The sequence below is a fragment of the Polyodon spathula genome, chromosome 10 (assembly GCF_017654505.1).
Source record: "Polyodon spathula isolate WHYD16114869_AA chromosome 10, ASM1765450v1, whole genome shotgun sequence".
In the NCBI taxonomy this organism is placed as follows: Eukaryota; Metazoa; Chordata; class Actinopteri; order Acipenseriformes; family Polyodontidae; genus Polyodon; species Polyodon spathula.
Window position 1 is genome coordinate 45,181,112 of NC_054543.1, and position 144,179 is coordinate 45,325,290.

A 144,179-nucleotide genomic window follows, 5' to 3' on the forward strand; every position below is an offset into this window, starting at 1 on the left:
TAAAAATCTAAAACACTATTTATTATTTTTATTGTTTTTTATTTATTTTATTATATTATTTTTGTTTTTTGTTTAAAAATAACAACGAATAGAGGTTTTTTTGAAGATTTTTGATTGGTTTTTTTTGAAAATTTGAGATTTTTTGTTTAAACTTTGAATCACATTACCATTACATAAGCAATGGGGAGAAAATAACCTCGATAAACTCGCTTGCCCAATACGCCACTCTCAAAGGCTAACTTGCCTTTTGTGTATCTAGCGTGTAGAAATTCAATCTTTGTTTTGGTTTCCGGAGTGTTTAAACGGTACAGCAACTACTGCAGTGTAGGCCCTGATAAAAAGTATTAAAGAAATTAATTTATATTAAAACGGCGTATTATTATTTGTGAACATACTAACTTTTGTTATATATTTTAGATTAAATGTATAGTATGAAACTGTGGTTAGAAGGCCTCTCAAAGTAATACAGCCCACCCTTTCAGTTTCCTTCGCACAGTCCTAGAGTCTGAATGTTTAAATTGCTTTTCTTTACAGCGCTTTGCTATTCAAACCGCTCCAGCCTCTCTAACGCTGCTTCCGCCACACTAACCCCACGAACTGCGCCAGCGTGCGGCCAACAGACTCATAAAAACAGATCGGCTACACCATCCTGCATGTGAAAAGGGGCACAAGGGAGGCTGCTTCAATTTTAAAAACATAACATTTTCGCAGCTTGGCAGCGTTACAACAATTATTACACACACACATCCATCCATGGAAAGTATACGATAAGAAAAACCCGACTACACAGCAGTGAAGGTATATTGTTACCACATACACAAGTAGATACCCACGAAGGCTTGTGGTGGTACAGTCCGTGGAATGTTTCTTTTTGTTGTAACAATGGCCTCCGACGGCAGACGCTGATTGGACGGCTGAGGAAATGACTGGCCCGTCTAGTTTTTCTTTTAACTCTTTCGCCGCTTGTAGAGTGACGCAATGACTGATTCGTGTATCATTTCTGTACGTTTTACTTTGATTTATTATGAATATGAATCCAAGTAAAACATATTCTTATATTCTTATTCTTATGGGGTGGGGAATTAGAAATTATACTGATTAGAATTGTTTTATTTCAAGTCACAATACAGCAGCGTGTGCTTACATATAACAATAATACTTTATTTATATTTTACATTGTCTAATTGTGACTTTGGTCTGCCCCGACCATGCTAATACACGCTTATTAAATATAATAAGAATACATATATACCTTTACATTGAAACTTTAACCTACATACGAGTTTATAGCACGGGATAGAAAAATAGTAAGTGCTCTTGTAACCAAGTCGGCCTTACGCACTGAAACACATTTCTTGCAAGGGCCATTAAATATGAATTAAAAAAACCCTTCTGTTTTCTACATACATGCAAAATACTTCAATTGTATTACCACACAAAAACAACAACAAAAAACAATGCAGGTATTGAATCTTTACAGTGAGGTAAATAAAACGGCGATTGTCCTTTGGTGTGAATGCAAATCTCCGGTAAGTTCACTGGGTACAACTTTCGACTTTCAGTTTGTTCACTGCCCATGAGCCTGGCTCACACGAGCTCACACAGGCTGGGAGGACAGCAGGAACGCAGACAGCCGGTCGAGAGATCGGGATCTCAGGCATGGGTTCCAATGAAGAGACCTGACACTCGTTCACATGAACACGTAATCAGGATTACGTAGAGCTGGGAGTCTCTGGAAACGTTTAGGCGTGAACAGTTATGCTGAATAAAGAGGAAGTATGCAAATACTATCCCCAACAAATAGACAATGGCGTTTTATAAATATTATAAATAGCTTTTTTTTTTTTTTTCGTATCTCAACCCAGCGTTGTACAGACTGAAATGTTCGGCCAATTTCCGAGGTACAGCACTAAATACGCAGACCCCATGATTTTGCCTATTTTGTATCAGTTACAGAACTAGTGGCAAATATTAATTTACTATGTATTATCAAGATTTATTTAATTACTGAATAATTATGCATAAAGATTACACGCTCGTCACGAACAGGATTCGAACCTGTGCGGGGAGACCCCATTGGATTTCGAGTCCAACGCCTTAACCTCTCGGCCACCGTGACGCGTATAATAAATCGCTTTCCCATTTATTCTGCACTTTAGAACCCCATTTCTTTACGGGAATGTGATGTATGTTGGGTGCACTGATTCAACACCTTCCTGCAATGGTTAGATGTCTCCACCAGATGGTGCCAGAGCTCCGTGTTTAGCAGTGCCGTGCTGCCTTGTGTTGTTGTTTAGTATCAATTGTGTGGAGAACTGTTTCCTGCTGATCTCTGTCGGTGCTATAAAACACACATGTTATCGACGGCGTGAGCAATTGTTGCACTTGCATTAGTTATTTAAGCATTTTACAAGCGTGAGTGTTTTCTGTACATCTCATTAAAACGATGGAATTGAAATCCGAGGGAGTTTTCTGTTTTATTTGATGGATAAGAAATGGTAGGTGGAGACCATGCCTCATTTCATTCAGAACTGGTAAACATGTGCTTATCGATTGGTTATGTTTTATTTTGAGCTCAAGTCTGCCCTTTTCCATGTCTTACTCTGCTTTTGCAGTAAGTGATGCTACACCTGTTGCCCTCCTCGAAGTCCTGTCTCCCCTCTGCTGTGCTTTCAGATGCATTTCGTTTGCAGTGTTGCTGGCTCCTGACAGGGCCTCTGATATTCCAGAGGAGGGGTGAGATTATTTATGATGTGTTTTTGCCAGGTTCTCATTCACTGTGGTCTGTGGTCTTACAGGCTGGAGACCAGACTTTAGAAATATATTCACTCTTCACCTGCCTTTTATAATCAAAACTGGAAACCAAGCAGCATGACACAACACAAGTCCAGAAGAGATGGGTGTTACACAAAAAACAACAACTTTATACTTTTTAAAAGTGTCTGAATAAAAAGACAAAGAGTACAGAAGTGACATGCATAAATTCTGGTTAATTACCATGGAAACAATTGCTTTGGTGTCAGCAGTAACTATTAATAATAATAATAATAATAATAATAATAATAATAATAATAATAATAACAGACTTACATATGTTGCTATGTTGCGGTTAGAACCTACAAAAGCACCTTAGTTAGAAGTCACTTCAATGTAAAGAGGCTCCCCAAAGAGTCCACAGAGGCATCAAAGCAAAGGAATCAGAATTCGTCTGGGGGTTGCTTCTGCTTCTCAGTAATAACACGGAACCCACGGTGGCAAATCTTTTTTGACGAGAGAAGAGAGAGGGTGGGCACTACTACAGTAATAGCAACGGTTAGCTGAGGAGTTGGAGGTGGTAATGCAGTGCTGTCTAAAACAGCAGGGCTGGTCGCCAAAGGAGGATCTGGACTAGCCATTAGGTGTCGCTGTTCCTCTGTGTAAAAAGGAGGACTATTGCCCACCCCTAGTGTCTTGTTTATACTATACAGTACGTTTGCCATAGTTTAGCATGGATTGACATGTTAATTTTATAAGTGTTACCCATTTACAATGCTTACCTGGGCTTTGCCATGCTTTCACTGTGCTCTGTTGCGCTTTTATAAGGGCAGCGGGTGTGTGCTCTATAGAGAGAGCGGCTGTTGCAGTGCTGGGCTCTGTTCCCAAGGTTGCTGGTTCACATCCCAGTGACTCGAAAATATAAAGAAGGTGCTAAAGAAACAGGCACACAGAGACTTAGAGAATTACAGCAGTAGAAAACAATCTTGTCTCTCTAGTTTCTTAATTTATAACACCCCCACCCCTTCCATATCCCCCCTCACTGAACGCAGCGAAGAACCCTGTTAACCCAGACCCCAAGAGACAGGGCTGCTTCTAAGCTGTATGTGTTTATATAATACATGCTGTATATGGCATTTATATGGTGCTCCCAGAGAAAGCAGAGCATACTTACAGTTTGACTCATGTTTTACAGTAAAGCCATTGGAAACAGATGGGCAGAAAATCACAAAAGTATTTGGGCGGGCAGGCAGGTGGTTGTGAGGCTAGAGGCATTGCGTTCCTTTGATAAATGTAGATCAGGAATATACAGTATATTTAGTTACATGATGAACTGGACTCCTGATTGTTGAAGTCCCTGTCTAAGGATTTCTGTGACTTGGACTCCAAGCTGATATTTAAATCTCAATCACGTTCCCCTACGCTGGAAGACACTTGCTCAAAATGTCCAGCAAGGACAGGAGCTATTCTACACTAAACAATTGCACTACCTATGGGGGAAACAATACCAGGCTGATTAAAAGTCCAGAGACCTAAAGGGAAATGTGGATACGACTAGCTGCTGAGCTCACACACAGAGTCTGAATGCTACAGAATATATTTCAAGGCAAACTATGCTGTGAACTGATCAGCACAACACTACTTCACTCATGTCTTCTTCGCCTTCTAGATACGTTTGTGATTCACCCTCCATCCTTAACCATCAGCAATGCAGGCAGACGTTGTGGGAGGAAAGCATATAAGATAGAAGACACCGGCATAGGGTTATTGTAGTTACTGTGTCCTTCTCTTACTAACGTGCCCATCTCTCCTCCCCTGCACCCTCCCACAGTCATGCGATGGCCAGGAAAGAAATACACACAATTCTCATTCAAATAAGAAAAATACTTTTACTGAGGTATGTAGATAGATAGATAGACAGACACATAGAAAATAGCTGGATAATTATACAGATATATAACTAGATATTTAATTGTATTCAGATACTGTAGGGTGACTGTCTTTGTTATCCATTGACGTGGATAACAAAGGCAGGCAGACAGACAGATAGACATCACATATCGAACCAGAAATCTAAAAACTAGAGTAGAACATCCATTGTTTGGTAATGGGTGAGACATACAAGGAATGAAGTATAAACCAATCTTGACAGTGATCAAAGCAGGCGTTTTTCATGGGCCTTATGATTGGGTGTAATGGTGAGGGTGGGAGAGGCAAGGAAAGCTTAGAGCACCCCAGGAGGCATTTTGTGATCCACACTGGGAATTGAAAACACCTCCTTTCCGAAGGCACAGGGTGACGATGACTAGGAGGTCTAATCCCGGTTGAGCTCAGCTGGCTGCATGGCAGGCTCCCCTGAGGTTTCCCCTGCCGAGGGCTGGGGTTCTTCCTGCCTGAGGGTGGAGGACGTGGTGTACTCCAGGACCTCAGCTTCATCCTCCAGTGACTCCACGACGGTGAGCGGCATCTCCATGTCACCCACGGCCATGCTGCTCTCCTCCGACCTGATCTCCTTCTGCAGGGAATCCGCGGCAGCCTTCACCTCATCCAGGGCTGCGGACAGCTCAGAGTGGACCTCCGAGAAGGAGTCATCTTCCCCAGGGCTGCTGAGGGGCTCCAGCTCGATGGAGGCCGTGGCTGTTGGAGTCTCCCCGACAGCGGTGGGTGTAGTGGGGGTGACGGAAGTTTCTCCTTCCCTGTTCTTCTTGACGTTGAAGGTGAGAGGAGTCACCTTAAAGGAGGAGCTCTTGGAGCTGCTGGTCTTCTGGTGGTTGGGGGTGAGACTCTTCTTGATCTTCTCTCTCTTCTCAGGGGACACGATCTTGGCCCCGATCTTGCTCATCTTCTTCTCGATGTTCTGCCTCGAGAAGGCCTTCTTCAGGTTGTCCACCTTCCTCAGGCTGGAGCGCCTGATCTTCTCAGCGCGGGATTGCTCATCTTTCTCCTCGTGGAGGCTGCCCTCCTCCTCCTCATCTGGGCAGATCTCCTCGTCCGAGGACAGGTTCACCGTCTGCAGCGTCTCCTCCAGGGACTTGTTGCTGTCAACAGGCTCCTCGCCCTCCGTCCTTCTCGGGTAGGGGACAGGGTCCTTCACAAAAGCGCTTGGTGGGATTTCATTTTCTTCCTGGAAAAGACCAAGACAAGCAAAATAAATGTCACAAAACGAATCCGCTAAAAGCCATCAGTATTAAAGCAAGCTAATACCATTTTATGGTACTGGTCACTAGTTTTCAAGAGAGTAATATTAAAAATAATATTAGAAATGAAGCAACCTTTTGAGAGCAAACAGCACAGCTGCAATTTTAAACCAGCACAACTAACTCTGCTCTCAACTGCAGCCAGAATATGCTCATTCAAAAGTAACTTTTTTTCTCAGTTATGCTTCTGTGGTAGTTACACACGTTAAAATGATACTATATTAGGAAGTTCTCTGTCACTCCCTAGCAATAATTTCTTAATAGGATACAATTTGAGGACATCAATTTGGATATATTTTTCTAAACTGCCTCAAACATAGTACAATGCAATTCATTGCCATAATGGCCTGCCTACAGTAATCCTCTAGGCAGAAGCTGGATGTTGGAACTCAAAGGAAAAAAAGAAGCATTTTTTCCCCCCCTGAGAAAACAGACATTGCATTGTTTCTCTTTACTTTAAATTACCGGGGTAACGGATTTAGGACAAGAAGCTAATTTTAAAAAGAGGAAGACGACAGCCACATACTGAATAGGCTCCCTGTTGCACACACACTCCCTCCCGCTGAAGACAACATTTAGAACATTAGATCAGCACAGCCCTGCTGTATGAGACAACGTGTGCTGACCACACGTGTCCGATAATGAGCACCTTCGAGTGCAGGCTAATGAGCTCTTTGAAAATGAAGCACAGCTGTGTCTGCAGAGCTGTGCAGCCCTGCCGAGGAAAGGGACTCATGCATTAATAAAGCACTGCTCTACCTGATAAGAGTGCACATGTTTGATAGTTAATGACCTGAAGCAAAGCCAAGGTCTCTTCAGGAATCTCAAACGAGCCATTATTCACGTCTGTGGATGCTATTTTAGATATTAATCATTGTGTTACCTGCTGTGGTAATGTTGCCCCTCCCCTGTGTGTATTTCGGTGTTGTATGTTGCATGTAGTGTGTTAATGTTGGTGTATAGTCATTGGTACATGGGATACAAATGGGTCTGTGTAACACGAGTGGTTTAAAATGTATATTTGTATTTAGGCACGAGGATTGCACAGCACTTCACGTGCAGGTAAAATGTAATAATATGCGAGCATGGGGAATTGCACTATTTATTCACATGCAGCTGTACCGAGACTCCAATTGAATGATTGATTAAAAGCAGCATGTTTTCACTCACTCAGGGTTGTGTGTTTGGTGAGTGGAGAACGGGATTGGAGACTGAGGTTATAATAGGAAAGTAAATAACTGTTTTGACTCACTGTGTTTGTTTGTCTGTTAGTTGTGTTAGTCCATTTTGTTTCATCTCTTTGTTTTGGCTACCAGTGCCATGTCCTGTGTTTTGTTTGTCTTGCAACCTTTTATTTTCTGCTCTGTTTAATTATTAAATGTTGAGCACAAGCAAGTGCTCAGCTTCACTAAAACTCCACGTCTCTCTGTCTATTCTGTGTTGGTTCCTGGTTCTGGTCTGACGTCACCCACTGCAGCCGTCTTTGTGACACCTGCCCTGTGGAAAGTTCATACAGTGCAACACGATACAATCCCAGTGTTCTCTCCCACAGCACTCGTCATGTCAAGGCAAAATAATCACAAATCCGTAGTTAAGCTGTCTCTGTGTATTCTGAATACTAGCACAGCCCATCCATTGAGCACAGTGTTCCAGTGTTGTTCTTACTGTCCAGATTGCATTGCTGTTGATGTGGCTCTACTGCAAAGCAGCGATACTGTACAGTGCCCACAGTCTCGATCAATGCCAGTATCTCATTACAATGTCTGCACCCCTGAGCTGTGCTAGTCACCTTCACCGCTTTGCTCAGGTATATTGATATATTGGTATATTGATATTTGAATTCATGGTTCTGTGTTCTGTTGCTCCGACATGAAGTTGTTCAATTTCTCGGCAGTTAGGATTCTCCTAGCAAACTCCCAGCCAGTTAAAGAATGAGATAAAGCAAAATGATCTTAGTATTGAAGCAACTGAACCCAGAACCAAATCTACTTACCCATATAAATCCTCAAACTTATTCCATAGCACCAGTAGCAAAGCTACACGGAAACCAAGCAGGTCTAATCAAATCCACATGGTTGTATTTATTGTCAATAAAACCATCGATGTGTATAAAGAGAAAACAACCTTTTAGATTCTGCTCGGTACAGCAGTGACCTTATATTTTCTTTAGGTATTGAATTATTAACAGACACAGCTTTATATATAAAATGATACAGGCATCATAGGGTATAACGTGTTAAAGTCATAAACACTTTTAGAAACGATTGCATTGTAATTAGGAGAGTCTTGTTTCGGCTTGAACAGTCTGGAGTAGTGTGTTAACCATTTTAAAAAAGCGCTGTGCTAATGTTGTACTTTGAACTTTGAGTGAATCTGACCCTGCACTCTCTGCTGTAAAGTTTTCCCAGCAACATTTTCTGCAGCTAAAAGCAGCCTGATACAAATAAAGAAGGCACTAGCAGCTTTGCCCCTTCACAGATTCCACTCAGATTTTCCACTGAATTCTGGAACTCTGGAGAGGTTCCAAGGCAGGCCTCTCACCCAGGCACAGGGCTCAGTCAGGAATGTGAAACACACGCAGGAGAATTAAAAACCTACAAGGCAGAAATCCCCAACATTTCAACATGCAGGCGCCACATACTTCACAGCATATCCCTTGTTTACGGCCAGCTTGCTCGACTGCACATCACAGGCTGTGACACGGGTAGTCTGCACTCCTGTCAGTAACTGTAATGATGGCAATCCAGTATGCACGTTACATTGTGTCTGAAGGCATCCTGCCTACTAAGTAGAATACTAGAACAGTCTATACCTGCACTCTACTGTCTAGAATACCAATCCAGTGCTCACTTTACATTACGCTTACTGTTCAAAGCGCCTTGCTTACTAAGCAGAATACTTCCAATACTGCTGCATTCAGAAATATTAAAAGAGACTTGACAAACGCTTCGGCTAAACGTCTCTTTCAGTGTCTTTAATGCTCAAATGAGATTTTTGATCCTATGCTTTTAACACTGCAGCGTGATGTGGACTCTACTCCCAAATTGTAAAAGAGTTTATTTGGAGTATTTGTAGAAGAATAAATGTATCTCCTGAAGTGGAGGCTCGGTTTTGAACACTTTGAAGTTTGAACACACAGACTGGATATTTCACACATTACTAATCCAATTATCCAAACATGCAGGCAGGGAATTGCCCTTCACATCGCCATGCTAAATATCTCTGTGGCATAGCAGATAAAAGGAGGTTCTCAGAGCAGACTGTAAGATAGCATTGAAAATGGAAGCGCAAAGTAATCAGGAATAGAAAGTTAATGTCCATCTAGAGACCTTGCAGGACCTCAGATTCAACCCAGCTTTCTCAATACTCTAGCCAGTCATTAACTTGCTGGTAAGAGACCCACCTTCTGCACGCTGTTGTAGTCACTCGGTCTCTTTGATCACAGCCAGATCATTCAGGTTTTACTGTCTCTGGAAACTGTACCACATTTTTGTTATGAAAATGTAAAAAAAAAAACTTTTACGATGATTAGTGTGGTGCAGAAAGAGACACAACTGGGTCAGACTTTCCTCCACCCCCTCCTAAACATCAATTATTACCTTTTTTGGTCTGGTGCAGCAGGACCAGTTTAGCTAGAATCATGCCTTGTTTCATTTTATGATGTATATATATCCTATATCTATATACCTATACTTCCAATTTATATATATATATATATATATATATATATATATATATATATATATATATATATTAGCTCAAAGAGCCAGCTGCCCTATATCTATCTATCTATCTATCTATCTATCTATCTATCTATCTATCTATCTATCTATCTATCTATCTATCTATATATATATCTATCTATCTATCTATCTATCTATCTATCTATCTATCTATCTATATATATATATATATATATATATATATATATATATATATATATATATATATATATATTGGATCGAACCGAGACACAGGTCCCTTTTTGGCTCTGTGTCGGAGGGAAAACATTAAAGGGAAGTTGTGTCGTAAAACTTAATTTTATTTTGAATTTAATCTTTTAAATAGAAATAATATTTATTAAAAAAAAATCATATATAAAACTTTTTGAAATCACTTCAATAGTACTTCCAAGCTTTCTTGGCCCGCCCGCAAAACCCGTACCCAGCATTCTGACTCAGCCAGCTTGTGAGAAACCCAGGAGGTTGGGATTCAGAGTGTTGCATACAGTTTTGAAGTAAAGCTGACAGAGCGTCTCTGCATTTCAGGAGCCCTTAAATACGTAAACACAGAAATGACACTAAAAATACAAATCCCCCCCTATTCCCAAGCAACCCATGCCTGGGGAGCTGTGAGTAAACAATGCCGGGAGAAAGCCACTCAGTTAAAAGTTATTGTGGAGAAGCGTAATTACTGTGTTTCCTGCAAGGAATGCCAACCATCCCCTCTTGGTATGTTGATCTCTGAACTGAGAATGCCAGGATCAAGCGCTTGCATACTCACTGTGGTAAGAGGGAACTTTAACATTACATTACCCAGCAAAGCCCTTCTTGGTCAAGAGGCTGTGCTGCAATGGATCCAGCAAGCTCTGTACTTGTGGAACTGCGATGAGCGCCACTTTGCTCTTAGTGAGATTATGTTTCAAACACTTTAACACAATCCCACTTTTCTTTTGAAACATTTATGAAGGGGCTTGAAAGGAATACACCCCTGTTGAAGACTAAAATTATTTCTGTGAAGAAGACAGCATGGTGACATTACATTAATGTTGCTTGGCTCTGTGCAGACCAATGCAGTAAAAGCCTAGAAAGCAGTTTAGCATAGAAAAATCCTTTTTAACCCGGCAAAGCAAGGCAGACCCATAAGAAACTACAAAGTGACTGGTGGAAATTTGATTAGGTGTAAGGGCATTTGTATAACATACTGAACAATGTAACATATTAAACAAGGGCTGTCTGCAGTAGACACTGCGATTAAGCAAACCTAGATGGGCTCCAGTATAAATCTTGAACTGGAACAATCTCAGGCATGTGCGGAGGAGAGGGTCTCTCTCAACCAGGGTGTTATTTGTTTCTGCTCTCTCTCTCTGCTATCTTTGCTATCTCTCTGCTATATCTCTGCTATCTCTCTGCTGTATCTGTTATCTCTCTGCTATCTCTGCTATCTCTCTGCCATAGCTTGCTATCTCTCTGCTATCTCTCTGCTATATCTCTGCTATCTCTCTGATCTCTCTGCTATCTCTCTGCTCTCTGCTCTCTCTGATCTCTGCTATCTCTGCTATCTCTCTGCTCTCCCTCTGCTATCTCTCTGCTATATCTCTACTCTCTCTGCAATCTCTGCTCTCTCTGTTTTTTTTTAAACTGTGAAGGCGAGATCTCAAGTTTAGGACAAAATGCTATTTTAAAAAATTCACAGGTTTTAGCCAATCAAAGCAAAGTAGTTATTGTGATGCTATGTTTGGGTGGGATCGTCCTCTCACACAACGAATCATGTGCAAGCCACGTTTGATTGACAGCTTGTAAGGCAGCTGACGCGGATCTTGAAAGTCTCAAATGTTTATTTTGAATGTGAAGTTTTTTAAGCAAACTTGCAGACTAATTAGTAGTAATGTGGTGGTCAAAGTGGCAAAACAAATCAGTCTATTTAATTTTGTTTTTAAAGACAACGGTCAGATATCTGCAAGTTATTAATCTACTTAGCAGTGGAAATAGCAACATGTGAAAATAAATGTCGGAAGAGAAAATGACCAAATCAACTGAATGATTTGTTTGTTACTTCATCTTTGGGAAAGTGAACCAGGGAGCACACTAATGAAGATCTGAGAGCAATGTGGAAGCACAGCAGTAGAGGAGATCTACAGAATTGGTGTGTACTTTGTACAGCATTAAGTGGATGAAGCTGAAGTTTCAGTCTTAGTTCAACAAATAAAGCTCAAATCGACCGTGGGGAAAAAATATCCAACACTAATTTAAGTTTTAGATTATTAACACCTGTGTATCTTTCCAAATATGCACGCAGTTTTAGGAGTTTTGATCCCTATAACTACCTGTACACCATGAACAGGATTAATACAGCTGTTGCTAGCCTCAAGACTAACACACTGCTGAAGAACATGCTGTCTCGTCTATGGTTTGAAAGAGACATGTCTGATTCTGTGGAGTATGACTATAATTTCAATAGTCAACAGTAAGTCCGGTGCCTTACCCTATAAGGTGGAATGAAGATGTGAGGATACTAACTAGGCAATGGTAAGTCATTTACTAACATTCATTTTATTTAAAAATTGCTTAAAAGGTAATATTATTATGTTCTCACTGGATTGGCTTTTTCAAGTGCATTCACTGTGGATATATTCACATTTATTTTTTGTTTACTTCAAACATGTGAAATGGATTTACCGGGAAATATTGATGCAGTCAAGGTTTTAATTGGTTTTCTTCCCCGTCCCCTTCTTCTTCTTCTTCTTCTTCTTCTTCTTCTTCTTCTTCTTCTTCTTCTTCTTCTTCTTCTTCTTCTTCTTCTTCTTCTTCTTCTCATTATTATTAATAATAAGAACTAGCTAATAGTGTTTGTAAAATATTGTTATATTTTCATATTTATAGCTCTACTGTTAGTTTATGAATGGATTTGATCAGATCCATACATTGCACTGTTCTCAAAGTGGCTGGGTCTCTGTTGCTGGGTAGTACCACTGGTTTGCTTGCTTGCTAAGTGTTGTCTTTTTTTCATGTTGCTTTCTGTACAGGGTTCATCAGCCCACTCCTTGCTCATGTTATTCTCTACATTGTTGCAGTTTTGAAAACATATAAAATAACCAATCACATTTCCAGCGTACTGCGGTTAAACATGTTACATGGCAGAGCATTGTTCATTAGAGAGAGAGAGAGAGAGAGAGAGAGAGAGAGAGAGAGAGAGAGAGAGAGAGAGAGAGAGAGAGAGAGAGAGAGAGAGAGAGAGCGAGCGGCTAGTTCAGCAGTCCGTCTGTCTATAAGCACGACTGCCTTGAACTGAGAGAGACGGACTGAAAGGTCAATGCAGCGTGTGAAAGCACTTCCTTTCCCTGAGGGAAATGTTTTCGCAAGGAAAACAAACCTGTTGCTAGGGTGACAAGGAAGGAACAGGCTCAGTGGTTACTATTGCTCATTATCTGCAGCTCCCAAACAATCCTGTATCACTGTGCAGGAACATTTTTAACTTTGTCCATTGTTGCTTATCATACCTCAATGGCATGAAAACAATCTGCAACAAAACAGTACTTATTCTCTGCTAATCTGCCTCAGCCCTTGTAAACTGTTCCCATTGCAAAACCATGGCAAAGTGTAACAAAGCATTGTTAAGCATAGGTAAGCATTGTATCATACAATCATGGTTAGCTATGGTAAAAGTACAGAGTAGCCATGGGAAAAGCATGTTGCGGGAAATGCAAAGTAATTGATTGTCCCATTATTGACCAATGCCTGGACCAAAAAATAAGAATAAGATTCCTGCTTTAACCTCTCAAACCTATTACAGGTGTGTACAAGCCAGCTTCACCCCCACACACCTGTGTACTATACTGTGCTCTCTTACACCCTCTCAAACCTGTCAGAGGTGTGTACAAGCCAGCTTCATTCCATCACACCTGTGTACTGCACTGTGCTGTCTTACACCCTCTCAAACCTGTCAGAGGTGTGTACAAGCCAGCTTCATTCCATCACACCTGTGTACTGCACTGTGCTGTCTTACACCCTCTCAAACCTGTCAGAGGTGTATACAAGCCAGCTTCATTCCATCACACCTGTGTACTGCACTGTGCTGTCTTACACCCTCTCAAACCTGTCAGAGGTGTATACAAGCCAGCTTCATTCCATCACACCTGTGTACTGCACTGTGCTGTCTTACACCCTCTCAAACCTGTCAGAGGTGTATACAAGCCAGCTTCATTCCATCACACCTGTGTACTGCACTGTGCTGTCTTACACCCTCTCAAACCTGTCAGAGGTGTGTACAAGCCAGCTTCATTCCATCACACCTGTGTACTGCACTGTGCTGTCTTACACCCTCTCAAACCTGTCAGAGGTGTGTACAAGCCAGCTTCATTCCCCCACACCTGTGTGCTGTACTGTGCTGTCTTACACCCTCTCAAACCTGTCAGAGGTGTGTACAAGCCAGCTTCATTCCATCACACCTGTGTACTGCACTGTGCTGTCTTACACCCTCTCAAACCTGTCAGAGGTGTGTACAAGCCAGCTTCATTCCCCCACACCTGTGTGCTGTACTGTGCTGTCTTACACCCTCTCAAACCTGTCAGAGGTGTGTACAAGCCAGCTTCATTCCCCCACACCTGTGTGCTGTACTGTGCTGTCCTACACCCTCTCAAACCTGTCAGAGGTGTGTACAAGCCAGCTTCATTCCCTCACACCTGTGTACTGTACTGTGCTGTATTACACCCTCTCAAACCTGTCAGAGGTGTGTACAAGCCAGCTTCATTCCATCACACCTGTGTACTGTACTGTCCTGTTTATCAGCTCCCCCCATGTGACTGCTTTAGAGCCCAACAGTCCAGTAAAAGATGAATCCCCGGCCTCTCCTGCTGATTTTCAACTTAGTAAGAGGATTTAAACTGTGGCACTGGGAATTGTAAAGTAAACACACAAGCAGTCCTTCTGCATGTCCTCACTACCAGTTCGGCAATGCTAGCAGCTTCAAGTGCTGACCCTTGTCAAAGTTTACCCCAGTAAATGCATAAAAACTTGTAGTGAAAGCATGGTGAAACACAGGGAGGCATTGTAAGGCACAGAGAAGAACGGTACGGTAAATCATAATAGAAATAATGTCGCCTGCCTAACCATGTTTTAAACTAAAATAAATAAATTATTTTTTAAGGAGTGCTGACTTGTTCAATTTTCAGTCGATTCCGGTCTTATTTAAGTTTCATCACCCATTGAGAACTTTTTTGAAACTGAGTTGAGTGTGTTTGTTACAAACTTTTTAACACTGGTAAATGCATGGAAGACTGCGGAATTTGAAGTGAGCAGCGCAGGCAGGTTGAAGCCCGGTGCCTCTCTCAGTGTGAGCAGCACCTGGTCTCCAGGCACATTCCTGAGCACTGCTCTACTTTCTGTTTTTAAATGCCGGGTAATTTTTTTTTTTCTCTAAAGAATCCACTTGAAGGCACCAGCCTTGCTAACGAAAACAAGAATGGATTGCCCACTTGCAGGAGATAGTTTTGTGTACCTTTTAGCCCTGTATTCCCACACTGCCCTTTTTTTGAGATCCGACTCAGATATGATTGTGTTTGTCATTCTGAATCTTTAGTTTGTGTGATTGCAGATTTCTCTTTGATCTTTCACTTTAAAAGATGAGGCTAGGTAGGGGTCCCATGTGCTCTGATTGTGTCTGTCTGTCTCAGTCCATGTGGAGAACATGGTAACTGTCTTGATTTTTCCTAATCTTCACCAAATTTGTATCCCTCGCCTTCCATTGAGGTTAGAATTGGACTATAATCAAAAGTCTTTAACCTTTCAGGTACTGTGATATTATTAAGCAGTTATGAGGAGCCTCTGTATGTGCCTGCAATGGTTTTGTATTAGGGGTTGTATTGAAGACAGGAATACTGTATGTTACAATACTCTGTCTCTTGTCCTTACAAATCTGATTTCCAGTGTCTCCGTTTCCATCCAAGTTTATTAGAACAAAAAACAAATTGTGGTTTGGTGCCCAGAAAAGCATTGTCTGACCTACAGTCATTTACTGAGTGATGCACTGTAGTTGTGTAAATAGGCAAAAAGTTGCACTTGTGCAAAAAGTCAGGAAGCTGTTTCAAAGATTTTATGCAATCAAAGGTAACGCTTTGCATTGGGTGTGTCTTACTGCGCTGTATATTACACTGTAACAGTACACTAATTATAGGATGTGAAATTACTGTACATTGCAACAACATGCTAAATTACTAAATTACACATGTTTTATTTATTTTATTATTTACCAATGCAGTGTAATTACACTGTAGCTAGAGAAGCTAATAAAGTGTTACCCAATCAAAGAAACAATGTGCACAGTACAGCCGGCTTTTTCATGTTCGAAGCACAACGTTTAAATAAAGTCTCCAGAAACAACACAACAATGCTCTCCCTATCTAGGCAGCAAGTTTGCTTCCCTTGCAATTCAACCAGTTGTTTCTGCTGTTTGTTCCTGTTAACTGGTAACTGTTAACCATTTATAAAGCAAGATTGTTACATTATACACTGGAGTTTGTAAGCAAAACAAGAGAAAGTGTGAGCAAGACAAGCCCTGCTGTTGTGTTGGTGTTGACTTTAACTTGCATACATGAAGAGGTCAGGAACTTCAGATAAAGATCAAGGGACTTTTATTTTGTAAACTGTTAGTAGCTATAGTTCTTACATGAAAGTATCTGCTGTATTTTTCTATTTAAAAAAATACTGTTAAGTGATTTTAGAATTAGCAAAATGAGTGAGCAAATGCATCCTAGCAGCTGGTTGATACCCTTGGCAATGCAACCTGTCTCTTCTGCTGTTTATTCTAATTAACTGGACTCCATTTAAAGAACAATAATTATACAATGCATGGCCACACCTCTTGTCAGTACCATCCTTGAACTTGGCTATGCAAATTGAATACCGTGAATCTGGCATTCATATAAAGATGTCAGTTGTTAGGTGTGCTGCAGCTGCCTTGTCATTTAAAACAGTGGTCAGATATTTACTACATATACCTAACAGTGACAGAACGCATTCCCCTGGGGGAGGGGATTCAGCGATAGGGCACTGCATTCACCTTTTGAACTTTAGAGCAATGGAATTCTGGAAGTTGTCGTGAAAACGCAAAGTGCAAGCAAAACACACCAGCAATCTCTTTTACTGCAGTGTCCCAGCTGTACATTCAAGCATGCCAGATAACCTGAATCAGGTGCTACTATCCTAGAGCGCGATTGAAAAAGCATTTGTTTACACATAAAACATGTTTGTTATATAATATACTGTGCAGTCTGCAGGCAAAACAGGAGAAAGTGCAGGCAGGACAAAGCTCCACTGTGGCACTTGTGTTTACTTTTATAAATCAGGTTTCATTTATTTCAGACTTTCATTTATAAACTGTTCATTTGTTCATGCAGGTGTCTCATGTATTTTCAAAAGTACTAGTAAGATTTTTACACAAGGAATTGAATGCTTGTGACTCAGGTATCACGAGGAAACTAACAATTTGGATGACACATTTTAAACCTGTTTTGTTATCTGATTGAAAAAATAAGAATGTTTTAAAACGAGCTAGATGAGAGTGCAAATGCATCATAGCACATTAAGTGTAATGATATCATTTCAATAATGTTTAGCCTAGCTTGTTACTGCTTCCAATTGCTAGGAGTCTTGTGTCTGTCTGTAGCAATACGGACAATCACAGCACAGTCTGCTCTATCAGAGCAAGCCTGCCTCCCTGTGAAATCTCATTACTGTTGCATTACCAAGAGGGACATTCAATGGCATCACATTAAATAAAATCACCCACAAGAAGGATTTTATTTATTGTTTCTGGAATTTTAAGACCCTCTCTCTTACTGTAACTTGTTATACTGAATCAGAACAATTCGGTAATGTTTTAACTACTGCATATTTGTACAGTTTACCATTGGCAGTTGTGTATGGTTTTTTCTAAATATTCTCCCTGCTGCTGTGCAATGCACTGTATCCTAGTCTGAGAAAGTCCATGGGGTGCTTGTTTTGCAGATGTCAAAGGAGGAGAGGTTAAGATTGCAGGCATTTCGAAATATCTAAAGCATGAAAGCCTGAAGGAATACCCAGTTACACAAGGGAGATGCCAGTTTAGGGCAAAGCATGGAAGACTTGCTAATCCTGAATGCTAGTAAACAGAACTCCACTGGCTGGAGGCTGTGTGCCACGCCTTGGAGCTGCTGTGTTGTTCTGTTTTCAAATGCATGCTTAGGGTAAGCCAGGGCCGTTTATATTTTGTTTCCCAGATTTGAAAATTATTGGCTAATTTAAACCCTTAGGGAAAAAACAGTTTAGCCTTGTTTCCGTTGGGCTCAAACCTTGCTGTTTAAATAAACACTAGTATGAACAAAGTGTACTATCATACTGTCAGTAATGCTCTGTCGGTATAGAGGTAACTTAATGTACTAGTGATCTCACTGCAAACTTTAGACGATAAGGTAAATCTGTACTTTGTTGACATGATTCAGAGTGAAGCCACATTGTTGAGACCTGTTTGTTGTTGTTAGCAGCTGATCTGTTGCCTCATGCAATCATAGGATGAATGAATGCTAAAGGACTGATCTCTGGTGTTGACACTGACCTTGACAGGGGAGGCTGACAGGTGGACTATTTGCATGCATTTTTACATGCTGTTGATTTTTGCATATGTTTTGTCACACCGTTGAATTTTGCATGCATTTTTCCATACTGACCAAAAGACATTGAGTCCCATTTTAAAGTGCAAGTTTAAGACAAAAGAAGCTTCTCAGAACAATAACTGAACTGCTACTTGCTGTAGCCAATTCTTTCACAATGTGCCTATTCTGTTCTATTCTATTCAATCTTGTCATGCACTCGTCAACAAGGTGACTAAACTCAATATGGAGGTATAGAGACACCCTCCAAAAATGCTAGGTGTGATTGCCAGGGAGAAGAGTGACATGATGAAGCTCCAGGGAAGGGCTAGACACTTGTTTATGTCAGTGTTTCGTTCAGCAGAAGTTGTGAGTGCTTTACTGTAGAACCTGGAACCCACTCCCAAAATAAAATGAAATAAAACCCCTGAGGAAATCAGAAAGCACAAAGGACATAAAGCAGATGAAAAGCTTAATGGGACGTTTCACACATTCTGTAGTATTATTGTGTTTCAATGAAAGTCCTTTTCTTTCCTGCAGTTCTCTTCTTTGAGTTCCTAACAGCCCCACAGACCCGCTCCTCACCACAAAGCTACCTTCTAAATGCTTTCATTTGAACAATTTGGAAGGTGGAATCTTGACAATCTGCATTTTAAACTGTTATTAGGCTTACTATATTTTCTGAAAAATGCAATACAATTTCTTTAAAGCAACCACCTATGGTCATAATTGCAGTTCAGCTACTTGATACCAGTATTTTTATTAGCTCTACATGAAAACAGAGTTTGGTTTTAGCTCGTTGACAACCATCTGGCTAAGTGTACAGATACCAGGACCATGCAAAGTAAAAGAAGTCCTTGCCTGTCTCTACCTGTCATCCGCTTGGAACTTGAGAGAGAAACCAGAACACAGCACACCTCTTCCTCTAGACAGGGGCTACTACAAGGTATTCAGAGCATGTATGAGAAAGAAGAAAATGTACCTGTCTGTGTCAGGCTGTGTGTGTACTCAATATATATATATATATACAGTATCTGCCTCTGTATCTATAGTATATACACATTCTGTGGGATCTCAGCATTATTATTAGTACAGTGCTCCCCCTTTATAAGACTGCCCTTTATACTGATAAGACAGTATGACCATGGCTTCCATTTACAACATAATGCCATTACTATAACACTAGTATTCTCATTATAAGGCGGAACACAAATAGCCCGGTCTCTTAACTATGGCTCCCGACTATGAATGGGGAGCATTGTAGTATTAGTATATATTAGCATGATTAATTTAAAGGTTTGCACGTTGATCCTGATTTCTGACTGGGGTTAATGCAACACGGATGCAAGTACAGCTCACCGGTCTGTTACAAAAGGGTGTAACAGCTTTCAAGGACCACAAAGCACTTCTATCAAGATGTATTTACATACAAAATGAGTGGCTGTTTTGTTAACAATTTGTGACTCGGTTTCACTCCTGCCAGTACGTGCCTCTCCGTGTCAGTGAACCTGTGCTTACGAGGCCTGTTATGGTAACATATTCAGGAATGTTCTCCTATCTGTATTTTTATTAGCTGAGAGGCAACGATTCATAACGGGCAGGCTGTCAGCATGTGGGCTCCCTGCCCAGCGTGAGTGGGCCGAGTCGGAAAGCAATGCTGCCGAGTTCTCAGTCCACAGGATAGCAAGGGTCATGCAAACTCAGCACACTGTGCCTCTAGGGCCCTGACCCTTACAAGACAGTGTGCATGGGGCGAGGCGCTGTGAAACTGCCAACTCGCCAGAATAATTAAAATCCCAAAACAGTTGTCCTTTTCTGTGTTAAATGCATGTACCACACAATAAGATTTTTTCTTTCTATTTTTTTTTATAAAATATTTCACCCTGTGAGATTACCAGAGCAGAATTGTTTGAAAGCAATACAAATGTATAAATAAAGAAATAAAATAAAAAAAGTTAGGGCCCTGCTATGTCTGGGCTGGCTTATCTACCCATGTCTCAATCTGTATAAAATGTTGCACTATAAAGAAATGCTTACTGAGAGGACCACACCCTATGTCCAGTGGGGTTAGGTACAGATATGAAGCCAGGAGAAAAGCACCTGATGCTGCTGCACTTTGCATTGGCAGCTGCTCATGCATGATGTAGATTTCATTGTAACTGTAAACTACAGCTTTACAAAGTGGTTGAGGGGAATTCAACTCAATAAACTGTATTTCAAATGCAATTGAACTGATGTAACTCTGGTGGAGGTGTAATTCTCAGTACTATAATTATTAAAGGAAATGTAGTTACGCCATTGTTAACCTTTAGCTACGGTGTAGCTACATTTTAAGTGTAGTAAGAAAACTGATCCCACAATGCAGCCTATCGTCTCAGCCAATCAGAGTTCAGCAGTCACTATTGTGCTGAAGAATATCTTTAGAATCTTGGCACTTACTAATAAAAGCAGACACTGTTATCTCATTGGCTATAAAAGCAATAATTCCCTCCATGGTGCGTGGTAACTGACCCTGCCTTAGAACTGGTCCAAAATATTCTATGGATGTTTTTTTTTTATTTTTTATAATGCTTAAATAGAAAATGAAATGCATGTGATGCAGCTGCCTGACATCTGCGCTCAGCTATGGATATAAAGGAACCCGACACCCACCTGGAAGATGAGCACCTTGAAGTTGTTCCTCTTAAGCAGGTGGGCGTGGTTGGCCTCCAGCTTCCTGACCTGAGTGGCCTGCTTGTCCATCTTGTCCTTGACCTCCTTCATGTGGACGCTGACCTTGCGAGACTTCTCTAGTAGCTTGCTGACGGTGTTGGAGGTGGAGGAGTGGCTCTTGGAGAGCTTGGTCATGTCGCTCTGGATGCCGCGGATGGCGTGGTCCATTTCGGTCTGTCGGTGCTCCATCTTGTGCTGGTTCTCCTGCACCACGTCCAGCATGTTGACCAGCTTGTCAAGCAGCGTGAGCACGGTGATGGCGTTGACCTGCGAGCAGTTGTGCAGCGCTCCCTCGGCCTGGCCCAGGCCAGTGGTCAGCTGGGTGAGGCTCTGGCTCTGGGAGGGAGAGGAGTGCACCGGGCTGGGGCTGGGCACCACCAGCTCCTGGGTCTCGTGGGGGGAGACCATGCTGCTCTTCTCTGCCTGAACTCCGTCGTCACCCATGTCGTCAGATAAATAAAAAAAGCTTTTCTTTACCTGGGGCAGTTTTTATTCTCCTTCTCTTCCTGGTGTGTTTTATTTGGTTTGACTAGCTTTGGGGTTATTCCTCTGACTCTTCAATGTATTTCTCGTTCCTTTTCTTTTATCTTTCCTGCTCTGTCTCTTTTCCAGTGTGTGCTCTCCTCCACAGTGAGCTCAGAGTTTCCAGAGCAGTTATAGAACTTCACTTCAGCCTGGGATTCCCCTCCCCTTTTTCAAAGAGCTTGTCTCTCTCTCTCTCTCTCTCTCTCTCTCTCTCTCTCTCTCTCTCTCTCTCTCTCTCTCTCTCTCTCTCTCTCTCTCCCTCTCTCGCTCTCTCTCACTCTTTCAGATAAGGCAGCTGCTGTGGACTCCTAAGCACACCTGCATTCCGATCTTCTCTTAAAAGACTCCCTCCCCACCCAGTGACATGTTAAACCTTTACTGCGATTTGCCCACCAGCCATTTCAGCCCAGGAGGGGTGTGAGCTTCACAGTGGATGGGGAGTGTAGAAAATGGGGGGTAAGTTCCATATTCTCCACTCCTCCCCAGAATATAAAACATAACAATGCAGCTTCAGATTGCTATGTTTAACAAAAAATGTGGAAAGCCATGTTTTGAAAATGACTTCATATTTGCCAAAAGGGAAACACCCCTCCCTGGCTCAAGTCTACACTCTGCTGTTGGCTGCATTGAGGCCAGAGACACAGAGGTGACATTGCACATGTTTTTTTCCTGGTTTGTGTATTTTTTTTCAGGGCTATTGTTTGAATTCACGGAGGTAGAGGCTGCACTGTCATTACCGCTCTATTTCCAAAACATTCCAGCAAGTGTGTAACCAGTTTGTCTCATCGAGACAGAGGCTTGGGATTTTGAGCTGTTACTTTTCTCAGGGGAGAGTCTATCCCCTGCCCCCTACCCCACACTCTAATTTTGTTGGGAATTCTGTAATAAAAATGACAAAAAGGAGGTGTGTAACAAACAAAACCACACAAATGCTGCAGCAGATAGGGTAGCACACTGCAGGTAATTCACACACACACACACACACACACACACACACACACACACACACACACACACAAATAACAACACACTGCTAGAAAAAGGTGAATAAAAACAGCTTTTTGTAATATGTGTTTGTATGATCTCTCAATGCTATGAAAAAGATTCACAATACTCTGCACCTCAATAAAGGAAACCAATCAAGCCCTGCATTGAGGTGCTGACCCCCTTGCACGGGACAGGGCTGGTAAATCTCTAAAGTGATCCAGTGCTGACCCCCTCTCACGGGACAGGGCTGGTAAATCTCTAAAGTGATCCAGTGCTCACCCCCTTGCACGGGACAGGACTGCTATATCTCTAAAGTGATCCAGTGCTGACCCCCTCTCACGGGACAGGGCTGGTAAATCTCTAAAGTGATACAGTGCTGACCCCCTCTCACGGGACAGGGCTGGTAAATCTCTAAAGTGATCCAGTGCTGACCCCCTTGCACGGGACAGGACTGGTAAATCTCTAAAGTGATCCAGTGCTGACCCCCTCTCACGGGACAGGGCTGCTATATCTCTAAAGTGATGCAGGCTATTTAACAACCCTGTGCCGAGCACAAACAATGTCTTTTCAACACTTTCCACTAATGTGCATTTGACTCATTGTTCTTGAAAACACCATGACTTCCTCTGCAGGATGGCTGATTGCAGAAGCACATGACAAAGTCATTCCCTGGAGGTTTGACCGCTGGAGAGGGGTGGTAGTGACTCTATACTGTATAAGCACAGAACTGGACCTTGCACAAAACATGCATTATAAATCACCCTTACCCTAAAGCGCAGAGAATATCTGGGGTAATTGTTATATGTTTATTCAGCAGACAACTTAGAGAGACTAGGGTGTGTGAATAATGCATCAGCTGCAAGTCACTTATAACAACATCTTGCCCGAAAAGACGGAGCACAAGGAGGTTAAGTGACTTGCTTAGGGTCACACAATGAGCCAGGATTTGAACCAGCGACCTCCTAATTACAAGCCCTTTTCTTTAACCACTGGACCACACAGCCTCCTACATTATTACATTATTTCAGTAGTAATATTAAGGAAATCCATTACTTTATCCATTACTTTATCTGCTGTATCTTGTCCTGTCCACTTTGCAACAATATATTTTATATTATATTTTTCATCTTTAAGGAAAGCAGCATTGTTTCCCTCCTGCAACGCTGCAGAAATTCTCTTTAAAGAAAGCAGTGCTCCAGATATTGTTTCCCTCCTGCAATGCTGCTGAAATTCTCTTGAAATAAAGCAGTGTTCCAGATATTGTTTACCACTGCAACGCTGCTGAAATTCTCTTTAAGGAAAGCAATGTTCCAGGTATTGTTTCCCTCTGCAACGCTGCTGAAATTCTCTTTAAAGAAAGCAGTGTTCCAGATAATGTTTCCCTCTGCAAGGCTGCTGAAATTCTCTTTAAGGAAAGCAATGTTTCCAGATACAGTTTCCCTCCTGCCACGTGCTGACATTCTCTTTAAGGAAAGCAGTGTTTCCAGATATTGTTTCCCTCTGCCACACTGCTGAAATTCCTTATAACGAAAGCGGTGTTTCCAGATATTGTTTCCCTCCTGCAACGCTGCTCGGTGTTTCTAACATGCCCCATTCATTTCAATCAGATCACCAGTGTTGTTGGAAGACAGAGCCTGCTTTGGAAGCACTGTGATGACCTAAAGAGAAATTATCTCCCCAGTGTGTGAATAAATATAAACAATCTGGATTATGTGTGAAAATATATTTCTGTGTTATGGACAACATGGGAAACAGCAGAAGTAATGCATTTCTTGTGAAACTTGAACCGTCTAAAAATGACATAGATAATTGGTCTATGCTTTAACATGCTTAACTGCACATTGCTATGCTTCTATCATGTTATGCCGGCAATTAAAAATGTGTTTTGTTGCTTACCCAGAGATAACAAGGTTGTGTGCCTATGCATGGGTTTAAGTGTAACCATATTGAGTTTCGTCTGATGCAGAGACTTTGAAGTTCTTTCGGCTCTTATAATAGTATGAAACCTGCAAGAAAGATCTTAGCTGTGGGAATTGTGATGAGGCAAATGACATCTGGAACTCTCTGCACGGGATGGGATCCTTTTCAGCCAATCAGTGCCCTGTTTGTCCAGGGCAGTGCATAATAGTTATAAGTTTGTTAGAAAAACAAGGATAGGAATAAATGTAAATAAAAAGCCACTTTAAGAGGAGACAGTGTTCTGCCATTGTATTATAGGCAAAAACCAGAGATAGGGGTATGATAAAGTGTGCAAACTCCCACTGTAAGTCACTAGCAGAGAGAATCAGAACGGACCAATGTCTCCTCCTCCTCCATTCCTGAGACCTGCTCAAGGCCACAATGTTCCAGCCAGGCCCTTCATTACTTCCTCTGCGCAATTAAACAGCCTCCTTTTTATTTTATAGCTGAGAGGGAGTCCGAACATGCAACAAGGTTATTTCACATTGGCTGTCTAAACATTGGCTCCATGCTTCGTCTGGATGTCTGGATTGGGAAAGCATCTGGTATTCCAGCAGTCCCTGTTTAAAGATATTTGACACTTCCAAGTCCTTTACTACACAAGAGAAGGACCAGGGTTTAAACTGACAACCCTCCTGTTGAGTCAAGCAGCGTTGTTACAGATCTGCTAAAGACAGACTCCCTCTGCCAAGAGGGGTCAGCTCACTCACCACTAACTCAATGGAAAAACGCAAACACTCAGTTTCCGCTTAGATGTTTTCATATCTTAAAATTAATCTTCCTAGTACCTTTTCAAAGAACTGCCTCCCTGTTTGTTAAGCCTGAAGTATGAGGGAAAAGCATTTAAAGAAAATATCAAATCACACATTAAACAGAGAAAATGCAAAGAATGATTGATTTTTTATTTGATTAACGTATCAAAATAACAATAATAAAAAGAGTGTTTGGAAGAACAGAGACAGTTTGGTTAGGTATTGTAAAAAAATGGTAAAGCATAGAAAAAAATGCAACTGCAAATACAATACAGTGCAGGGTTTAAAATGTAATAAGAGGAGAGTCAAGGACTGGGCTTGTATTGCTAGTTTTGGGTATCCTGTCATCCAGACCTTCTAGCATAAACACTAAAGCATAGTGGAAGGGGTGCAGTCTGGACATCAGTAATACCTCATCCAGAGGACAGATAATGCTACACAACAGAAAGTTATTAATGCAAGCAAGTGCAAAGTGAAACCGTGCTATACTCCTGGGAATGCAAAAAAAGAATGACTGAAGGGTACCATGGCAAAAGCATAGTACAGTGTAGGAACGTGTAATTAAGCACACTAAAGGGTAGTAAAGCAGCAGGGGTAACTGTAGTGCTATGCTCTGTGATGTTCTGACTGATTTTATTTCATGAAAATATTAATAAAATATTAATAAACTCTGTCTCGTTTTCCTCTCCGCTCTGAGCAAGACCCCTCCAATGTTGTACAAAATTGAACTTTAGCAGCAGTAAATTAAGACCAGGAGAGAAACTCCGGAGATCCTGTACCAAAAAGCCGGATTAAGCTTCTTTGTATTGTAGCACAGCACAATAATGTTCAGAGCCAGCTCCGTGCTCAGTAACAACCAAAATATATTTCTACATAACAATGAGAAGTTCCCTCTCACCGTCTTGATTTAGTCAATGCTTAAACTGCTTCTTTCCTTCTGGAAACGAAATAATAGATACCCAAACTTCATATCAGCAGCATGAAGCTGATCATGAAATACCGTGTCTATTGTTATACACACACCGAGTGAGCCTGGATGGTCTTGCTCATGAGGTCATTCTTCCACTTTGGAAAGGGGAGTATTCCCCGAGCCAGTTGGCAAGGTCCTGGCAGTATGGTTGTGCCTGTGCCTGTGCCTGTGCCAGTGCCTGTGCCAGTGCCTGTGCCTTTGCTTGGCAGTGTCTGTGCCTGTGCCTGGCTGTGCCTGTGCCAGTGCCTGTGCCTGTGCCTGTGCCTGTACCTGTACCTGGCTGTGCCTGTGCCTGTGCCTGTGCCTGTGCCTGTGCCTGTGCCTGTGCCTGTGCCTGTACCTGTGCCTGTGCCTGTGCCTGTGCCTGTGCCTGTGCCTGTGCCTGTGCCTGTGCCTGTGCCTGTGCCTGTGCCTGTGCCTGTGCCTGTGCCTGTGCCTGTGCCTGTGCCTGTGCCTGTGCCTGTGCCTGTGCCTGTGCCTGTGCCTGTGCCTGTGCCTGTGCCTGTGCTTGGCTGTGCCTGTGCCTGTGCCTGGCTGTGCCTGTGCCTGTGCCTGTGCCTGTGCCTGTGCCTGTGCCTGTGCCTGTGCCTGTGCCTGTGCCTGTGCCTGTGCCTGTGCCTGTGCCTGTGCCTGTGCCTGTGCCTGTGCCTGTGCCTGTGCCTGTGCCTGTGCCTGTGCCTGTGCCTGTGCCTGTGCCTGTGCCTGTGCCTGTGCCTGTGCCTGTGCCTGTGCCTGTGCCTGTGCCTGTGCCTGTGCCTGTGCCTGTGCCTGTGCCTGTGCCTGTGCCTGTGCCTGTGCCTGTGCCTGTGCCTGTGCCTGTGCCTGTGCCTGTGCCTGTGCCTGTGCCTGTGCCTGTGCCTGTGCCTGTGCCTGTGCCTGTGCCTGTGCCTGTGCCTGTGCCTGTGCCTGTGCCTGTGTGCCTGTGCCTGTGCCTGTGCCTGTGCCTGTGCCTGTGCCTGTGCCTGTGCCTGTGCCTGTGCCTGTGCCTGTGCCTGTGCCTGTGCCTGTGCCTGTGCCTGTGCCTGTGCCTGTGCCTGTGCCTGTGCCTGTGCCTGTGCCTGTGCCTGTGCCTGTGCCTGTGCCTGTGCCTGTGCCTGTGCCTGTGCCTGTGCCTGTGCCTGTGCCTGTGCCTGTGCCTGTGCCTGTGCCTGTGCCTGTGCCTGTGCCTGTGCCTGTGCCTGTGCCTGTGCCTGTGCCTGTGCCTGTGCCTGTGCCTGTGCCTGTGCCTGTGCCTGTGCCTGTGCTGTGCCTGTGCCTGTGCCTGTGCCTGTGCCTGTGCCTGTGCCTGTGCCTGTGCCTGTGCCTGTGCCTGTGCCTGTGCCTGTGCCTGTGCCTGTGCCTGTGCCTGTGCCTGTGCCTGTGCCTGTGCCTGTGCTGTGCCTGTGCCTGTGCCTGTGCTGTGCCTGTGCCTGTGCCTGTGCCTGTGCCTGTGCCTGTGCCTGTGCCTGTGCCTGTGCCTGTGCCTGTGCCTGTGCCTGTGCCTGTGCCTGTGCCTGTGCCTGTGCCTGTGCCTGTGCCTGTGCCTGTGCCTGTGCCTGTGCCTGTGCCTGTGCCTGTGCCTGTGCCTGTGCCTGTGCCTGTGCCTGTGCCTGTGCCTGTGCCTGTGCCTGTGCCTGTGCCTGTGCCTGTGCCTGTGCCTGTGCCTGTGCCTGTGCCTGTGCCTGTGCCTGTGCCTGTGCCTGTGCCTGTGCCTGTGCCTGTGCCTGTGCCTGTGCCTGTGCCTGTGCCTGTGCCTGGCTGTGCCTGTGCCTGTGCCTGTGCCTGTGCCTGTGCCTGTGCCTGTGCCTGTGCCTGTGCCTGGCTGTGCCTGTGCCTGTGCTTGGCTGTGCCTGGCTGTGCCTGTGCCTGTGCCTGGCTGTGCCTGTGCCTGTGCCTGTGCCTGTGCCTGTGCCTGTGCCTGTGCCTGTGCCTGTGCCTGTGCCTGTGCCTGGCTGTGCCTGTGCCTGTACCAGTTTGGAGTCTGTACCTTTCTTGCAGCAACCAGTGTGATTGGGATGTCACCAGACATATACTGTATAAAGAGCCAATGGCCAGGGAATCTCCAGTGAGACTGATCAGACAGACTCAAGGCATTTGATAACTCAGCCCAGAGTGGAGACCATTTCACTACACAGAGGCAAGAGCAGGTCTCTTAATATCTTAATAAATGTCATGCAGGTTGAGGAACCGAAAAGCCGCTCCTTCACTCCAATAGACCCACCACTCCCCCCAAAAAACAAAAAAAACCCAAACTACTGGGCTTCCCATTAATATGGTGCAGTTAGCACTTGTTAAGGAAAGTTTCTGCCCAGTACCAGCAGATGGCAGTAAGTGACAGGTTGTGTTAGTGTGAGTGAGCAGGGGAAGGGAGGGGAGGGCATGGTGTGTGGAGGATTCTGCTAGAAATAATTATTTTCAGATTTTCACTCAAGGAATGTGTCTGGCCCTATATGTATCTGAGGTAGCTCCAAAACTGCATTCAGAAGTAGTCTTTGTGTTTTTCTTACAAGCGTGTTATTATTACTGATTAAATCACCCATACCTTGTGTAAAAACTATATAGATTGCATACTGAGGCACACATTTTATTATATCTTTATGACACATATATCACCTTGTCTCTTGCTGGAGGGCAGTGTATTTAAAAATGTATAACCAGACTTATACAATGTGTAGGGGGCCCTATTCACAAAGCTCATGACAATGTAAGGACTATACTTTCAAAGTTTACATTGTTGTTTTTTTTTACCAACAATCTGCTGTAGTTTCATGAGCAGCAAACTATATTTAAATAATTTACAGGTACCACTGCCTCATAAGAGGCCCACAGTCCACATGCACAGTCCACCCACACAGTCCACATACAGTCCACATGCACAGTCTACATGCACAGTCCACACACACAGTCCACATACACAGTCCACCCACACAGTCCACATACAGTCCACATGCACAGTCTACATACACAGTCCACCCACACAGTCCACATACACAGTCCACATGCACAGTCCACATACACAGTCCACACACACAGTCCACATACAGTCCACATGCACAGTCCACATACACAGTCCACACACACAGTCCACAGTCCACATGCACAGTCTACATGCACAGTCCACACACACAGTCCACATACAGTCCACATACACAGTCCACCCACACAGTCCACATACAGTCCACATGCACAGTCTACATGCACAGTCCACACACACAGTCCACATACAGTCCACATGCACAGTCCACACACACAGTCCACATACAGTCCACATGCACAGTCTACATGCACAGTCCACACACACAGTCCACATACAGTCCACATACACAGTCCACCCACACAGTCCACATACAGTCGACATACAGTCCACATGCACAGTCTACATGCACAGTCCACACACACAGTCCACATACAGTCCACATGCACAGTCCACACACACAGTCCACATACAGTCTACATGCACAGTCAACATGCACAGTCCACACACACAGTCCACATGCACAGTCCACATACACAGTCCACCCACACAGTCCACATACAGTCTACATGCACAGTCAACATGCACAGTCCACACACACAGTCCACATGCACAGTCCACACACACAGTCCACATGCACAGCCGGCAGCACTTTATTTATTGGTTTTCTTGCGGGGTGTTTAGTGATTCCTGTACTCCACTAGGATGGCAGGGCAGAGTTTGAGTGATCTGTACAGGGATCTGAAAGCATGCCAGGAGATCTTTAATCTCCACAGACCACACAGCACAACGCCACACTGGGGGATGGGCGAATGTGTGACCTGGACAGAACACATGTCCTGCACCTGCCTTTGTTCATGGAGATCATCCATATCCATGTACAAACCTGATCCACAGTGCTGGCAGGATGCCACAGCCATGGTGCCCCCTTGTAAGTGCCCCTCTGTCAGCGTGGATTTCCTTTCGTCGGCAGCACATCACCATTCCTTCCCCTCTGTCTGTGACAGAGCAGCACTACCCTGCTGTATGTCTTATTTTACACAAAAAGAAATATTTTATTGTTCAATGCAGAGATATGAAAGTTGGGAGCCCGAGCTGTGCAGTCCACCTCCAGTTTTTCTTTAAAAGAGCCATAGCTACCTCAGCGCTGTTTGTGTTGCATTCCTCTGTGCTGTGACTTTCACACTGGTGCTATTCATTGCTGACTCCTACCTGCACATTGAGTGGAGATGGGCTTGTTTGGTGTCACTGCGCTGTGTTGCTGCAGAGTCCCTGGTCCCAGGGCAAGAACGAAATAGTGGCCTCTTCTACTGCCCTTTAACCTTCTCTCTGCAACATGACAGGAGAGCTACTCTGCCACCTGCTGTGTCACCATAAAACTACAACAGACTGTCAAACACATTCACAGTTCCAGCAAAATGAAAAAAAGAGTAATTTAAGATAATGACAGAGCTGTTCTTTGTTTTGCTATCCGCTTTTGTCAAGTATGGAGGTGGTGTTCGTTCGTTTGATTCATTCCCGACGATCTGCGTTTATTCTGCACCTCTGTCTGGGTTATTTTAGTATGTGGATAACAATTTACACAATGTTTAGATCAGCTGAACAGACCACAGATTGAAATTTACACACACACACACATACATATTTAAGTTCTTAGGCCGTCCGTTGCAATAGAAGACCTCACAATGTAAAGATGAAATCTAGGACAGAACAGGCTCCATGGAAACAGTGACAGCCTGTCAGCATGTCTCCCTTGGCAGCCTAACCTCCCCACTCTGTAGATTTTAATTAACCCTCTCATTGAGCCCATTCAGCTCATCACACTTCCATCATTAAAAAGCAAACACGGTATTCAATTGCACATGCCCGCTTCAGTGACAAACAGAACATTAATAATTGAAGCACAGCTGAGAGATCCTGCATTGGAACCCGGGATCTCCTCACTGTGCATTAATAAGTGAAGCTGAGAGAGCTTGCATTGGAACCCGGGATCTCCTCACTGTGCATTAACAATTGAAGCTGAGAGATCCTGCATTGGAACCCAGGGTCTCCTGGCTGTGCATTAATAATTGAAGCTGAGAGAGCTTGCATTGGAACCCGGGATCTCCTCACTGTGCATTAATAATTGAAGCTGAGAGAGCTTGCATTGGAACCCGGGATCTCCTCACTGTGCATTAATAATTGAAGTTGAGAGAGCTTGCATTGGAACCCGGGATCTCCTCACTGTGCATTAATAATTGAAGCTGAGAGAGCTTGCATTGGAACCCAGGGTCTCCTGGCTGTGCATTAATAATTGAAGCTGAGAGAGCTTGCATTGGAACCCAGGGTCTCCTCACTGTGCATTAATAATTGAAGCTGAGAGAGCTTGCATTGGAACCCAGGGTCTCCTCACTGTGCATTAATAATTGAAGCTGAGAGAGCTTGCATTGGAACCCAGGGTCTCCTCACTGTGCATTAATAATTGAAGCTGACAGAGCTTGCATTGGAACCCAGGGTCTCCTCACTGTGCATTAAGATATCGCACTTGGTGCAATGAAAATAGTATTAGGAACTTTTTCTATTACAAACTACTTCTTTAAGACAAACACGACAGCAACAGCACATCAACTATGACTGTGTGTAGAAATCAGAAAAATGCACGACCTGTTATGTGTTTCTAGAAGTTCAGTATACAAATGAATTTGTAGAATAATTCTTGTTTAAGAAAATCGATATTTTAGTGGTGTTGCGGTACTTTCAGATACACCGCTGCCTAGGAGTTGAGCAGCCTTTGAGAAGGAGATGAATGAGGTCCGATAGTGATCTCTTCTCATTGCAGGAAGAAAGGAAGCAATGTCTACACATGCTTAACAAACATTAAATTCAACACAGACATGTTTATCTATGACACCTTTACTAGATCACTTCTATTTTTACTGATCAATAGTTATCACGCAGCAACAGAACATCAGGACTTTTTCTATTGACTGTGTGTAGAAATCAGAATTTGTTATGTGTTTCTAGAAGTTCAATAAATTTCTTGTTTCTTGTTTAAGAAAATCGATATTTTAGTGGTGTTGCGGTACTTTCAGATACACCGCTGCCTAGGAGTTGAGCAGCCTTTGAGAAGGAGATGAATGAGGTCCGATAGTGATCTCTTCTCATTGCAGGAAGAAAGGAAGCAATGTCTACACATGCTTAACAAACATTAAATTCAACACAGACATGTTTATCTATGACACCTTTACTGTTTTCATCACTTCTATTTTTACTGATCATTATCACGCAGTCTATGAAGATGAAAATTCATGTTGTGTTCCCAACTGCAAAACGATCAAAGTCACATTTTTTTGTGATTTTGTTTTCAGATGTATGGCACGTATAAATATTTACTGAGGTATAGTGTGTGTGTGTGTGTGTGTGTGTGTGTGTGTGTGTGTGTGTGTGTGTGTAGCACAGGTGCAGCACAGCATAGTGAAAGTAAAGCACACAGAGGTATGGTAAGCATTGTGAAAACCATGATGAATGAATACTTAGAGATGGGGAAAGCATGTAAAATTTTTAAATTAGTGTGCTAGGATTAGGGTTCAGGGTTAGGGTTGGGGGTGGTGTTCAGTGTTCAGGGTTTAGGGGTCAGGGTTAAGGTTCAGGGGTTAGGGTTGAACTTTTTATGGTTGAACTTTTCAGAGGGTGGACAGTATTGAACCCCCACTTTTTGGGCCTCGTGTTCATGGGCATGCCGGTATCAGGATTCTGAATGTTCAATGGCTGTGCCCCTGTGCCCGGGGAATAGCAAGGTTGGGTCCCTGAGCTCCTCTTGGCTCTCTGGTGTGCTGTGATACATTATCTACTGGCTGCAGGCCAAACAGTCACAGAGAACAAGAAGGGGTGAAAATAACAGTTATAGCTGAAGCTACTTTTGGCAGAGATCAAAATAGCTGAATACCTATAACTATTAGTATTTCTGATGGCCTAGTCTTGTATGTAAGTGGCTAGCACTGAAGGTTCTCTATAGTCAGAGAAAGTACTGTCTGTTAACTCGTATTAAAATCACATCCTGTCCCAAACTCCAGACAGTTTTTTTCTCAGTTTCAAAAAAGTAGGGCGCATGAAGCGCTTGCAGCAACAGCTTCAAATCCAGACCTGTTCAGAGTCTCAGATGGAACATGGGAACATTGGAAGACTTTGGGAATGTGCAGACAGCATGCCCTGACAGCTGGCAGTAACGTTCCTGTCCTGGGAACGTGGAGCAGACCTGAGTCTGATGGTCACAGTGCAGCAAGAAGAGCCAGAAATTCATTAAAATTCAGGAGGGAAGGCATTTCTTCAGTTTAATAAAACCAGCAACACAAGTGTGAATATGCATATTTAAATGACTAACAGTGCACAACTGACTCGTCCCTGAGACAGCCTGGTGTTGTTGACTGGGTAACGGGAGGAAGCGTACCAGGGCTGTCAGTGACGGATAGCTGTTCTGCAAGAATCCCATTTCCAGCTCTCTGAATCTCTGTGCACAGAGTAAACACCCCACCATCTGGACTGTGTTTCCAACATGACTTACTGATAACCTCCACATCATTCAGAAAACAGCGTGGATCTAAAGGAATGCTGGCAGAGTGGAGCACGCTGGTGACGGGGGCAGCGATTCAGCACAGGAACAGAGGGGCTGGAGGGTGAACAGTCCACAGAGTTCAATAGCTATTATGGCTTTGGATGTGCTGGATTTATTCATTTGTTTGTTAAATATTAATAAGGTGTTAGCTCGGGCTGGTCTCTTAAAGCAAGCATCTCAGTTTTTCAAAGACCAACCAAAGCACTGCTTGGTAGAATGGAATGACATTCAGTGTGATCACGGCATTGTCAGCCCCCATTGCAGAAACCCTTTCTATTGGGTAAAATGAAGAACAAATATCCCACCCAGTTCTTCTACATTGGTAGCAATGGTTAACATTCAGAAAGCCACTGCAGTTATGGAACATCCACGCCAAGATAATTGTTGAACAGGAGGTCTGAGTTGGGTTAATGGGCAATAAATCTGTAACATGCACAGAACCTCTACTCTGCTTCTGATTGGGTGCTGAAAGGAGCGAACCCATAGCCTGAACACCATGTCCAGTGCACAGGATAGAGCAGGAGGTCCCTGTGACTGGTAGATATAACAGAATATTTCACACATTTCCACTTCGAGAGTACTGAATGATGGCTTTCAACTGGACAGGGCTCCTGGAGGAGTGGGTTATTTTAGGTATGAAATGCCTCACAACCGATGACTTTAATCCTGTGTGTAGAACTATAAACACAAAGGCTTGCCTAAAATTGTTTCTACTGTACATACCAGACCCTTTTAGTCATAACCCTGCATTTTCATACATATACATATAACTCACCGCTCCACCGCATAGATTGAATTTGAGCTGGAATTAAAACGCAGCCCTGACAATGAAACCGAGCTACAAAGGCCAGAGAGAGGGAGGGCAATGCAGAATCAGACTGCCTGCAGCACACAAGGGTGTGTCCAAATAAGGAATGTTAGAACTTTCTTCTACATGGAGAAATAGTGACCCCTGGTGGCTAAACACAGGTAACAACTGTGACCTTGACCTCCATTGTTATAAAAAAAAACTAAAACAAACACCCTAAACATGACATATTTTACTGTTTTCTGTGCACTGGTGGGCTTCTATATACAGGTGAGTATGTAATGGAATATGACAAACCCTCTCCTTGCAGCTGGTTCATTCTTTATTATGCAGCCTGCGGGTATGTCCCCTGAGAGAGTGTCGAGACTCGGTCTGTATTCATAAACCCACAAACCCTCTCCTTGCAGTGGGTACATTCTTTATTATGCAGCCTGGGGTTATATCTCCTGAGAGAGTGTGGGGAATCGGTCTGTATTCATAAACCCACAGGCTATAATAACATACCCAGCAGCTCAGTGATGGCATACTGTGTAATGCGCTTTGACTCTCAATTGGTTCAGGTTTACACTTTATCACAGATCAGACAGCAATCCATTCCCCAGTGAAGGGCCAGACTGCAAGGTAGGGCAGCAGTCTCTTCTCCACGCTTCTCAGTGCATATCTTGACTGTTTAAATACAGCGAGGATCATTCATAATGAACGGTTGGGTGTGATGAATATAGAAGCGTATCCAATCACACTCTCTGCAGTTCAGTGCATGCATGAATAAATAATTCAGAAGCCTAGCATCTTTGCAAATTGCACAACTCTTAGCCAGCTATCATTAAAGATCCCATATAAAAGTTTACCAGTCATTTTGCAGTTAATCATGCTTACTCCATGTTTACCCTATGTTCTTGCCATCATTAGTTATTTCTTTCCCTTGCTATCCCAGAGCAAACATTTCATTTTATTTTTCATTTTTCCCCAGTTTAGAGTGTCCAATTACAATATGTTCCCTCAACACAACAACTCCTCACACAGATTAAGAGACGGTCAGCCAGTGGCACGCTCCCGGTGGAATCCCCAGTGAAGACCAGGACTCGCGCAAACCTGCCACAGCAAACATTAACAGGGATCTATCTGTGCTTTGATTTTTATTTTCTTCTGAAATCCCAGTGGATAGAGTGGCTGACTCCAGCAATGTGAGTTGAGAGGGATGGCTGGATTACAGTCCACAGAGAGACATGGAAACTACACAAAACGATAAAGGTTAAACACAGATAAATAATTCACGTTGAGCCGTTTACACCTCCAGTTTATCTGAACTCTTGTAACTCCCACAGAGAAAAGCAAAACACTTTTGTGAAAGAACGCAAGGTTTGAAAAGAGCCCTGGCTGATTGCTGCAGTGTAGAGCTGTAAAAAAGTGTGAACTTCTCTAAGTGTCTTTTTCTGTGTTTCTTCTGTTCAAGCTTTGGCAGGACCTGCACTCGTTTTCAAACGTGACCCAAATATTGCACGCAGCACCTGCACTAGCATTAAAAAAAAACTGCTGTACTGCAGTTTTAGCAAAAAACTAAACTAAACTAGGAATAGAATAACAGACTATACAACAGCTTCCAGTAAACAGAACCATGAATGTGATTGAGCAATAGAGTGGTCGGAGAGGGACTGAAGGAAGGGCAGGGGGGCAGGAGAAGTTTAGTGGTGGCGGAACCTCTCCAGCAATCCCAGATTCATGTGTTGCTTTTAGCTGATGGCTGTCTGCAATGTTAGGTAAGCTGTAGATGCTGCAGAGAAGTGTTCTGCCAGTAGATGTTATTTGGTGCTGGGGACGGTGAGTTTTCTGAATCGATGGACAGTTATCTCAGCCAAGCCACGCTCCCTGCTCATGCTTTATTTATTGTAATCTTTTGCTTCCTGTCAGGTCTCTTCAATCCGTCCAGCGCTGCTTAAACATTAATGAAGTTTGACAGCAATCTTGCCATGCTTTCACCTCGCCGCTCGTCTGCTTGAGGGTTGCACCGTGCATTCTAATTGTGTGAGGGCTGTTCAAGGGCTGGCAGCGTGGTCAATGAGCACAATAAAGAAAACCTTCATGCCCTTTTCTGTTGTATATTTGTATGTCTTTAGATTAGTCAGGGCAGTATCATCTGATGGTATTTTCACAATCCTCTTCTACACCCTGCACATTGATGTCTTCCTGACTTGAAAGGAAGAAACTCTGTATTGCTTCTAATTGTAATTGCTTCCTTCTAATCCATGTACTAAATTATATTTTCATTAATGTATATCTAATTTATTTTTATATCTTAAATACATTTTATAAATCTTTCTATATTAAGACAGTGTTAATTAAAAAAAATAATTGCAATATAATGATCAAAAATATATTAGAGTGCTTGTTTTTAAATAATATTACAATTTCTATTATATGAAAAATATATTAGCCATGCATTTGATTTCCATAAACGTGATCACCTTCCCTATCCATAGCTAGTTTGAAGGTCCTAGCTCGCTGTAGCATCCCTGCCCTAGCTCAATATTACAGCAATGTTAGACCACCTCGTGTATTAAAATGACAACTAGATGCATCAGCTGTTGTTAACGGTTATTGCACCTGACAGTTAGATTGCTTACAAAACCAGCCGAATACAATTATTTCAGCTTGTTTCCCTGCTTGCATTGATTGATGCATAATGTCCAGCATTACAGTATTGATTATGGGTTTATGTGCTGCTTTGGAAGGCAGACGGCAGTCTTAACCTAATAGGCAAAGGCAAACTTTCTGAGAGTACAAAACAGCTATAATGGGAAAACCCTTATAAAAGTGTAATAAAGCACAGTGAAAGCGTGATAAAGCATAGGGATGCATTGTAAAGCACAGTGAAAGCGTGGTAAAGCATAGGGAAGCATTGTAAAGCACAGTGAAAGCATGGTAAAGCATAGGGAAGCATTGTAAAGCACAGTGAAAGCATGGTAAAGCATAGGGAAGCATTGCAAAGCACAGACAGGTGTGGTGAAGCATTGTAAAGCACAGTGAAAGTGTGGTAAAGCATAGGGAAGCATTGTAAAGCACAGACAGGTATGGTAAAGCATAGGAAATCATTGTAAAGCACAGACAGGCATGGTAAAGCATAGGGAAGCATTGTAAAGCATAGGTAATCATTGTAAAGCACAGACAGGTATGGTAAAGTATAGGGAAGCATCGTAAAGCACAGACAGGCATGATAAAGCATAGGTAATCATTGTAAAGCACAGACAGGCATGGTAAAGCATAGGTAATCATTGTAAAGCACAGGCAGGTATGATAAATCATATTTATAAACATGACAACCCATAATAAACTATGATAAATACATAGTATAGCCATGGGAAAACTGCAAAAATGACATGCAATAATGTTGAAATGTACCTGTTTCAAAGATGCCAACACCAGTGAGATTTGAAAACACATTTTTAGGAGTCTTTAGGGAGTGAGGCTGTAAAACTGATGCAAACAAAAGTACATGCAGTGAGTGAGACATGGCTGGTTTTTAACATTATTTTCCAATCAGAACCGTTCAATAGGTTTTGAATATGGTGCACAGTCCTTTTCTTACCTGACCCAGGACCTGCCTGAATTATTAATAGAGCATATGATACACTCACCAGGTTTCTATAATTGAAACTGCTAAAAAGGCTTGAAATATTTATTATTATTATTATTATTATTATTATTATTATTATTATTATTATTATTATTATTATTTCTTCTTCTTCTTCTTCTTCTTCTTCTTCTTCTTCTTCTTCTTCTTCAAATTATTATTATTATTATTATTGAACACAGAACCTCCTGCAAACGCTTCTCATTCAGTCCACATTAACAAATGGATCCATGTCTTATTTACTCTGTTCTGTGATCTGAGTGTGCTGATTGTGTTTGACACACACACACACACACGTTTTATTTTGTGTTGTTTGCACTTTGCTGTTATTATCCAGGACCCCTTTGTAAGCGAGGTCTCATCTCAATGGGCGCATCATTAAAATAAATAAATAAATAAATAAATAAATAAATACATACAGAAATAATGGGGGAAATAAAGTGGGAAAGCAATAATGGAGAATAGAATGTTTTAAAATCGTATAATGTAAAATACTCTTCTATTCACCCAGTATTTTTGCCTTTGATAAGATTATACTATGCATTTACCATAGTTTACCCTGGTATGCCATGTTTTATTAATATACTTTCCCATACCGCTCTGTGCTTTACAATGCCTGCCTATGCTTTCACTGTGCTTTATTACACATTGCTGTGGGAAACCTTTAAAAGGGCAGAGCAGAGAAAATCCACAATTGAAAACCCATCAGTGACATGACCGAACGCAAGCAAAAACAAAGCACTGCAAAGCAGGACTGTTTGTGATATAAATTATTTATTTACATTACAGAAAAAACCCCATCAAGACAATGTATAACTATTTGAACTATATCCATACATAATCAAATATAGCTGTAGTATCTTGTACAGTAATCATTGGTGTAGTTTACCACAAATGCAAGGCAACACGTGTTAATCCTGCCCCCGGCCCCCTCCGTCAGTGTACCCAGCTCAGAGCAGTCCGTGGTGGGGGGGTACGGGGTAGGTACTGTTTACTCTTCTTGCACGGTCACATGGTCCTAAATCAACCGGGTCGAAGCTCGCGTCGTATTGTCTGAACTGTAATGCGTCGCGTTTTGTTTCTGTCGGTTTATCCTGCTGCTTCTTGGGCATTTTCTATAGGGAAAAAAATAAATATATATTTTGTAAATCAAATCCACAAAAAAGAAGAGGACCAGTTGATGACTGACTGAGCTATGCACAGACAGCCCAGGGCTCCTGCCTAGGGTTACCAGACGTCCCAGGAAAAACAGGGATTATCCCAGTTATCAGCCTTCATTTTTTGTCCCGGTCAGAAACAGTAAAAATGTTGAATCGTCCCGGTTTTGCTAACCTGTAAACAGAGTCATTTATTAGGTTGTGTCCTGATTAATACAGCCATCAGTATAACTGATTTACTGACTGGTTTACTACACACACACATATATAGTTATGATCTGCAGTAAATAAATCCAATGCTTTGTTTTTTAATTATATTATTATATACAGCTATTTTAACTGCTTCAGAGCTGCTACAGCTTTGATGAAGTGAATTAAACTAAAAGTCCTGTTTTACCACTCTGGAAATCTGGTAACCCTATTCCTGCCCTTTCTCTGCAACACTGCAAAGCAGGCTCATGCACATGGAGATTTCTCTCGAATCCTTTCTCATACACCTGTCTAAGGATTCTGAAAAATCGCTCCTGATCCTAGATATGGCATGATATAAAAAAAAGCATGTCACTTTGGGCTCAGGAAATGAGGCAGTACCCAGAAACATTTGAGCGCTTCTTTTTAAATGTTTTATGCCCCTATAAAATGTTGCCTTAGTAAATGCATAGCAAAGTGTATGAAGCAAACTTTCTGATAGCCCAAAACAGCTGTAATGGGAAACCCCTTATACAAGTGTAATGAAGCACAGTGAAAGCATGGCAAAGCATAAGAAAGCATTGTAAAGCCCAGGGAGGTATGATAACTTACAGTGGCTTGCGAAAGTATTGACCCCCCTTGGCATTTTTTCTATTTTGTTGCCTTACAACCTGGAATTAAAATGGATTTTTTGGGGGTTTGTATCATTTGATTTACACAACATGCCTACCACTTTGAAGATGCAAAATATTTGTTATTGTGAAACAAACAAGAAATAAGACAAAAAAACAGAAAACTTGAGCGTGCATAAGTATTCACCCCCCCAAAGTCAATACTTTCTAGAGCCACCTTTTGCAGCAATTACAGCTGCAAGTCTCTTGGGGTATGTATCTATAAGCTTGGCACATCTAGCCACTGGGATTTTTGCCCATTCTTCAATGCAAAACTGCTCCAGCTCCTTCAAGTTGGATGGGTTTCGCTGGGGTACAGCAATCTTTAAGTCATACCACAGATTCTCAATTGGATTGAGGTCTGGGCTTTGACTAGGCCATTCCAAGACATTTAAATGTTTCCCCTTAAACCACTCGAGTGCTGCTTTAGCAGTATGCTTAGGGTCATTGTCCTGCTGGAAGGTGAACCTCCGTCCCAGTCTCAAATCTCTGGAAGACTGAAACAGGTTTCCCTCAAGAATTTCCCTGTATTTAGCGCCATCCATCATTCCTTCAATTCTGACCAGTTTCCCAGTCCCTGCCGATGAAAAACATCCCCACAGCATGATGGTGTTCTCGGGGTGATGAGAGGTGTTGGGTTTGTGCCAGACATAATGTTTTCCTTGATGGCCAAAAAGCTCAATTTTAGTCTCATCTGACCAGGGTACCTTCTTCCATATGTTTGGGGAGTCTCCCACATGCCTTTTGGCGAACACCAAACGCGTTTGCTTATTTTTTTCTTTAAGCAATGGCTTTTTTCTGGCCACTCTTCCGTAAAGCCCAGCTCTGTGGAGTGTACGGCTTAAAGTGGTCCTATGGACAGATATTCTAATCTCCGCTGTGGAGCTTTGCAGCTCCTTCAGGGTTATCTTTGGTCTCTGTTGCCTCTCTGATTAATGCCCTCCTTGCCTGGTCCGTGAGTTTTGATGGGTGGCCCTCTCTTGCCAGGTTTGTTGTGGTGCCATATTCTTTCCATTTTTTAATAATGGCTTTAATGGTGCTCTGTGGGATGTTCAAAGTTTCTGATATTTTTTTATAACCCAACCCTGATCTGTACTTCTCCACAACTTTGTCCCTGACTTGTTTGGAGAGCTCCTTCATGGTGCCGCTTACTTGGTGGTGCCCCTTGCTTAGTGGTGTTGCAGACTCTGGGGCCTTTCAGAACAGGTGTATATATACTGAGATCATGTGACACATCATGTGACACTTAGATTGCACACAGGTGGACTTTATTTAACTAATTATGTGACTTCTGAAGGTAATTGGTTGCACCAGATCTTATTTAGAGGCTTAATAGCAAAGGGGGTGAATACATATGCATGCACCACTTTTCCGTTATTTATTTTTTAGAATTTTTTAAAACAAGTTATTTTTTTCATTTCACTTCACCAATTTGGACTATTTTGTGTATGTCCATTACATGAAATCCAAATAAAAATCAATTTTAATTCCAGGTTGTAAGGCAACAAAATAGGAAAAATGCCAAGGGGGGGTCAATACTTTCGCAAGCCACTGTATATTCAAAAACATGGCAAACCAAGGGAAACTATGGCAAATGCATAATATAAACCATGGGAAAAGCATGGGGAAACTGCAAAATGACTGTGGTAAAATGTATGTGTTGGAAATGTTGTAATGTGCACCGAAGTCACTAGTGCCTATAAGCTATTATACTACCCTTCATAGGCTGTGGTACAGTTTCCTCTCCTCTCTCAATAACAGTCTTTAGTTTCTCTGTATTTTAAATATATAGGGCCCTATGAGGGCAAATACATATAATAATTATTAAAATAATGAATTTTCAGTTTATCAATGACCATTTCTTCTTAATTTCTTTTCATCTATATATAATAATATATAAAAGTCGTCTCTTTTGAGGGTTAGCGGTTAGGGTTTGGGGTTCAGGGTTCAGGTTAATAAAGAGGAATCTAAAATGATAATAAACAGTATCACAATTTAACAGATAAAAAAAAAAAAAAAAAAAAAAAAAGCAAATTGAAACATATATATTGTTGTTACCATGTCAAATATGAGTTACAGTATTTCCTGTAAAATACAATCTGCAAAACCAAGACGTTCTTTATTTTACTATCTAACACAGGAACGTAAAGAGAGTTTTCTCACCTAAATGAGGAGTGTACTAAACTGAAACTAACAAATCCTGTTTTAGTAGCTAGCTGCAATCTTGTTAAAAGCCTGTAATTCAGGCCATACACACTCCCCTTGCATGTTCGCTGCAATTGCCCCTGGTCTGCACTTAAAGGCTCCTTTACCATCCGGAACATATTAGTATTTCACAACCCCAGCTGACTTTCCTTTAAAGAAGTTGACTGGTGACTAAAGGTTCAAAACAATCGCAGACGCAAAAGGGCACATTTTTAGAGGATTCAAATAATTTTAATGGAAAGAAATTACTTGTAATAGTTTAACCGCTTCCTCCTGAAACCTACTTGCTTTTCTCTTGTTTTATTGGCCTTTGTCCTTTGAAATTGCTTCAAATTAGGACATTTTGCCCTTTATAAAGATCTTCAATGAAAAAAGGTGTTTCATGGTGTGAGGATTGATTTTATTAAATGTCATATTGTGCATAGCTCGCTGTGCTAGGTTCTGTCTTTGTATAGGGACATGTTTTTTTGTGAGCTCAGGGACATTTGTGCTATATTAATAATTGCAGTTAATCAGATCAGGCTCATCTGCAGTAACAGCTTCATGAAAGTGATGGGGGTAATCTGGAGCAGGCACATGCAATACCTCTTGGTTTTCAAAAATGGGTATTGATAACCTTTAAAGTAAATTGCTAACTTTTTAAAAGATATATTTATTCGACATGGGAAAGGCTACTTTAATTAAATTTAAAATGAAAACAGAAGAAATCCCAAAAAGGTGTGTGCTCTAGAACACAATATAGGGCGATCTTTAAAGATGGTTGGCATCAGGGTTTTAATGAGTGCTTGAAGATTTGAATTGACACGTCTGGTTTCAATAACAGTTTAGTGGTTCTAGCTGTAACTTTATTAAACCTGAGTCTGATGCTGGTAAAATTACCAAATATCTGGTCATGCTTTACTGAACAGGCTCTTCAGATATCCGGTCATGCTTTATTGAACGGGCTCTTCAGATATCCGGTCATGCTTTGTTGAACGGGCTCTTCAGATATCCGGTCATGCTTTGTTGAACGGGCTCTTCAGATATCCGGTCATGCTTTGTTGAACGGGCTCTTCAGATATCCGGTCATGCTTTGTTGAACGGGCTCTTCAGATATCCGGTCATGCTTTGTTGAACGGGCTCTTCAGATATCCGGTCATGCTTTGTTGAACGGGCTCTTCAGATATCCGGTCATGCTTTGTTGAACGGGCTCTTCAGATATCCGGTCATGCTTTATTGAACGGGCTCTTCAGATATCCGGTCATGCTTTATTGAACGGGCTCTTCAGATATCCGGTCATGCTTTATTGAACGGGCTCTTCAGATATCCGGTCATGCTTTGTTGAACGGGCTCTTCAGATATCCGGTCATGCTTTATTGAACGGGCTCTTCGGATATCCGGTCATGCTTTATTGAACGGGCTCTTCGGATATCCGGTCATGCTTTATTGAACGGGCTCTTCAGATATCCGGTCATGCTTTATTGAACGGGCTCTTCAGATATCCAGTCATGCTTTATTGAATGCGCTCTTCAAATATCCGGTCATGCTTTGTTGAACGGGCTCTTCAGATATCCGGTCATGCTTTGTTGAACGGGCTCTTCAGATATCCGGTCATGCTTTATTGAACGGGCTCTTCAGATATCCGGTCATGCTTTGTTGAACGGGCTCTTCAGATATCCGGTCATGCTTTGTTGAACGGGCTCTTCAGATATCCGGTCATGCTTTGTTGAACGGGCTCTTCAGATATCCGGTCATGCTTTGTTGAACGGGCTCTTCAGATATCCGGTCATGCTTTGTTGAACGGGCTCTTCAGATATCCGGTCATGCTTTATTGAACGGGCTCTTCAGATATCCGGTCATGCTTTATTGAACGGGCTCTTCAGATATCCGGTCATGCTTTATTGAACGGGCTCTTCAGATATCCGGTCATGCTTTATTGAACGGGCTCTTCAGATATCCGGTCATGCTTTATTGAATGGGCACTTTTTTACATTTATTACCTGTTAACAACCATGCTTACTAACATAATAACAGATGCAGTTAATTTGTTGTTGTTAATACCTGCTGCACAGGATATCAACTTGCAGTGTTAGTGTTATGCTGGGATAAATGAGCTTTAGTCTGGAAACCAAAACAACCTGGTAGGAAAACAGCCTTACAGGGAAGTTATTATGTGAAAGCGAGGCAGTGACCTTGTTAACCCTTACCACAGTCAAAAAATGTTGAGCACGATTTAATTAGATGCAATTAACACACCATTGATCCATTCTCTCCCAGAATAATGAACTAAGTGCTTGAATCTGTTCTGTATGTTAATCCTGGTGTATATCAAGGCAGTCGCGCACAGAGGGAATACACTGAAAAGCAAGTTAAGGTCACATCATGCTAGAAAGGGATGAGCCATCCACTGTAGTTTACCACAGAAACTTTGCTCAGTAATCTTGCAGTGTTCCCATGCTTTTCCCATAGGGCCCTATTCACAAAGCTGTAAGGACTGTTGTAATGACTTCATCACAATGCTTTTTATGCAAAAAACACATATGTTTAAGACATGTTTGAGGCAGGTGAGAAAACGTGCGTTCCTACTGCGCTGACAAATCTTGAAAAAAGGCTAAAAAGCCCAGAGCATCTTATCCTCCAACTGTGATAATTCCCTAAGCAGCTGAGTGGTGAAGAAACCCAAAGTGTTGTAAACAGTGCCAGTGGGCTTGGAAACCAATATAAAATGGGAGGAAAAAGGCTGGTTGGATTTCAACAAAGAGTCTGTATATTTACAGAGATGTTAGCAAAGAGCTCTTGATATCATGGAAAGGAAGCGTCCCCAGATGCATTGTTAAAAAGATTACTGCAGGAGAACCCCCCACCGATGGGCTTGTTTACAGGTGCGCTGGGGGACATTTCTCATTTCAATAAAGGTGACCGAGCTAATACATCTCTTCTGATTGTGCAGTGGAGAATCCCGACTCAGAAGGGATGATTAGGCGCTGGCTGTAGCCGTTGTAATTTACACACCCTGGGAGTGCTGCAATTGTTGTGCTCTGGTGTGCACCAGGCTGGCAGAATGTAAAGTGAGCCCTCGAGGACTGGCTAATGCTACGGAGGCAGACAGTTGCTGAGAATTTTTTTCTTTAAAAAATTAAAATAAGAAATTCTCTAGTCGCTAACAAACCACAAATGAATAATTGGATGCTGGAAAATCAGAACTGCTACATCCGTTTGTAATACCGATGTGCATAAAATATGATTTTAAATACTGTGCAACACCACCATTTAAACAATGTTGCTGTTCCTACCTGGTACCTAACCCCTTCCTTTGTTGTAGGGCAGATTTACTCCAATCAGACAACGTGGCCTACAGCACAGGAAGTGATTACTGGGGGTTCCAGGAGTCTGTAGCGCTGTATCAGAAAAATCTACTGGACATATCCTGAAAAAAAGATGCCAAAAAACTAACCATGTTCAGCGCAATAAGAGGTTAATCAAAACGTCTTGAAGCTGCTAAAGAGCTATAAAATTGCTATAGAGACTGGCATGTGTTACATATACGGTTGCCACCTGGCCCCATAATTTCGGAACGCTGCGAGACAAAGCAGGATTTTGAAGTTTTCTTTAAAATGAAGGAAATCAACACATGAATTGTGCGCTAAATCTTTGCTAAATTGATTCTGTTGATTAATTATCTCGAGGCAGCATGACAATACAATAATAATTAAATAAATAAGCAACATAATCAATATGTATTTATTTTTTAATAGTTTATATATATATATATATATATATATATATATATATATATATATATATATATATATAAGTTTCTTTACAGTTTCTAATAGTATTTCTCCTTCTCCTGCTCATATCATTAATACTGAGCCAGCAGTATACCCCTGATCAGTGTTATTATTAAATTGGGAGAATCAGTTACATTTTACTAATTAATATGATATAAATAGCAACTTTCAAATATTGACAACTAAAATAGTAATTTTACAAAATAAAAAAGTATCTTGAATAAATACATTTATAATAATTAAGAAGCAGTATAAATTAAGCAAGCGTTTAGCGCTCAATTCACGCGTTTATTTCTTTCAGTTTAAGGGCAACTTAAAAAACCCTGTCCCATCCCAAAGTGTTGTGGAATTATGGGGCCAGGTGGCGACCCTAGTTATACAGGGAGGGGAGGGGTTGGTGGTGGATGGGTTTGTAATGATTTGTGAAGTCAGTCTGCCCTCATACCTTGTTAGCTGTGCAGGAAGTTGGCTTAACAGGAGGGCTGTGGTGTCTGCATCCCCAGCTGCAGGGATAACAAAGTGCAGTAGACAACACCAACAAACAAACCGGGTGAGCATTCCTTAAGAATGAGAAGAACAAACTGCTTCCAGCGGGGTCCTTCTGACTAACCTGCACAAACAAAAACTCACCTATGTGTTTGTATTCCTGTTCTCAAAGGCATAATGGTTGCATGGTTCAAGTTTACATTGAAAGGTGTTCTTTGAAGTATCAGTCTAATTTAATGACTTTAAACAGCAGCTTATTTAAATAACACAAGCGCTAACTCCATACCATATTAATATGGGTGATTCACAATAAAATGACAGTGGAAAACTGCATCTGCTGCACTACGTCAATCCAAAAGAACACCTTTGAATTTAAAACCAAACCAGTGCCAGAGATGTTTGAGGACAGTACAGAAGCTACGCAAACACCAGATGACTCCTCATGTAGCCTGGCTGTGATCAGGCACAAATGTGCTGCTGTGTTTTAAATGCAACATCTAGCACAAATGAAGTTCTAGTAAAAAGAAGCATAATCATCTTAAAGGCTCTAACAATGATTCCAAGCTCCTGTGAATTACATATATATATGCGCATTGCTACAATCACCCGAAAACCTGAATTCAAATATCAAAATCTGAGAAGCTGCTGCAGTGACAGAAGCGGCACAAGAGAATGTGAGTTGTTTGTTTTAAGCTTTATACAGTTACTATCAAAATAAAAACGTTAATGTTTCAACAGATAAATTCATAAAAATAAACAATGATGTCCATAGAATTTATTCACAGTCTGGAATGTCAGTAATTGATCGTTGAACATATGTAATTGATCGTTTAACGTATGTAATTGATCGTTGAACATACGTAATTGATCGTTGAACGTATGTAATTGATTGTTGAACGTATGCACGCGACTGGATGTTTTGCGGGGTGTTACCTCACTACTGTACACACCAACATTGAAGAACTCCCTGCATAAGGATGTCTGTAACTTCACTTCTAAAATTTATTTTTTCCCAGGGCTTACCAATGATGACTAACTGTTTAATATCGAATATGCAGAAAGTGCTGTGAAATGCGTGCCATGAAAAGGTGTGCAGGCAATGTCCCTGGCTTTGTGCGGCACGATGCTTACCGCGTGATACACAGCACCACGACGCAGATGATGGCCACCTGCACAGCCCCGATGAGGGAGGCGATCAGGACGTAGCGCAGCTTTCCGGCTCCTGGGACCACGTACAGCACGTTGAAGTCCTTCTTGTCACAGTGCGCCCCGCTGAAGCCAGCGTCACACCTGGGGGGAGGAGAGGAGCGAGGCATGTTACAAAGGTATAACACATACTTCAGTCAGGAAACTAAATTAGGTGTGAGAGATTTTTATTGACAGGGACTGTAGGTTTTTCTAACAAAGAGTAGTAGTGGGTGTATGGAACGGTTTCCCAAGCTAAGCTGCACTTATAAAAGTTTACCACAGTATTTTTGCAGTTTTCCCATTCTCTTCCCATAGTTATACAGTACTGTGCATTTCCCATAGTTTACCCTGGTTTGCCTTGTTTATTAATATGCTTTACCATACCTCATAGTTGTTTACAATGCTTACCTAGGCTTTACCACACTTTCACTATACTATATTACACTGCTATGCTTTTACTATGGGAAGGTGTTGATGCTGATTCATTGGGATTCAAGCGCCATCAGGGTGAGGTTCGGCTGCAGAGACTAGTTCCTTTAGTTGTATGATGTATCAATAGCATAGGTGCATTGGCTTGTTACTGTTAAATGGAGAACGACCATGTGTAAGCTTACATCCCTGTAAGCACTGTGAAGGGATGTAATGGATGTAATGGTGATTTCAGACATCAGCTTAGTAAGGAAGGGTGAATAAAATGGCTATGTGAAGATGAGTTTGTAACAGTGTGAATGAGAGCTGCCACAGAATCAGAGTGGAGAAGGTGGATGATAGTTAAGTCCACAGGTGGCTAGTGTAGCTCAGGGTTGGAATAAATCTCTTCGCTGCAGGAGAGGGTCTTATTGAGCAAATGCCATGCCTCTGGAAACAACACCAACTTCTGCTTAACATTGTTTCTCACTAGTTTTAAAAAGTCAGTCACTGCAAATCAAATTTGATCCTTTATTTGTCATCCAGCGACATGTGTAAATGATATGTTTAAGTTGACTGAGCACCAGATGCGTACATTCAGCACAAAGATGTTGTCTCCTTGTCATCTCTAGTACTGCCTGGGGGTCAGTTGTCTCCTTGTCATTTGCACTCTTTCTTTATATGCATTCTTACAAGCTTGCAATCTCTAGTTGTCTTCCGAGCTCCTACTTCTCCCCACCCCCACTGTGCCTCTGTAATCGAGGAGAGGTTTGTGGATCACTATGCTTCCCTAATCTCTTGCTCATGCAGCTTGATCTCTGAGTCAAAACGCCTGACCGGTTTCATTCTCACCCCCCCTCCCCTTTCGAGTCATGCTCAAGACTTTTTGGGGCTTTGGGTTGAGCACCACTTAACTGCCCCCAAGAATGTGGAATGAAGCTAAAGACTTTAATTTCTGCCTAGCATTTACACTAACCTGGCCTGTTGGTCTAATCGACATTTCGTTTGTCACTTTGGAGAAAGAAACTGATCTGGTATGCAATGTTCTTTCCAGAGCAAGTTCCAAATGCAGATGCGCAATCACTTGTTTGAGGGACCGAGTCAAAGAGGTCAATGCCTGCTTTATTCTGTGGGGCTCAAGTCAACACTGTGATCCTGTGACTTTAATTAATAAGTCAATTATAGTGCTGGGAAGGTCAGTTTCACACAGTGTTTATAAGGCCATTATTTACATCACCTGCAGAGATCTCAGCTCCACATCTCACCTGCATTGTCACAATAAGTCTTACTTCAGAACCCCTGCATGCCATCGTAATTTCAAATGCTTTTAAACTGTAAATGTCCTATTCTGTGATCTTGTTACCTTCTCTGTTTGTTTACAGTATTTTACTAAGTGTCTTTTTAGTATGGTCCGCTATCTATATTATACAAGTTATGGCTATATCACTGACTTAAGGTAAACTCTACTATACATCACAGGCAGACTCAACAGAGCCTATCTGTCTGAAATGGGGGCTTGCCTGGATCTTTACATCTAACTGTTATCCTTTTCAGTAAAAGGTTTAACCATGGTCTTTTGCATGGTAATTGGGCTGTTTTTCTGAGCTATTTCTTATGGTTATATTGAAAATGTAGCACTGTTTAACATGGTTTGACACACTTCTTAATCCAGCTCTGTACTGTACCTGCAGGAGGGCTGTAGCTGGTCTCCAGGGTATTCACACTTCCCATTGATGCTCTGTACTGTACCTGCAGGAGGGCTGTAGCTGGTCTCCAGGGTATTCACACTTCCCATTGACGCTCTGTACTGTACCTGCAGGAGGGCTGCAGCAGGTCGGGGTATTCACACTTCCCATTGACGCTCTGTACTGTACCTGCAGGAGGGCTGCAGCAGGTCTCCGGGGTATTCACACTTCCCATTGACGCTCTGTACTGTACCTGCAGGAGGGCTGCAGCAGGTCGGGGTATTCACACTTCCCATTGACGCTCTGTACTGTACCTGCAGGAGGGCTGCAGCAGGTCTCCGGGGTATTCACACTTCCCGTTGACGCTCTGTACTGTACCTGCAGGAGGGCTGCAGCAGGTCGGGGTATTCACACTTCCCGTTGACGCTCTGTACTGTACCTGCAGGAGGGCTGCAGCAGGTCTCCGGGGTATTCACACTTCCCGTTGACGCTCTGTACTGTACCTGCAGGAGGGCTGCAGCAGGTCTCCGGGGTATTCACACTTCCCGTTGACGCTCTGTACTGTACCTGCAGGAGGGCTGCAGCAGGTCTCCGGGGTATTCACACTTCCCATTGACGCTCTGTACTGTACCTGCAGGAGGGCTGCAGCAGGTCTCCGGGGTATTCACACTTCCCGTTGACGCTCTGTACTGTACCTGCAGGAGGGCTGCAGCAGGTCTCCGGGGTATTCACACTTCCCGTTGACGCTCTGTACTGTACCTGCAGGAGGGCTGCAGCAGGTCTCCGGGGTATTCACACTTCCCGTTGACGCTCTGTACTGTACCTGCAGGAGGGCTGCAGCAGGTCTCCGGGGTATTCACACTTCCCATTGACGCTCTGTACTGTACCTGCAGGAGGGCTGCAGCAGGTCGGGGTATTCACACTTCCCGTTGACGCTCTGTACTGTACCTGCAGGAGGGCTGCAGCAGGTCTCCGGGGTATTCACACTTCCCGTTGACGCTCTGTACTGTACCTGCAGGAGGGCTGCAGCAGGTCTCCGGGGTATTCACACTTCCCGTTGACGCAGTAGTCCGAGTAGTGCTCTGGACAGGGGATGTACAGCCCTCGAGCCGTCTCCTTGGCAGCATTCTCCTCTTTTATCCAGCTCTCATCTGTGTGAAGACAGCAGCTTGTTTATTATGCAAGCATTCCACATTTGTTTCAGTGTACGTTACAAAGAGAATTTCCACATGACACTAAAATTAGCTATACTAAATATAACTATATATATATTATAAAAATATAGTATAGGGTACTGTGTAAGATACAAACTGATTTTGACATGCCTCTCGCAATATAAGCTTGTAACATACAGCACCCCATACAATGTAATTCTTAAATCATAGGAATATAAGTGTAGTGCAGGCAGCCTATGTCAGCCTCTTAGAGGTAGAGTGCTTTGCTTTTGAATTTATAAAATCTTCTGTACAAAATGAGTATACTGTATGTGTTATGGTCAATTATTATTGATGTAGCACCCTCTTAACAAGCCTGATGCTTTTCCCATTAGGGACAGTGCTACAGAGACAGATTGATGTCATGTTTATTTTTTCTCTTTTCATTGCCTGCATTATTGTAACGTATTTTTGTTCTTTTTTGATAAGCAAGCTGAGTTACGGCTTTTTAAAAGAAAGTGGAAAAACAAAACAAAACACATTATCATTAGTTTGATTAGTTTGCTTGGGAATGAATGATCGTTTTAATTAAGATAAAAAAAGCTGTTCTCTTTCATGAATTCTGGGGCGTTTCAGTTATCAGTGTAATTCCCTGACTATACAAAGCTGTTTATCAGTCTGTTCTGTCTATCTCCATACGCTCTGTTGCCAAGAGATATAAAACAAGTATTTGGAAGCCGGAATGGAAAGGTTTGCACAGAGGCAGATAAGAGGCACTCTGTTTACAGTGTGCCATTCTTTTCAGTAGCTCAGGGCGACCACCACATCTACCCTTATAAAAGTTTACCACTGTAGTTTTGCACAGGATTTTTGCAGTTTTACTACGCAATTCCCATGTTTATAATATACATTTACCATGTTTATTAATATTCTTTACTATACCTTGCTGGTAATGCTTTCACTATTACGAAAGTGACACGAAAATGATGTGAAATGATACCGAAAATTGACACCCCCTCCCACCCCCCCCACCCCCCCCCACCCCCCCCCCCCCCCCCCCCCCCCCCAGTGTGGCACTCTGTATGGAAAGGACTTTATCTTAATGTGGCACTGAGTGCAATATTCAGTTCTGTTGAAGAAATCTTTGAGTGCTCTGCATTGCTGCAGGCAACAGCAACATACCTGTGGTGTCTGTGCGTGCATAATGTCCGTCTCCAGTGGTTATATTATCTGTGAATGCAGAGAATAAATACATTTAACAACATGCTCACTATCTGGTTGAAATCAGTGTCAGTGAAAGAAACTGCATTGACAGTGCTTGAGCCTGTACTGCATATAGAATATACTGTAATACACTATGTATACATGCACTGGCTTCTCATACAGTATACTGCAATATGCACCAATCACTGGCTGACAGCTGTCAATAACAGAGGAAACACTGATGGATATTTTCAGAATGTGTTCAAAGTTTAAGAGTGCAGCACAATAGATAACCAGGTACCTTACTCGAAAAGTTTAAAGCTGGAATCCCTTTGTGGGGTGTGACGGGAAGAATCGTTTTATTTTTCCATCAGATGATACAGCTTTATAATGCATGCATCTCTCTGTACAGAATGTAGTGTATTGTAAAAAAAAAAAAAAAAAAAAAAGCAATTGAGTATTATTGAGGAAAGAAACGTTTCTTGGCAGTTTACTAACGTTAAAATGTATTTATTTATCCAAAATCAATTTATCCTCGTGTTTAATCACACTGATGAAGTCATTACCTGAATAATGTTTATCTACATGGCTTTTTTTCTTATCGTTTTTTTTAAGTTAATTGATGAACAAAATCATTTTACAGAATAAAACTGGCAGAATATGTTTCTTATAATTTTTAATGCTTCTCTTTGCCCTTGCTCCCCAAGCAGCCCCCCACTCCCCCCCCCCATCAATCTGGCACTCACCTTGACATCTACCCAGATACTTCATCTCAATCCTCTCCTGCCTCTGACAGGAAGCCTCCTTCACCTGACACGGGTTATCATAGGACTTGCCATCAGAGGCGCAGACGGGATTGAAGCTAATGTGAGAACAGTCGATGTTGCAAACACACCTAAACAGGGAGTGAGAGACACAGACAGAGAGGGAGAGAGAGTCATTTCTGTGAGCTTGGCTTATGTCAGCTTCATTTGTGTGTGTGTGTGTGTGTGAGGGGGGTGTTCAGTCTGCAGTGCAAGGTCAGGTACAGTAAAGAGGCCCTGGGGAGAAGTTCAGTCGTTCCCGCCCCCCCACCCCCCCACCCCAGTCTCACGTGCTTTGATATCACGCTACAGGGGGGGTCTGGCAGGAACAGCAGACAGCTCCATTACAAGAGTGAGCTCCATTATAACTGCAGCAAGCCAAGAGGCAGTGAGAGTTACAGCAGAACGATTATCATATGTATAATATGAGATAATACGGTCGGAGCATTAGCTTTGCGGTAGTCAATGCATTTTTAGGCAACACTGTTATGTGATTTGTAGTTTGCAGGTCAGCCACTCACCACAACAGGAGATGTCACCTGCTTTCAAAGTGGAATTCAATGCATGCTGTACATGAGAAGTCTGCTTTTATAATAAGGAGCATCCCTTATTTTATAGACCAGTCCTATATATACACTGAGTGTACAAAACATTAGGAACACCTGCTCTTTCCATGAAATAGACTGACGAGGTGAATCCAGGTGAAAGCTATGACCCCTTATTGATGTAACCTGTTAAATCCACTTCAATCAGTGTAGATGAAGGGGAGACAGGTTAAAGAAGGATTTTTAAGCCTTGACACAATTGAGACATGAATTGTGTATGTGTGCCATTCAGAGGGTAAATGGGCAAGACAAAAGATTTAAGTACCTTTGAACAGGGTATGGTAGTAGGTGCCAGGCGCGCCGGTTTGAGTGTGTCAAGAACTGCAAAGCTGCTGGGTTTTTCACATCCAGCCAACAGCAGGCCAGTGGTCGAAAATTGCTCATTGATGAAAGAGGCCAAAGGACGCTGACACAAATTGTGCAGAGCAACAGACAGGATACAATTAGTCAACTGACAGTCCAGTACAACATTGGTGCCGAAAGACCAACAAAAGAATGCACAACTCGTCGTACCTTGGCATGAATGGGGTATGGCAAAGACGACCTAACAGATTTCCACTTCTTTCAGCAAAACACAAGAAACCGCGGTTGCAGTGGGCTAAGGAACAAAAACACTGGACACTGGAGGATTAGAAAAACATTGCCTGGTCTGATGAATCCCGGTTCCTGCTGTTTCACGCTGATGGGAGGACTAGGGTATGGAGAAAACCACATGAGTACATGCATCCGTCATGCCGCGTGTCAACATTGCAGGCTAGTGGTGGTGCTGTGATGGAGTGGGGTGTGTTTTCATGGCACACATTGGCCCTTTGATAAAAGTGGAGCAATGTTTGAATGCCACAGGATAGATGAACATCAGTGCCAATCAGGTGCATCCCTTCTTCACACAATGTATCCATCTGCTAGTGGAGTTTTTCAGCAGGATAATTTCCCATGCCACAAGGCTAGGATTGGAATGGTTCCACGAACATGACAGGGAATTAGGCTTACTACAGTGGCCTGCCCAGTAGCCAGATCTCAATCCAATTGAGCATGTGTGGGATGAGATGGAACGAGCTATTCGGAGTAGAGATCCACTACCAGCCAACTTGACACAACTGTGGGAAGCATTGGAGGCTGTTCTGAGGGCAAAAAGGGGTGCAACTCAATATTAGTAAGGTGTTCCCATTTTTTATTTACACTCAGTATATACAGTGCCTTGCAAAAGTATTCAGACCCCTGACCAATTCTCTCATATTACTGAATTGCAAATGGTACACTGAAATTTCGTTCTGTTTGATATTTTATTTTTAAACACTGAATCTCAGAATCAATTATTGTAAGGTGACATTGGTTTTATGTTGGGAAATGTTTTTAAGAAAAATAAAAAACTGAAATATCTTGCTTGCATAAGTATTCAACTCCCACACATTAATATTTGGTAGAGCCACCTTTCGCTGCAATAACAGCTTTAAGTCTTTTGGGGTAAGTATGTATCAGCTTTGCACACAGTGTTGGAGTGATTTTGGCCCATTCTTCTTGGCAGATTGGCTCCAGGTTGTTCAGGTTGGTTGGACTGCGGTAGTGGACCGCAATTTTCAAATAGTGCCACAGATTCTCAATGGCATTGAGATCAGGACTTTGACTGGGCCATTGTAGGACATTCACCATTTTGTTGAGATCCATTCCACTGTTGCTTTGGCCTTGTGCTTGGGATCATTGTCCCGCTGAAAGGTGAATTTCCTCCCAAGCTTCAGTTTTTTAGCAGATTGAAGCAGATTCTCTTGCAGTATTTTCCTGTATTTTGCTCCATCCACTCTTCCTTCAATTGTAACAAGATGCCCAGTCCCTGCTGATGAGAAGCATCCCCACAGCATGATGCTGCCACCACCAAACTTCACTGTAGGGATGGTGTGTCTTGAGGCATGGGCAGTGTTAGGTTTGCGCCACACATAGAGCTTTGAGTTTTGGCAAAAAAGCTCTATCTTGGTCTCATCTGACCACAAAACCTTTTCCCACATCGCAGCTGGGTCACTCTCATGCTTTCTGGCAAACTCCAGACGTGCTTTCAAATTGTACTTTTTGAGTAAAGGCTTCTTGCCACCCTCCCATACAGGCCAATGTTATGCAGAGTTCTTGATATGGTTGACTGGTGCACCATTACTCCACTCCCAGCCACTGAACTCTGTAGCTCCTTCAAAGTGATTGTTGGCCTCTCTGTGGCTTCTCTCACAAGTCTCCTTCTTGTTTGAGCGCTGAGTTTTGAGGGATGGCCTTTTCTTGGCAGTGCCTGGGTGGTGTGATGCAGCTTCCATTTCCTGATTATTGATCCAACTGTGCTCACTGGGATAATCAAACACTCGGATATTATTTTGTACCCTTTCCCTAATCTATGCATTTGTATTACTTTATCTCTAACTTCTGTAGAATGCTCTTTGGTCTTCATTTTCCTTCTGATTTACAGCCTTACCACTGATCCTTCAACAATGGAGTTTTTATCCAGAAAATGTGACAGCAACTTTAATGGTTCACAGGTGGAGGCCAATGGTAAGGTAATTGTTTCCTCGTTAGGCAATTTCTTTCATCGGTGCAAACTGGGAGCTTCCACAGCACAGGGGTTAAATACTTATGCAAGCAAGATATTTCAGTTTTTTATTTTTCTTAAAAATATTTCCCAACATAAAACCAATGTCACTTTACAATAATTGATTCTGAGATTCAGTGTTTAAAAATAAAATAGCAAACAGAACGAAATTTCAGTGTACCATTTGCAATTCAGTAATATGAGAGAATTGGTCAGGGGTCTGAACACTTTTACAAGGCACTGTATATATATATATATATATATATATATATATATATATATATATATATATATATATATATCTATCAGTCTACATCCAACGACTGACCGATTGACATTGACATTTGAGAAATATTGGCACCAAATTCTGCCATGAGAAAGTATGCATGCGTTCAGATTTGAACCTTAGGCAGCTCGATTCTGTGTCCGTCCACAGCAGTCTAACACAACGTCCTGGGGATCTGATTCATGAGCCTTTTCCACTTTGCAGAGCACGCTGGTCATTTATAACAGTGTGGGGAGGAGATACATTGATTCACTGACAGTTGTTTATTAGCTTCATAGAAGCATTTGCTTTCAGTCACTGTATATTAATGTTAACGCTGGGATATGTTATTTTTCAGCACTGGCAATCTATTGCATTGTAAGTTCATTTTATTCTTTATATAAACAAGCATCACTTCAATGCCGTTCTGACAAAGCCCTGATTTAGATACCTCTTAATAATTGAAAATGGAGGAGATTTTCACGCTGTATTTATTAAAAATAAAGCAATGAGTTGACTTTTTACTGTACAGTAGATCAACAGTGACACTTTATTGTGGGCCTCCGAATAATTCAATTGGCATGGTACTTAATTTTTTTTTTTTTATTATTACGAATACTATTATTACAACATGATACATTTGCAATGCAATGATGTCATGGGTTCAAGAGGGATTTGCAGACCCTTGCGAATGTCAATCATAGCTGGAAGTGTATTCTTATTATTTGCAACGGTTTAATAATGTAGATCTTTCTTTGGGTACAATGCCCTGGCTAGGGAATTCAAATGCCTGCAATCCATTTCATTGCAGAGTGTGAGCGCTGCAGAGGCAGTTGATTCAGCTTTTATTAAATGCCTCTGTTAGTTTCAGAACACAAATCACATTAATCCTGCTTCTGGAAACTAATGATGTCCTGGTCGGTGCTCACTCTGCTCTTACTTAAATCAGCATCTTTCTTGAAAAAATCTACAGACTTCTACTGAAGGCTCAGGGTGATTACATAAACAGAGATGTATCCAAACACCATGATCTGTGAACTAGTAAAGGGCTTTATTAGATCTCCCGATACCCCCTGCTGGGATCAGCCACAGCTTCATTCTATTAGAGAATATTACAACATCATTGCATCAATCACCTATCTGGGGTGATTGATGGGATTGTAAAATGCTAAAAAATCCACACGTTACTTACAGTACATGGGCAGGACACAACGGAATTGACTTCTGATGTGTCAGAAGTGAAACATTAGTGAAGCCACCTTTATTTCTGGCCTCTATTACAAGAAACACAAGCAGAGAGCCAAATCCATTCCTTTAGTCAGCCAGCCCTGCGATTGAATTGTTCACATGCCTATTGAGCAGAGGATGGGAACTGGGAAATGTACAAGAATATTAGAGACCATTGCATTGCATCAACACATTTCACTGATTCTCCAAACAGACCAGAAATCAGGGCAGCCCCAGTCTGTTTCTTTTTCAGTTCTGCTGTTCTTCGGACTGACACACGATTCCTGCTTCCTGTCCTGTCACCAACAGCACCACTGACACAAAGAAGTGTCAAGGAGCCTGTCTGTATGAACACAGACAACACCGCGGTTTAAAAGCCTCTCAATTAAATGAACGGTGCTTCATATCCCGTGGGTTCATCAGTCAGGCCTCTGTAGCCAAGCCATGGTGAGATTTTTTGGAACTGATCTATAAATAGCTAGCAGGCAGACATCATCGGCAGAGCAGGGAGGCTTGATTGAGATTTATAAGCCTGGGCTCTGCGCCTGCTAATTTATTACAAGCTCTGTGCACCCTGGTGCTTCAGAGTGCCCACCCAGCTTCCAAAGAGGTCCTGGGATGGGGTACTGTACAGTAGGGTTTCTTTTTTTAAAATTTGAATTTAGTGCTACTGGTATTAGAAATGAAGGAATCATTGACCCAGCAGAACTCATATACGAGACAGTATAATAGCAATATTTAATATACGTCAAAGATAAAAACAGCCATTGTACAGTGAAAGCTGATTCATTCTGTTGTCACCAATGGAAGAGCTCAAGACTGACTTGCATGTGGAGACTCTGTTCAAGGGCTCTCTGTTCACTGGCTGGTTACAGCAGGTCTCCTCTGAGTTTAGGTGACTGAATATATACAGGTATTACTGTCTTTGAAAGGGGGACTTTCAATGAGTTGATATAAAAGAAATTAAACTCCAAGTCTATTCTGTGGAAATTAAACTCCAAGTGGATTCCTCGTGGTCAGCTAAAAAAGTCCACAGACTCTGTGTTTATTTCTTAAAAACAGGATTATTTTTCAAACATGAATGATGTGGCCAAACTCCAATACAGGTCAAATACTGGCCTGGCTACATTATTTTGACCTATGTTACTAAGTTACTAGGCCACATTGATATGGGTTCCTGCAAGCTGGCATATAGCAGTAGAACCGAAAATGTATTGCAAGTGTGCATCTTATTGTACATACACTTTTTGTTTTTGTTTGATTTGTTTCCTTTTTTGTAACATGGGATGTGATTTAAAAACCCAGTTTCAAAATCCCAGCTTTACTCACATCTCAGGAAGGAATACCAAACCAATAAATGGCACCTTGTTTTCAATTGCACATTTGGCCAATCAGACTTGCCCTTTAAATAAGGAAGCAGCAGCATCAGTCAGTTGACTGCAAGGACAAGCTCTCTAGCTAAATGCAAAGATGCAGTATTGGGCCCTTTCCCATGCCTTATCCCCCCACACACCCCTGCACATTGGATAATGTGTCTGGGAGCCATGAATTGTTAATAAGCCTTACCACATTATCCTGCCCTGTGCATTATTGCAATGCTACACTCCAGTGTTCATACAAACACATTACGGCAAAGTGGAACACTTAGTTAAGCTCTGTTTCCTTGTTAGTCTCGAGTCATGACCCTGGCCTCTGCCAGCTACACACAATCAGACACACACACACACACACACACACTTGTTACTTTCTCAACTTCTACCATATACCCGAGAACCATCATCAATTACAAACCCAATCAATGCTCCATATAGCATAACTAGTGTCGACATCGGATGCCAGACTCATCAGATTAAATCCCAGTATTATAGCTTTCAACAAGCCCCTTTGATAAAGGGCTGCCCAGGTTCACATCATTTACAGAGAAGATAACAGTGCTGATAGTGTTATCTGATACATCAGGGTTAGATATGAGTGCAGGTGAAATACAACATACTCCAGATTTTGTTAAGTGCAGGATTAAATACAGTAAACTAGGGAGCAGGTAAGTGCAAGATAAAGTGATATAATCTATAAAATTAGGCAGTAGTTGATAGTCACAGATTTCTCGCCTGCCTTTTCACTGTCACTGGAAGCAATTTCATTTTCACAAATATTTCTGTTATTTTATAAACAGTAAATCCTTTTTTTTTAAAAGTGGACGTTAAACGAAAGTGACACCCATCGCCAGATTACATCACAATCCAGGGTTCAAGATTCAAGGAAGCAGATGGGTTTATACCAAATGTTCCACACGCTGCAGTAACGGTGCAGATAAACAGCTCAGTTTACTTTAACTAGATTTCAGCTGTAGCTTTTCCAACACACAGCTACCTGAACACCTGAATCCAGTCTCGCTCCCTGACCTGCCTGATCTTCTCCTAGATAAACCTACTGCTAAGAAGTTCTTCCATTCGCTTCTCTGAACTTGCTGCTATTGGTCTGTATGGCAGTTGAATACGAGGATCCCTTTCTCTGGCTAACCAATGCAAACGGAAATTGTATGTCACTAGCCTTCTGAATGAATTTGTCTGCTCCGACTATTAAATAGAAATACTGTAAGCATCCAGCCCCTGTGTCCCTGAACATGGTACTGTGTAATCCATCATTCTCAGGGCTGACTTGTTTCATAGCTTGTGCCTCACGCGTACAGCAGCCGGTAGTACTGAGCTACCCCAATAAGAGGATCATTCAAATATGGGTGTAACCTGGTTTAACCTGGTTTAACTTGTTTCTATGCTTTATCATATTTTCACTATGCTTTCTTCCACTTTTACTTTGGTGAACTGGTGCTATGTAAGCAATAACACACTCTAGGGGTCGCGCCTCTGGTGTGCTATATCATGAGATAGCACACCCTGGAGCGTGTTACTGCTATCATAAAATGTATTGTAGTATTGTTTTTCTGTAAAGGAAACATCACATTTTAAACATCACATTGTACATACCAATCATGATCTGCACCATTACATTTAAAACGCTAAGCCTTCACTTATTCTCGCCACCAGTCCTCCAGACTCCACAATGGTGTCGGATTTGTTGAGAAAAGCCTGCATGATTAGAATGTCCCTGAGCTCCCTCTCCCAATGCTATTTTATAGCCATGTATAAATGCAGAATGGGTGCTGTGGTCTTACCAGACATCCTCTGCATCCTCGTCGCACTCGGCTCCGAACTGGCAGATATCGCAGGTGGACGTCTCTTTCTGGCTCGTCTCTCCAGAGCCCTCGTTAGCTGCAGGGGCACACGACAGAAAGAGGCTGCTTTAGAAGGCGCTGGGCTCTCTCTACAGACAACAATGCTTTGCATCGTCTACATTTTCACAATATTTCATTTCTTACCAGTTTAATACCCTATTACATGTATTCTCTGTCTCTCTCTATTGCTTGCATCCCAGATGTAGATTCTGTACTTCACCACCTGTTCACTAAAGCACTCTGTGCTAATTGTTTGTATTGTTGGATACTGCTTTTTTCTGTCGCGTTTGGTTGTAATTTTAGTAAAAGCTGCTGCTGATTCTGTTCTCAACTGATTTTTTATTCTTTTTTCATTCTGAATTGATTGGTTGCTTTATTATTTACCAGGCTTAATAAATAATGATCATTTTCCATCATTTTCATTTAACCTTTATTTTACCAGATAAGAAGATTGAGAACAAATTCTCATTTACAACAACGATCTGGTCCAGAGGCAAACATCACAGCAGCACAAATCAAACAAACAAACAAACAAATAAATAAATAATACATTAAGAAATACATACACATGCATCATCAATATGGGTTACAAGACAAAGCACTGTCCAGCCAAATATCTTATTAGAAACTTCTACTTGCTCTAATTCAATCTTACTAGAAGTAAACATTTTGCAAACCCTGTTAAGAGAACCTGTACTATTTTTTCTATTAAAATGCTTAAATTTAGTTTTATCAATGTTCAGCGAAAGAGACAAGTCATAGACGGCCTGGTGAATTTGATCAAAGCTAAGCTGCAAATCAGACATTACTAATGGCAGCGTAGGACCAACTGAATACAAAATAGTGTCACCTGCATAAAGATAAATAGCCTGAGAGTTGCCTTTTACCTGAGCAATACTATTAATATAAATTGAAAAATGAGCAGGGCCCTTTATTTGTGAAACAAATCTATCACATTTTACACACTGAGCTCTATTTTGAAAATAATTTTCAAATAATGCAAGAGAATTAATATGATGGGGGCTGCTTCTAAGAAGACTCCACAAAGCTGAATTTATGAAGTGAGGTGGTAATCTTAATGGGTATATAGTGCAGTTGTAATTTCTGCCCTTTTTGTATTGTGGCAACTGAGTTGATCAATGAGTCAATTGTGTGCTGCATGCGTGTGTGTGTGTGCATGTGCTTGTGTGCATACATGTGTGTGCATGCGCTTGTGTGCATCTGTGTGTGTGCTTGTGTGCATGCATGTGCATTTGTGTGTGCTTGTGTGCATGCATGTGTGTGTGCTTGTGTGCATGCATGTGTGTGTGTGTGTGTTTGTGTGCATGCATGTGCATGTGTGTGTGCTTGTGTGCATGTGTGTGTGTGTGTGTTTGTGTGCATGCATGTGTATTTGTGTGTGCTTGTGTGCGTGCATGTGTGTGTGCTTGTGTGCATGTGTGTGTGTGTGTGTGTGTGTGTGTGTGTGTGTGTGTGTGTGTGTGCTTGTGTGCATGCGTGTGTGTGTGTGTGTGCGTGTGTGTTTCTGGTGAGATTCCCCTAAGCTTGCCCATGCTGTGCCTGCTCTGCTGGTAAACTGAACATTCCAGTCGTAAAGAAGAAAAGTGCAGCAGCGATGTTTGCAGTACAGTGTGATCTCAGAGACTTGTCTTATCTGATTGTTTGCCATCCCGCAGAGGCCATATCTGAAATAGTTTTGTGATAAGCTCTATTAACATGAAAATGATGAATGTCAGTAGAGCTCAGTTAATCAATTGTTTGTTTTTGTTAAAGTTTAGTGTTTGGCCCATGCTGGAACTTTTGCATGACTAGGAAGTCTAGAACTCAAGCTTTTTTGCGCATCAAACAAAACAGCTTGCTGCAGTGTGCTTAATGAAGCAAAATTAAGCCTGTGGAAATTCACTCCTGCCCAGTAACCTGCAGCACAGCAGCCATTGAGGACTGACTTATTTATTCATTGATATTCTTTTTTATTTTATGTTTTTTTTTTTTTTTTAAGTTAGATACTCTAAGTTAGTAGTCATATCTCAGTGTATGACAGGGCACCACTCAACAAACTACTATTTTATGATTAAACGATTCATTTTAACATTCAAAACATAAAATGAATCGAACAAAACATTTGCAGACTGTCCACTACTGCCCTTTAGGAGTCCTGCTTTAAAATGATTTGTCTTATCAACGCACCCTCCTCCCAGTAACCAGGGCCACAAGCAATCACAATCCAAGTTTTTGTCCTCTGCAGAACTTGTGCTGGAGCAGGGAAGGTGGGGAGTGCTACAGTGTCTTCGATCTTGCTGGAGTTTGTTATCTTCCAGCAGCACATTGTTCAAAGCCTGACTGCCTGCCAGGATCAGCTCTGATAAGCAACCACTGCCATCAGATAAACGACAGCCGTCAGAGCGCACAGCGCAGCAAGGGTTTATCTCGGAGAAACAGATCTGTCACAAAGCAAAATCTGATTGCCCCCTTTCCTCCTGTTTTATCTTGTATCTTTTTCTTCTTTTGAATATTTGATAAAATTTGTTTGCTTTTATTTGTGCTTTCTTTACATGTCTGCTGTTTAGATGGAAGGACCCCTTGAACCAACCAAGTGGATTATTGGTATGTGAGATCAGTGAGGGGAGGAGAAATCTTCAAAGAATCCTGATTGCATAATTTAAAGTTACTGTGGGTATGTAGCCACTTGTAGAGGTCTAGTAAATATACAGATGCACTGCTTAGTACGGTACAGGACCTGCTTTAGACTTGCAGTGATACAGTATGTATGACTCCACATTGCAGGACACAACGTCACTGTGAATGAAAGACAGCATCTAGTTTTACCAACAGTGACTGAAAGCCCAAGGCGTAAGTAATGCTGTCACAGTAGATACGGAGGAGGGCATTCTGTGTGCAACAGTCTTTCAGGCTACCTGAGTCATGCCTGTTCCACTGCAGAATACTCAATGATTACTGGGCTTAAGATTGATACCTGACTTTGATTAATAAGATTTGTATAGCCTGCAAAAAAAAAAAAAAAGACTATTTAGTGGGTATGCAATTCTTTGCAACATTTTTAGCACATGCAATAATATATATATATATATATATATATATATATATATATATATATATATATAATATATATATATATATTTATATATATATATATATATATATATATATATATATATATATATATATATATAATATGTCTATATTTAATGGCTTGAACAACAAGAATGGAGACGCGCTGGAGACTAGCAGGCAGGCATGCAGAGAACCGAAGTAGGGGACGCAGACACACAGAGTTAAAAATGCTCACCGTAAGGCACAGTATTTATTAACAAAAATAAACAACCATAAACAAAACAGATACCGGTAACCTGCACGGCTCCTCACGGACGCCGTGCATTGCCCATCCCCCCCCCCCCCAAGCTGCTCGCTGTTCCTTCTAAATACGTGTGCTCCACTGAGACACGCCCACCAGCCAACTCAAAACAGCTGGCGTGCCTCAGACGGAGCGCACATACAAAATAAACATGCAGGGTGCACGCCCTGCCACAATACATATAGCTTTATAAAGGTTTATAAAGCAGTCTAGTAAAGCTGAGCTCTCTAGGTTACTTACTCTCTGCTGAGCCACCAACTCCAGACATTAGAAAAACAGCCTCTAAGCTGAAGAGCTAGACAGCCAAGCCTGGTCTCCTGCAGGCAGAAGCATCAGGAGCAGAACACCAGATACAGCAACTTTGAAATTGCTGAGAACAGAGCCTGCAGTGTGAAGACACATTCCATTGAACGTTCTTTCTTTTCAAATGCTCGCTCTCTCTTTCAGCGTAGCCCGCCGAACCCTTTCCAAGCTGAGTGAGGAATTCAATTTCCTTTTTTTTTCTTTTTTTTTTTTAATGGTCTGCCAACCTCATTCACGGCTTAAACCAGGGCATCACAAGTAATTGATAGTGAATGGAAATGATGTTTAACGGCCGGCACTCTTCTCCGCTCTGGTGTGATAATGATAACCCATGCTGTGAGAAGGAGGCTGAGAGTAGATACGAGGTTCCCTAAAGGCAATGCCTAGCACTGCCAGCCAGGGTTGGATTTCCACCTTCAATGCCTTTGTAACCCACATGTTTCATGAAATGAGCAAGCTGCTGTAACAACTACAAGCAATTGCCATTACAAGCATGAAGCATGAAACACTCCCTCTCCTCACCTAAATGTATCCTTGTCTTCCTGTGGTCATACTTCTCCATTGTGCTGGGTTCATTCAAGAGTAGAGTCACAGCACTGATGTTGCAGAAAAGGAAACAGATTCTGGTGTTGTAGGATCTAAAGTGTTACAATGTATTGATGTATTGCTCCATGGCATGGATTTATCATCCATATCTATTAAACACTCAACAGCATTAAACGGAAAAGATGAAAAGGTTTTTTTGGGTGATAAAAAATAATTTACTTCAGGACGTTTCAGGCAAAATATATAAATAAAAAACATCTGAAGCCATGATGCTGTATATCTGGATTTCTAAACATTGCCATCGAAGCATATTTGTTGCCATATGTACTGAATCATCTCAGGGGATGAGTTTCCAACCCTGTCTTCAAAACTGTAGTCGCTAATTACAAAAGAATACAAAAACAAACAAAAGCAAAACAAGTTCCTCCATGTTCCTTCATGTTTTCATTTCTTACTAATCCTCGAACTGCTAAATCTAGTCACACTTCTGTTGTTTATCTCCCTTGCCAAATACAGACAGCGCATCCACGTTTGAAGTGAATTGTCAGCACTTGCAGGATATTATGGGGCTGCATTTACACCATCATATCAGTTACTGAAGACTCTCTATCTACTCCCTGACAGAAGACCAAAAGCAAACTCTAAAATACAGCACTGTGGCTGTACTCTCATAAAGTACTCTCATACTCTAGTCCTGAACAGGGGGTGGGCGGGGGGTAGTCCTAAATCTGAAGGTATCGAAACGCCACCAAAATACAGATCGTCCTAAACAAGAATTATTATACAAATTCACTTTTTATTTGTATACTGAACTTCTAGTAACACATATAATAGATAATGCATTTATATAACTATCTAATAAGTAGCTGTTTCACTGTAGGACATTCCTGGAAAAGCTTTGTTTGTGTTTGTGTTCACAGTCGTAGTTGATGCAATGTTTGTGTTGTCTTTGCCAGTATTTTAGACTTCTTAAAAAAGTAGTTTGTAATAGAAGAAGTTCCTATTGCTCATTTCATTGAATCAAGGACTACTGACTGAATCAGACAGTTGTGCTGGAGATGTGAGTCATGTGACTTAGCTTGCCTATTTTGCGAGTCCTGGCTCGATTACAACACTGCTGCCTATTTGAAAACAGACCAGTGTTTATTGATTCACACCATTGTAAGAACCAAATAAGAATTTGAAGGACATTTTTCTTATGGAACCCTAAATATCATCTCCCAGAAACCCAAGAAACAGAGATTATGAAAGACTAGCCTCTGCTCTTCCCAGCAGCGCTGAGACCTGAGCGAAGAGCACATTTCAAATGCAGCACCACAGATCAGACTGTGAAAAAGCAGACTAAACAAACCACACACCCTTCTCATTTATTACACAGGTTCAGATTATAAGGGGGGAGGCAGGCACTGGACACAGCAGAACAGCTACATCAAGCGCCAGCAATTATTTGTTTATTTGCAGTCTGGGTTAGGGAGAAATCCCAATCTTACAATCTACTCTCGAGATGTGACTCTTTTAACAAGCCCTGGCAGCCAGTACAGATCAAACAATAAGAAAAACAGGTTGGGAATTCAGTTGAAAAACAGCAAAATATAAATATGTACCGTATTCCCTTGAATTTATGAATTTAAGGAAAAAATAAAATAAATATACATTTACAAAGATACCATCTCAATTATGCATATGGAGGCAGTCTGAGCCCGTCTGCCGTCACACAGAGCATTACAGTTATGTGCTGCTTCTCATTTCCAGTCGTGATTAATCACACCTGTTTTTTTTCCCAGTTTGTGAAGTGTGGTATTGCTTGTCATGTTCAAAGCTTTTCTTTGAATTCCTCAGGAAGCTAATGACACTTCTTTGAAAATGGCTGCCTGTATGGATGATTCGTGATATGGCAGTAACGCTTTGGTTCGTCTTTTCTCAGCAGTCAGTCACACTGCTGCTTGTGTAATCAGGTAGTCATGTCTTTTGTTGCCAATTTTAATACATGCATCAGTATACTGTACTTGAATTTAAGATGCTGGCCATTTTTGAGAAGCAATGGTGCATCTTAAATTCAAATGAATACTGTACTTCAAAGTTGATTTGTTTTATGTGAGCGTGAGTGTGTGTATGTGTGTGTGTGTATATGTGTAGTATAAGTCTGTATGTGTGTGTGTGTATATGTCTGTGTGTGTGTATGTCTGTGTGTGTGTATGTATGTGTGTGTATATTTCTGTGTGTGTGTTTGTGTGTATGTGTATGTATGTGTATGTATGTCTGTGTGTGTATATATGTGTGTGTGTGTATGTATATGCGTATGTCTGTGTGTGTGTGTATATGCCTGTGTGTGTATACATCTGTGTGTGTGTGTGTATGTATATGTGTATGTCTGTGTGTTCTCTACTATGGTGCTGCTCTTCTATACACAGGCACTGACTGAGTTCCTCAAACCTGATATAGAACTTTAGTTTAGTCTTGTCAAGAGCACTGTAATAACAGGGGAACGATCAACACTAACTGCTCTTACATGGAAACTACTTGTGGAATAGTGTGCAATTACATGCAAATGGTGTTATCATGTAATCAGATCAATTAACTATATGTGGTTTACAAGGCCCATATAATTACACTGTAGTACGATGCAAGTGCAGAAATCACTGGTAAGTTCCCAGTTATTGCAAAGTAAATACATGGCTATTAATGCCTTGTAAAGTGACAATATTTTATATTTTATACTACTGATGTTGTGACTCTTATGAATTACATAATTCCATGTCTCTCATTTCTTATTAGCTGAGAAACGTTCCCCCAATCATGCTTTTTATGTTACTTTAAAATGTAGTCTTTACCCTTATAGAACAAACATATTTTTTAATATATGGTAGAAAAGTATGATCCTTATACTTTTCATAAATAGAAATTGGCCCCTTTTTATATATTTTAAATATATGGGACATATTTAAAATATATTTTAGTCTGTGATCCATATATTTATTATCTATAGATTACAGACTACTGCACCATATATTTTTAACATATAAAATAAATATATGGATTACAGATAAAAAATTATTTAAAATATATACCATATATTTTAAATATATAAAAAGGGGACAATTTCTATTTATGAAAAGTATAAGGATCATACTCTTCTACCATATATTAAAAATATGTGTTTTTTCCATACAGGTGGTTATTTCCCAACCAATATATTTACTACAGATAGAGCTAATTGTACTCTTGTTAAAAATAGGCATGTGCTAGAATGCTTGTAGCCTTCACCTCTTCATCAGCAACATTCGCTTTGAATTGGAAGAAGCTCAGTTAACAAACATGCAATTAAAACACCAGGCAATTAAAAATAAAATAGCTGTGTGCATTACACTGATGACCTGAGTCTCAGTCACAAATGCTGTGGCACAGGCCTAGTGTGTCCAGTACAATTGTTAATAAACACACTTCAATCATTGTATTGTGTTCTGTAATGATAATTATCAATAATTAGGGGGTTAGAGAGAGAAAAAATGAAACTTGTCTTTGCATGTTACTTGATGCATGTGTTTGGTTCAGCATCTCTAATATAAACTGCATCTGTTTCTGTTTGCACAACATTGCTTTGTGGTTTTGTATTTCAGCAAATGTCTCTTCTATGTTATAAAGACTATACTTTAAAAAAAAAAAATATGATCTGGATTTCGTAGGTTAAAAGTCATAATATAGTATACAGTACAGCAAATGGTTGAAAGCAAACATTTCTCTAAAGAGGCATCACAGTTGTTCTGTGGCTCTGAGAGAGGCACGGTTGGAAATGAAAAACCACACTCGATGTAGCATTTATTTTGTAAAATAGGCAACTTATACTAGTTATTTTGCACAGTAGTAACCATGCAAATGATCCTGTTTTGCAGTGTAAGCAAAGCCTTGCTGAAGATCAGTCAGTATTGTATCTCTTTTTCACTGATGTGACAATCTTTAATCTAGGGGAGGGGTTGGGGTGCAAGACCTCTTACTGTGCAAACCAAACAGAAGCCTCAGTTTTGAAGATGAGTATTTCAGAAGCCTGGTGCAGTCGCTGGTATTCAACGCTCTGGATTAGCACAAAGCTCATTTCAGGTTACAGCAGCAGGAGAAGTGAGACTGAGCTGTGCATGTAAAGAAATTCATTTCCTTAGCTTAGAAATTCTTAGCCTGATGCCTCTAAGACAGCTTGACACTAAGGCAGCCAAATGCTTCCGAGAGATACGGCTGCTTTGCTCATTTGTACTTCAGGCACAGCCACAGCTGGTCAGAGCATGGAGCAACTGCTTAAACCAGGCTTATCAAATACAATTAAAAAAAAAAAGAAAAAAAAAAAAAAAAAAACAGATCCCTTACGCAATGTCTTAAAACACCCAGGGGGGACTTTTCATTATTCATTTTTCCTTCATCAATTGTTTTAAGCAACTGGCTTTCATAAGGGGCTTTCATAAAGGGGGGAGACTTAGCTATAGTAACACACTTTAAAGCATTTTCAAATGGATGTAGTGTCTTCACTATAAACACGACATTCTCCTACAGCACTTTGTGTCAACTGTCACTATAACACAGCTGATTAGTGTCTCTTGAGTTCATGTGCATTTTGAACTCACTGCCTCCCTCCATTTCCACCTCTGCAAGCACACCATGGTCTAACTTCCTGAAATAATGAGGCGAGCGCAATTGCATTTGTCCGACTCTCATAACTATCAAAATCAATGCATTCACAAACTGCTCACTCACTCTGCAGAACTTGTGGATGGTGTGCCAAACTATAATGTTATTGAATCTGCAGGGTCAGTTTTAAAGTAAGCTTAATGTGTAGTTTTTAGCTGAACATCACTAATAACCTGAACTGAATTCAATGACACTACTGCATGTGTAATGTTCTGTCTGTGTCTCACAAGAGAGTCTACTATGAGTTATGGTGTCTCATACACATACATTACTTTTAAATAAATAAGTAAAACATCAATGAGATTGAAGGTTTCTCCCAAAAAAGCTAATGCACTCTAATAAGCAATCAATATACAGGGGAGAACAGCAGACTTTTAGAATCAATTCAGTTTCATTTAAACGCCTGTCCTGTGGAGTTGATTGTGGCTGCAGAATCCAAGCTTGTTATTATTTCTAGCTCATTGCCTTCCTCTATTGCGTGGAATCCGATGAAAGCAGAGTGGAATTCTTACCCGACGCTGTTTCAATCCCTGACAATTGGCAATCAGCCAACTTTTGTCTCATTAACAGTAGGCTCTAGAATAATGCAAATTGCCAGCTTTTTTCTTTTTCTTTTTAAGAGCCAATTTGATGCTGCAGAAATGCTACACATGCTGATTACACAGCACCTCTTGCGTATTGGACATATGGTACAGATCCTTTGGTTGCTATCGCCTCTCCTGTCGAAAGGCACTCCTTTTTGGAAATTATGGGCTATACTTTTATATAGTGCCTTTACAAGCATTGGTATAGGTGCGATATTGTTCTTGTTGTTTTGACAACAACGTCTGTGTATGTCTCTTAGAAGATCTGGATCAATCACTCGTTTGAAATCAGGTCTTCAACCAATGAACGTCATCAAAGACTCCTATGCAGTTTGCATTACATTTGGATATATTCCCATGAACTGCTGACTTTAGGCAATTCTTTGTACAACTATTTACAACACACCATTACGAGGACCCTCACAGTAAGTGCAGTCTCACCACTGCATTATACAACCTTGTCATAACCTCCTTGGATTTGTACTCTACACTATTGGCTATATACCCAGACATTTGCCACATTCTGTGTGCAATTTAAATTGTTTTGGATTTCCTGGGTGTCTGTAAGGCAGTTAATTCAGCAAATTACAAAGAAAAAAAAAACACTAAGGAATAATAGGACAATTAGCCTCTTATTGACAGAGTCTCATTATAATTAAAGAACTAAATCACAGCCCCAGATTCCAGAGCTATGTCACTGCAACAGGACCTAATGCAATCACTAATGCTACTTGTTCACAGTTGCTTTGCATACTGATGTACACAACCTTGCCTCTTATCGCCAAGGTCAATCAAGGCACTGTCTTCTAAATATACTGTATTTACTATTTACACTAATAGTAATGTGGTTCACACAAGCTTTTTCTACAGAATGTTCCAATGCTGTTCTCTTCAACTTGCGAACCAGACCTTGTGGACAGGCTGTTAAATCTCTATCATTTCTATCCTGAAGCCAAATAATTTAAGTATGAAAGGGACAGTTAGTCCTTCAAAGACACTGCTTAGAGAGAGATCTAATCGCTTGATCACCCCTGTTCCATGGTCATGCCAGGACAGCCAACAGGCAAGAACTGCGGCTAGCACACTGCTAGGGAACGATTGAGAATTAAAACAAAAAAATACTTAACAGCAAGAGGAACAAGTTCTACTGTTTGATGGGATTAAAATGGTACCATTGTAACTGACAGATACCACTGTAATGCAGCTGATTGCCTTTGTGCATTGGCTCATACTGCTGCAACACCACTCTATATCCACAGTATTACACACTAACTGTGCCTCTTGCACTTCTATTTGTGCTGCACAAGCATTTCACCGGCAGGAAAAAAAAAAAAAAACGTCCCGACTATATTGTGCCTTCTATGCTTTGATTCCAGAACTCCCCTTCTCGTCTCCCAGCTAGCCTGCAAAAGGTTTGAATGCGTGAAGTGTGCATGGTGTTGTTTTTTCTTATTCACGTCCCCAGCTTGTGTCTGATATCTGAGACGCTTGCTGCTGATGCCTCTTGCACCCCTGTGAGAGCACTGGAGTCGAAGGAATGTTCCTTCTGGTTGAGCAGAGGAATTGCAACCAATCCCCCTGCAGAGAGGTACCGACGTAGAACTGGGAAAGCAAAGCAGAATCCGTGACTGAGCTGAACCAGCACGGAGAAACAAACCACCGACAGCCAGCAAGGGCGTGTGCTAGTAATGTCTTTATGTGTTAAAATGACAGCTCAATAAATATATACATTTAGAAAGGCTTCTCGTCGAGACTTTTAGAATTGCTACCAAGTTTCCTTAAGTACTACTTACAGTATGTATCTCATGCTTAAATGTTTGAAGTTATGGAAGCAAATATTAAGGGTGAATAACAATGTATTATCAGCAGTAGATGAGATGTTAATAGTGTCATTGTGTAACATATTTTTACATACACAAAATATTGTACAGAAGGCATGACTGCAGGATCTTTGTATTGTTCTATTGCATAGAAGGCATGACTGCAGGATCTTTCTTGAACAAAACCTTTCTATAATGTTGCTGTAACTCCCAATGGAATATTGCATCACAAATGATAAAGAGTATCTTTATCAGTGCACAAGCATCATCATTTTGAAAGAGGACGTAAAGACAGCAGCTCTCCACCTTGATGGGTTAACATAATTACGAAAAGAAACGGAGGTGAGCACACCCCAATCTTCCATTCAGTCCTAGACCTCTCTGAAGCACAGACTGCTAAATGTGTTGAATCGAGTGGTGGATTTATGGATTTATGGTGGACACAAACTCCTTTCCCTTGAGAAGATAGTGTGCTGTAGTGCTGTTTTCAATCTAGTAGGAAATGTATTGTGTTTTAGTAAGGCAGAGCAAATAATACCTACAAACATGAGAGAATAATCTGCCCTCCAGGTAAACTACCCTCTAGGTAAACTACCAGCAGTGCTCGCATTCCAGGGTCTTGTTCCAGTCTCCCGTGGCATTTCTATTTAATGTTTGAACAAAGTGGAAGTCATTATTTATGTCTCAACTCTGCCCACAAGTGTCATGCTGAGGCAAACTGCCAGCCTTTGACTCTATGGCTCTGCTGCTCTGGGCAGCGAGGGAGAGGGATATTTATTAAAAAAAAAAAAAAAAAAAAAAATGATACATTGAAAAAGTCCACCGAGATGCAGTCATCTTGTTTCTCAGGGAAGACCTGCCCTACGAAGTCAGTACTCTTGTTTTCATTAGATACATGCGCACTGAATTGGACAGTTGCAATGAACACCTCACTTCAGAGGTGGGGTTCCAGCCACCAAACCCTCAAACAAACTAAAGTCTGGTGTAAACGGCCCGAGGTTAGGCGAGAATCGGCGACCACACGTACCGCAAGGGAGTGTCTAAAACACAATGCAAAAGAGCATCTGTGGATCATCTGCATCTGTGGATTTAGAGCTTTTAACCTCATCTCATCTCACCCACAGGGGACCCAATCTGTAACAGCAGTGTATTATACAACAATGCCTGTTGCATTTAAACAGGATACAGAACAGGTCTCGTGTACTACATATAGATTTTTTAGCAAGGGCTGTGAAATGACATGGCACTGTTTTCTTTTATTTTGTATTTATTTTAAAGCGTGCGCAGTATTCTGTGATGATTGAAGTCTGCTGGATGATCTGCCTCACCCAACAACATAAAGGACACGTACGACAAAATACCATGCTTAAAATCGAATTCAGGGCTGTCTGTTACCTGCATCCTTTCATTGTTTACCATTCTGTAAGCCTATTCGTCTTACTCCAGCTATTACTCCCGACAGGATCACTTGGCTATAAACGACACCTTAATGCTCTGCTGTGGCACTGGAAGCAAAACAGAAATGGGAAAAGATTGCCTAGTTTTTTTCTGTAATGATAACATTTTACAGAGCTGATATTCCGGCATTATAAGGTAATCTTTACATTTATAGTCGCCAGCAAAAGAACCCAGCTATTTAGGTTATATTCTCTTTCAAGTCTGCTATCACATAGCCTCTCTGTTATTTTAGTTCACAGCCATCTCTCTGGAATACTGCTTTACTATATGGAGCTATTGCTTAGTTTATGAACATTTCCCACTGCACATTTAAAGTATTTATTGCTGTTCATAACAGTTGTTTTTCTAATGGGATTTTTCCAATTCTATGGGATTGTTTTTGGCTATCCAAAGCCTCTGTTTGTGTTTATTGCAGATTTGTTTTTAATCAATATAGAAAAGCCAGTATTTTTATTACTAATACATTTTTTTTTAAAAAGATGCAAGATATAGCAACACGGCACAGATGCTGGAAATAAATTAGATTGTCTTTTTTTACATTCGCAGGGTTATCTTTGCAAACAGCCACACAGACATATTATAGCACATTTCTTTAATACATTCCAGGTTCTTGCTAGATGATCTGTCACATTTCTAATAAGGTAGGGACTTGCCTGAAAGACCATCTGTATTCAAATGAGCTTTTTCTTCCCATTCTGACAACCATAAAATCACCTCTTTTTTTTCTCCTTTGCATAGATGTACAATTTAATCTGGGATCAGGAGTAAAGACAGAGGGGGTTTGTTTCATTTTGTTTTAGTCTGAGGTGATGTTTTCATTAAAAGTAGCCCTGTGTGGAGGCTGAGTGCACTGAATCACTGAGTTAATGGAATCACTGACTTGTATATATATATATATATATATATATATATATATATATATATATATATATATATATATATAGTGGTAAAGTGGCTGGTCAGTGGTGAGAATAGCACACCCAGAGGCAGTAACTGCAGTTTAAGAGCCAGGGCGCACTTTTATTTACAACAAAACAAACAAAACACAGGAACAAAATAAAAGTTTCAAACAAAGCACTTCTTGAACACTTCAAAATAAACACAGCACCCCAACACAGCTATCCTGGCGCTTTCTCTCTTCCGGCCAGACACCACCTTCACTGAACTCTGCACACTCACCAAACAACATGTCATTGTTTCTGTGATGAAGTGCCCGCCCCTGTGTATATTTTCTGTTATGTTGTGTGTTAATGTTGGTGTATAGTCATTGGTACACGGGATATAAACTGGTCTGTGTTTCACGTGTGTTTAGAAATGTATATTTGTATTTAGGCACGAGGATTGCACAACACTTCACGTGCAAGTAAAAAGTAATAATATGTGAGCATGGGGAATTGCACTTTATTAATTCACGTGCAGTTGTACCGAGACTCCAATTGAATGATTGATTAGCAGTCGAGTCTCGGTACAGCTGCATAAAAACAACATGTTTTCACTCACTCGCAGTTGGGTGTTCGGTGAGTGGAGAACGGGAGAGAGAGTAGGAGAGTTAAAATATCAATTGCTATTGCGTGCTGGTGGGACCAGCATGATACTTGTATTTATCTGCTCACCGTGTTTGTTACTGTGTCTGTCCATGCACCGTGTTTTGTTAAGTATAGTCCGGTTTTGTTTATATCCCGTGTACCAATGACTATACACCAACATTAAACACACAACATAACAGAAAATATACACAGGGGCGGGCACTTCGTCACAGTCCCCTTTTATAGGGTGTGGCCAGGGGTTAAACACACACAATCATGTGCAAAGCCTCTGCTCTACCCACTATATATATATATATATATATATATATATATATATATATTATATATATATATATATATATATATATATATATATATAAAAAAATCCAGGGCTCGTAATGGAACGTGAAAAAAGCAATGAGATTGAAAGGTTCTTGCTGACCGTATAATGGATGGATACGGACAGTTGCAGCCTTGTCACGATTCTAAATCACTGCGCTGCCTCACAGAATTTAAAGTAAGTATCGGTAGCCATGTTGCTTACACTCACTTACAGATGTACAGCTGTAACTATGAAAATGAGTGGCTAATTACCTGCAAAACATCCCAAAGTAGCAAGTAGACATGCCGATTTGGATGAAGTACAATTATGAACTGGAAAATAGCAAAACAGAACAAAAAATACCAAAAGAATTAAAAATAAAAATCGCTGTCCGACTTTCTCACTTCAAAGTATTTATTTTTAGCGGTTTGTAAACACTAAAGAAAAACGCAAAAAGACACTTGTGCACATTATCCATCCCTCTCAGACACAGATCTTGAACACATTACTGAAATCAGAGCTGTCGTTGAATTTATTTTTATTCCTGACGTCTGTTCTGCTCAGTGTGTCTGCACTGACAGGAAGAAAAAAAAACTGAAATCGTGTAGTGGCATGGTTTTTCAATGGCAGTGTGCACAGTATCATAAGAATGAAGTACTTCAACATGTTTTAATTGAATTAATTTACTCATCTTTACTTAGTGTGTAGTTCAAAGTTATACAAGGGACTACGCTGTTTAGCGTAAGGATATTTAATAATAAACACTAATATTTTTTTCTTAAACATGATTTATGCTTTTTAAATTTTTTTACCTGGATTATAAATACAATAAGGCCTTTTAGGGTGCCAGTATACGTTGAATATTCAGACTTGTCAGAGGTTGAAGTCAATGCGAACCTGACAAAGGCACGCTTTACGAAACGCACTTCTGCTGCATTTTTATTTGTCTGCTTTTAATGAAATAAACTTCTAAGAATCTTTTTAAATATAAAATCACAGTGGTCTTTTTGAGAGTGCAACCTGTCTTGATGGATTTCGCTGGAAAACTTGAAGAAGCAATTGTGAGTATACAGTATATATATATATTTAAATGTATGATCAGCAGCCAAGAGTTGGATGTTAAATAAATCATTCGTCCCTTACAGCTTCACACATAACTCCCATTATTAACCCTACAGACACACGTGTGACTTCTTCATGCTGTGATGAGAATCACAATCATTTCTGAGCAGATATACTGCACCAAGTGCCAGATTGTTCAGACCATATCAATTCCTGCTCTGAAGAAGGCCCTAGCCAAGGTTTTGTCTACCTGACTTAGCTTCTATAGATTTACCTAAGAATTCTTAATGAGCGTTTTCAAGTTATGGATAATAATAATAATAATAATAATAATAATAATAATAATAATAATAATAATAATAATAATAATAATAATAATCGAAGTTCTGAAACCCAAGCCAGCATGCCGGGCTAGTACGATTTCAAAGCCCTGCTTGAGTCGTTTATTTTCAAATATCTTTTTTTTGTCTCTAGATCACAGATTCCTTCTCCCACTGAGGTAACTGGCTCGAGCAAAGGCAATGTTCTTTCTGCTCTGCAGAACACAGCTACTGGCGTAAGGGATAGGGAAGATAATGGGCTGTAACGTGGAACTGGATTGCAGGGAACAGTGAGCGAGGCTGTGTGAGTACCTAGTGTATGCGAAGCAGAAACGCAACTAAGTAAAGGGTCACTTCACATCACGTACATTTTCATAAAAACAACATTGTTTTCAGTACATCTGAATTGCTGCCAGCTTTATAGTGTAGTCTGGTCCCTCTAAAAGCTCTCTCTCTCTCTCTCTCTCTCTCTCTCTCTCTCTCTCTCTCTCTCTCTCTCTCTCTCTCTCTCTCTCTCTCTCTCTCTCGCTACCAAGGACAGGGAATTACTGTGCAGTATGTGGTATGAGGTGCCTATATAGTAAGGCAAAGTTTAGGAAAATTATATATATATATATATATATATATATATATATATATATATATATATATATATATATATATATATATATATATATATATATACATACACATACACATATATCTATATCTATATATCTATGAACATATACAAACATGATTTTGATCTTTTATTTAACATTGTGTAAATCTAACAATGTTAGGTTTTGAAATGTCACAATTAGTTCATTCTATAGGGTGATGCTAAACTTCTGGTCACAACTCTAAGGCTAATGAGAGTTGTGATCAGAAACCTATTTGATTCTTTTGTTTGTCAAGGTATAAATCTATTTAGCCTGGAACCAAGAAGGGAGATTTGACATTTTTGAAACCCCAAAAGTACAAGAAAAGTTAACCCCAGCCAATATTTTAAGTGTAGCGCAGACACCAGGAGCAGAGGTCACAGTTGAAAACCAAGTAGAGATAAACTCAGGAGAGAGGGCAGGAGACACTTTATAATTTGAATAGAAAAGAAAACTACTTGTGAAAAACTGAGTGATTCAATTAACTGAAATGATTAAAACTGATCAATTCAAAAAAGAGAATGTATGAAAAGCGTGACTTCCTTTTATTAAATACCCCTGCAGTGTTAAAATGTTGATTTAACCTTTTCTAACATTAATGAATAAATTACACTGCCTCAGTCATGAAGTTGAATTATTTATGTACATTATTCATTATTTATATCTTCAAAATTTTTATATTTCATGTATTTTTTTAGACATTTGATTCCCTGCAGCTGAAAAAGAAAACGCACAGTTCAGTTGTAACTTTTTTTTTTATAAAGCGCTGCATTAGAAATGATACATTTAGAACAGTTTACAAAACCACAGTAAGAGCTTTTCTTTAGGGTAATGGAGGACTTTATACGGGCATAGAAAAAAACCTGTGCAGTCATGGTATGTTTTACAATAGCATACATCTAGAACTGTGATACAACACTGCTGGCAGGAGGACAGCTGTAATGGTCGGTCATCTACAAAGAATTGTAATAGAAAACAAACATAAAAAGAAACGTTAACTTATATCGCCATGTATAATGCAACTGTGCAGCCCCGAAATGCAAATAAGAAAGTGGCAAGAGTGTAATGATCCACTACTCTCACGATACGATACGTATACGTATATATATATACATACATATATATAAAAGATATTAAGGCATAATAAGATAAAATATTCAATGATGGACCATTTACTTAAAATAAATTGAATACATTGAAATGAGAGAGGGAGAGCATTTCTCCATGGCAACTATAAAATACACGTATTCTTCATTCAGGAACCATTTGGTGATCTACAATGAGCTATCACGATACGAAAAATACTCTATCATGATAAGACAAATCCTGTAATAAAAGCATCACGATTCATCGAGACACAATGGATCATTACACCCGCTAGAAACTGGTACTGACATTCCCGTAGAATTCGTAACCATTTAAAAAACAGAACACAACACAACACGAAGGTCAATAGTACAGCAAGAGGGTAGGTAAGTGAAGTGGCTACATGTGAGAGCTGTACAGTACATGGGGGCTGCCCTTCACTGGCTGTTGCACTGTTACAGACTTTGTATTGCTACAAGATACAGTCAGACTATTACAAGGCTGGTAATGCAATGGCTGGCACTGCAGAGAATAGGCAAACTTGATGCTCTGGTGTGTCTGTGCGCTTCAGCTGCTGATCTGCATAAAATAAAAATGCTTAGAAAAGAAAAAACAGCTGTAAAACTGAGACAGCAGAGGTTGGCAGAGGCCCCAGAAGAAGAAGATGAAGACTTGTGCATAATTCACCCCACGAGCCACTACAAACAAACTTGTTTTTATCACCTCCCAATCTCTCCCTCTCTTCCTATCACTTGCTTTCTCATTTCGGGGTTATGAAAAGAGAGCTGATATGAATTGATTCCATTACTTACCGTGTGATAAATGGGATTCTTATTGTCCCTGTGACTGTAGATATTTATAAACATCCATCCATCACTTTGTAATGCTTGGGGTGGGGGTTGTGTTTCCACACACATGCACAACAATGCAATATTTCAAATTGCATATGATATAATATATATATATATATATATATATATATATATATATATATATATATACATACACACACACACACACACACACACACACACACACACACACACACACACATACACACATACATAGTATATATATATATATATATATATATATATATATATATTATATATATATATATATATATATATATATATATATACACAGTGCCTTGCAAAAGTATTCAGACCCCTGACCAATTCTCTCATATTACTGAAATACAAATGATACATTGAAATTTCATTCTGTTTGATATTTTATTTTAAAACACTGAAACTCAGAATCAATTATTGTAAGGTGACATTGGTTTTATGTTGGGAAATATTTTTAAGAAAAATAAAAAACTGAAATATCTTGCTTGCATAAGTATTCAACCCCCACACATTAATATTTGGTAGAGCCACCTTTCGCTGCAATAACAGCTTTAAGTCTTTTGGGGTAAGTATGTACCAGCTTTCCACACAGTGTCGGAGTGATTTTGGCCCACTCTTCTTGGCAGGTTGTTCAGGTTGGTTGGATGACGCTTGTGGACTGCAATTTTCAAATAGTGTCACATATTCTCAGTGGGACTGAGATCAGGACTTTGACTGGGCCACTGTAGGACATTCACCTTTTTGTTCTTGAGCCACTCCAGTGTTGCTTTGGCCTTGCCCTGCTGAAAGGTGAATTTCCTCCCAAGCTTCAGTTTTTTACCAGACTGAAGCAGATTCTCTTGCAGTATTTTCCTGTATTTTGCTCCATCCATTCTTCCTTTAATTGTAAAATGATGCCCAGTCCCTGCTGATGAGAAGCATCCCCACAGCATGATGCTGCCACCACCATACTTCACTGATTCACAGGTGGAGGCCAATGGTAAGGTAATTGTGTCCTCGTTAGGCAATTTCTTTCACCAGTGCAAACTGGGAGCTTCCACAGCACAGGGGTTGAATACTTATGCAAGCAAGATATTTCAGTTTTTTATTTTTCTTAAAAATATTTCCCAACATAAAACCAATGTCACCTTACAATAATTGATTCTGAGTTTCAGTGTTTTAAAATAAAATATCAAACAGAATGAAATTTCAATGTATCATTTGTAATTCAGTAATATGAGAGAATTGGTCAGGGGTCTGAATACTTTTGCAAGGCACTGTATGTGTGTGTGTGTGTGTGTGTGTGTGTGTGTGTGTGTGTGTGTGTGTGTGTGTGTGTGTGTGTGTGTGTGTGTGTGTATGTGTTCAATATTATATATATGTTGTCACTTACCTTCATCCCCAGAGCCTGATCCTGCATCTAAAAACAAATAAAGTGATACATTATTACTATTAAATATGCATAGTGTAATATAATCAATAAAATGCATAAACCAAGACAGATAAGGCACAAAGAGATAGACAGCCAGTATTAGGAATAGAATTGCATTTCTGTTTTAAATGTAAAAACTTGGATAGGTCTTTGGGATGCTAGCTTGCTCTGTTTTCACGGATGACATTGACAAATTAACTTTGAGAGAAAATTGGGCATATCTGAATCACAGACTGTGAAAAGTACTGAAACGCATCAACAATGGAGACTCCACAGCAGGAGGAGGGGAATCTCCTTGTGCCGATGACACAGATGGACATGGATTTTAAAGACTGTGTACATATTCTTCCTACTGTCTTTCACCACTGCCAATTCATTCGGCATGGGATTTCCAAATACACTTGCAACAATGTGGCGCTGTAGATAACCTTTTTAATGTACTGTTCTGGTATTGCGCAAAACAGTACTGCTAAATTGTGACTAGAGACAATTCTATTGTATTTGTTATATAAATTCCCAGCAACATTAATAAACAGACATGCCAGTTTTAACTTGCCTACAATCTGTTGATTATCTGCTAATCACTTTTGTTCAAACGCGTTGTGTTTTTATATAGTTGTGTTAAGCTAACGTGTTCTGATAGGCTGCCCTCTAGGATGAGCTTTCAGCCAATGGTAGCACATGTTTTAATGTGTTCTGATAGGCTGCCCTCCAGGATGTGTTTCTCACCAATGGTAGCACACGTTTTAATGTGTTCTGATAGGCTGTCCTGCAGGATAAGTTTCCAGCCAATGGTAGCACACGTTTTAGTGTGTTCTGATAGGCTGCCCTACAGCCTGAGTTTCCAGCCAATGGTACCACACATTTTAGCATATAAAGGAAAAGTTAAAGGGGCTATACAGCACTACAATTTTCTGTTTTTTTTTTTGCCTATTTATCTATGTTTAGAAAAAAGTCATTTGTTACTATTAAAGTAATATTGTGCATTTTAATAATGTGCAAATATTTATAGAGGTTTTTGAATGTCAAATCGTGTAATACAGTAACTTAGCAACTTATGTATACATACAAACATTCAGCAGAAACATTCTGTTTTTTTTATATAAGCTCAGCAATATCAATATGTTTTTAAGTGCCTTAATTGTTGTCCTGTGTGGCATGCTGTTTTAATGTAATTCTTCATCTGAGCAACAGCTATATAGAGGATAACAATGAATGCTAATACATAACCACCCTTTCACTGTTTATTCAATGCACTTTTCATTGGTTAGTCAGGGAAAAGTTAACTAAATTAGTTCCCAAGTCATCAGACAGTTTACAATTTTTTTTTTAAATGACTAGATGGATTTTTGTTTTTTTGCATTTGTGCATTTCCGAATTCCAAACAAAAGCTAATATATTCAGCTATCATTGCCATATTTAATATTTATCCCATTAGGAGTCAGAAAATAGTTGATGCATATTAAATTAATTTAATCAACCTGAACTGCCAACGGTGTAATCAGCAAACCAATTAATGTGAAAAAAACTAACAAATGTAAATGCCATTTTAATGCTTTTGACAACGTGCTTCGAATACTGAGAAGTTTAGAAGAGTTTTCTGTTTTTTATTTTTTCCCTCCTTGTTCTCTCTATTTGACTTCAGCTCATTTTTACAGGGCTCTGCTTACCCACTAGTCCTACTGACTTGACTCAGGAAGTAGCTCTCTGATGAATCAAAAAACAGATTACATTCGGGCCTGTTGTAAAACAGACTCCACTGTACTTAAGACTCGGCCACAATTTTAAAAATCTAATTTGAAGAACTGTTTTTCAGTCAGGAAACTCATGCGATATATTATTTATTATAACTCAGACTAGACAACATTAGTGCATTATACACATTTTATACTACATGTGGCCTCAACTTTCGAGGTACCCCTGGCCATAAATGAGCCCATATATAAGTGTGGAGAGGCGGCCCAAACCACTGCATTACTTCATTTTTCAACCATGGCTATAAATAACGCGTGAGACCGGGTGATACCTATTGAATTATTTCATTACCTTCAATGTTTTTTTTTTAAGTAATCTGTGACAGTTTGATATTGATCTGCTGCTTCAGTCTCTATTGTCTCACAGGAAAATCTTCAACAAAGTTTGAAGATTTTAAAGGAAATATTCATAAAGAAAAGGTTCTCACTTTAAACTCAACAGACACCCAGACACAGCATAAGGGAGCGAGTATGTGTCTTGGAATATTCCCTTTACAGAACCAGAAACCACTCGTCTCCTCATACAGGTTTTATTATTGATGTCAACAGTTATATTCCTTTCGCCTGGTCGCTCATGAAAAGTCAAGAAAGTGTTGTTTTTTTTTGTTTACAAGACATTAGTCTGCTCATCCTTTGATTGAACAGCTTGGAATTCTGAAGGAACTGTAGTACACAAACTTGACTGCCAGCAAACGTCAATAATGAAACTATAAATGAGGAGAGTTCGAGCGACCCCGACTCGATCCTCACAGGCCTCCTGCTGTCTGGAGAGAGCTTGTTCTAGTGCATGGTCATCTGCTACTGCCTGTCTGCGTTTGAAAAGCCAGTCAATCGGGGTTTTGAAAAACGTATTTAAAATGAATGTCAGGAGAGAGCCCTTTTTATACTCATTGTTATCCTGTGTATTGCAGTTTAAGCAGAGATTGCTTTTTTCCTATTAAGTTAAACCTGTAGGTTCCTTGTGGATTTGCTAAAGGGGGGTGGGGATGTTTGCCTTTACTGTCTTTATTTCACTGTGGAAGTGTAGATTTTCTATTAGCTTTGGATTATTCTGATGGAAATAACGAGCACAGCAGGTTTTTAATTTGAACTGTACTTTAACAGTGGGAGCATGTCACTATGTAGATGTGGTCTGGTACTTTAACAGTGGGAGCATGTCACTATGTAGATGTGGTCTGGAATAAAATAAACATAATATGTTTATAAGTAAGAGTGCAATTTGAGTTACAACTCATAATGACCATATCACCTTATAACCATTCACACAGCATACAGGGCCACATTATAACCAGGGAGCACTGTATATCATAAGATAGTTGATCAGTGTTTTTGATAACCAGGGAGCTCTGTATATCATGAGATAGTTGATCAGTGTTTTTGATAACCAGGGAGCTCTATATATCATGAGATAGTTGATCAGTGTTTTTGATAACCAGAGAGCTCTGTATATCATGAGATAGTTGATCAGTGTTTTTGATAACCAGGGAGCTCTGTATATCATGAGATAGTTGATCAGTGTTTTTGATAACCAGGGAGCTCTGTATATCATGAGATAGTTGATCAGTGTTTTTGATAACCAGGGAGCTCTGTATATCATGAGATAGTTGATCAGTGTTTTTGATAACCAGGGAGCTCTGTATATCATGAGATAGTTGATCAGTGTTTTTGATAACCAGGGAGCTCTGTATATCATGAGATAGTTGATCAGTGTTTTTGATAACCAGGGAGCTCTGTATATCATGAGATAGTTGATCAGTGTTTTTGATAACCAGGGAGCTCTGTATATCATGAGATAGTTGATCAGTGTTTTTGATAACCAGGGAGCTCTGTATATCATGAGATAGTTGATCAGTGTTTTTGATAACCAGGGAGCTCTGTATATCATGAGATAGTTGATCAGTGTTTTTGATAACCAGGGAGCTCTGTATATCATGAGATAGTTGATCAGTGTTTTTGATAACCAGGGAGCTCTGTATATCATGAGATAGTTGATCAGTGTTTTTGATAACCAGGGAGCTCTGTATATCATGAGATAGTTGATCAGTGTTTTTGATAACCAGGGAGCTCTGTATATCATGAGATAGTTGATCAGTGTTTTTGATAACCAGGGAGCTCTGTATATCATGAGATAGTTGATCAGTGTTTTTGATAACTGTATATCATGAGATAGTTGATCAGTGTTTTTGATAACCAGGGAGCTCTGTATATCATGAGATAGTTGATCAGTGTTTTTGATAACCAGGGAGCTCTGTATATCATGAGCTGGTTGATTGCTGTTTTTGATAACCAGGGAGCACTGTATATCATGAGATAGTTGATCAGTGTTTTTGATAACCCGGGAGCTCTGTATATCATGAGATAGTTGATCAGTGTTTTTGATAACCAGGGAGCACTGTATATCATGAGATAGCTGATTGCTGTTTTTGATAACCAGGGAGCTCTGTATATCATGAGATAGTTGATCAGTGTTTTTGATAACCAGGGAGCTCTGTATATCATGAGATAGTTGATCAGTGTTTTTGATAACCAGGGAGCTCTGTATATCATAACCATCAAAAGCAAGGCACTGGCTATTGAATTGTTTCAATGATCCGTTTACCAATGTGCATTTTAGTGTCCAGTCACCGAATGAGTTATTGCCCTAATTGGTCTGTCTGTCCTTCCCCCAATAGAAATGCCTAACCAATAGCTGGACTGTTTGCCTTTCTGTTCCCAGATGTAAACACCTGTAGCTGAGCATCCTGAAGTGAGCAGTGGCAGAATTAATAAGCGCTGCTGTTTGTTCCATTTCTTACTCCGTGTTCCACTTTGTAGTTCTTTATCATACCCAGTACGCCTGTGGATTCCTATCAGAGTCTTGTTGGTTACTGCATGTTTTCATATTTTAGAGGTAATTTGAATAAGAAATTAATTTAAAACAAGACTTTGGAGAACCTAGCCAAGATGCCAATATTGATTTGACAAGCAATCCTGGAACATTCAGCGTCATCTTCACTAATTAAAGGACTACTTTGCAGTTTGTTTCTTGTTAGACTTTTTAAAGCCTTAGACATGAATTTCTGTGATTTCTGCTGCTTGCTCGTGTGCTTTAGGTACAGTTGCAATTTCTTCTTAAACATGATGACGATCACACTTGCTGTTTGATATGTTTTTACATATCCTGTACCACTTACCAGTAACATGAATTTCCTCATCATTTTAAATCTTTTGTTTTGTTGAACCCATTAAGTGCTATTCATTTGAGGACAGGCTGCTTTGTAATTTTTTGGAGCATTTTAAACTGACATCTACCTGTAATTTTCTCTTTAACTATCCAAATCCAAATGTAATGTATCAAATTACACAAATGCAGCAAGATTTCTTCAAAGAAAAATTAATCTGGTACTTAATGGGGATGGTAACACCCACTGTTTAAGATTTTGCACCCTAGTGTACGTTTAACTAAAAGACATCCAGCAGTTACCAAGCAGTAGGAGGCTGCAGTGGTGCGTGAAGTGCAGTCTCCCAGTATGCAGTACATACCGACTGGACAGGCTCCCTCGGACATCACCAGGACCTCAGTTTGCCTCTTGCAGGCGTCTTTCTGCAGTAAGCACTCGTTCTGGTAGTTCTCCTTATTAGAGCCACACACTGGCACATAGTCGTTGTTGCACTGAACAAGAAAGGGGGAAACTGGGTTATATACTCATCATATATGGACAACCGTGTTCTAGAGCCAACGGTTATAAATACCCATACCTTTAAACACCCAATCAAAGCTAATACGAAAAGTAAATCAAGTAGACAAGCATGCAGTGTAATGCATTCAACAAAGGTTAGGAGTCTGAGCCCTGGATTCGTCACAGGAGCTCAGCCACTGACTCTCTCGCTGAGTGACACTCAGGGCTCCCTGGGATAAACAGAGGTGCAGTTTTGTTTTAAGTGCACAGCTGTAATGATTTCAAATGAAGAGAACCCACTTCACATACAAAGCACATCTATTTACATGTACAGTGCTGGCTGAGTTTAGTAAGCACAGGCTGGGCATGAACAAAAACCATCATACCAAACACCTGTCTATTGCTATCACAAGGCTAGATTTTCAAACTTTGAAACTGTCCTTTTAAATCTACCATCTCTAGTGGATACAATCTGGAATAAGGTCTGTGTGTATAATTAGTTTTGTTTTCTGAGTTGTGACTCCAGACACTAGAGGGTGCTGTTGTGTGAAGAGGCCAACTAAGGGCTGCCACATAGCAGACTGAAGTCCAGGGAGCTGAAACTATTTGTTAGGTCAAAATGAGGCTGCCTGGCTTGTCAGGTTGCTTCAAGAGGATACTGGACGTGATGTCATGCTGAAAACGTCATGCTCTACAAATCCCATTTCCTTTTAGGGGCTACTGTTTACCTTTGCTGTTATTTATATCTGCAGTGTGCACAAAGTGCCCAAAACCGAAAGGCTGCAGCATTTTAAACTTGTTTTATTGTAATAATTTATTGCAGTTTGGTTTGGTTGTGAGGTCTGTCAATCCTAACTATATTTTCTGAATACCGCTGACGTTATTTAATCCTTTCCTTCCTGACTTCTGGGAATAGAAACCATTGCTTTTCCTGAATGTCTTGCACACAAAACTAATCCTAATCTTTATAACAGCTTGTCAATACTGAGTGTTAAAGTACTGTAGCGTTATACTACCACTGAATTATCAGGTGAACCATTCAATTTCACTGCAATGTACAGCACATCCTTTAGTGTAAATGGGGTGTCCGCACATGACTGAATTATTCATTAGATCAATGACTCCATAATATAGAAAGTCAAGTGAATTTCAAGTCAATGGGCAAGACAGCAGGCACTAGGAGTCACACACTTAACAAACTCCCCTCAGTGCATTACAAAATAGTCCATCCAATTGATTAATTTGCTGCGACGCTCTATAACTGCTTATTTGCTTACAAATCCTGAGATTTAGCTCAGTAATCCCATTAAAGGAATAGTTCTTCTTTTTTTTTTTTCGAGGCAGTTGTATTGTTGTGGATAACAGGTTTTTGAGAAGACAAGCTGAAACATTGTGATCCAGGAAATAGCTTGCTTTACAGCACTTTATGCCTGGATAACCCAAGGTAAAGAGACTAATGAGCAGGACTGCCAGACTCAGGACCACCGCTGATTTAATGAAATGAAGCCAACGACGAGGGGGGGGGGGGCATTCAATGTTATGACAGCTCTATCAAATTATGAGGTGAAAGCAGCAATAGAAACCATTAAAATAGCATTTATAAATCTGAATAATCAATCATAAAAATCAAAAAGAAGCTTATCAAAGCAGGATTAAAATACCACTTTAAAAAGCTCACAGTGCTTTTCCACTAGTGTAAACTCTGCTTTACCCTACAGTACTTCTCTGCAGTAGCTAGGCTTGCAATATGCTTACAAAATTGTACTGTCCCCAAGAATATACGGATGTGATGCTTTACAGAGATACAATAATTAATATCAATAATAATACTAATCAGAACTGTAATGCAAGTGATTCAGCCAGTGATGTATTAAATGTATTCTGCACCATTATGTTCTAATGGGTTGCGCTGGAGTACGTGTGTGTGTGTGTGTGTGTGTGTGTGTGTGGTGGGTGGTGGGTGGTGGGTCGTGGGTGGTGGGGGGGGCTGTAGTTAGCTCCCCCTCCTGGTGAATGGTCATCACGACATATAACACTGCAGTCTGGACAACATTCCTGTGCTAGATTGCAAGGTCCATGCATGTGTTGTATCGTGTCCCCCCCCCCCCCCCCCCCCAGCCAGCATGTAATAAAAAGCAATGCACAGTCCAAACATAAGCAACACACTGCTTTCTGTTGACATTATCTACCATTATATATGTCATTATATAAGACAAAACTACTAAAAATCTAAATCAATTTGTAAAAATTTATTATCAGCTGAAATGTTATATAATATACACATTTTAACCAAATGTTTGTCTCAGCAATACCAATGGTTTCCAAAGCAAAACAACAAACCAAAAAAAAAATCATTATTTGTATCCTTCATTTGGTTCCTACAATAATGGGCTTAATGCATTAACGAGCAATTAGCTTCAAATGCCATTCTTTTTTTTTTCTACTATACTTCTTGCTATTTTATACTTTATGAAATCATTTTGAGTGTAGTTCTGTTGCTCCCATATTGAGTTAGTATCCTCTTTCTCTGAATCAGCCTGTACCTGGCTTGGAGCTCTTTTGAGCTTGTCTGGAGAATCCTAACCGCCGGGACTGAACGGAACTTCCTGTAAGTTTCATTGGGTTTCTGCTGCAGTCCTTAATATAACACAATGATCATTTCAGTGGGTCTACGTGCGCTCACGTTGTTTTTCACCAGTTTTACAACATTAGCATTTCTCTTGCACTGCAGCAAAGCTTATTAAATTGGGCCAGATGTATTTTCCAGTGCATGGGTACTGCTTAACAGGCACACGGGAGTGCAATGCTTTGATGGGTTTTACGATGCTTCCACAGCTTGCCAGACAATCACACTTGTCATTATTTCTTCTTTGGCATTGCTCCTCCTCTGTATAATCCTACAGCATTGACTATTATAACAACCTGAGATATCATGCTTATTTAAGCGTTGTGGTTCCTAAAGAGTGGAGTAAAGTTTTTTTGCACCATGGTCTTGTATCTCTAAAGGAATTAACTTTTTTTTGGCTGGTGGTCCTATTGTATTAACTGCTAGAACTGTGTGCATCTGTTTGTGATTACTTTAACACATGTGATCTTTAACAAACTCACTGTTGCAGGGGGGTAAGAAATTACTAGTGTGCACCCTTAGTGGTGGTCATATATAAACATTCGACTGATAAGATCTCATCAGGATCTTCATGTCTGTTTAAACTTGTGCCAGCAGAGTAAGATTGACGTTTCCTAAGCTTTTTTATACTCTGCATGTACTATGCTTTGGCTAAACCATGGCATCGACATTGCTGAACTGCACACATGTGATATTTACCAAGCTAGTCTGTGCTTCAGCTCTTTTGTTAAGACTTGAATGTGTTTGTCAAAGCAGGAAACAACAGTATATCAGTGAAGTCTAAATGTGGGCACACACAAGAACCCCCATTGCATAACTACAGGCTGCTTATTAACATGGAACTGAACCGCAATAAACATTTAACTGCAGATCAATGAAATACTTATTCATGCAAAACAAAGCGCTGCCACATTTTGTTAACTATGCTTTTACTATGCTTTACATCACTTGGCTATGCTTTTACCATGGTATCCTGGAGACCATTTTAATAAGGCTTTGGCTGCTTAGATGTGGAGTTTTGCAAAGTTGTGTCTCCCGCAGAGGCCTTATTTTTTAACAGCTGTTTAACAAGCACAGTCGAGGCTGAACAAGCCAAGTCAATCTGCACGAGAAAATCATGACTCCCTGCAGCGCCAGATTACACACGGAGGCTGTTCATACATCTGGCACTCTTACAAGGAATGCAACTTGATACAAAAACAACACATCTTAGCAGCCACGTTATTGTTATTTAGAATTCCTGTGTATTCTAAGAACATTCCCAGAAGAGGATACAGGCATGGTTTTTGTTCCGGAGTTTGCTTTTATTATGCAAGAAAATAAAAATGTTTACCTTTTCTTTGCCCTTCTTAATATGATTTAAGGTTAGTCAGTGGCCGTGAAAAGAAAGCAACACAGTTTGAATTGATTTCGACTTCAATGACAAGATACAATGAATGTTTAGCTGGTTATTTTGGCCCAAATCTCTGTTGTTTTCTTTAGAAGGAGAATGGCTGACATTTTTATGTAGATAGACAGAAATCCTATAGTCCTGGCCAGAGATACTGAAGGAGGAAGAGAAAGAGATAGAGATACAACAGTCTGAGCATATGTCAGCTTGAATTCAGAATGCTGGACAGTGTGTATTCCATAAAACCATTTGATAACAATTTTAAAAACAGAAAGTACATTTTTTTTCTTTTCTTGAAAATGTTATAGCCTTACTCAGAGCTGAATTTTACATAATGGCCTTGTTTCCTGGATCTATCAGGTGGGACTAGCTCTCTGTTCTCCTGAAAGCACTATATTGGCAGAAGCAGATGGCTAAGGCACTTCTCTAATTCTCATAGGCTCTTTGATCCAGCTCTATCTCCACTACACAATAAAGCTTTTACAGGCACTTCTCTGCCTTGTTCTCAGAGCTGATACCGATACTCTTACCAAACCAAGGCTGCTCTGCACTACTCAGGGCTCACTATCAGTGCTAATACCCTCCATGGAACAGGGATACTGTGCGCTCCACCCCCTGTCTGCTTCAAACACTTTCAAAGAACAGGCCCCCAGACACTCCATCCCACTATAAGGCTCTCTGGCCTAACAATCATTGGCATCAGGTTACTACACTTTACTGTCAGCCTAAAGCTCCTTGCTGTAATAGTATCTGACAGCACAGAGGCATTTAAACTCCCCTCCCTGACACTTAAAATCCCACCCCCGCAACCTGTGCTGACAAATGGACTGGATCAAGGCCTGGGTGCACTTACATGCACTTTACTACTGAATGACCTTTCAGCTCGCCGGATGCTTTTATATGGAGTAAACCTCTCCTTTTCAATACAGGCTTGGTTAAAAACCATCCAGGGCAGAGACCGCTCCTAGATTTCATTGCATTGTTATCCTTATACTGTTTTTGGTGTCACTTGACCATGAATCTGTTTTTAACTATAGTGTATGAGGAGGTTCAGCACTTTATAAAGTACAAGCAGAACATGAATGACCTAAAATTCGTAGATTTAGATAAAATGTCATTAGACAATGTGTATAAATAAACAAGGACCAGGATGCCTAAAGGGTTAAATAGAAAGGAATAGTAGATCATTACATCATCAACTACAGTATGTGGTGAATGACATCACAATCACAGTCACAATCAAATAGAAACAGAAATAAATGAGTGTACATCCATGACATTCAAAGCTTATGTTTGTTATCAATATATATAGATAAACATTTAACATATTACGAGAACAATTAAAGGGGAAAAAAAGACTTTTAAGCCTCTGCCTGAATAATGGTGCTGACTTTACAGATCCCGTTTTCTACATTTCTGAATCGATACCAGACACAATATTTCCAGCAAGAAAATGAGCTCCTGAGTCCATGGTGCAGGCTCATGCTTCATCTCCCTGTGTGTAGATGATAAAATACTTCACTTACTCCAGTTGCCTGTTTAAATAATACTCTTAAAACGTGTATGAATGAAATAGAAAGAAAATCAAGGGTTTTGCCAGCTCATTAATTTTAGCTTAAAGACGGCGCTGAACTCATACAATAAAGAAATTGCTTTTTGGTTGCACTGATTCGTAAAGCTCCGGAATGATGTTTCTGTTTTGTTTGGAGTTTTTTTCTGAAATCTAATCTTCATGACACACTAGCGCAGATTGTATTCTTGAGATCTAATGAAGCAGCTCTGACAGTCAAATGGGAACCTTTCATTCTGATCACAAGTTCTGGAAGGACTAGGATAACAACCTGGGGTCAAAGGTTAAACTAAGAGTGCCTCTGCTCGGACTTGCATTCATTTGTTTAACTGCACCAAAACAAAATAAGCACTAAACAAGCTTGCAATGGGAAATCCAGGCCAGCTGTTCAGCCCCTAACAGCATGATTTTCTGTTTACATATTTCCCTTGGGTCATGTTATCTGTCATCATTTTGTTTCCATTTCTATCACTTGAATCTGTGTGTCCCTCAGTCCTGACGCTGATTCTGCTAACCTGCTGCAGTTACAGAGCGGGCAGTACCTGGTTTCCGACCAACAACTAGTTCTCCCGGCCAGTTGCACACTATTTGTCATTGAGAGTGCTAAATTTGAACCTGTTGCTGCGTTCATTTCGTTGACTTGTTAATGGTCCTTCTTAAAAGAAGTGAGCCCATTGTGCAATGATGGAGTCTGCCTGGCTGCTGTCACACTCTCCCTATGTTTCAGATTGCAGTCCGCTGTCACACTCTCCCTATGTTTCAGATTGCAGTCCGCTGTCACACTGTCCCTTATAGAGGTTTCAGATTGCAGTCTGCTTTCACACTCTCCCTATGTTTCAGATTGCATTTGATTATAATCTGATAAACTCTCCATTGTATACCAAAACTTTTACCCTGTCAGGTGTGTGCACTGGCTTCATGTCACTTTAGGCTGGGCAAAGAAGGCAGAATCAGTACAAGAGTCAGAGCAGCATGGTTAGGTTCAGACGAGCTACAGCAGTGCCTGGATAGAAAGAGCCAGTTTCATCACCCAGGCTTGGTACAGGCTATGCTGAAAGGAACATTCTGAAGTTTCAAACACATTTTTTAACTGCCCTTCAAACCTTTGATGGTAACGTAACAACAGAATGTTAAAAAAAAATGGATGAAAATGTTACATCTGTAGCATATAACACAGGTTTCTTTTTTTGTTTATTAGATTTGAGTTTCCTGGCTAGAGAAGATAACTTCTAAATACCCTGGCTTGGACTGATTTCAATAAAACATCTAAGAAACTACTAAGAAAGGAAATATGTTGTAGCGATAATTCTTATTTATTTTTCTGGGTCAATTACAAAAGAAGGCTTACAGTAGTGCGTTATTGGAGACAATCTCATGCAACTAAGCCTTTATTTCTTCTTTTTTTCACTTTTGCTTGTTCACATTACAATACACCTTTCAATTAAAGAGCTATTAATGACCAGAGTAACCAGAGGGCTATACAGCAGACATCTAAAGCAAAGATGTGGTTGAAGACATATGAAGACAAGTGCTAGACAATATGCTTCGTTTGACACAGGGCTCCTTAGATAATGGCACTAAGAATAGGGCTGTATATTTTTAGCCTAGAATAAATGAATCCCAGATAGAAATCACCCTCATGGTTTGCCCTTGGTAGAGAATTACTGACTAATATAATTTCTGTATGATGAAACCGCAAGCAAACTGGCTTCCATATATCTCAAGGCATGGGCAGCAAAAGAGTAGTTATTATAAGACCATGGGGGCTATTTTAATGATCGTAAAAGCGGCAGATCCTAATAGTAACCCTCTTCTTCAGACGTCTTGTTTGTATTTGCATTGTGTTCTGTGACATTATTAAGGGGTCAATAACTCACTCAGGCTAGGAGAAAGTACCAGAAGGATTGTTATATTTTGGCAGCTCTTTACAGGGAATGATTTGCTGTGTAATAACAATGTAATAACATTGAAATAACAAAGCAATAACTAATTCTTGGAAAACGTAACTGTAGAGCCCCAGCTGTTGCCTTTGCATAGCAGCTATGCTGTATTTGTTGGGCAATATTCATGGGAGATAGCAATGGGCTAAGTCTAAACAGCTCTCTCAGAGAAGCATCTCTTGCTCTCATCTTCCTCAAAAGGGGTGCCCCAGAATAGACACAATACAATCTTTCTAGAGTGTCACTTACTCCTTCAGCAAAGCAAACCAGAGCTTAAACATGAACAGTGCATCATGATAGGAGAAAGGTATACAATTGAAAGGAACAGCTCAAAAACATCCAATGTATGAGAACTGGTAAATAAATGTTACCCAGATTAAATCATCCTCCACCCTTTCCATGTCAGGCTAGCAGCTTGAACGCATTCTGTGAAGGGTTTATTTAGCCCAGCAAGATTATAGGGTTGTTAATTATATTTGATTTGGGCTCCTGCTGCATTAGACCTCAGTCAGATCATCTTCGTTAGGAGACTGTTCCACCTTGAGGGCTGAGCTCACTTGAGCGACACTCTGCGGGTATTCTAATCATGCTGCAAGCCTTTCAGCCACATCACATTTTTTGCAGAATATTTCATTATGAATCCCACGCTCTGCTGCTTATACAGAAAAGTGACACATCGACGTCACTGAATTCTAGTGCAGAACAAATGCCCTCCTTGGCAGTATTAGTCAACAGATAGCTTGTTTAGCTTTTTTCCCCAGTGACTTTCTGTCCTACTGCTAAGCCACATTCTCAACAGAAGCCCTGTCCATTACTACAGCTGCCCTAATTCATGCCAGCGCCTCTTTGAGGACCCTCCAGCACCAGTTAATCCACTGCAGCACCTGATGTACAAAATCTCCCATCCAATAACAGCATTTATCAGGCCAAACTCTGCTTAGCACTTGAGATCTGATTTATATCAAGTCTGTGTGGCTGCAAGCCTTAGGAACTGTAGCTTTACATGCAAGCACAATGCGACTGTCAGAATGGTGCAGGAGAACCACTATCCAATAAATAAACGTGTGCCAAAATCGAATGTGCCTACAATGGATTGGCACATGTGATTTTCTTTTCAAGACCTGAGTGTACAGTACTTTCAATACAATGATGATGAATGAAAACAAATAATTACATATAAAGTAAACAGGATATAAATACTTGGCAGAAATCCTGGAAATTATTATTCAATGTAGTTGCTAATACCATGACAGCCACAATGTCAATGCAAAGCTAAACAAAAAAAAAGTAGCACTCCCAGAGAAGCAAAATTAGTGATTCTTCTTACCTTGAATTCACAGACACATGTCACAGTCTCTCCAATCTGCAAACATTCCCCGTCGAACTTGCACGTATTCGTGTCACAGAGGAACAGGTCGTTATCTCGGTCATCAAAACCTCAAACACAAAAAGAAAAAGGAGTAGGGTCACAGCGAGGTCTAAACTAAGAGCAGGTTTCTTTTCTAGAGTGTTTGCGAAGACCACATCAGAACTGCCCTGAATCCATTCAATTCATTTTCTCACTTAGATCATTATTTGCCAAGCTTATTCAATATACCAGCAATCGTGCATCTGAAAAGACTCCCCATGACTCAGCATAGCACAGCGCTGGTATGTTTTCCTGCTTCAATTCTCCACAAGCAGCCTTGAAGAGTCTTTTCAGAAACAATTTTTGTTGGAATAGTTATCAAGCAAGGTAAACCATGACCTATGACCATACTGAACACACATAATACAATATTAAACACGTAGCAAATTAAATATTAGGAAAACTCTACAAAGTATATCTTTAAGCTTGTAATGTGTTTGAAAATGTGGAAGCAGTGACCCATGCGTTATCTCAGTATACCAATGCAATGGATAATGACTACGGTATTTGAATGAACTTGTATTAAAATAACTTTTATTCCACTTTCTTGAGAGTAATGGAAAACAATTATTATTATTTGTTTATTTAGCAGACGCCTTTATCCAAAGCAGTTTACAGAGACTAGGGTGTATGAATTATGCATCAGCTGCAGAGTCAATCTCAATCTCACCTGAAAGACGGAGCACAAGGAGGTTAAGTGACTTGCTCAGTGAGGGAGCCAGGATTTGAACCACAGACCTCCTGGTTACAAGCCCATTTTTTAATCACCTGGGCAACACAGATTTAAACTCTGACTAATGCAACAGTTGAAAAAGACACGTCAGCTTTTTGGAAAAGGGTCATGTTTTTCACACAGCACATTAAAATGTTTATATTAGGCAGTTCAGCAAGCTGATCTATCAAAGGTAACCAGGGCAGGATGGATCTGGTTGGAAACACCAAGGTACCCACGGCAACAAGATACAGAGGTAACCATAAATTACATTACTATGGCAGGCATATATAACTTATGGGGCCATATTTTCAAAGTGTTTACGGGTAAAACACTTCTTAATTTTACTTGACTTGAACCAAATAACTAAATTATATATTTCAGGTTCTCTTAAGGTTTTATAACTAAATTATATATTTCAGGTTCTCTTAAGGACTCAGAAGGTTTTATAACTAAATTATATATTTCAGGTTCTCTTAAGGTTTTATAACTAAATTATATATTTCAGGTTCTCTTAAGGTTTTATAACTAAATTATTTATTTCAGGTTCTCAGGACTCAGAAGGTTTTATAACTAAATTCTATATTTCAGGTTCTCTTAAGGTTTTATAACTAAATTATTTATTTCAGGTTCTCAGGACTCAGAAGGTTTTATAACTAAATTCTATATTTCAGGTTCTCTTAAGGACTTAGAAGGATTTATAACTAAATTATATGCTTCAGGTTTTCTTAAGGACACTGAAGGTTTTTGGCTTTTCATTTAAAAAAAAAAAACAGGACTTACTAAAGAATGGAGGAATGGTCCATGGTATCCCAGCTGAATGTATCCTGGTTCTACAAACCAAATGTAACATTGTGGCTCATCATTTATATAAGCTACTACCTGAAGGAACTGGATGAGCACTGATGGGTACACTATTTTTAAAAAAAATTCTAATTCGGTTTATATTTGTCTGCTTCTAAGCCCCCTTTGTTTATGTGATTAATTGACTCTGACGGTCAATTTTAAGAATCCACATAATAATCTATTACCGTGTGAAACTGCTCGCCGCACAGCAGGGCTGGAACACCTGCTTCAGTGCTCCGTTTACAAGGGTGCTATCTTTTCTTTTTTAAATTCAAACTTACATCCCTTTCATAAACATTAAACAAAATTGTCAGTGACATTTTTTTTTTGTCATACTGCAAGTCAAATACAAATGGTGTGCAATCACTGATACAGCACGTTGAAGGCTTCCGTGATTATAATAATAATAATAATAATAATAATAATAATAATAATAATAATAATAATAATAATAATAATGCAATAGTCGTGCGTTAAGTTGGGGACCTATTCAGAAAAAAAAAAAAACGTTAACTCCTGAGCTGTTTGAAGAAAATTGTTCGAAATCTGTTTTTAAGAATCTCGTTGTTATGTAGCTGCTGTTTCTAGACTAGAAGAGCCTTCAAAACTTAATAGCAACTCCTCAGCCAACGTGTATTAGACAATTATATCAAACACCTCTACAGGAAAAGAAAGCCAACCAGAAGATTCTCTCTTGAATTTAAATGAATAATTAAATAAAAACAAGTCGGCAGGCATAAAATATTAACGAGGCGCTATGTCAATAATAGCCTTACACGGGTAACGCCGAGACTCTCAGTGGCATATTGTACACAATTAGGCACAAATCAAACCCATTCTTATTTCTACAGCACAGTGACTTACAATCTTCTCCAATAGCTACTTCATTGTTACAGCGGTGGAATGCAGATCCATTTGGTCTCATGCATATTTCAGGTTTTCTTAGTAACACTCAGCTCTGATCGAGACCTAATTGGTAAGATTCAGGAGAACACAAAGGACATCACATTACTAGACAATATATTTCCACCAGATCCCGATGTAAATTAGATATAAAAAGCGCTGTCTTTATAAAGCGTCATCGTGGAAGACAGCAAAGGAAAAAAGTGCCTCTCGATCAGCTGCACGGAAGATGCCACAGCACTAGAGGTCCAGCGACTAAACCTCATATATCAAATGTTTGGTGGCAGGCGATGCACTCTGAAAACACATCAAGCAATTGGCTTCCTATTTTGATCACATAACTGTAGTCTATTTTTATGGTTCGCTTGATCCCAAAAGTGAATTGCTCAAACCGCAGGCTCCCTAGCGCTATCCAGTGTTAATAAGTTCACAATCAGATTATTTTCTGCCCGTTTCATATCGCGTCTTGGTAACAGAACAGGTATGGGTAACACTCACAGTTCATTTGTTATCAGCAAATTTTGAATAAGATTCCCTGGCTACGAATTTTAGGTACAATCCTCTTGAATGTGATCAATGCATTATAACCCCGCTCTGCTGCAGCTATAGCACTATTAAACTCCAGAACACTACACAATAAAATCAAAAATTCACACCCGCTCCGAACGTTGAAAATGAATACAACCTAGGTACAATAATAATAATAATAATAATAATAATAATAATAATAATAATAATAATAATAATAATAATGTACACCGTCACCCAACAGTGCTATTATGGCTGTAATTCTATCGAAGGTTTCTGGTGAAATATACATCACAAGAGCACTAGCGGGAGCGCTTTATCAATGTCACCAGAACACTGAATTACAGTTTTACATGTGCAGTTTGGGGTGTGTATCATTTGTTGAATGTACAGAAGACTGCAGTAAGCATGTAGATGGAAAATAAGGCGTTGTGTTTTTGTGTGAAATGAACATGATGGTTGGTTTACTACACCTCTAATAAGCACGGATCTATCAAGATAGTAACTCTTGAATTCCGCAGCTCTGAGTGCAGCAGGTGGGCGAACAGTATTGCATTGCCCGAACTGACTACGATTTGGATTCAAAGTGTGCAACAACTGTGAATCATGCTGCAATGTTGCAATAATCTGTGCTGCCTTTAACACGACAGAAGGACTTTCCAAAAACAAAGCGCCGTGTTTTAAATGTTAATTTGCAAACCCTGAGCTATGCTAGTGTGCAGAACAGTACCGGTACACCGGCGCCTTTATGTGCTACAAAATAAACGACAGAAGCCAAATCTTCTGATTTACAAGGTGTCCACTCGGGGATGCGCTTTACTGCTGCTGCTATAACTTTTTATAGAGTCGAAAGAACCTGTTTTACTGTGTCGATATCGGAGGCAGGGCGGTTATTGGTTGAAAGTGGATGCTATCGTAAAATGGTTCTGTGGCATAATAAAATAAATAGCCAGGCGGCTAGGACATCGGTACACATACAGGCTGGGGGTTGGGGAACCTTTTCTAACAGTAGCAATAACCCTAATAGTGTCATGATTAAGAAGCATGTGAAAGTACGGCTCCATAGCGTCACTGCGCACCTGTTATGCTATCTAATGCATGTGTCATGCAGTTCTAAAGCTTGGCAATGCTATCTCTCCACTCAGTTTCGTCACTGGGTGTAAATATAGGCTTTCTGGGTTTAAAAGTGGATTCAGTACAAACCCAATTAGGGAATACATTCCAGCTACATCTAACTAAGAGTTATATCATACAGCACATTAGCAATCCCAAGATGATGTCAATTCCATAAATGAAAATGATTTATGGAACAGTTCATGATAATTGAAAAAAACAAACAAAATCCAGAACGTTCATTCAATTATGTTTGTTGTTGGTATGCAGCTCTGCATTTTTAATATAGATTATTGTTATCATTACTGTAATTATCCTCTGTACTGTTCGTCGTGTATGTATCTAAATACGTGACACAGAAACTATTACACTCAAATTGCTCTGACAAAGAAAAGCGATCTGTTTTTGTGACCAGCACTTTAAATGCGGGTGCTACTATTCTCAGTGGAAACAGCAGAGACTGACAACAACCTGGGCAATTCAACGACAGACAGCACGGGTGAAGGGCTATAGAAGGGGTTATCCCCTAAAACGAGGATTTGATCTGTGAGCAAACAGTGGCAGCCTTCCAACACCATCTCACCGCGAAGGGGTCAGGCTGTTTTAAAAACTGCACCGAATTGATTCACCAGTAAACCCTCATTTATTAACTGTAGCGTAGTGTGTAGCCCGTTTTCAGGGGACCATAGTCCGTCATGAAATCACAATCTTACACAAAACATCGTAAGTAAAGCACATACAATCACATGCCCGGTGCTGCAAATCCACATATTCAGTGCATCACACATTTTGGAAGGGGGTGTAAATCCCATCTTTCTGTGTCTCCGTTGGCGCAGTATCTTTATAGATTAAATGATAGAAAATAAAGAAAGAAAGCTACACATATGCCGCTTACCAGAACAGTTCCACCCTGTGGGAGTTTGGCAATCGCTCAGGGAGGTAGGGAAAGCGCCAAGTTGCTGCACGGGTAAGGTTGCAACAAACGTTACCATCGCTCTCAAAAGCCACTGGCTCAGTGTCCTGCTGCGCTGCCGGCCGTGATAAGGCTCCGGCAGTGCCGCCGCTGCTGTGAAGAATCTCATTTCAAACCAGCAGCCTGCCCCCAAAATAAAAGCGGCGCTGGCAGAACTCGGGGACATGCAGAAGAAACAGCAACAACTCCGGTCCTAGCAGTACTGAGCTCCCCCGCTGTAACACCAGCATCTTCCGAACAAGACAGCGAGCCCCATCCGAGGATGATCCGCCCGGGCAGGTGTTGTAGGTGGGTTGTGGTGTTTAAGGGGCGAGGGTAAGGGTGGGGGCGAGGTGGGTAGGGAAGTAGACAGGGAGTATTACATATATACCATGCACTCTTAATAAATCCAAACTGGCGAAGTCTTGCTGTACGTTCCTCTATGGGAAAGCGCCATGCAGAGGCTGGATGCACAGCCTACTCTCTCTGCATTTGAAGTTGAACTGTATCTGTGCTTCGAGCAGCAAGTTAGTTAAACGCCGCCGTCTCTCCCTGTCTCTTCCCTTCGTTCGGAATCTCGCTTAATCTGATTCACCGCAACCAGAGCAGAAGGGCTCCAGGCTGGCTATGGTCACGTGACCGTGGGGATTGAGGGTGCGTGCAGGCAGAGTGAGATGTGATTGGCTGAGAGGGATGCAGGTCTGTGGAGCTGCTGCAAAGCTTCTGAATTCTTGGTTTTTGGTTAGTGTATTCAGTGGTGAAGGCAGGAGAGCATGCAAGCTAGCTGTCACTTACTCTGTCAGCGACGGTTTGGGATTTAGGTACGGAGTGTCTTAATAATAATAACACGACTATTTATATGGAGAATAAGGAATGCATTTGTTTTAAAGAAAAGAGAAATGAAGACCATGGTCAGCATTTTTTTGATGCTGTACATTGTCGTGATTCTGCTGTGTATGCATATATCGCTGTATATCCACCCTCTCTCTCTCTCGCACACGTAAACACACACACTCATGCACAAGTATGCTCATGCTACATATTATGAACATTAGGAAGATCAGTCGATCTAAAACGCTCGTTTTCAATTTAATGAAAGTGACTGAACATTCCGGCAGCCCCGCTCGCTCTCGGACATGCATCGATACGCGCTGGGTGTTGGTATTCACCACATACTGATCGCAGGAGTACAAACGGATTATTTATTATTATTATTATTATTATTATTATTATTATTATTATTATTATTATTATTATTATTATTATCCACTACCATGAATTTCCAAAATGCAATTAATTCTTTTCACGTCGCATGTGACAGACTGCATTCTTTTAAAAAGCATGAACCCAGGGTCTTGAAGGCGAGTGCACATTATTTTAAATCACGTTTACTAGATCCACCATTGAGGTAGACATGTTTAAATATTCATATTTAAACTAGACATTGTAAAAACAGTTGCATTGTTACTGAAATACAAGAAAGGAATATATTCAGTGCTTATACAAACATGGACAGTTATTATTATTATTATTATTATTATTATTATTATTATTATTATTATTATTATTATTATTATTGGCTTCGTTTTTACAGTTCATATCACATATCAGGTTCATATCATTACTTTTGTTTAATTACCAGTAAGGGAAAACATAAATACAAAACACAACAATAAAACTGCAATTAAGTGAAAAACAGTGATGTTAAATGAGTTGCTAACTGGGCATAATTGCCGTTTTTTAATTAATTGTTGGTACCTTTTTACATTTTCTTCAGTTTGATGTGAAGATATTTCTTTTATATCGTATTTAAGTGAATCAGCCCCTGCGTGAAACGGTACAGGAGTCACTTTAAAATGATAGCCGCTATAAAAAACAGCAGCAGCAGCAGCAAACACACACTATAACATTCAAATCCTTAGTGACGAAAGCGCAAACATGCACACGTGTCAGGTGCAGCAAATAAAATACCCGAAGGCCTACAACATTTTCCACTAAGCCCACTCTTATATTTGCCTCTCCCTCTTTCTCCTTCCCTATGACAGCAGTTAACAAAACAGCTTCAAACTATATTTACAATGGTCATTTTGTAGTTTTCCCATGATTTTCCCACAGTTAGACTATGCATTTACCATAGTTTATTATTATTATTATTAATAATAATAATAATAATAATATTAATAATACATGTTTTACAGTTATATGCTTTACAATGTTACACATTCATTACCAAGTTTTGAATATGCTTTACATTGAGAGAACATAGAGAATTATATTTCTATGCGGAACATGAGCATACACAGGGCCGGATCAACAGCCACACACACATATACATACAAACATGCATACGCATACACACACCTCTATATGCATTATAGCCTTTATAACTAGCCCTCCACCCTTTTACAACAGGTAGAATTCTCAGTTTGTAGTTATTATGAACAACTGAATGGATCTGACAGAAAATGTTATTGAAAATGGAACGGCAGGCAAAAGGACGCTCTTTTTGCCAAAAGGATAAATAGCTCAGTAGACAGGGCCAACGACACACAACACAACACAACACAAACCTGAGCTGCGCGCAGGCAGCTCACAAATAGAGATCCCACCAAGCCCTATTGGCTCACACACACAAGGGCACATTTATATACACACTGACCAATCGCTCAGACTCAGTCCCGCGCAAGCAGCTGGCTGGCGGAACCGAACACAATGTGTACGGGACTCACAGACTCACGCGGGGTGACACACACACACACACACACACACACACACACACACAAACACTGTGGAGAAGACAGGACAGGACAGCACACGCACACACACACCAATACCTAACATTGACACTCCCGCTTCCCTCCCAGGGTCCAGTCCCAAGCAGTCCAAACTGATACGCCTTTACAATATGGTAGATGTCTGTACCCAAAAGAATTCTGTACCCTTGATGATTCCACTGCAGTTCTTCAACGATCGCTGGACGTGAACGCTTGATGTTTCTGAACAGTATTTACATGTAATACAATGCAAATGTGTTTTTAAAGAATGTATAAGGCTGAACGTACTGTATAGCTAGAAAACCAGTGGTGTTGAATGTGCTATTTTATTTTGCCACATAATTAGTTTTGTCTTGTGTACAATACTTGTTGCAAGCTGCAGCAGAGCTCAGTGGAGAACACAATCGGGCTCGGGCACAGAAATATCGCGCGTGCACGTCCAGCGATCTTTTAAAAACTGCATCCGCACAAGCGTGGGATAATATGGGGATACAGGATTCTATGGGGTAATGTTACAGATGTAATCAAGCTTGGCTATAGAAGGATATTTTATCTTGTGATAAGATGCCTACAGATAGCCGTATTCAATAGGCTTGAACTAATGCGTATAGTTGAACTAATACGTATAGTTGCTGACATGTTTCATCTAAACTTTGGTTATTTAGTTATAATTAAACGTTTTATAACAAAAGCATACCCTAAAGCATATCCCTTTGTTTTAAGGGTAATCCACTTGGCCATACTCCTATAATGTAGCTGGGCAACCACCAAACGCAAGACTATTGACGTTTTTAGACGCCTACCTGTTACTGTAGGCTAGTCAAGGCAAACCACTGAAACTGGGTTGTAAGGGCATTCTTACTGAGAAAACAACCAAAAAACAACCAAACATTTGTACCCTTATTATTATTATTACTACTAATACTACTACTAATAATAATGTGTTTTATTTTTAAACCATTTGTTGCTCAATTTGTAATGTTTTTGCTTGCTGCTAATAACATTATTGTAAGTGTTTCCAGTTCTTCCTGCTTTGAAGATACATGGTTCCTTGCCCTGCAGACTCATTCACGTCTCGCAGGATGCTCTTGGAAATGAGGAGCTTTATTTCAAAAAGGGCCTGCCAAGTACAATAAATAATATTGACAGAAAGCCTGATGGGTGTTGATACAAATCTGTTGCAATTTTTAAAATAATCAATGCTTTAAAATCTACTTTTAACGTCTTACTAGCTTTAGCAGCATAATCACTGCCCCACCCACTTAAGGAGTAGTAACAACATTGATGGGTGAGAATATATCTGTATATATTGTGGCGGATTGCCTTCTGGTAACAGACTGTTCTTTCATTAAACAAAGACTTGACAGCCAGAATGTGGTGAAACGCCGTAGCGTGTGTTTATTATTTAAAAGAATAAAAAGAAAACACAAACAAAACAAAAGCCTAATCCATTCTCGGGACCTACCTAAACAGGTGTTGATACTATCTAAACATGAGACAGGCTAAGCCTGTTCCCTCGTCATCAAAAACAGACCAAAATCCAAATCCTGTAATCCAAACATCTGTTTCAATGTGCTCTTTTACCAGTAAATCAATAACAAATCATTTTCTCCTTCACTCTCCCAGTCACCAACCAAACTCCTCACTCTCTCTCTCAAGAAACACTCATAAAAACAGAGCTTTTAAATAGTACTCAATTACATCGTTAAAATAATTGACAAGACATTAAATTGATTCATTAATTTGAACTGGAGCCACCCCTGACTCCAGTAGTTTCCCCATGGTCCTAATGTGTGTGTGTGTGTGTGTGTTTACGTATGCATGTACGTACAGGGGAAGGCAGCAAAGGATCTTTTGTACAGCGGTACCGGCGCAGTGCTTTAGTACAAGAGGTCCCGGGTCCGCACCCGCACTCCACCTGTGTGTGGATTGCCTCGCCCTGTGTGATGTGCCTGCCTCCAATAACCTAGATCACTACACTGTATATCTATCTATCTGTCTATCTATCTATCTAGCTATATAATAGATGGGCTTCAGTGAGCTACTGGAAAATAATTCCATCTCGGGTCTATGTGGCGTCACAGGAAAAAGAGATGGAATTATTTTCCTTTAACTCACTGAAGCCCATCTATTATTTTTTTTTTTTATAATACATGGATATTAGTATTTCTAATAAAAAAAGACAATAAATGGGTGTTAAGGTTCAAATTGCAAGATATTTTAATGAATAATAATAACATAAATTAAGTCAATATTAAAGAATTTTAAGTATAATTTTCTTTTTGATAATTCAGGAATGGTGAATTAAACTGGGTAGATAATGAGCTGCAAACAATAACGTGTTATTAAGGAAAAGGTGTTTCAATGGGGTATGCATTTTACTTGATTTTTTCGTTGCCGTCAGAGTTGAAGATTATTTGTCTCGTTCGCTTGGTTGGTGCTGCCGTTGGTGGACGATGACTGTAAATCTTCAAAGAGAAAGATTTGTTTAAAGTGCCTAAAAACCATGAATTGCGGGTGTTGTCGAGTGCTTTAAAACGAGACACTGTGTTTGAAAGTGGTTTCATGGTGCACAGGAGTCAAATATGGGTCAATTATTTCCCGTTGTTTAGATTCATTTTATTAGTTTCTTTTCAAAAGAGAGCCAGGGGTATGCCAGGGGTAAGTCCCGTTATATATTTGACACTGAATTCCACATATCAGATTAGTAAAGAAGGGTTTATATAGCTATGGCCAAAAATTTAGCATCACCTAGAATTTTAGGATTGAGACATAACTATACGGGCGGCAGTGAGGCGTAGTGGTTTAGTGCCTCACGGCGCCAGGGTCCTTGGTTTGAGGCTGGCCTAGGGGTCTGTCTGTGTGGAGTTTGCATGTTCTCCCTGTGTCTGCGTGGGTTTTCTCTGGGTACTCCGGTTTCCTCCCACAGTCTGAAGACATGCTGGTTAGGTTGATTGGTCACTCTAAATTGCTCTCGGCTTGAGTGTGTGTGTGGTGCCCTGCGATGGACTGGCGTCCCATCCAGGGTGTAGTTCTGCCTGGTGCCCTGTGCCTGTCGGGTTAGGCTCCAGCTCACCACAACCCTGTAAAGGATTAACGGTTATTGACAATGAATGGATGGATGGACATAACTATATGAAGATAATTTAGATATTGTATTTAACTTCATGTAATCAAAGAAACTACAAAATCACAAAAGTCTATCGGAAGCCATATAGTGCATTATTTCAGGTTAGATTTCTAAATGTCACATTTTTCCATTTGTGTCAGTTTTTCATTAAGTATAATGAAAGCTACAAAGTGACATGTAATATAATATATTAATGTATCTTTATTCAACAGGTTTGTATTAATTCTATAGGGTGATGCAAAACTTTTGGCTGTGCCTGTAGGTTAGCCCTCATTATTGGTCTAACTTGTTTCACTTGTTCCTATCAGTTAAACCAGCTACAGGAATAAAACAAGTATTTTGGAAAACGTAAATGCCAACACACATACACACACACTCCCACACACAAGTAAAGCTTGAAGATTTCGGGTTTTAATTTTAGCGAAATAAAATAATGTAACTAAAAATGAATACTGAGTGTAGAGTGTACACAGACAGCAAGTCCTTTAGATGCCTGTTCTGAGTATTTAGCCAAGCGTATCGCAAAGCATTTTGAGATATTGAAGGATACACAAAAAATGTAGTTTAGTATTACAGCATCCATATTTCAGACAAACTGCACTACCTGATGCGATCTAATTTAGAACCGGACTCGAGACTACTAGGTAACTAATACAGTTTAAAGGCATAGTGTGGACAGAGCCTAAATCACTGGCATGCTGCAATAGACCCCTAGTGTCAAGTGTTCCATTCTCAGAATGTTGGTTTGGAATCTTTACCTCTTGTGTTACAGTAACACATCATACACTATTAGGTCCTTTCAGGGTGTCCAGCAAACCCTATGACCCCAAACAAGACTGGTACCTTAGCAAAGTGCTAGTATTTACAAAGGCCTTCTTTCCTATCAAACTGCCTGAGGTGCTCCTTAACAAAATCCATACCCTCGATCCGGGCCATGCTTTGAGAGGATCACATCACTGGCTGAAGCAGAATCTGTATTCCTCCTTGATTGAAGAGGAACCATTAAACAGATAAATCTGCCCAGACACCCAGAGGAACCCAAGGGCAGCAATCCCCAAGATGCCAAATAGAACGGAGAGGTGGAGAGGCTTCCCCAGACAGGTTTGAGTGCTTTCACTGCCATTGTCGGGATGAATCCCATGGAAAAAAAGGCTTAACACATTGACTTAACCTATTAATGACCATTAACTAGCCCAAAAGCATTTTGCAGTGTTTTTTTTTTCCTGTACTGTGAATGTCAACTTTACACTGTTCTGCTTGTGTGTTTATTCCACTGAGTTTAAGTGTAACTGTTTATACTCTGCTGCATATCGTTGTTGGGCATACCTGTGTAGCGTCAGAGTGGGTCATAATGTAATTTTATTTATGAAATTACCAGAATTGAAATATATAGAGTGGGGGTCCTAAGCCATTATCTCTGTCTACTTGGTTTCTGGTCAGAAACTCCCCCACTGAAAAATAATGCTTTTAAAAAGAGTCATAAACTGCTGAACAAGTGTTTGATCTTCCCCCATCACTGAATGTATCCTTTGGTGCTGGCAGTATTTTGCACAAGGCAAGCCAGGCAGTTTTGGGTGCTCTGACACCTTGGACAGAAAACAGTCCATCTCATAAATCCAGCCGACCAATTGAAAGCAAGGGGCCATCTGTGAACAAGAACAACCAATGAGAAACACCCCACGTGGACTCGGCCACAGCCCAAAATAAACAAACTGACCAATTAACAGGGTGGAAGTGAAAATCACAAAAGCAGCACGCGACTTTCAAAAGATGTGCTTCCTACTCTAAACAAGCTCCCGACAGAGAAACAGGTTCCCTGTAGGAGAAACGGAGCACTCCCCACACTGGAAGTGTGCACCACACAAGGAACAGCGCTCCAGGCAAGAGAAACAATGCTCCCAACATGAGACCTAAGGCTCCACACAGAGAAACACATCTGAAGAAAGTTTCTGAAGGAAGGTAAGGAAGAACTAATGTTCTGAAGAATGGCTAAAATCAGCCTTGAATAGAGCTGTAGCTCTTTCCCCTACGAGAGACTGAAACAGTAAATGGGATCTGCCTTGAACTGAAAGCAGGTCCACGTTGCTGCACTGCACAAATGGAAGCATAGCCAGCAGTTAGGCCTAAGGTCATGTACTAACCACACAGAAGAATTGCAACGAGAACACTTCTACGAACTACATAACTTTTCAATTGCAACGCATTATCTGAAGTGAGTTACGTCTGATCAACGGAACTATTTCCAGCTGGAAAACTGCCGACAACAAAGATAATGCTGCCAGACTATTGGAAATCAACAAGCCGACGCAACACAATGCATACTTCTAGCAAAGTACCGTCTTCTTTCATTGCAACTTCAGATCCATAGAGCTGCAGTGTTCATCAACAAAGAAGATTGACTTCAGCATATTAAATACTTTATGACCCGAGAAATTAACTGTAGCAAATGCTATCAAGCTAGTGGATAAACTGTTCTAGGAATGGAATATAACTTCCTGTTTAGACTGTGTAAGAAATGTGTTTTGTTTGTTGAAATGTGCAACTCAAAGGAGTTACATCATAAATGCAAAGGATTTGATCATTGTCCCATTTCTGAGTTTATTTGAATATAGAATCAATTGAGGTTGATAACATATTATTAGTTTGGTACATCACGTCACTAATTTGCTAAATTAGGTACTGGAATGTTGGAATCCGTTCTGAATGGGAAGTTGAATGAATTTACGTAGATATTGATATAAATTACAATGAGAAACGGGTATTGAAAATACTAATGCAAAGTAGACACTTTGTGTGATCAGCCATAATTAATATTAGTATATTAACTATGTTTGCTAGTGATGTTATGGTCATTGTAATCGTTTGACTATGGAATCAATGAATTGTATACTATTCACCCATATCTCTAACCAATAGCCTTTCCTTTCTGTAATATTAGATTAGTTGTGCACCCCTTTTTATTCTTAAATAAACTATTTTATATTTCTGACATGTTGTGTGAATATCTGATATTGTCAAGGGAATTTCTTACATATTGACGTTCATGAGTGGGCGACTAATTTCTATTTAAATAAATTGTATACCTGATTCACTATGCCTGTGTTACATACATCATTGCAGCCAAACAAAGGCATTTTAAATAATGCAGTGATGCATTCATTTAAACTGTGTGTTTGAATTCTGACTTGTACTGTAAATTAGCAGAGTGTGGCACATCAGCACTGGAACACCAATATAACAATAATTACTATATTCTTTTGCATTTTATTAATTTATTTTGTGGTCAAGAACAAGAAATCTCGCTTTGAAACTGCCATAGATGCATTGCCTAATATAGAAAAAGTTAATCCACATTGTCACCAGGGCTTTCCTGAGGATTATAATCTGAGGCTCTGTGCCATGTATTAAAGATTTAGAAACCAAGCCTAGATAGTCACTGCTAAGCTTCAGACAAACAACTGCAGTGGAAAACCTTGGTCTATGTTATTAGGCTCACAGTTAAACAGTACTGTATTTATGCGTATACTGTATTTAGAGATGTTACCATAGTGCTAAAACTGCACTTTATTGATGACAAGTATTTCTTAAGCATATCACTGCTTCAGATTGCTTTTGACACGCTGTGAACACTGTGCAGTGTTAGGTCTAGGACTCTCAGTAAACTGAGTGTAAAATAGATACCATGCTTTCATTTCCATCACATCTATGCCGAAACAGTCCATTCAGCCGAGAAATACTTTATTTTATCAGCTGCAAATGAGCTGTGGTGCTCTGCTAGTGGAACAAGTGGGGTACATAGTGATAAGTACAGTTAGACTGCAGCATACGTGCATAATACAGTCCTAGAGAGGTCTAAACAGTCTCAACCCCCACTACAGTACACAATGCAAAAGCTACAAAGTACCTGTACAACCCCATGGCTTGATATGGCTTAGCACAGTAAATTATTAGTGTGATGAATTGTACTAACTGGTCACATTTTCAGTGGCATCCCAGGGAATTCGGACAGCTGCACACAATAACTTCATTTTCACATGCATGACAGTACATAATATAGTGTATAGTGTGTATGATACAGTATAGGCATGCAAGCATAGACGATTGTGTTATCTGTTAAATTGCATTTACCACCTGGCTATCTGCAGCTACATCACAGGTAAGCTGATATGGGGTCTCTTTGGGAAAGAGGAAGGACCATGAAAATGACCACAGCATCCTTGCCTACCTGTGATGTTTACAGAGAAAGGGTGGGTTTCTCTGGCTTTGTTCTTTTTTTGTTCCAATGTTTTAAACTTGATTGATTTCAACAATGATCTGAAGTAAGGAGGATATTAAGGTGGTGGAAAGCCTGGGAGGGATTATGTCTGAAAAACAAACATTTGGAACCTGGAAAAAAACAAAAAAACATGATAAAATAACAATGAGAAAACAACTAAAAATAAAACCCCGGCTTTATGCATCTGTCACATCCTGCTGTTTACATGGAAAACATGATGATGAAACTGATGATATCTCAGTCTGAGCTCATTTACTCCTGCAGCAAATGTTATGCACGTCGATGTTTCTGCAGCAGTGCATTTCTTTTCCTTTCGGCTGTTTGTATGCACCAAGCTTACACCTGATACCTGATGTTGTTTCCCAAACGGCCACAAGCTTTACTCCCGGTGGCTATCGGGTTACAACTCTAACTAGAGGGCCCTCATCTTGTTTTACTAACCATGACCTTCAATGCACTCGGCACTACAACCCCAAAACATACCACAGTGAACAATGCCTAATAAAACACAATAATACACAAGCAATGCGATCCAAAGTTAAAATCACCCTGAATACACGCCCTTATTGCACTGGCATTGAAAATACCGAAAGATGAGTTCCAAAAAACAAAGACTCTCTGGATCGTTTTTATTTATTTATTTATTTATTTCAAATTCTGAACTTTTAATTACTGTAAGTCTCTGAATTGTTAGACCACAAGGCCCAGAAAGGTGTCATATCTAATGTTTATATATTCCCAGCAAAGCCAAACATAAGATAGTCTATTCTCAGTCAGATTCACATTCTCTCTCTTATTCAAAAAGCCTGTATGTTTTAAGAGTTACCCTGGACGCCTTTACACATCTGTCTTATGGCATTCCCGCTGGGTTTAACAGACCCTGATTATCATTCATTTCTGTTTTGTTAGTCTAAGGTTAGTGCGGATTGAGGTCAGTAGCTACAATTCTGCTTGCATATTTTAACATCAGTGATGCAAAACAAAAGATATTCATCAGAATTGCAAAAAATAATCACACACACAGAAAAAATGTTAAAGTAAGCCTACGGCATCCTAGAGATGCCAAAATACAACCCTATGTGCACATCTGTGCTTTTCTTACTTACCTCAAATCTGAATTTTCTTCTTGCTCACATTGATGGCCCAGTCACTGACCAGTTTTCCCTTGGCTATCATTACCACCAGCTGATCTATGGCCTGCCAACTGTATTACCAATTATTTGACTGGCTGTCTCAATCTTGAGCACAACACTAAACATAATGTGTCACTTTGATCTGCTTTGTTCGCTTCCTGAACGGAAAACTAACTTTAATTGATTCCATGTTTTGCAATGCTCCTTCCTTGCCTCACAAGTAAATGCTCAATAATTGATCCCAAGCCTGCATGCACTTTGTGGTTCCTCGGCATCTCCCATCCATGATTCCTACACTTTTTCATCCCTTTATATTTTCTGAAAGATTTGCTTTTCTGTCTAATTGGGTTTGACAATTTGAATCAGCTCACTGTAGCAGTGTTATGGACCCACACTTACCAGTTTCACTTAAAAGAACCAGCCTGGAGAACTGTCCAAATAGCATCGAACCAACCATGGCAGAGGGAATGAACTCGAGATAAATCGGTCAGCATTGAACAAAATGAGAGTATATGCAATTTGGTAAGAGGTAGGATTTTTGGCTGCAGTATACTATAATAAATTGTGTTGTCACAAAAAGATCATTCTAAGGGTATTTATTTAGTATGGTGCTTCACTGAAGAAAGCTTTTGGCACATTGTAATATGAACGATAACTAAACAAGCTCTGGGATTTATTCAACTGATCTAAAATTCAGATTTAATTACCGTTGTCATTTAAATCTCCAAAATAGCATTTTGTTTTAACAGAAAGAAATGAGCTGAAGCAGGGGTGGGCAAAGGTCCAGTTTTTGCTCCAAGCATGTTCTAATGTGTTTAATTAAACCAATTTTACCTAATACAGTTCATTGTTTCATCTTCCTATTAAATCTGGAGTGGAATTGTGGTGCAGGACCAGAACATGGCACCCCTGAGCAAAACAGACTCCAATGGATGGTTAGTTGATCGATTTTCAACGTGTTGGTACGCCTTGTTGGTATCCACCATCATTCAGATCAATTGAATTAAATCATATTCACCACAAATGAACATGCTCCAAGTTTATAACACTGTAACTAGCAGCCATTGTTAAGAGACTAGTGCCATATAAGAAGAATGCAGGTGTTAGTGGAATGGCACTATGGGACAAATCGGACCCAAGATCATAACGCCTTATAAGTGGTTTGGGCCGTCTTATAACAAGGGAGTACTGTATATAATGCGCGGATCATCAAGCTTTGAAAACTTGATGAATGAAGTTAATGACAATCATGAGGTTTCAATGCATGTTGACCGCACATTGTTTAGATAAAAACCTAATGTTTTATCATTTTAAACACAAAACAACCGCTCTGTTGGAAAGTTTGACTGAATGTCAAACAAATGAGGAAATAACCATGTGGGTTGCATTTCTTGTGATTGAATTCCCCCTCAGTGTTTTTGTGCTTAGTTGGTTTAACATCCACAGCAGTCTTACAAAACTACCGATGTTCTTGTGTTTGCAGGGTATTATATGTATTGTAGATGATATCCCCTTCCATGGGCAGGAGCTGATCTATTTCATTTGAAGTGTTTAGGTTTGCCGGTGCAGCAGTGTGATTGAAGTGCCTTCTTGCTGCAAGTCCCTCGAGACTGAGAAATCCCATATCACAAGGATATACTGACAAATGAAATTTAAAGAAGTATAATAATTTAATTATTCATACAGGACACCATTAAATACAAGACTGGTACTCAGTCAAGGGGCCCTGATGGTTGACATTATAAATGATAGAAAGCACTCTGATGTTTTGTAAAAGCCACTGGAAATCAGAGGTTGAAATACTGTCAACTATATATTATTGTCTGGAAATTGAGAGAAGAGAAGATTCTTAAATAAAACAACTGTATTGGTGATGTTCTTTTCAAATGAATCCATTACAACAGAGATGAGGAAACATAACTCAATTATTATTATTATTATTATTATTATTATTATTATTATTATTATTATTATTATTATTATTATTATTAGGGATAAGACAGGAATAGAAGATTGCAAGCTTGTAAATTGCTTTTGTATGTCATGAAATCATACAAGAGTTGACAAAATGTGATACATGAAAATTACTTTTAGGTGTTTCAGCCTAAAAGTACTGTAATTGTGTTTGTGGTATTTATTTTAAAAAAGTCTGACTCACTGTCTGCTTTAAAATCACAGCTTGTTTCCATGGCTGCTCTGGGCTGGGTGAATTGAAGACATTTCAATAAATGATCAAACACAAACACTATACAGCATATAATAGTTTCTCTCCATACACAGCATACACTCGGATTTCTTAAGATGAAGGTAATTCTTTACTATAGCATAATAGATTGGGTAAGTTACAGCCCAGAGCAGAAAGAATTCCCCAACTTCTAATCCTGCTTCTAATGCTGAAGCTGGTGTACCTTAGAGAAACAAACTGGAAATGAAGGGGATACAGACTCAGGACAGAGACATTTCTTCCAGTGAATGGAATGCTCTACCAAGCCATGTTGTTGAAGCTGAATCCTTGGAATCTTTTAAACACTGACTTGGGCTAAGTTTTTGGATCAGTCAGCTAGAGCCCATTAAAGCCTTCTCCCATTCGTAACCCTTCTTATGTTGTTATGTACTGTGTGAAAAACATATAATACAACCCTGCAAACCAAGCCCAACCCTTTTTAGCATTTCTGAGGTCTGACCTGATTACAAACCACCAAATCTTCTAAATGCCTGCCTGAGTTGGTTTGAACACACCACAGTCAAGCAGGCACTGTCCAGACCCGACCTGTCTAATTGTTTCTGAAAACAGACCACATCACAATACCACGCCTAACCAGGCCTGCCCACCCTGCTGAGCTTCAGAGGTCTAACCAGAATCAGGACCAGCCTTGCTTAGATTTTGAGATAAGACCATGCCCCAATCCAAGTGCTGTCCTTGCCTGACCTTGCCTATCTTTTGAGATGTGACCGGACTGGAGTCTAAGGTACTATTGCTGCTGGGTATTGAACTCAAGAGAGTACAGGGTTGTTTGTATCTGAGGACAGCTGGTTTAGGCAGGAATAGACGGTGACACCTGATTCATGCTGGAATGAGCACTCCAGCAGCACATTTCCTATGAGCTATGGATGAGCACACAATTCAATGACCTGGCATGCTTCACTTGACTTGTTGCTTTCTTGTAATAGGCTTTCTAATGGTCTTGCTGTGAATTTCCACCTGCCTCTACATTTGTACTACAGTGATCAAAGGCTAAGCTCTAATGAGGCAGATAAACAGAAATGTACAAATCGTTGAACCGGTTTTAACATGGATGACTGGTCTTGCCCAGGCCACTTTCTGTATTTAAAAGGTCTTCCCTTTGCTGTTTGTATTCTCTGGGATGCCAGCAATCTCCTTTTTCCCCCATTGATGGGAGGCTAATAGAATCATTTAGATCTATTGCTGCAAAAATCCCTCTACCTAATGTTATTTGTCTGTGACTACCTGAGGTGCAAGGCAGGGACACCCTAATTGCACGGAACATCCGAACAGGGTGAAGGTCATTACAAATTCACATATGAGTAAAAACGAAAAGCTTTTGAACGTATCCATTATTGTGAGCATTTTCTACCTCTGCTTTAAATGAAATAAGATTGCATGTGTTGCTTTCCTGTTAATATGTAGCCCACAGAGGGTATTTTGCTTGAATCTGCAATTTTAAATGAATACAGCCTTCTTATATAAATACCAGGAAAGATCTGTGAGACACTGTAATATCCTGACCAGAGTTTAGCACATCCAAGTAAGTGCTTTTTTTCTTTTTTTAAATATCCTTTCTTGGGGTTTGTGACAAAGTGGCTGGTGAATGTAAACAGGTGTAGATGTGTTGCAGTGCAGAAGAAATCACAAACAATTCTAATCCAATAGGAAAATGGGTTTAATTATAATCCGGGTCTGGTGACCAAATAATAAATCCCAGCAATACACAACAATGTGTATTGCATGGAAATGACAACAGGGTTACAGTCCCAAACAATAATCACGATGTATCTGCCCCACAATAATATGGCACACGGTCACCAGTCTTGGGTGCGTGCGGTTGAGCTCGTGGTGTGTGATAAACAATGTTATTTCGTGACTATTGGTGCAGTGATGATCCGATTTGTGCTGGCCCAAGGCGACAGCACCGGTTACGTGTTAGCTGTCTGGTGCTTCAATAAACACAGACAGTTACTAACAGACAAAACAAACAAATACAACACTCATGGATATTCTTTCACGTTCTCTGGCTGTCACTATTGCAGCTCTCTCAGTCATTCCCGGTTCAAGCGCAAACCCAAGCGAAGGAAAAGATTAGCGTTTCTCTGGCCCCTTTTATGCTACCCCGCATGACCCCTTGGTAAACGATTGCAGCTGCGTCTATTGCTTGCAGCTGCTACCCCGTTTACCTTCCAGGTCAATACGTTCCTGCAACAGAGTCTCGCTTCCATCCAGGCTGCCAACTTCCCGACCTCGGAAACGAACTGTCAGACCAGCCTGTCCAGATATTTTTCCTTTTGCTATTTAGCACCCTCACAGGTCGAGAGGGAGATTTTCAACCAGAACTCATTGTATTTCTGTCACAGGGTTGTATTAAGTTTTAGTATGGAATGCAATGTTGAGGATTGCTATACGTTGAGGATTGTGTACGTCAATGCATGTTTTCAATGTTTAACACTATCCATAACTTGTTTATGTGTGAAGTGTTTCTACTAAAACAGCGGCAAACAACTTCGGTCCACAAGTGCAATTCCACATCAGGTAATCAAGAAATAGGTGCAACTGATCAATTAGTAATTAAGGGTATGGAACCAATGTCTTGGCTGGAACATCCCTCACTGTGCTCCACTGTAATAAATGAACTGCAACCATAGCTTGTGTGTCTTTGTGGGCCACTATTGTTTTTTTTTACCTTTTCAAATACAGAGATTTTTTGTAGCAGTCTTTCTAAATGTCTTCAATTTTAAATTCATAGAGCAGTCGGTTAATTAAAGATTTCAAAATAACTCAACAGTGAGAAAATGAAGAGTTTTGAAAAAACCTGCATTCATTTGTTTGTTAAGAAATTCTCTGTCAATGGAAGGTGTCGTCCTAATATTTTCAGAGCTTGCTACTCTACATGTATGTTGTGTGTACATTTTACCTGTTGTTGAATGCTTAGGGCAACTACTTGTTACAAAAATAAAACTAATACAAAATGAACAGTGTTCGGATGTAGCAGCTGGGCCCTTGGGGTGCTTGAAGAAATCAATGTCCCACTGTTGGGACAAAGTCCAAGGTGTTTCATTTGTGCAGTACACTCCACAAGGAACCAGGAGAAAATAGAAAACAGGCCATTTCTGTTCAGAGAATGGTAAAAAAAGTTACAGTGTTCCTTTAGGTGGTAAACAATGAATAAACAAACAATGGAAAAGCATTTGGAGGCATGGTGTTGCACACAGAGGCATTGTAAAGCATGGTAACAACCATGGCAAATCATGGTAAACTATAACAAATTGCATATTGTAGTATAAGCATGGGGAAGCCATGTTAAACCCTTGCAACTTGCAGGAACTGAGGGCTGTTCTACTGGACCAAGGTGCAACTCCTCCTAGTGGCTGGTGAGTTCATAATACTGACTTCTGTACAAGACAGCCTTTGCCTTTCCATTTGATTCAATAGACTGAGATGAAAATTCATTACACCAGACCTTCAACGATTGCACCTGCAGGAGTCTTCAGGCACTTCAGCACAATGACAAACAGACAGACAACCTTATACTTACCAGTGGTAACATTAGGTTGCACTACAGGAGTGTTTGATTTTTCTCGAGACATTTGTGTCTCGTGAAATAAATGTGGACATGATTCCTTTTTGTGTTTACATGTAAAGCCTCTCATTTCCCTTTGCAATGCCTACTTTTCCCTGAATGCTATGGAAATGATGGAGAGGGGGATGGGGGTCAGATTTAAATTAACCATGCAGATGTCCCACTTAGATTCTCGTGCTGTTAACCATGAAAGTCCCCAAAATACTGTTTACATGAGAGAAAATCCATGTGTCATTGTGAGTGACATAAATCATTATTAAAGATATGATAAAATCTGATTATATCTTAATTACTACTACTGTCTGATAACTGACAGAGATGCAGAATTCTAGCTATGTGTGCAAGACACCTACTTGGATTGATCCCAAAGCTGTCTGGATTGGGAACACTGGGTGCCATGGCACTGTTCACAGCGGTTGAACCCCCTAACACCCTTTACCCACAGTTCCCTATGCCTCCTTACCCACTGGCTATGCCTAGCAATAGGACAGACTGGACACATAATTGTCTGTCTTGCTGATAGGAAGAGGTTGTTCTGCATTCTCTTTTTCAGATTAACAGTGGAGTCATACGATCAACCTTCCGCAAAATAGTGGAACTCGTAAAAGAAGACCTGCAGCCAGAATTAAATTATAGCCAAATGCCTGTACCACTTGAGACAAGAGTGGCTACAACTCTGTACAGACTGACTTCCTCAGTTGGGAATGTGTTTGGTGTGCAGAGGTCAGCTGTGCATAAGTGTGTGTAAAAGTTTGTAAAGTCACTTGTGCAGAAGCACTGCAGGAGATATATAACAATGCCTGATGATGCAGAAGCTGAAAGCAAAAGTACGGGTTGCCCCAAGTAATGGGCATGATAGACGCCACCCACATTCCAATTACAGCACCAAAGCAGTTCCTAAGAGACTACCTCAATAGGAAATTCTGGGCTTCGTACATTCTGCAGGCAGTGATGGATGACAAGGAAAGGTAATATATATTTTTTCAATGCAAATTAGCCGTATCACGTACAGGATTGACCCGGATACAACAATCTCAGTACTGACTGACACTGAACTTTCTCCAGTGTCAAGTTATTCTCTCAGTAAAAACAAATACCATGGTTGACTAATTCAAAGACAACGCTAATTCAAAGATGACGTATTGCAGTTCAAATCATGCATGATGAATGTAATCATTGCCTGTCCTTCACACAAACTACAACCAGGCAACGGGCATGAGGAGCAATCTACGCTGAATGTTTTTTTTTTTTAAGAGAACGGACATGTAATTACTGTATTTAGCATTTAAGTGTACATTCCTTCCTTTTTCATTTATTTACTGTTTTCTTTTAAACATACCTGTAGTAGGGTGATTGCCCTGCACAGGGGGAAATTAGTGTTATTGTAATTTTTATGTGGAAATGGGTTTGTTTTTTGTCCTTTTTGGAGTTGTTATGTTTGATCAAATGATTGTTTACAGACTGGCGCTCGATTGAGACTTGCTGTCTCAGGTATGGTTGAGAGGAAGGGCAGAGAGTGATTGGCTGTGCTGGTCCTCAATCAGCAGGTGGGCGGGTCTCGACTGAATGTCTGTCAGCATAAAAACATCCGATGGGGATTGCTCTGGCTGACTGCAATGCCATGCTACACACAGAGGGGCTGCACACACTCAGGAGGAGAGCATCCGTTCTGCAGGAACTACAGCTACACAACCCTGAAACTGCAGACAGTGCTTGTGAAGGCAATGTCCAGCCAAGGCTGTATGTAGAAGCAGGAGGTATCCTAACAATGCCAGCTCATAAGTAGGTTAGTTTAGGGGATATTGATCCCAAGTAATTTATAACGAGGCTTACTTAGTGTAGCTGGTTCCTAGAGTGGGACGCCTCATTCAGTAAGGCTAGCACTTTGTGGCACCTTTTATTTGTATGTTTTGTACTGTGTTTTATTTTGCCTTTTGTACAGTCATCTGTATGTGTCCTCTGTGTGTTGCTATCCTTGGTATCGTCACAAGACCAGCTTGTTTACTTTTTTGTTTCTCAACTCCAACTCCCATGTCCCTCTGTCTTGCAATGCAGTTAACCACGCATGAGTACCACCTTGTCCAAATGTTTAAATGTTGATCAATGTGAAGGAATCTTCATAAAAGTGCTTTATATTGATGTTCAATTCAAATTTGCCGTTGTGTCATTATTCTGATACATAAAAATGCCAAACCCTATTATATTGAACACCCTGATATAACAAACATTTCTTCAGGTCCCAGGTGGGTTCGTTATACTGGAGTTAGCCGGTATATACATATATTGTAATAAACAAATTGTTTTCTCACGTTATGGTAAAGAGTACTATGATGCATGTATTGTTAACACAACTTTTTGTTAACAGAGTTTACAACCGTTTATTTTGCATAGATGGTTATCGAAAATGTCTCTAGAATTAACTTAAATGACTGTTATTTGTGTAAAATAAATTTGATTAACTAGGTCCCGAATCGGTATCGTTTATGAATACTCCCATTTCAAATGGATTACTATTTTGCAATGTAAAAGCAACATTGCAGTATTACAACAAACTTCCTGATTAACTCTTACTATTATGTCACTTGAATGCGTATTTTCTCTACAGTTTTGAAATATGTCTGCTGAAATAAACATTAATGTATATCTAAATGTAATCATTTTCTGTATTGTTTTGTAGACACTGCAGCATATAGAAGATCAAGAAGTACCCCTGTATCTCTATGTGATGCTGCATACTCCCTTCTTCCCTGGCTTATGAAACCCTACCCCCCACACAGCTCATAGCTGCTGAAGAAGCATTTAACGAAAAAGTGGTCCAAATCCGAGCGGTCATTGAACAGGCGTTTGGGCTATTGAAAGGGATGTGGATTACTGCCTGCTCTATATGACACAATCTCTGCCAGGACTGTCAGGAGGTGTACAGGCAGGATTAGTTGCTGCCTGTCAGGGAAGTTGAGGAACACTACCTCAGCCGCCACCAGTACCTGCACGCAGCGTTCTCAGGACGGCCGTGCTATCAGAGATGCACTGCGATATTTAGTTTAGTAAACTGACTGTACATTTGATTTGCATCATATGTCTGTTTTGTCTGTATATATGTATTCTTAGTTAAATAATAAACCAATACGTAAATGTAAGATGAACATAACCCTTTATGTTACTTTATTGTACATTCATTTATGATGTACTTGTATGAGTGCTTCTGTTAAATACAATACTGGGTTCAACAGCGTTCATGTTGTGCATTGTGTGGTTTACTTAAATATATCAATGTAGAACTGTAAAGAAAACAATACTCAGAAACACTGTACTAAACTATTTACATATTTAATATTTACATTTGTGTATCACGCTGCCTTTCTCCCCTCGAGATGGATGACACTTGAAGCATTTTGTGTGAAACTTTACAGACACATTTACCGGGGCAGAATTAGCATTATGCATGATTGTACAGAAGACATGACACGATTTGGGTTATCCTTCAACACCATGTTGATAAGGAAAATACTGCAAACATAAATATAATTTACCTGCATCCATCTATGGACCATGATAACTTATGTGTTCCTATGTGACTTTTATAGATGCTTTGTATCAGGCAATTGAATGAGTTCATTAAGATTTTCATGTGCAATTGGTGTGGACGTTGATTCCACAAGCATTTCCTGGAATCTCACAAGAAATTAACACTTTCTCTGTAAAATACTAAGACCATTTTTTTGGGATATTTTCACAAGCTTTCCCTGCTAAGTTGCACAGGCATTGTCCATTCACGTGAAACAAACCACACATGTAAACTGGCCTGTTGTCATGTCTTGGCAACATCCACCCATTAAAAGTATATTCTTGCTGTAGGGTGTTGAAAATCTATGTGTGTGTGCGTATGTGACAAACTTAAAGCAATGGCTTGCCAACTCTCTGTTAGGATCCGCCGAAGGCATCACGCTGTTGAAACATTAGAAATAACGATTTTTTCTTCTTCTTTTATCTCCTTGAGAGCGGCAGCAGCAGCAGCTCTTGTTAAGAGTAACATTTGCTTGTTATGGCATATGGTTCTGTTAATGTTGTAAATTTATCTCCATACCAGCCATGTAAGATGCATTATCTTCCATTAGACTCAGGTACAGCCTAAACACTCATAGATACAGCAGGATATCTATTACAGTTGAGAGGCATTCCAGTAATGTGTGTGGTGCATTTTCCCTTGCTTTTTCACATGACAAATGGTAAGCAGTGGCAGCCTTATGCAGTGAAACAGGCATTATATATGTTGGTCTAAGATTTCTCATAGAGTGCGTGGAAAAGATTCCCCTGGTCTCAGTGAACCAGCCTGTGTCACCATTGCACTATTGTCACAATGTCAAGTGAAGTTGTTTCTTAATGGATGCGTTATATTACTGGTTTGTGTGTTTTCCTTTCACAAAACATGGTGCGAATTGCTCCCTGAAGTAAGCTCTGATTAATAGGAGCCAAAGACTATTTCAGATGTGTGCATGTGTGTGTGTGTGTGTGTGTGTGTGTGTGTGTGTGTGTGTGTGTGTGTGTGTCTTTATTTATAAAAGCATAAAAAGACTCATGGCCAAGTTTAGATGAAACAATTTTTCAAAATACCAGTAAGTGTTTCCTTTAGCCTGTAGAGGATATCCTTTAAATTTTATCCTTTAAGCTCTTAATAAAATCCTCTTCTACTCCCACTGATCCATATAGAATCTCAGGGTGGTTTGTTAAGCTGTGGTTGTTCTTAGGCCAATTAGGCCTTGAAATAATAACAAAATATTGATATAATGTTAATTACCTAATGTGTAAATCTTTTTGCGGGATATATGTAAGTATTGAGTTAAGGTTGGGGTTATGGTTGGGGATAGTTTTAGAGTTAGGGTTAGGTTATGGTTGGGGGTTGAGGTTAATTTTAGGGTTAGGGTTAGGGTTAGGGTTAGGATTGGAGTTAGGGTTTGTGTTAGTTTTAGAGTTAGGTTTAGGTTTAGGGTTAGAGGGTTGGGGTTAGGTTTAAAGTTAGGGTTAGGGTAAGGGTTACGGGGTTGGGATTAGATTTAAAGTTAGGTTTATCGTTAGGGTTATGGAGTTAGGGTTAGGGTTATATCATGCACAAAGATTTACACATTAACTACACTGTAACTATGCATGATAACATTGTAATTATGTGTAAGCACACATGTATGTGCTAAGTAACTACTATGTAAATACACAGTAATTAGAGGCAATGTAAAGTGCTACAGCATTTATATTGAAAAAAAGTATTTTTTTTTGTTGGTGAAGAGAACTAATGATAATCTGTGCAGCATGATGTAATGAAAACATATAGGTTTTCTTTCAACACTGGATTGTTCCAGCATTGGTAAATGCGTAAGGCCAGTTTTTTTTTAACAGAGAAACCTCTAGTAGTACAGGAATTAGGAAGGATGCTTCTGAACTCAAGAAACAGAGCAGGTTCAGCCCACTGATCTTGAACCTGAATAAATGGGGTTGAAATACTCCAGGTTCAAATTGTAGGGGTACATGGAAACATGAATGTTAACCTAAAAATTAGAAATTATATATATGTGATGCATCCTGAAAACATATTTTCTCTGTTAAAGTAAATTTTGGCATGACCAGTTACCCTAAAACAAAGGTTTCAACTAACTAGTGAATAAACTAATAAACACATGATTGCTATAACTCACAGCCAGCATGTGCTTTGCTGTGTATAAACATGCTGGAATGCATTTTATTTGAAAAGGTGTATTGGTTGTTAGTAAGGAAACTGATAATAGTGTGATTGTTAGGTCTTACTGAGGGATGTGTAAGCTTCTATTTATGTCTGTAGCATATGACCGCTTGCTTTTCTGGAAAATTCATTGATTGGGTAATGGTAAAGGAACGTTGTTCTTAAGGCATATTCGTCAGGGTGTGTGTGGAGCACAGCAGACAGATTGTGTTTCTACTAAATTAAAAATAAAGAGAAAACTGCTTTGGAATGTTCGATGGCTTTTTTTCTGTAATTTTTTAACATTAATTCATCAAGACATTGACATACTGTATATATGAGGTATAACTGCGGTGTACAGAAATGAAAAAAAAAAAAAATCAAATACAAGGTTTTTTTTTTTGGGTGTACACAAAATGTTTAAATTATAAAAACATTTAATTTTTTTTTTTAATTTCAGGACCTTTTTGACAAAAGCCCTGCTTCAGCTTTGTAGAAAGAAAAGCAAACACAGTGCAGTAAACTTGCATTTGCATACAGATCTGGTTGTGCCTGCAATGGTTATTCAAATTATTTTTAAAACATCTTTGAAGAGGAAGCAAATTTGCGCTATTCGTCCATTAAATGTATAAATTCACTTCAGCTAAATAAAGGATTGCTTTTAACCTCATCTCACTGACTGGGGTCAGAATCCATGACGGCACTACGTCACACAACACTGCCTGTTACACAAGCTATATCCATATTGAAACAGCTCCACTAAGAGTGTACATTTAATAGAGGAAGCTTCAGAGCTGCTTACAGAACAATCTCTTTGAACTGTCTTTAAGGCCATTCAAATGCAATCTCCTTGTTTTCATGTCATGTATATTAATTATATATACACCCATCGTATAATGTGAGCGTTGCTTTAATTCTGCCCCCACACGGGCTTATTGCTTGAATAATCTATTACAATTTAATAAATAAACCTCTTAAGTAATTTCTTAAATGCATGATCTGTGGAGACTAAGTTGAGCATTTTACAGAACAAGCGAGTGATATTTAGAATTGTAACCATATCTCTTTTTGTGAGTTTAACTCAGGAACTGAAGTGAATACTTACATGGCTATGCATTATTTAGCCTTTATCCAGACATCTAGGTACTATAACTGTAGTGTTTTTACACTGAATTCTAATTAAACACCTGATTTGTTTGATATGGAGCTCAGCTAACATATATATTTACTTTTAACACCTTTATACTGAAAAACAAGTGCTGTGTGAAGCTGCAGTCCTTAAACATTTTCTGGGTGTTTTTTTACTGGTAGCGATTAACTGTTGCGATTTAAACACATTTTATTAGTAGATGATCAGACATGTGAGATTTTCAACATACATCATTTACTGGCTTGTATGCCATTCTGCCTCACCTTTTGTGACACCGAAAGCTTCCTTGAAAGCTTGCATATTGAATCTCTCGACCGATGCTGAGATATAAGCAAATGTGACGTTAATAACTTTACAGTACAAAGTGCATTACTGAAAGCCAAGGGGCTCCTGGAAGAGAAAGATGTCACAAGCACTTATGAATACCCCCAGCACACATCATGTGTGCATTCAAGTATTTGAATGCATTGCGATGTGAGTTGAAAAGCCTGAACTGTCCCAAACTGTCCTAGCGTACATATGGTAAGTCATATGGTAACTTGTGTACACATAGAGTCATATGGTAACCCTAACTTGCAAGAAAGCTGATTTTTTTAATAAGAGGTAAGTGCACATTTTTTAAGCCTTACTTATTAACCCTGTTGCTTCTAAACCTGATCAAAGGTGTCCCTATTTTGAACACAAAGGCAAACGCAATTTAAAAGGGAAGAATAAAACATCAACAATAAGAAAAAAATAAGAAATAATTTAGTTTGGGTTAGGGTTAGAGTCAGGGTCAGGTTTAGGGTCAGGGTCAGGGTCAGGGTCAGGGTCAGGGTTAGGGTTATGGTTACAACAGTCGTCCTCAAAGTGGTGCTAACGGGCTAATTCATGACTGCGAAACCAGGCCATCATGTGTCTGTTTTGGGTTGTGAACACATTTCTGGCGGGTCGTAATGTGAGAAAATAAATAAAGCTTTAAACACGTTTTCCAGCAAGCTTCACAGCAGTCAGTTGACAGTGCTACTCGTTTATGCTGTGCTTGTACTTACTCAACATATTTTTTTTTTCCCTGAAGGGCCTCTGCAATATGATTAACCAATTCAATATCTGCATTTTCTCTGTGGTAGCCCAATCATAAGTTAGCTGGGTGAGACATAAACTGTGTCTGTTTCAGTTACAAGTACTGACAGTAAGTTTAACCAATAGGAGAGTCAAATATCTGCCAAGTTTTACACAGCTATCCAATCATACGCAAGCAGAGGCTGTTCACGGTATTGGAAATTGAAGGTGAGTGAGTAGTCAATGGGAAAGTGAAAGATCTGACAGCTGTCCAATCACTCGTGAGCAGAGGCAGGGTGTTAATATGCTGGGTAAGTACTGAATTTCGCTGACTGTTATTGAGAAAAATAATACATTTCAGTATTTAGAATTTAATTCTCTATATATATTTTTTTTATTTCACCAGACAAGGGAAACACCGTAGTAGATTTAGTTACGTATCCACTTTCTCTGAATAATTGTACTGGAGATAAATGATCTTTAAAACAGAGTAGTGTTGACAAATTTGGCAAACTTGGCAAATTGAAACAAAGTGAGATGCTTTCTATCCTCTTATTTTAGTTTATTTATGGTTTTAACTGTGTAAACATGCTATTTAAAAATATTTGCATTTAATATTTTATGTAAATTATATAAAGAATAAACGCAGCGTGCACAATTACTGCCTGAGACTTGGCCTTATCAAAGTGAGCCAAGAATAACTCCCACGAAAACTCTTAATATATACATGTGCGGCACATGTCGTGGGAAGGCAGTGTTTAAGATAAGAACCTATGCAACAGTTCGCAAACAGCCAAGTAAGATCAATTTATGCCCGTGCCTAAATTACTTTGAGGACCACTGGGTTACAAGAAGGTACATTTTATTTTATTCCTCTCTGAATTTTTACCAATGAGTTTGAACTTGGTTTCAAATAGGTCTCACTATGGAAGTAACTTTCGGGTTACTAACTGTGTATTATTCAGCTTTGTGGAGTTGTCCACTATATTAAGGTTCCAGTGCTATAAGAGTAAAATAGTTAATCTCGATATTATTTCGCTTAAAGAATTAGAGAGAGAAGCTTAATAAATATTGTTACATCATATATTGGACATTAAAAAAAAAAAAAAAAAAAAAAAAACCTGAAGAGGGTCACATTTGTAGGACTTTTAAAGGGCTATACAAAAATCTCCACTTGATTTGAATTTCTGAGCGCTCAAATGGTGCCCATGAGCGTACTGAAGCAGGAAAGCAATCAAAACAAACATCTTACAATGTAAGGTACCAAAATAACTATCCCAGGGTGTAGTGACTGATATTTCATAGTATTAAACGTGGCATTTTAAAATACTGCAGTTTGCAGCTTTTCCTATTCCTATCCACTGGCTGTCGGTTTATGAATGTATTTACTACCATTGGAGAAGGCTAATTACTTTTAATTGCTGTATTGCCTACAGGAAATGTACTCTGTTACATGAGAAAATCTGCCATTATTCCCCCCAAAGCTGACATCTGTTTGCCAAGAGTACTGCGGACTTGTGACAGACAAATGGGGAGGAACACCAAGGAAATAATCACCTGGATCAGAGGCAGCATCAAGTTGTATGTGGGAGTGAGGCTCTGACAGCTAAAGAAGTAATTGGTTTTGACCAAAAAAAAATACAGATCTAAGCAATTGCAAGGGAGTGTAAGATTCAGCAAAGTGAAAACAAAAATCCATACATATGTATAAAAAAAGGAATACATTAATCTGACAGGTTAAAATGCACTCATCATTATATAACCACTGTGGGAAACCAATTGCTTTCCTCGAACTGGTAATTTAGAACATGGCTGGCTGAGAGACTCAGAGTGGCAGCTCCATGGATTTCACTAATACCTTCTTTCTGTCTATATGTGTATTTGTGGCCACAAGGGGAAGAGTGTCTGTTTTGTACTGCCCCAGTCTCTTTTCTTATATTGGATGTGTAATGCGTGGGCATCTCAGCCCATTGAATTGAATGGAAAGGCAAAGGCTGGACATGAACCGTAAACCATCAGGTTCAAAGAGAAACCTCTCACCATACAACTAAAGAGCAAGCTCTGCAGTGGAGAGGCAAGTCTCATACTGATGAAAGTATTATCAACTCATCCGCCGCTAGGAGGAGAACTATTACACTGCTAGCTCAGAGTCGCTTTAAAAACGTGCTACGGGCACTTCTGTGAGATACACTGTCATTGTCGATTCTGCCCTGTCCCCTATCGATGAGATGAGATGAGGTTAAAAACTCAAAAACCACAAATGCAACGATTCTCGCTAGCAGTGTGCAGGATCGCCCAGCCTCCGCCCTGTTACAAACTGCTAAACCTGCTGATCAGTGAAATACTAACTCCCAGAATATGAGTCTACAAAGGGAACGGGATACATATATCCATTCATATAGAGTTGATAGCTTGGATGTTTCATGAGGAACAGTCTGAGAAGTGATGATTCTATCCTGGAAAACTTCCCTGCAGATCCCAGTACAATTTAAACACATTAAAACCAGAGCTGTCCTACCTGCCATGGCATTATGGCAGTAGTCATTTGTACAAGCCCTGTATATCTGTACTCTGTATTGATGAATATTTTGCTAACTCTACTGACATACTGTATCTGATATCTATGGAAGTGATCTATAGATACCATTATCATTAGTTACATATCTCCTTCACTGTATTGGTGCTATATATTCCATCAACGCAACTATAATCTAGTTATAAGTTTAGTGATCTGTTAGCCCCCCTCAATCTGTTCTATATGTCTAGTTAACTACAATACATGTCATTAGATACATTTTTTTAATCCTGATGTATTTTTCTATATTTATCCAGCAGTAAGATTTCTACCGTGTTCAGAGCAAGGAGAATCCATCTAATGTGAGATGGATGACTAGAGGACTCAGAGTTTTGGTTTAAACAGTTTACAGATAATGCATTAGGAGATTGAAAAAGCTGCAACCATCAGCTAAAATCAGGTAAAAAATGACAATTTGTTTTAAGTGTAGTATCACCTCCTACAGCTATACTTGTTTCATAAACTACCAACCAGCCAAGGTAACACTTTACATTAAGAAGTTACTCAGTAAATATATGTGTACTTACACATGCTTGCAATGTTATTATGCATAGTTACAATGTACTTAATGTGTAAACCTTTTTGCATAATATAACCCTAACCCTATCCATAAGCCTCTGATACAATTGTGTACTTAAATATATTGTGCAAAAAGGTTTACACATTAAGTACATTGTAACTATGCATAATAACATTGCAAGCATGTGTAAGTACACATATATTTACTGAGTAACTTCTTAATGTAAAGTGTTACCTTGGCTGGTTGGTAGTTTATGAAACAAGTATAGCTGTAGGAGGTGATACTACACTTAAAACAAAGTGTTACCTCAGACAAATGACTGTTATGTCCATGTTACAGTACTTCAATATTTGATCCCATTCCATTGTGTTGCTAGAAATGTGGTGGTCTGCTTATGATTCTGCTAGTGTGTTACACTGGAATTATAAAGTGGTAACACTTTACATAGTGTCTCTACACTGTAACTATATAGCAATTACACATATACACATAGTGCATGTAAGTGTCTTTGTGCCCCAGCAAAAATATCTAAAACTCCTGGGTGAGTCTTATTAAGTGGACAACTGTATTTTATATCCACCACTATTTAGATTGAATAGGTTGGGTAGTTAAAAAGCAACAACCTGCTTGATTACAAAATGTCGGTCAATTGCTTTAGGGATTACACTGTGTTTACACATACCGTAAAAAACCAAACCAAACCCAGCCACACCACATACAATACCTTACCAAACCAAACCATACCATAGAGTACCATACCATACCAAACCAAACCAAACCATACCAAACCATACCATACCATACCATACCTTACCAAACCAACCATACCATACAGTATCATACCATACCGTACCATACTATACCATACCAAACCATACCATACCAAACCATACAATACAATACCTTACCTTACCTTACCAAACCAAACCATACCATACAGTATCATTCCATACCGTACCATACCATACCAAACTAAACCAAACCATACCAAACCAATCCAAATCAAACCATACCATACCATACAATAGCTTACCAAACCAAACCAAACCATACCATACCATACCATACCATACAGTACCATACCATACCATACCATACCATACCATACTGTACCATACCATACCATACCATACCATACCGTACCGTACCGTACCGTACCATACCATACCAAACCAAACCAAACTGTACCATACCAAACCAAACTGTACCATACCAAACCATACCATACCATAACATACCATACCATACCATACCAAACCAAACCATACCATACCATACCATACCATACCATACCATACCATACCATACCATACCATACCATACCATACCATACCAAACCATAACACACCATACAGACCGTACCATAACGTACCGTACCAAACCATACCATACAATACCATACTATACTAAACAAAACCATACCATACCATACCATACCATACCATACCATACCATACCATACCATTATACAAATAAACAGCAAGCCAAAATAACTCCAAACTGTTTGCTAGTGAAAGGCCAAATCAAATAAATGTTTTGAGTTTAGATTTAAAAACACTGACAAACTGGCATTCGGGATAACATTTTGAAGTGTTATCAGGGAATAAGTAACTCATGAAAATAGGCCGGATCAGAACCACGAATAGCCTTGTAAGAGACAAGCAGTGTTTTGAAATCAAGGAATTACAATAATCAAGCATAGCCAATTAGCATGTAATTACAGTGTAGTTAGAGACACTTAATGTACCTGTAATGGTTTCATAATGGTCTTGCTTTCTGAAGGGTAAGACCACCTTGGTGGTCCACACGTTAGTTTCTAGTTCTGCACAGGCAGACACAGCAGATACATTGAAGGTGTGTTTGCAAACCGAGGGGTACTCTGCCTTATGCTCTCCATCCAGACTACGAAGCTGTCATGTTAATTAATCTGCATCCACGCTTCTGTCATGACAGAGAGTGCCACTGTGTTCATTGCTGTCACTAACAGAATTCCCGAGAGTTAGCACGTTAAAAAATTAGAGGGAAATCTAGGTCGGAAAAAAAAAGGCCATAAAATTCCTGTACCAGTGGGTTTTGTTGACTAGAAATGAAATTAAACAATAAAATGAAAAAAAAAAAAAAAAAAAAAAAACGTGGTGCAATGCAGATGTATTCAAATCCTCTAAATGTAATTATTCCTTTCCCTTTTAAACATAAAACACTGATGTATACAGCAGTGGATAATTACATTTGATATCTATTTTGTTTTCCAGCTTTGTACAGCATGCAGTGAACATGTGTCTAGGACCACAGAGTACATGGGTGTGAGTTTGAGTGCTAGTGTGTGTGTGCATGTGTAAGGGACTGTGTGGGCTTTGAAAAATATCCCAGTGTCTCACACTTCACTGTTGCAGCTTTGTGCACAAACAGGCCCTAGAAACAGAGCAGCTTTCAAACATAATGAAGGATAGATCTGTCAAGAGGTGATGTGCTCCTGTGAAAATGTTGTATTTGTGACAATGAACACGTTCTGGTGCCAGTGGTGTGCAGGTAATACAATATAATGTGTCACAATGGAATATTATGACCTGGGCTGTTTGTCTGGAAGTCTTGCTGTCCATCATTGCTGGAAATGGTACATGTTTGTTTCTTTCTATATCAGCAAGACAAAACTGCTGACATTAAAGCCGCCCGATACTGAAGTTGATGGAGTACAATGTATTCCAATTTAATGAGAATTTCTATAAGGTACATGTGGGTATCTCATTGTATATAAAGTATTTGGGATATGTAGTTCTAAATAGAATGCTCTTATGTTTTTGCTAGGGCAGTACAGCAGAGGTGTGTGCTATGCAAGAGATGACACTGCTGCTTCCTGGAGCATCTTCACATAAACCCAATCTTACCCAAAACCTTTAACTGAGTCCCACCCTTGAAGACACTGACAGATTGAAAAAGGCATTCCTCTACAGACTGAAACCACACAGACACCTGGAATTCCTTACACACATACAGGCAAGCTTTTGTAGACCAACACATTAAGCCTATAAAAGTGGTTTATAATGTGTCCCCTCATCACCAGGAATTTGCTTTCTGAATTTACCTTTCAATAACCACTGCTATAGAATAAATAAAAACAAAGAGGTAACACTACATGGAGTTACTGAGTCAGACCTGTAGATTTTAGCATGTTGGTCGAACCCTCCTGCCAAACTGAAGAGCACTGTAGTCTCTAATTGAACTAACTATGCATCTTGATTATCACTAGGACAGTAGCCTTAACTCTGTAACTATTTAGTTCAAAAGGAGCTGTGTGTGATCAGTAAAGAGTGCATGAAAGTGTTATTGGCACACTTTGGAGGGTATGCTAATTGGGGCTCAGGGGCAGAGGGTGTGCTTTAAGTAATGTGTTTCTTTTCCTCATGAGGAAAGCACTCGCCACAACAACACAGTTTTAATTTGCTTGTGTCTAGTGATTGATTTCAGTCCATTTACTGCTGGGCAGACTCTGGCTGGGATTTGGGAAGGAGGATTTGGGGGGGGGGGGGCATCACTTTACATTAGGTGTCCCTAATTACTGTGTATTTACAGAGTAGTTAGTAAATAAATGTGTACTTACACATAATTTCAATGCTATTATGCTTAGTTACATTATATTTGATGTGTAATCTTTTTGCATGATATAAACCTCACCCTAACCCTTCTAACCCTAACCCTTTTCTGATATAATCGTACAGGTTATGATGTACACGTTAAGTACATTGCAACTATGGATAATAACATTGCAATTATGTCTAAGTACACATGTACTTTATATACTATGCAAATACACAGTAATTAGAGACACAATGTAAAGTGTTACCGTTGCTGCTGCTTGCAGACACTTTCTGCTTTCCATGGTCACTGTGAAGTACAATGCTTAAGGGGCAGGGTTTAAAAAGAATGTGCGACATTATTTTCCTGTATTGCAAAAGTATTGAAATACACTACAATGAAAAACCAGCCAGAGCAATTGTAAACATGCCATGGTATAAGTGTTATAATGCAATCAAAGTGCTATATTCTTTCTGTTTAAAGTATTGAGCATTCCAAAACCGCTAGAAAAATGAGCAGTTTGCTGGTGTCAGGTGTACAGAGAGACCAGACAGATAGAATGACACACTGGATCTCTGCTGAGATGAAATTGAATACAATAGGCTCTGATAATGTCATAAACCAGGAAGAGCAGAGTGTTGTATTTCTCACAAACTTGGTGATGGAAACATAACCTTTAGTTTATATACCATCTGTTGTTGCTTCTCTTATGAGGGAACAGATCTAAGTAATTGGTAACATCAAAGGAGTTTAAACTTCTTAAGCTTTTGTGAGGAATGCAAAAATAAATCACAGCAAGGTGCATGACAGTGAATAATGATCAAAACAAGCTTCAGCTCACATCCAATGGATTTCCTGTCTTTTTTAGATATAGGTTAATTCCTTAACCGCAAGTTGAAAAATAATACAATTAGTGTCTCCAGTTATTCTAAAATTACACTGCATTTGCACATTTTGTTACCCGCTAATTACATTGCACTGTAAATTCACAACTCAGCTCTGTAATTGCAATAACGATAAGTAACTATTGCTTGCTAAAATATAAAAGATGACTTTCAAGAGCAGAGCTTTTCTTAATCAAGAGACAAGCATAACAGATACCGCTGCATTCAAGGCACAATTTAGAAAAATTCCACTGTGTGAATTTCTTATGCGTGCTACGTTAAACCCTATAATGAACTGTAATTAAAAGAATGAAGTGACTTTACATCTCTTTCATTGCTGCCTTTGTCTTCAGACACTAAGCAATGAATTCCACTGGATCACATACATATTAATTCTGCTCTTTGTTTACAGGGCTCCCATATTCTTACACAGCACATTCAACCTATTCACAAATGGTAGGAATTTGCAGGTCTGGCCCATTATAATGTTTGCACTGAATACAGGAAAGGGAAGTTACCGTGCTTAAGCTAAGTGTGAAGTATGAAGCTGTCTGATAACCAGGATTGCTGGGCTCTGCTTATCCACATCACAACAGAAAAAGGAAAGCCAATTAATCAAGAGTCATGACCTAATGAGAAGCTGAGCCAATGGATGCATGCCTGGAATTTCAGCAGGCAATAAGGTAATTGCAGGTTATTACCTGGAGCAGTCCAGTAAATCTTGCCATGGTCAGTGACCACGCTTGTGCCTCCTACATTATAGCTGCGGTTGAACTGAACACATTCAGGAGCTAATGCTATCCATGGTCCAGGACATGTGCGGCTACATGATAGGTGACTGGCTTCCACTGAATCTACACCAGAAATAGTGATATTAACTTGTGGGAACAGTGGATAAGAAATGTAGCTTGACACAAAACTACGAAGATCACTGAGGAAGGTCTTGGCAGAGAGTTGTGCTAGTTTGTCTTTCCTTTTCTTTTTTTTGCCTTTCTGTTTTACTTTTGCTTGGTTAGGTGCCTAATTATCAGTGAGCTACTCGTTTGGATAGCAGTGGAGGAGAAGAAAGCTGTTTAGAGCCATTAGCTGGCTGGGGTCTGTTTTTATGGCCCCTGGCGTTTCCTGTGCTTTAGAGCTCTGGTGAGGTTTATAGAAAGAGAAGGCCCGCTGCTCCACTTCTACCTAACAGGGCTAATGAACCAGGGGGGAAACAAGAGTGAAAGACCCAATGTCCCTTACCACTTAACCATGTTCGTACGTGCTTGTCATGCATGCATTTCTGACAGGAAGGTGATGTTAAACCACCTTTCTCAACACTGTACTAAATTTCCACTTTACTAGACACGATACATTTATAATAAACACTTGCTAAGTGCTCTGCTGTTTTTTTTTTGGTGTTGTTTGTAATCGTTCTCCCTTCAGAAAACTAATGCAAATGTTTCCCCAAGCAAAAACCTTTCAAGTCTGTGCCTTTAGATTCTCTGAATTGATGTTCGTAAATGCAGTTCCAATACACATGCACACATGTTCTCAAAAGGTTTCTATATTTGCGTTAGTTCAATTAGCAGGTGATGATACCTGTGTTTAGACAGGTATGCTTCTAATCTCGGGACTTTAATCATGCTGTTATTGCTGTTCGTGCTGAAGTGGCTGAGCGCTGGAGAAACAAAAGCCCTTGACACAGCTGCATCAGGAAAACAGCAGGGTTTGAGCTGCATGAAGCAGCTCTCAAGCTAAAGACCTGTGACCCTCCTGCACAGACATATACCCACTCTGAAGACTCAAGTCAAGCAAACAAACAGAGAAGATTCGCTCTGGAGATTTAGAAATAAGACTTGTCTCGTCTCTTGTTTTTTTGCTATAAGTTGTCTTGCTCCTGCTTTTTTTGCACAGCCCTGTGAAATGCAGAAAAATAAGAAGGGATATTAGTTTTGCAGTGATGGCTGCCAAGGCTGGGACAGCATTCGGGGTGACACCTGTCTAGGTAGTCACGACTGCAGAAGCTCACTAGTCCTTCTGCATTGCTAGTAGATGGATAACGGTTGTCCCCTTTTTTCTGATTAAAATCTGTTGTCTAGTTTAGTCACCAACATATTTAGTAAACAGGGGGTTTGTGCTGGGTTAATGGCCACAGAGCATCCTACTCCCCGTCATTCTGTGTTCCTAGAAAATGGATAACATATTTTACTTATATTTGAAGAGGAGATCATTATTCAGTGTATATGTTACGGGCAAACCCCGAAACTGGGCAATTCACAGATTGCCTGGGCGAAGTCTGAAATTAATCACAAAGATCTTTCATTCTGGGTTTTGCCAGGGCAGATCTAGGAGTGCCCAACAATACCTGGTCAAAGAGTGAAATTAATCTCAAAGATGTTTCATTTTATGTTTTCAGGGGACAGAGAAAGAGCTAAGATTGAATAACTTGTTTTACCCGCCTGCTTGAGTAGCGTCATCCACTCAGTCACTCATCTCATTCATAAAAATGGGGTTTCTCATGTTAATTTTTTGTTCCAAACGTCTGCCTGTCACTCAGAACAGGAATGAAAGAACAGAGGCAGAGATTCTGAGTTTGCCTGAGAAGCAGTGAGCAGACCGTGGTTTGCCCAGGCAAAGCCCGAAATAAGTTATGCAAATTTTTATTTTGGGCTTTGCCCAAAGTCAGTGGCAAGTCGCAAACAAGCAAACAAAATACTGTAGGTTTTTCATACAGGCTAACTGTTGCAAACTACACCCTGAGCTATAATACACTGAGGTCTAATTGTTGTACAGCAGCATATATTGATGCTCTTGTAGATAAAGCCATGAGTCAGTGTTTCTATTAGTTTGAAGAGTTACCAACAATAGGCATCTCCCTAAGGTCTTGCTTTGTTTTGCTTTTTACTGTTGCCAGGCTTTGTAACATGGTTCCCCAAGTTTAAAAGCAGAAAGCACAAGGTCTGACGAACAGTACACTGATAGTGTACAGCTATGTTTTTTTTTTGTCTCACTAGTTTCTAAAAACAAAGAGCAAATTAAGCATTGTTAAACCAGATGTCTTTCTTTCACATTAAGTAATAGAATAATAGACATCGTTGCTAGCTAGAGATTGCTAATTATACCATTAACAAAGGCACACACTGCTATATGGCATCTAAATTTGTGGTAAATGTCATTTTGACACTGTTCATTTGGGTATGTGGGGTAAGCAAGAACTTCAAAATGACACATTGCTGTGAACTCTGTGGGGTATCATTCACTATTGGTACGCTAGAGAACCAGGGTCACACACAATAGCAAACATGCTATAAATAAACTTGTAAATTACATATTGTCTGATAAGCTTTCCAAGTTGTTTTGATATTTTTCATGAATAGTGATGTATGCACTAATATAATTGGCCTATCGAAGCTCCTTGCATTGTGATTGGATGCACTCAGTTGCTTAACCCATTCAGAGAAGTTTCTACACGTCACAAGAGAAAGTTCAAATCTGGAGTTTAGACGACCCAAATCCAGCGTTACAAAGACATTTGGAATCCCACAGTAAGTGAAAATCCACTGAAATATGCCAATGTAAATATTCAAAGAGCATTTACAAATGCTGAAATATGTAACCCTAACCTATTGCTAAGCATCTCTACCATCTTATTAAAGTGCCTCTGAATCACACCTGTTGTGGGTTTAGCAATGGTCACTGCTGAGTCTGAGACTGACAAGCTTATAAAAAACTACATTGTGAAAGATTGCGCCACTTTCAAGGTTTGTTGCCCCTTTAAAAGTAGACACTCACCCCCCCCCCCCCCCCCCCCCCCCAAGTGTGCAACACTGACCAGCCATACCAAGGCCACCCCCTCCCCTAAAACACAACCACCCACACTAAAAAAAACACAAGTCCCGAAATGTCCATTTCCTCCCTCTTCCACTGGCGGACTTGAGGGTGGGTCAGACCTTCCAGCACTTCCGGGAAGGGACTATGAACCAGCGACAAGGGACCCCACTGGGATGACAGGGCCGATCAAAGTGACGACCAGGGAACAGGAGGATGCAGCAGTGGACAGAGATCTTCCACTGGGGACCAGCGCAGCTATGTCCGATCACCCAGGGGAAGCAAAGCAGCGAACAGGGGGAGCATCAGCGACGTCTGGCAGCAGCCCAGCGACGTCTGGGTGCTCGGGAAGAGCGGAGCAGGGAACCAGGGTAAAAGCTGTGGCCAATGTTGCGGACTCCTGGGCTCCATGTCTAGCGCAGGAAGGTCTAGGAAGACCGGCAGGGTGTCCAGGAACAAGGGGCAAGGGACCGCAACTGGCAGTGCCGGACTGGTTCGCTGGGGTGATGGAGGTGGGCACCTCACCTCCTCCTCTTTGTTCATTGCTTCTCCCTCTCTGGGCTCTGGGAGCGGCGGCTCCTCCTCTCTGGGCTCTGGGAGCAGGGCCTCAGGGGTGAAAACTTGAAGACTGATAGTAGTAATCTAGGGATGGATGGGATCCTACCGATTCGCCCTTGAAAACTTCCAATTTCTTTCCATTGATTTAGTCATAACACTTTTGAAGTTCTGACTATACATCAGTAGATCCCTAACTAACCCTCAGGATGGCTAAGCCGTTTACCTGAACACACACAATACGACACACACACTCAGTCGGGCTCTTCTACTCAATAAAACACTTCAAACTGGCTGCCTCTCTTAAATATCCTGCACCTGGCTCCAATTTACAATTAGCACCAGGTGCAAGGGATTATCTAAACAATAAAACACTTAAAACCCTTAGCCCATTCACCCAAAAGTGCATTCTCACATGTTTTTAGCAGGGAGGAATTTTAACCCCCTCCCTGCTATCTCACTATATATATATATATATATATATATATATATATATATATATATATATATATATATATATATGTGTGTGTGTGTGTGTGTGTGTGTGTGTGTGTGTGTGTGTGTGTGTGTGTGTGTGTATATATATATATGTAAACACATCCTTGGGACACCCATATGTAAAATGTCCTACTTGGTATGAATAAATAAACTTTAGTTGAATCAGTTTATTGAAAAAAAGAAGATTAAATTTATTATTGTTTTCAAATTATTTCTCCGAAACTATTTATGTAGAGGATTTAGGATTTGTGTCAAACTTCACATACATTTTGTGGTCTGTTCGTTTAACAGCAAGCTAAATAATCTTCGCATAATTAAATTGTGCACACACACACACACACACACACACACACACACACACACACACACACACACACACACACACACACACATTCATTTAGTACAATTACAGCACCGAATGCAAGGCACTCTCCAGTTACACAATACAGTGCCTAACAGAGATATTCTACAAGGTCTGCAGTCAACCCAATAAAGCTTTGAATGCTGACATTACCTTGCTTTGTGAGCAAAACCCCAACAAAGCCTTTTTGAGATTTGTTATACTTTCATCACTGGAGCCAGGAAAAACAAACAAACAAAATGTGGATTCATAACAAGGTTTGTGAAAATAGTGTAGGTGTAGATCCATCAGCAAGAACAATAACAGACTGAGCCACCAACTGACTCGATGCAGCTCAAACCAGCTGCTTTACAGCAGGAGAACAAGAGGGTTCTGTTAATGACAAGCAGTGGGCAATTCATTGTTCATTAATTACTTTAAAAAGCAGAGAAAATATGTGTGCATCTTTCATGTATGAAAATGTGATTCATGTTAGGTAAAACATTATTGGAATTATTGTGTTAGCTTTACTGTACATCATGTTCTTTAATAGTTTTTTGGTTAGGCTTCTTAGGATCATTTTAATGTACACCGTCAAATTTCCAGTCGCCCAATGGCCTGTGTGGCAGAAAAAAATTATTATTATTATTATTATTATTATTATTATTATTATTATTATTATTATTATTATTATTACTTCTACTACGACTATACACTATGCAGATTCGAAGACTGCTCAATTATATTTTTTAAAAACAGAAATGTCAAAACCCATAACTGTCAGCAGTTGACAGAGAGGTTAAAAACATTGTTCCATTACTCAGTCCTCCCATTATCACCCCTCATTCCGTGCAGTGTGATAGTATTATTTTCATTACTGATAGCCACAAGGCAGTAAATAGGCAGCTTTAGAATGCCCATGGCTCTGGATGTTACAAAAGAAAATAAGTCTGAAGTTTTAGAAGGGTCACCAAATGCTTAATAGATGTCATTTTGAAGACCGTAGTTATTCCTGCAAACAGCCTGTCAGCAGTTTCATTGCCGCCTGTGCTGTTGTGGATTAGAATTCAAGTGGTTCACCTTCAGTAATGGCACTTCAGCTCCGTTGCAGAAAGGGGTCTTAACACAGTGATTTAGGCCTGGCTGAATACGAAATACATCCCTGTTGCTTCAGGTCAGGCTCTGCTGAAATGAACCAATTTCTCGCGACATGGCATGGGGGCTGCAGCCAATTGCCCTGTCCTGTTATTCTGAAATGTTTCTGAGCTGCCAAGCGGAGTGAGGTGAGATCCATTCAGACTGCTCTGATCCGCAGGCGTCTGGGTTTAGAAAGACAGATTTGCTCCACTCTGCTGACTCACATACATTACCTGTGTTTTATACAGGTTGGAGAATACCTGACAGTTACAAATCAGCAGATACAGTAGAACTTATTTGAAAAACATGTTATAAAAAAACCCAAAACAAAACATGAATGATACCTTTGGCAGCCAAAACAAGTTAACGCACAGTCAGGCACTCAAACTACCTATTGCTTCAAAAACAATAGAAGGTTTCAAGGTAAGATCTTAAGAAAATGATCCTACCCTGTCCTACCATCGGAAACAAAGACATAAACACAAGTAGGAAAAACACACATTTACATGTTGCATGCCTCTTTGTTTAGTTTTTTTTATTCATTCTTTATATTTATTCTACTCATATAAGTACTGTTTTGTTGGCATTTCTCCAGAAAGATTAAACGCTCTAGGTGGTGCAGTTGGCTGATGCGCTAGGCTATCACTTTGAGGTGGTAAACAATGAAGTTAAATACAAAGGGGAAGGGTTTTAGCTATAATAGTCATATCTTATTGCACACCCAGAGAAGGCGTTCTCAGCGGCATAGTGCATCCTTTCCTGCCTCCTGCTCTGACGAAGAAGGCTGGACACAGTGGAGGAAAATAAGTGGAAAATAATTTGACACCTGTCTTGATGTCAAAAGCAAACTGTTTAACCTTCTGACCTGAGAGCTGTGAAAATGAGAACCGCAGTCCAGTCTGTGGGGAGAGGAGGTCTGTGTGATACAGGACTATATAGGGGAAGGAAATGTACTTTCAATTAGTATTTCATCATTCTCAGTCAATTACATCACCTGTATTAAGAAAACAGGGAAAACTTTTTTTCTTTCAAAGTAGGTCCCTCACTTAAGTGTGTCTATTGATTGCAGCGTTATCTGCAGCCTGGCTCCCACCTCAGTGCTAATGGCTTTGTTGATATTAACAGCAGCCCTTCGAGCCAAGCCTGATGGAGCAGGAAGGAGCATGCTTTTTTAAAAGATTTATGGGAGAAGGCTTTGTGGAGGGAGGATCATTTCAGGATTCAAGTAGTAAATCTCTGTCTCCCTCCCTCCTAGGAAAACCCTCCTGTTTTTCTTTGTGTTTCTGGATGTTTTTCACTCAGTTGTTTAGAGGAGGCAATGCACCTGTAGGGGGCTTTGGGCAAAGTTGACCCATGATACTATTGCTGCCAGACTGCTGTGTAGTTCGGCTGCTTCACAAGGGTGTAGTGATGTGAAACAGCACATAAACAGCAATGTTACCAGATAAAACACCATAGTTTGTCTTTCCGTTTAAAAGCAAAAGCTACAAGATGCATATTATGCATTTCGTATTTTAAAACTAGGCAAACTGAAATGTACAGGTAAATTATAAACAGTATATTGTCTGGTGCTGTTGCATGATTTGCTAATAGCTCTTGTAGCTCTCTTATAAAATGTGTTAAATCATTGAAAAGGTCTTTCCCTGTCATTTGACAAAGATGGCGTGAGAAAAACGGTTTTGGAAAGGAAAGTATTCTGTTCAACTTTTCCTGTGGATTTGCATTGTGGTCTCAGATATGCATGTCTCAGTAATCAAATCTTGTGCTACAGTACTTGCCTGTTATTTCATGACTCAATAATTCACACATTTGTTAATTCATGTTTAGGTCATATTGCACTTTACTGTTCTGTACAAAGGTCATTCACTAATTCACAGCCTTCAGCATTCTCTGAGTGTTGATTTGTAATTCATATAGCAAATCAATTAACCAGAGAATACGATTTGTTAAGGTTTGCTAAGACGGGCCAGTCTAAGAGAAAATATGTTAATGAAGACAGCCGCAATATACTTTAAATAATTTAAATATTTGTTGTGTCTTCTTAGTGAGATCTCTAGTGTTATACATTGCGAGAGTTGTGCGACATTGTTCAGATTAACAGCGGGAGCTGAGTTGTGGTTTGCTGCAGCAGAGGGTGCCTGAAAGATAACGTCCATACAGGCAAGGGTGCAAGAATCAAAATAACATTGTTTTTGTTAAATGTAAACGTCATCTCTACAATGCATTTGATTCCAGCTTCATTTTACCTATTTTGAAAAAACAGAACTTTACTGTATTTTTTGTATTCAGCCGATGCAGGACTTATAGTCTGAAACTTCCTGATAATTGATTTGTAATCAATCATTCTATCTTTTTAAGTAACTAAAATATCCTTTTCTTTTTTTCATTTTTCTCATTGATCATTTTGGTACACAGCAGTTTTGCTTTTTCTCAAACTTCTCAAATATATATATATATAAAGGCAGTTTAATCCCATCTGAATCTATAGTGGGCCCCTATGTTCACCCCAAAATGTGCTTCTATCAAAAAGCTTTTCATAACCATACAGTAGCTAAAAAAGATATGTTTGTCAGGTTTAAAAAAAATACAATGCAATCACACAAAATTACATTTATAGTGCTCAATGTATTTTAAATGTATAAATTATTGCACTGAAATAACACCAATGTGTTTTGGGTAGGCTACACATTACATTCTGAAAAACAAAAAAAAACAAATCTGTACAGTATGCGTATACAGTATACAGTACAGTATACAGTACAGTAAAATCAAATGAACACCTAGCACACTTTCTTTTTACTTTAGCCTGTAGGCTACTTGTATGGTAACACAAAATAAATCACACTGCTGCATTGCACACATTGGAGTGCAATGAGAATAAACGATCATTTTAAACTGAAACTAAATGATTTCAGCGTTTTATAATAATAATAATAATAATAATAATAATAATAATAATAATAATAATAATAATAATAATAATATTATATTATTATTATTATTATTATTATTATTATTAATAATAACCTAGACAACTAACACAAATAGATCATGCCTAGACAATTAATACAAAATAAATCATGGTGCCACGTTGACAAGTTATGATACTTACAAGAGGAGAGTTGATTCTCCTTAATATGAATTTCAAGGGACCAACAACAAATGTTGTATTATACAACTAATTTGTAATGTCATGAGTAGCCTATAAGTACACTGTCAAGTTAGTCAGTGGTGCAGTGCTAAATTGTGCACAATTTAGTTAATAACATAGGTGTGTTTGAGCTGGAGGGGTTAAATACACATGTGTGCAGTCTATTGCTCCTGACACATTAGGGAAACCAGAAATGTCATAGAAATTTGAAGGCTTGTAAGTACACACTGCTTTAGGGAAAAATAGGTGTTTGGCTGTTCGCCTAAAAAATGCATTGAGCACAACTGGCAATCCACAAGAAAAGCCACCTGGGAAATGCTAGCAACAATGACTGTTTAAAACATGCTTTCAGAAGTTCTTTAAAAAAATGATGCAACTGTAAGTGTCGCAGTTGCCTGCAGTGTTCGTACATCTCATTATAGTATTTAAGAACCCTCCTTTGTACCACCTTTTTTGCAGATTTATGCAGGAATGTCCATAATTACATATTCATCTACGCTTGAACCGCAAACAAAAACGTTGATAAGTTGATTAGTGGGGTGAAGATGGGGGTGATCAGAGAAGTCTGTTTACTGTTCTACAAAAAAAAAAAAAAAAAAGGTTTTAATGGGTCATAACATAAAATCAAACTTTCCATAGCTCATGTCAGATCTTAGAAATCTTCTTTTTATTAAAGACCTCCCCGGGGCTTGATTAAATGGGAAGGTCAACATAACTCGCAAAGAGTGAGCCGGAGAGCCTGTGTGTTGTCAGATTCTCATTTTTATAGGGTTTTAAACTAAAACAGCACACTGAGTTATTGGAAAAACTGAAATAAACATTGCCACTCTTGCCCCCAGAATGCAGGCCTTTGCATTACTCATAAATGTGGGATTCAAGCTGGTTTATCATGGATCTCAGCATGAGTCGAGTGTTTTTGACCTGGCAGCTTTTCATCTGAGATGGAATAACCTTCTAATATTAATAGAGAGGCGCAGGAGGCTGGCTTGAAGGAGAGTGTTTTTGATTAGGATTGCTTTTAATATTGGCCCTAGGAGCTCTATACCTTCTCTTCATTTCCTTGTAATCTATGAGTTTCTTGCTGATTTATTATTACTATTTTTTTCATTAGCTGCTAAAGCTCAGCTGAATTTAAAATGGGAGTCAAAATGGTGCCACCACACAGTGGAGTGGACCAGTGTTCAAGAAGTAGCAATACATCAGTAATTTCCCTCATAAAAGCTTATTTTTATAAGTTACAGTAAAATATAATAAAGTCTAGCAGAAGATATGTATGTTTAGCAAGGTAATGCATCCAGAACTATAGAGCAATACTGGGTTTGCAGGAGTCAGCACCTAAAATGCATTCCATAGCATAAAACTATGATGCCCAGTTATATCAGTTGTTTGATGCATATTATTTACAGAAAGAGAAAGCTCAGTGGCATCACTGATAAGCTCTGTTCCACAAAACAATATTTGTACTATTGGCTAACACTATGTAAGTGCATATTGTATTCCTTTAATTCAAATTAATTACATATCATACTTTTTCTAAGACACACATATCGTCTTTAACGGTTCCTAGTTTCTGGTCTATTTCCTTCTTGAACAGGAACGAGACGAGGCTAGTTATTACCATGGATGCATACCTCTGTCCTCCTTCTATCAAAGCTTTCTGTTGTGGTGATATAGAGGAGAAATATGTTGCGCTTATGTAGGGCATTTCATGTAATAAATGCCCCAAGGTGCTGCGCTGAGGAAAGTG

The 144,179-nt window shown here is 40.1% G+C and overlaps 2 protein-coding genes and 1 non-coding gene across 4 annotated transcripts; all 3 read right to left on the reverse strand.

The window, feature by feature from the left end:
- Positions 1-2,037: 2,037 nt before the first annotated feature.
- trnas-cga lies at positions 2,038-2,119 on the reverse strand. The gene has a single exon. It is a non-coding gene; the product is annotated as a tRNA-Ser (tRNA).
- Positions 2,120-4,623: 2,504 nt separating this feature from the next.
- LOC121322423 (caveolae-associated protein 2-like) lies at positions 4,624-21,723 on the reverse strand. Its single transcript, XM_041262359.1, has 2 exons — positions 20,947-21,723; positions 4,624-5,878 (listed from the first exon to the last, which is right to left on the reverse strand). Exons 1-2 carry the CDS (start codon positions 21,448-21,450, stop codon positions 5,069-5,071), a joined length of 1,314 nt encoding a protein of 437 aa, XP_041118293.1. The 5' UTR covers positions 21,451-21,723; the 3' UTR covers positions 4,624-5,068.
- A 17,232-nt stretch (positions 21,724-38,955) lies between these two features.
- Positions 38,956-100,966, reverse strand: LOC121321413 (tomoregulin-2-like). 2 transcript variants are annotated; one of them, XM_041260342.1, is made up of 11 exons: positions 100,312-100,965; positions 95,234-95,343; positions 86,244-86,373; positions 80,929-80,955; positions 60,931-61,027; positions 53,042-53,190; positions 52,275-52,322; positions 50,951-51,089; positions 47,789-47,947; positions 46,617-46,674; positions 38,956-39,294 (listed from the first exon to the last, which is right to left on the reverse strand). In XM_041260342.1, exons 1-11 carry the CDS (start codon positions 100,553-100,555, stop codon positions 39,130-39,132), a joined length of 1,326 nt encoding a protein of 441 aa, XP_041116276.1. In that variant the 5' UTR covers positions 100,556-100,965; the 3' UTR covers positions 38,956-39,129. The 2 variants fall into 2 exon arrangements, with proteins under 2 accessions (XP_041116276.1, XP_041116278.1); XM_041260344.1 differs by lacking the exon at positions 46,617-46,674 and having other exon boundaries at positions 100,312-100,966.
- Positions 100,967-144,179: the final 43,213 nt, after the last annotated feature.

Bases quoted from the DNA above. Each gene is read 5' to 3' on its own strand.
- LOC121322423 (XM_041262359.1), bottom strand. From the start codon at position 21,450: ATGGGTGACGACGGAGTTCAGGCAGAGAAGAGCAGCATGGTCTCCCCC. The intron at 5,879-20,946 runs GTGGGTGTCGGG...GGTCTTTTCCAG, and splicing joins TCAAGGTGCTCATCTTCCAG to GAAGAAAATGAAATCCCACC.
- LOC121321413 (XM_041260342.1), bottom strand. From the start codon at position 100,555: ATGTCCCCGAGTTCTGCCAGCGCCGCTTTTATTTTGGGGGCAGGCTGC. The intron at 51,090-52,274 runs GTATGTTGCTGT...GTCTTCACACAG, and splicing joins TGCACGCACAGACACCACAG to ATGAGAGCTGGATAAAAGAG. The intron at 47,948-50,950 runs GTACAGTACAGA...TCCTCCCCCCAG, and splicing joins CTGCTGCAGCCCTCCTGCAG to GTGTGACGCTGGCTTCAGCG.